The 138,875-nt window shown below is 43.2% G+C and overlaps 1 protein-coding gene and 1 long non-coding RNA gene across 16 annotated transcripts; one reads left to right on the top strand and one right to left on the bottom strand.

Annotated features, from left to right (window-relative positions):
• Positions 1 to 53,940: 53,940 nt before the first annotated feature.
• On the bottom strand, positions 53,941 to 105,031 carry SLC35F5 (solute carrier family 35 member F5). 13 transcript variants are annotated; one of them, XM_075933267.1, is made up of 20 exons: positions 104,877 to 104,983; positions 102,545 to 102,593; positions 101,820 to 101,961; positions 99,625 to 99,698; positions 95,291 to 95,373; positions 94,416 to 94,563; positions 89,319 to 89,460; positions 87,199 to 87,342; positions 85,457 to 85,519; positions 83,438 to 83,519; positions 82,532 to 82,722; positions 80,072 to 80,153; positions 78,084 to 78,171; positions 76,653 to 76,723; positions 75,797 to 75,901; positions 73,197 to 73,356; positions 69,050 to 69,140; positions 60,580 to 60,734; positions 58,777 to 58,865; positions 53,941 to 57,904 (listed from the first exon to the last, which is right to left on the bottom strand). In XM_075933267.1, the coding sequence occupies exons 6-19, from the start codon at positions 94,505 to 94,507 to the stop codon at positions 58,784 to 58,786; spliced, it is 1,548 nt and encodes a 515-aa protein (XP_075789382.1). In that variant the 5' UTR covers positions 94,508 to 94,563; positions 95,291 to 95,373; positions 99,625 to 99,698; positions 101,820 to 101,961; positions 102,545 to 102,593; positions 104,877 to 104,983; the 3' UTR covers positions 53,941 to 57,904; positions 58,777 to 58,783. The 13 variants fall into 13 exon arrangements, with proteins under 13 accessions (XP_075789382.1, XP_075789374.1, XP_075789381.1 ...); XM_075933259.1 differs by having other exon boundaries at positions 53,942 to 57,904; positions 76,644 to 76,723; positions 104,947 to 105,031; XM_075933266.1 differs by having other exon boundaries at positions 53,942 to 57,904; positions 76,644 to 76,723; positions 101,893 to 101,961; positions 104,947 to 105,031.
• Positions 105,032 to 105,107: 76 nt separating this feature from the next.
• LOC112543803 (uncharacterized) lies at positions 105,108 to 132,381 on the top strand. Of its 3 annotated transcripts, XR_003087043.2 has the most exons (5): positions 105,108 to 105,819; positions 112,123 to 112,217; positions 125,867 to 126,008; positions 130,534 to 130,612; positions 131,956 to 132,381. It is a non-coding gene; the product is annotated as an uncharacterized LOC112543803 (long non-coding RNA). The 3 variants fall into 3 exon arrangements; XR_012905133.1 differs by lacking the exon at positions 125,867 to 126,008; XR_012905132.1 differs by lacking the exons at positions 125,867 to 126,008; positions 130,534 to 130,612; positions 131,956 to 132,381 and adding an exon at positions 124,916 to 125,793.
• Positions 132,382 to 138,875: the final 6,494 nt, after the last annotated feature.

Genomic DNA, 138,875 nt, shown 5'->3' with positions numbered 1-138,875 from the left:
CAATCCCACAGACAGGGACAAACACCTAGGCTACGTCTAGACTGGCATGATTTTCAGCAAATGCTTTTAACGGAAAAGTTTTCCATTAAAAGCATTTGCGGAAAAGAGCTTCTAGATTGGCATGAACGCTTTTCCTCAAAAGCACTTTTTGCGGAAAAGCATCCGTGCCAATCTAGATGCGCTATTGCACAAAAAAGCCCTGATTGTCATTTTCGCGATCGGAGCTTTTTTTGTGGAAAACAAAGCTGAGCTGTCTACACTGGCCCTTTTGCGCAAAAGCTTTTGTGCAAAAGGACTTTTGCCTGAATGGGAGCAGCATAGTATTTCTGCAAGAAGCACTGATTTCTTACATGAGATCATCAGTGTTCTTGTGGAAATTCAAGCGGCCGGTGTAGACAGCTGGCAAGTTTTTCCACAAAAGCAGCTGCTTTTGTGGAAAAACTTGCCAGTCTAGACACAGCCCTACAGGATCTATATAGAGCATTCCTAAAACTGAAATACCCACCTGGAGAAGTGCAAAAACAGACTGACAGAGCCAAAAAAGTACCCAGACAGTACTTCAAGACAGATTCAAAAGAGAAAACAACAGAATTCCACTTGTCATTACCTACAGTCCACAACTTAAACCCCTCCAACGCATTATCCACAATCTGCAACCTATCTTGGAAAATGATCCCTCACTCTCAGAGGCCATGGGGGAAAGGCCTATTTTCACCTACAGACAGTACTTCAAGACAGATTCAAAAGAGAAAACAACAGAATTCCACTTGTCATTACCTACAGTCCACAACTTAAACCCCTCCAACGCATTATCCACAATCTGCAACCTATCTTGGAAAATGATCCCTCACTCTCAGAGGCCATGGGGGAAAGGCCTATTTTCACCTACAGACAGTACTTCAAGACAGATTCAAAAGAGAAAACAACAGAATTCCACTTGTCATTACCTACAGTCCACAACTTAAACCCCTCCAACGCATTATCCACAATCTGCAACCTATCTTGGAAAATGATCCCTCACTCTCAGAGGCCATGGGGGAAAGGCCTATTTTCACCTACAGACAACCCCCCAACTTGAAACAAATTCTTTCCAGTAACCATGCTACACAGCTACATCATAAGCATCCAGGAACCCAGCCCTGCAACCAGCCCCGGTCTGCCCACACATCTATATGAGCGAATTCATCACTGGAGCCAACCACATCAGCAACCAAATCAGAGGCTCATTTAACTGCACATCCAGTAATGTGATCTCTGCCATCAAATACCAGCAATGCCCCACTGCTATATATATTGGACAAACAGGACTGTCCCTACGGGAAAGAATCAATGGACACAAATCAGATATCCGCAAAGGGATCGTACATAAATCTGTTGGTGAACACTTTAATCTGCCTGGTCACTCATTAAGAGATCTTCAAGTTGCTGTTTTGTTACAGACCAATTCCACAAGCCAAATACACAGGGAAGGGTTGGAACTACAATTAATTCGCAAGTTTAATTCTCATGCCAATGGTCTGAATTGAGATACTGGATGGCTGGGACGTTATCAACCAACCAAACAATGAAGGTGCCAATGGTTCTTTGTCTGTGTAGAATCTGGTGTTAGTACACTTCCTCTCTAATTGCTAACTAATGGTTCTTATCTGCTTCTTTTAACTATCCAGTCTTTCCCTGCTTATAGACTATTAGTTTTACCTGTTACATACTGCTCAGCTTTTCCTTTGATATTAGATACCCACTGCCTCTTTCCCCCTCTCCCATTTTTTCCCCTCTTCCCTTTCCCCCTCTCCCCTTCCTTATTTATTTTTGGTTCTGGACATCCATCACTACAGTCATCTGAAGAAGTGGGCTGTGCCCACAAAAGCTCATGATACCATCTACATGTTTTGTTATTAATTAAAATACAGTTATGGCTGCAAAACACATTCACATTCTGCTCTGGCTCCAGTCTGTCTAGAGCTGTGTTTTGAAGAAAAAAAAGCAACCCTGTTCTCTGAGCACCCATGATAACGTTAAATGTGCTTATACTACACACAGCATTCTGTTTCACTGCCATTGTTGCCAAGGGCACACCCAATTTGTTTGTCCCTGACAGGAGGAGCGAGTTAGGAATCATTGTGACAGGCTTTGTAAAAGGGATAAGCAGCCTCATTGTGACAACAGTGTGTAAAAGGGTTAAGCAGCCTCACAGAAGCAAGAAGAGAGAATTGGCTCACCTCAAAGAGACTGCAGGAGCTGCTTTATGGAAGGAAGGGCATTCCACTATGACTCATTAAAAAGAAAACCTGAAACAAGGAGGGTTGGGTTTAGTGGCTGAGATAAGCAGGAAGTAGTTTCTTTGTAGGATTTTTTACACTCTAAAACCAAAGAACCAAGTTTGGGTTTTTTTTCATTCCTCTAGATCAGGGATGGGCAATCATTTTTGATAGGGGGCCATGCCAAGATTTTGGTAAGACTCCATACCCTCTCCTGCACCCCAATCCTGTATCCTGAGCTCCCTTCTGCACCCCACCTCTATCCCAGCTCCTGCACTTTTCCACGATGGGTGTGCAGGAGCTGGGATGGAGGTTGGGTGCAGAAGGGAGCTTGGGGTAGGGGACTGGGGTATAGGAGAGGATATGGAGTCTGAGACGGAGGGTGGGTGAAGGAGGAGGCTGTGATCTTGGGCAAGGGCTTGGGGTGCATGCTCCAAGAGGGGATATGGGTGCTGGAGAGGATTTTGGTCTGGGGGAGTGGTGTAGAAAGGGGTACAGGGCCTGGGAGGGAGTTGTGTCCTGAGGGAAGAAGGAAGATGGGAAAGTGATTTGAATGGTGACCTGGGGCAGAATGGGGCGGTGACCTGAGGCAGGGAGCTAGGGGAGGAAAGGGCTGCCAGAGGTAGGCTGTGACTGGGAGGTGCTTACCTAGATAGCTCCCAGTAAGCAGCCTTGCAGGACCCCAAGGCTATGTCTGCACAGCAGCGGTATTTCGGAATAACGGATGTATTTCCAAAATAATATAGTCTGCGTCTACACACAAGCCGTTATGTCAACATAATTTTGAAATATGTCAAGCTGTAGAACTGCATACTCCAAATCCTGTAACCCTCATTGTATGAGGAGTAAGGGAAGTTGGAGGAAGAGCACTGTGTCTCGAAATAACTGCTGGGTAGACAACGCCAAAGGTCGAAATAAGCTATTTTGACTTAAGCTACACAATTATCATAGCTCAAATTGCATAGCTTATTTAGCCCTGCTGTGTGTAGATGTTCCTCAAGGCAGCCTCCCTGCCTGCCACAGCTCCGGGCTGCTCAAAATGGCTGGCTGCTCCCCGTACTTTCTGTTCCAGGCACTGTGGAAAGGGGTAGTCTTCGTGCACGGCTCCCGATCCTAGCAAAAATCTCTCAGCTCCCACTGGCCAATTTCCAGAAAGCCTTCCCCTCCCGCCAGCACCCTGAGCAGAGTCACAGGGAGCAACCAGCTGCTTTAAGAGTGTATGGCTGCTCGGAAGCAGCTAGCTGCTCTATGCCTTAGAGTCCCAGCGGGGCAGCCAGTTGGCTACATTTGGTGACCAATGGGCCAGATCCAGTGGCTTGGTGGGCCAGATCTGGCCTGCAGACTGTATCTTGCCCACCCTTGCTCCAGATAAAGAAAATATGTTCTAACTTAAAAACAATATTATCCCTACCCCCAGTAATCCCACACAACTGGCCACACAGAGGGGCTGTGTCTAGACTGGCAAGTTTTTCCGCAAAATCAGATGATTTTGCGGAAAAGCTTGCCAGCTGTCTACACTGGCCGCTTGAATTTCTGGAAAAGCACTGACGATCTAATGTAAAATCATCAGTGCTTTTCCGGAAATACTATGCTGCTCCCATTTGGGCAAAAGTCTTTTTCCAAAAGATTTTTGCCCGAAAGGGCCAGTGTAGACAGCATAGTAGTTGTCATGGCTCCTTCCCCACTCTGGCATGATAAATGCAGAAGTGGGGGCCAGCAAGTGTACCCCAAAGCCTTATCTACCAGGCTTTGGTATAAAACTTCCCCCAAAATCTTAAAAACCTAGATCTTGGGAACAAAACTTCTGCTGCCACCACCCAAATGTTGATAAAGAAATCAGGGGGAAGATCATTTGGGAAATCTCACCCCTAAGATAAAAATCAAGGCACACAATTAACCACTGCCAGGTTAATAAAAGAAAAGAAAGAACTTTTATTATTACAACAATATTCCTGTTGCAAACATAATGACTAGATAGGGAGGTAACAAAATATACTCATTGAGAAACTCCAGGGGCCTAGAACTTAGTTATAAAGAAAAGCCAAAACATCTTTTAAGCAGTGCCAGATCTCAAATCCCATACCCAATCCTTAAAACAATAAAACCTAACGCAACTACCTAAACTTTACCCTACTTACAGAAAATGAAGAATGGTGTCTTGGAGAGAGAGAGAGACATGCTTGTCCCTCTCTCTAGTTGTAGAGAACTCACTCAGAGACAAAAGGGAGAAAGGAAAAAAAAAACAAATTCCTTTGTCCCAGTTTGAAAAGTCCCACCTACATTCCTATTGGTCACTCCACCTGGCTAGGTGTAGTTAACCCCTTAATCCCCAGACTGCTGGCTAACCCTCATAATTATGACAGTAGTGTTTTCAGAAAAAAAGCCCCAATCACAAAAATGGCGATCGGGGCTTTTTTGCGGAAAACCGCGTCTAGATTGGCCACGGACGCTTTTCCGCAAAAAGTGCTTTTGCAGAAAAGCATCCTGCCAATCTAGATGTGCTTTTCCGAAAATGCTTTTAATGGAAAACTTTTCCGTTAAAAGCATTTTCGGAAATTCATGCCAATCTAGACGTAGCCAGGATGTTTGTTCGGAAATCATCTGTATGGAATCTCAAGTGTCGTTACCACAGAGCATAGAAAATTACCATCGGTAGCCTTGGAACTCAAGCTTAGGCACACCCAGGAAGGACACATGTATCACTCCCTGCTTTTTGAACTACAGGCAGTCCCCGGGTTACATGGATCCGACTTACATCGGATCCCTACTTACAAAAGGGGTGAGGCAACCCCGCACTAGCTGCTTCCCCCCAGCAGACCAGGGAGACGCGAAGCTAGTGCCTCCCCCTCCCCCCAGCAGACAAGGGAGACACAGAGCGGCTTTTCTCAGCAGACACCTCAGCTTGAGAATAAAGGACTGAGGGAAGTGAGGTGTGGGAGAATAAAACTGAGCTCTGGAGAAATGTTTGACTAGAGTTTCCCCTACAATATGTACCAGTTCCGACTTACATACAAATTCAACTTAAGAACAAACGTACAGTCCCTATCTTGTACGTAACCTGGGGACTGCCTGTATTTATTCAGATGAATATTTAATGACTCTCAAATGGAAGTCAAACTGCCTGCTCAAGCCAAGGCTTTTTATCATTTTTTTAACCCATCAGTTAATAGTGTCTGTAACATTCCCTATCTGAGTCTGGGACAGGTGTTGCATTAAAATACTGGTTTAGAATAGTGTTTATAACAGTGTTTCATCCTTTTGTATATAGCACTATAGCTCTAGGCAGAACTTCAGAATTTTTTCTCCACTGGATGGCTTCAGCTGACAAGATGTAATAGAACCATTGTGGACATGCATCACTGCAGGCCCTATCATTTCCACTCCCTGTGTTTCTGAAACAACAGGATTAATATGCCAATTCCTTGGAAGATCCATGACTACCAACTTCCCAGCCATGTTGCCAAAACGCTACAATTCATACAATTGTCATTGGTTCAGGTTCTTAGTGAAATGACTGTGTAACTCCTGGAAATTGTTCACTTTGAACTCTGCCAGGAGGAGGGGAGTAATAATTGTGGCAGTGCTAAGATGGCTCCCTGCCAAAGGAAGCAATGAAATCCTTGCTAATGCCCATCTTGTATTTGTCCCCTTGTCATTTTCAGTATGTGAGTTCATGTGCCCAGATGAGTAATTAGACAGCCATTCTGCATACATTTTAAAACTTAACTGATAAGGTTTAGGCTGAAGGATGCTCTTTACTCTACTTGAGAGCAAACCGCATCAGCGGTGTCACTTTAATAGGGACATTTCTCTTACCTGTTTCTCATTTTCAATGAATATCAGATCTCTACACTTAAAGTACTCTGCCACTCATTTAAATGAAAAGCTGTTCAGATTTATAGCGTCTTTCTTTTCAAGCAGTTTAAAGAACATTAACTAATTCAAGCATTAAATTCTCCTATGAAATAAATAAGGAATGTATTGGGACTGCTTCACCTGCTACAGAAATAATGCTGCCACCTCTGGGGTATAGTGCAGCAGCAGTTGTTTAATTCAGCGATTCTACATATATAGAGGATGCCATATCTGATCTAACTGCAGAGAGAAGATAAGTAGAAGAGTTAAAATTTAGCCAGAACAAAGGGGGTCCAATCTTTTTCGTAAAAACCACAATGGGAGTTTTAATGATGTCTTAGTCCAAAGACAAATCCGCCAGGAATGTCTTCACTGCAGACTTAATTCTGATGCTCAGGACATAGGTCTAAGCACTCAGGTTAGCTTTACCTGGGCATTAATGGCCACATTGTAAAGCCACAACCTAGTTACTGCTATACTCACCCGCATGTGTCACTAGGACTCCTGCAAACATAAACCATGTAGCTCATTGTGTGGCAGTAAGGTGAGCCACTCCATGATTCGTTTCCAGTGAATCGTAGAGTGGAACTTGTCTGCTTTTTTGGGAATACAGGAGGAATTGTGGGAAGGATGGATGCATTAACAAGCATGTTGTAAGCAAAACACAAGGGCTACGTCTACATTGGCCCCTTTTCCGGAAGGGGCATGGTAATTTTTGAAATCGCAATAGGGAAATGCGCGGGGGATTTAAATATCCCCCGCGGCATTTAAATAAAAATGTCTGCTGCTTTTTTCCGGCTTTTCTAAAAGCCGGAAAAGAGCGTCTACACTGGCCCCGATCCTCCGGAAAAAAAGCCCTTTTCCGGAGGATCTTATTCCTACTTTAAAGTAGGAATAAGATCCTCCGGAAAAGGGCACTTTTTCCGGAGGATCGGGGCCAGTGTAGACGCTCTTTTCCGGCTTTTAGAAAAGCCGGAAAAAAGCAGCAGACATTTTTATTTAAATGCCGCGGGGGATATTTAAATCCCCCGCGCATTTCCCTATTGCGATTTCAAAAATTACCATGCCCCTTCCGGAAAAGGGGCCAATGTAGACGAGCCCCAGTAGTAATTATTCCTTCCTACTTCTGAGCTGATTAGGCCTCAACTGGAGTATTGTGTCCAGTTCTCAGTGTCATATTTCAGGAAAGATGTGGATAAATTAGAAAAAGTCCAGAAAAGAACAATAAAAATTATTAAAGGTCTAGAAAACAGGAATTATGAGGGAAGAATGAAAGAACTGGGGTTGTTTAGTCTGGAAAGGAGAAGACTGAGAGGGGACATGATAACTTTCAAGTACCTAAAAGGGTGTTACAAAGAGGATGGAGGAAAATGATTCTCCTTAACCTCTGAGGATAGGACAAGAAGCAATGGGCTGAAACTGAATCAAGGTAGTTTTAGGCTGGATATTAGGAAAAGCTTCCTGTCAGGGTAGTTCCACACTTGAATAAAATTGTCTAAAGAGGTTGTGGAATCTCTATCATTAGAGATTTTTAAAAGCAGGTTAGACAAATACCTGCCAGGGATGGTCTAGGGTGCTTGGTCCTGTCATGAGGGCAGGGGACTAGACTTGATGACCTCTTGAGGCTCCTTTCAGTTCTTAGATTGTTTGCCTGGAAAGTCTTTGCTTCTGACTCATGGCTAATCACACTGTCTCTGCCTCAGGTACCCAACCGGCATTTATGCCTTTGAAAGTCTCCCCCTGAATGTTAGCTCCATATGTTGGTGACTGTCCCTTGAATAAGCTGAAGCCCCACACAAACGGATTGCTTTTATATGTACTTATATTTGGTACTGTTTCCAGTCCTGGTGGTTCTAGGGTTATTATTGTAATAAAAATAGCACTCTCTTGGGGTATGTCTACACTACCACCCTAGTTCGAACTAGGGTGGTTAATGTAGTCAATCGAAGTTGCAAATGAAGCCCGGGATTTAAATATCCCGGGCTTCATTTGCATCTTGCCGGGCGCCGCCATTTTAAAATCCCCGGTAGTTCGGACTCTGTGCCCGCGGTTACACACGGCAAGGAGTAGGTAGTTCGAATTAGAAAGCCTAATTCAAACTACCTACTCCATGCCGCATGTAGCCGCGGGCACGGAGTCCGAACTACCGGGGATTTAAAAATGGCGGCACCCGGCAAGATGCAAATGAAGCCCGGGATATTTAAATCCCGGGCTTCATTTGCAACTTCGATTGACTACATTAACCACCCTAGTTCGAACTAGGGTGGTAGTGTAGACCTTGCTGTTGGGTAGATTCTGTCTGGCAGGCTGAAGTGACCTCACGGACCACATTAACTGGAGTTATTTTACCATATGTAAGAATCACACAAAAACTGTCGGCAGCTATAGCAATCCCATGAGCTCTGTATAACTTCTGTAGGATAAATTGCACAAGGTTCCTGTGAAAGTTCTCTGCATCACCTCAGTTCTCACTTTCTGTTCTCTGCTCCTCTTGCTCTCTCTCAATTGTTTCTGCCTTTGTTATTTATTGTTTGTATTGTGACAACCCAACAGTATGCTATGTGCTTAGACAGCTATAAGGACAAGGTCAGCACTCCCAGGAACTTAGGGTGAGATTTACAAAGGCATTTATGTGCCTAAAGATGCAGGTAAGTGCCCAGTGAGATTTCTGCAAGCACTGAAGTAGGTTAAACACCTAATTCTGTTGGGGCAGGCACTGTCATTTTGTTCTGTGTTTGTACAGAATCTAGCAAAATGGAGTCCTGGTCCAGGCCTCAGGTGCTACCATTATAGAAATAATACGTAGTGATAATGTGTCATGATTCAGATCCCCAAAACAATGAGATATTTTGAAAAGATCGGGGGTTGGCATTTGCCTGGGAGTTTTATGTTTAGTGTGCATGTTTGTGTGTGTGTGCACATGCATGGAGAGAGAGAGAGAGAGAGAGAGCACACGCGCCTGTGTGGCCCACTTTCTCCAATGAATTGAGTCAGGTGATTCTGGCCAATGTTGAAGGAGCTCTCTCTGCCACATCGGCTCATCCCTTATATGGCAGTGAATGCTGCCCCCAGTCTCCTAATCAATCCGGCCCCATCAGTCCCCACAACAATTTGGCACCCAACAGTTTAGCCCATCCCCACACTCCTCACCCCACATTAGTTCAGGCTTAGGTGCTACCCCTCGGGCCTCACCCAGGTCCTCACCACATTTAACCCTAGAGAGGGGCTGTAATTGAGCCCCCTCTCCCACTACCCAAATTAGGAGAAGCAAGAGGGGAGCAGGAGGACCAGAGGATCTGTCTCCATTGCTCAAGGAAAGGGAGGAGAAATGGAGCCCCTGCCGAGCTGGCGGGTACTTTCTGGACTCCTTGGGCAGAAGAAAAAGCTTCCCCTGGGGAAGGCTAGAACCCTGCCCTGCCCACACTATCCTCACTCAACCCCAGGCCCTACCACTGCTCCTGCCTAGCCCCCCCATCACTTGCCACATTCCTCCTCTCCTCTCCCATCTCCCACCACTTCCTGTGTCCCTCCTCTCTTCCACACTCCCCTTCCTCCCAGGTCCCCACCTCTCATGCGCACTGTGTCCCTCCTCTTTTCCACCCTCTCTCCCACAAGGCTTCCACCGCCTTCATGGACATGGCAAGCAGTGGAGGAGGGTGGCCCTGTGGGGGCTGGGCCTGAAGGAGAGGAGAAACACCATGATCAACTGGGATCTTCAGAAAGCAGGGTGGAGTGGAGGAGAGAAGAGATTAAATCAGGCAGTGACAAACAGTGGGAGCTCAGGGAAGGGGTGGAGCAGGGACAGGAAGGGGCAGAGTGTAGGCAGGGCACCATGGCCCAGGAGTCCAGCCGAGCCTCCCAAGCTTATTATACCCACCAACTTTTCTGCTCCTTCTCCTCTCCTCTTCTGTAAGAATGGTTTCAAGTGGCTAAGGAGAGAAGAAGAGGGAGAAAGCTCTTCATAGAGCAACTCTGACTGGTTGCTCATCCCTGTGGGGTAAGCAGCCAAACAGAGAGGGCTCAGATTCCTATGAGGAGAGAGCTTCATGCATCACCATAAAACTGGCTCCAGCCCAGACAAAATTCTGTTACTCATAAAAGAAACACGAGAAGTGGCAGCACTAATAATAACAACTCTTTTGAAAGTCAACACCATCTAAATATGTACCGGCTAAAAATACAAGTTGGATGAGCTTAAGAATTGTTCATTTGACCGGGTAGACTTAGCACATGTCTTGTAAGCATCACATTTTGCTTGTAACGTGTTTTATTGCTTGGAAAGTGGTCTCTGACATCTTGTCATTTCCACTGACAAGTTAAAAAGCTCAGGAGGAATCATGGGTATTTGGAAAGGTGCATGTGCTGGAATTGATAGCAGTCTTCATATTCTGGGGATGATCTGTAAACACCATTTTGATTATAAAACTGTACTTTACCTTCTCTCTTCCACTGTAGCCTTCATTTTGAACTGTAACATCCAACACACATCAGGAATAGGGCTGTCAAACGATTAAACATTTTAATCGCAATTAATTGCACAATTTAAAAAATTTAATAGCGCGATTAATCATGTGCAACTCCCCTTTGAAACACCGCCATGGTGTTTCAATGGGACAGCACTGCATGGAGCCTGGGGTCAGCTGGAGTTCCCTGGGGTTCCAGCTGACCCCGGGCTCCATGCAGCACTGCCCCTTTAAGGGGCTGGAGTGGCACTTCAAAGAGGCAACGCAAGTGAAACTGGGGATCAGCCGGGGACTCCAGCTGAACCCTGGCTCCACTTGTGCTGCCCCTTTGAAGTGCCAGAGCGGCCCTTCAAAGAGGCAGTGCAGCATTAACGCCTGCGATTAATGCGTTAATTTTTTTAACTTGTTAATCCTGTCCTGCGTTAATTGCAGGCGTTAACACAGGTCAATTGACAGCCCTCATTAGGAGGAATCCTTGCATGTAGCAAGGAACTATTAATAGGAATAATCAAGAGTTATGAACCTGGATGGACTTCCACATTCAAATTAAAGTGCTCTAGAACTATGAAATGGCTGTAGCCGAGGAGAGACAGTATTTCCAGGTTGGATTTAACTGAGCAATTAACCACCTGACCAGAGATTTAAAGCAATGAACCACCTGACGTGTGTGTGTGTGTGTGTGTGTGTGTGTGTGTGTGTGTGTGTGTGTGTGTGTGTGTGTGTGTCAACTGACAGAGGTGAATGGAACTTTATAAAAGAGCAAGGTCTGCTTTTAGCAGAGTTTCTCTCACTGACCATACCAAGAAGGCAAACCTGGATGGGAGAAAAGTCTCAAAGTGGTAACCGTGTTAGTCTATAACTTTAAAGACAACTAGTCCTGTCTCATCTCAGAGACTAACAAAAATATAGAGTATCATGAGCTTTCATGAGCAAAACCCACTTCATCAGAGGAGCTGGATTGGAAATAACAGAAACCAAGAAATATATAACAGCAAAAAAATAATACCTGTCAATTGTAGGACTGGTGCTAATGAGATTAATTAAAGGGGCTGTGTCCCAGTCTTAGCTTTTGATGTAAAAATGCAGTTGTTAAAGGCAGGGGAGACTGGCTTTATAATGCAACATCCAATTAATGTCTTTGTTCAAGCCCAAGGTAGCAGTGTCAAATTTGTAGACGACTGCCAATCATATTCATGGGTAGGAGAAGCAGGAAGAGAGGCAGAACCCAAGGGCCTGCAAGGATTCATCAAAAGGTGGTGAGAACTCTGGAGGGAGGATTTCACATATAGTTAATGATTTTCTATAGAACTGTAATCTCTTATATTTTGCCAGTGAGTAACGTGTGATTGGTTTAGAAATTCCTTTGCAAAGTCTCGGTGTCAAAGTCCCCAAATGGGAAAACTGTACCTAGAGGGCCTCCAATTTTGATGAACCTCTGAGAAGTGTGCAGTAGCTCCTGGAGAGACTTGGGAGATCTGCTGTTAGTTTCAGGGCTTAGCCAGTTGGATTGTGGAGTCCGACGTCTCAGAAAGGGGTTTTAGATGAAGGATCTTCAGGCTGAGGGTGTTTGGAGTCCCAAAACAAGAGAGATTGCATGGACTCTTCCTAAACCCAGCACATAGAATCTGGAAGATCAGTCTAAATGCAGTAACATGATGAGCATCCAACAGGGCTGTATGTGCATTTTAAGAGAGGATGTGGAAGCTTTGGTCAGGCATAGGTACAGCGACGGAGAAGTGAGAGAAGTACATGAACATAGAAGCAGTGACTCATGCCGCTTGGGCAAAGCAAAAGAGGTAGAAGTGGGAGTGGAATATGAGAAGAGGCAGGAATGAGGTTGGGTAGGGCCTTCAATATGGCTGCAGAGACCTACAGTCGTCCTTCAATTTGGCAAGGGAAAGCAGAAGACAGCATGGAGCTGCAGGTAACATCTCAGCATAATGCAACATTTAAGTAAAAATAAATGTAAGTGTTCAACATAAGGTCTTTGTGCTGTACAGAGAAGGACACCACAGTAAGAAGCCAGTGGAAGTTTGTGAAAGGGATTGAATGTGATCAGAGCAACTAATTCCTCTTGCAAAGCAAAACTATGACAATTTCACGCACTACCTTTGCAGTTCCTGAAGTATCATGGAAAGTGAAAACAGTTCATAATACAGTGTTGTAATTCTACTCTTCACCATTACCACATTGTGCAAAGCAACATTGTTTCATTTCTCTTTTGATTGCTGCAGTGCTCCTGAGCTTGCTAATCCCCACAACATTTGAACCTTGTAGGTGGAGCTCTTTTACCCTGTGTAGGAATGATACGGAACCTTTTGTTCTATGCTGTAAAACTAGACTGACCTTGCTGGGACTGATAGGGCGTCATCTGCCCTGTGGGTGCTTTAGGTAGCATATTCCTGCCCTGATTGGAATTAGTGGGAGCTTGGTCAAGAACCTGAATAAGTTCATGACTTAAAGTAGCTCCACTTCAAAAAAGACACCAAGTGCTAATGTCTTTTCTTAGCTAACATTGTCCCACTTAAAAAACTTCACTTAAAAAACCCCCTCAATGACCATTTCCAACGGAATAAATACAAATGTTGGAAATTACTAACCACTTCTACAAATAGGATTCTTCTCACAAAATTGCCCTTCTCTTGTTTAAATCAAAAGCTCTTGTAGGACCAGTTCTGCGGTGTTTACTATTTTATACTCTAATAAAGATTTAATGTTGCAGTTGACACCCTGATGAGGAGAGAAGAAATTCATCCCCACATGCAGTGCGTGCTGAATAGCTAAAAGAGTCTCAAAAAATTGTCCCTACTGGATTCCCCCGTAGAACATAAACGGATGAAACCAATACACCAGGATTAGAAATGACATGCATTTCCATGGAAATTACTCCGAAAACCTATTGCAGGAAATAGAGATTGAAATCCTTTTGTAGAATTTTAAACCTATGGAATTTAACAGAGAGCTATATCTCTTCCACAGAATTCCACATGTTGTTTTGATATTCTGTAGAATGAATATAATTGCCTATTAAATTCTATAAGATTCTTCCCATAAAGGTTTTACTAATTATCTCTCCTTTTCTTCCATATTGTGGTCTGATAACAAATGTGAAATACTGCACTAATAAGGATTAAATAGCTTGACAAATACATGATGCATGTACACAGAACACCCAAGGGCTGGATTTTTATCAGAAAACAAGAACACTGTGTGTCCTGTTATATAAATAGGGTTAAAAGCCACAGATCACATGAAATTGGTACCTAAACTGGCTTCAAAAACTATTTTGCTTTTTCATTCACAGAAAGGATGTGTACACACTGGAGAAAGTCCTGTGTAGGGCAACAAAAATGATAAGGGCCCTGGAGCACATGACTTAAGAAAAGAGGCTGAGGGATTTGAACTTATTTTGTCTACAGAAGAGAAGAGTGAGGGGGGATTTGATAGCAGCCTTCAACTACCTGAAGGGAGGTTCCAAAGAGGATGGAGAGAGGCTGTTCTGAGTAGTGATGGATGGCAGAATGAGGAACAATGGTCCTAAGTTGCAGTGGGGGAAGTCTAGATTGGATATTAGGAAAAACTATTTCACTAGGAGGGTGGTGAAGCACTGGAATGGGTTACCTAGAGAGGTAGTGAAAACTCCATCCCTAGAGGTTTTTAAGTCCCGACTTGACAAAGCCCTGGCTGGGATTATCTAGTTGGAATTGGTCCTGCTTTTTTGGACTCGATGACCTCCTGAGTCTCTTTCCAACCCTATGATTCTATGATTCATAGGATTTAAGGCTAAAAGGGACTGTTACATCTAAAACACTCTTAAATTGAAAACATTAAGAAATGAAGAATCTACAACTTCCTTTGGTAGTTATCTTTCTCTCTGTTCAGTTTAGAAATTAGGCATATGCTATTAATTTGTCGCCTTCAGTTTTCAACTTTTGATTCTTGTTATACCTTTCCGTACTAAATTAAAGATCCCTTTGGTAGTTGGTATTTTTTCTCCATGATGGTACACTGTAATCAACTTCCCTTCCAATCTTCTTTTTGGTAAAATAAACAGATTGAGTTCTTTAAGCCTCTGACTGAAAGGCATGTCCTCTCGTCATTTTTGTGGCTCTTAATAAATCCTTCCAGTTTTTCAGCAGCCTTTTAAAAAATGTCAATACCAGAAATAGGTGCAGTATTATAGTAATGGTATCTCACAATGCTACATACACCGGTAAAAATCTGCTTCCTAGGCCTTTGTTTATATAGGTGACCCCCCCCGACTTGCAACGTGATTGGTTCCCGGGGAAGTGTTGCAAGTTGGGGGCATCGTAACTCGAGCCCTCATTGACGATAGGCGCCATGTGCTGTCAGGGGTTTTCAGCCCCTTCCGCACTTTAAAAAATAGTTGTAAGTGCAGGGGGTCGCAACTCGGGCTGTAGCAACTCAGGGGGTTCCTGTACATTTAGGGATCATATTGGCCCTTTTTGACAACGTTATCTTAGAAGTTCAGTTGCTTGTCCACTTTGACTCACAAATCCTTTTCAGAGTCTCTGCTTCCCAGGATATGGTCTCTCATTTTGGAGGCATGGGCTGCATTCCTTGTTCCTAGATATAATTTGCATTTGGCTAATTTCAAATGCATGGTGATTCAATGGGCACAGCTTACCAAGATCGGTCCAGATATGTCTGTATGATTGTCCTGTTCTCCTCATTGTTTACCCCTCTTCCAATCTTTGTGTCATCCACAGATTTTGTCAACAGTGATAATAAAAAATAAAATAAAATAAAATAAAATTGATGTCAATGTTGAATTATGGTGGACCTAGGATTGCTCCCTGCAGAAACAAACTAGACATATCCCCTTTTGATATTTCCACATTGATAGAAGTGGCGAGGAGTCCTGTGGCACCTTATAGACTAACTGAAGTGTAGGAGCATAAGCTTTCGTGGGCAGACCCACTTCGTCAGATGCATGTGATAGATTTCCACTCCATACGGCAAAATGCAGTGCCTTGCATGGTGTCAAGTATCTGATGAAGTGGGTCTTTGCCCACAAAAGTTTATGCTCCTACACTTCAGTTAGTCTATAAGGTGCCACAGGACTCCTCACCGCTTTTGCAGATACAGACTAACACGGCTACCCCTCTGATACTTGACCACTTTGATAGCTAGCTTTTTAGATGTCAATTAGCCAGTTCTTAATCCACTTAGCAAGGACTAGTTGATATTGTATAGACCCAGAGGGTTTAAATTAATTGATATTAACTCAAACGTCTCATAAAAATTAAATATGTTATATGTATGCAGTTACCATCATTGGCCACAATTCTAATCTCTTCAAAGAAAGAAATTAGGTGTCAGACAAGACCTATTTTCCATAGAACCATGATGGCTGGAAACAATTATATCCCTATACTTTAAGTCTTTATCAGCTGAATTCCTTATCAGCTTTTCCATTATTTTGCCTGTGAGTGATGTCAAGCTAACCAGCCAGTAGTTACCTGGGTGTACACATGTGCTTTGTGTGAATATTGGCACAATATTAGCATTCTTTCAATCTCCTGGAATTTTCTCAATATGCCAACATTTATAAAAAAAAAAAAAGTAATATTAACAAGCCAGAGTTTTTCTTAGCATTTCAGAAATCTTGGCTGCAAGTTATTTGGACCTACTGATTTAACAATATTTATCCCTAGTAGATGTTGTGTAATCTCCTCCTCCTGTGCTAGTAGGACAGGAAAATACTTCATAATCTTCATGTGATATGAGTACATCATGCTACTTCTTTCCAATTGCAAAGCAGAAGTATTAATCAAACACTTCTGACTATTCTGCATTATTATTAAGAATTTTACAGTCTCCATGCAGTAGTGGGCCTAGTGTTTAAATAAGCTCTGAAAGATTTAGTCTATAGCTTGATTGGAAAATTAATTGCTATCAAATGGATCAGTGTTACATTTCTATGTTCCTTTTTCTCCATCTCAATAGCTATTGTATATAGTATGATTTTGATCAGAAATCTAGTGAAATCAGGAGAGCTGACAACCTGCATGGGGCCTGAGCAAACTGGGGAGCCTGGTTCTATGCTCCCAGAGAGGGTGGTGCCTCAGAAGGAAGAGGAGGAGCCAGGGGCAACCAGCCTTCAGCACTGCCCAGAGCACAGTGACCCTCCCCCCTATGCCCTAAGAGCTGCATCGTGATGCTCCAGTGGCAATTTAAAGGTCACGGGACTTCGGCTACTACCACAGTGGCAAGGGTGGGGGCCAGGAGCCCAGAGCACCTGGGCAGCTATCTCCTTTGCCTCTCTCCCTTTGGCAGGACTGACTGACATTAATGGGAATCTTTTTATACCCTTCATTGGGCTTTGGATCTGATGCCCTGTTGAATGACACATTACCCTTAGGACCTTTTTCAGTTGCTCCTATTCTCCCAACCTTCACCACTCTTCTAAAGTCATTAACTAAGGACAATACATTATTCCAATAAGTGGGTATCTGAGCTATATTTCTGCAAGTAATTACAAGTAGGGAGCTGGTACCTTGAAGAACTGAATCACTTCCATCACCCATCTTATCAAACTTTTGCTATATGCATTGATATTATCTTGCTGATATGCAAGACTTTATGTATTCTGTATCATATATGATCTCGAAGCACTGGAACTGAAATGCTCAAAGTGTGACAATCAATAGTCTTTCATAATGATGCTAATGAAGTTGCTAATGCAAATGCCAAAGCAATAACAAAGCGGGATTTCAAATTGTGTAACAAAGTTCCAAACAGTATACTTTGTACTATGGTCATTTTCAGTGCAGAGTTTTAGATAAGGTTTTTTCCTACAGATACGGTTGCAAACTGTCAGATTATTGTGAACTTTGGACATTGATATAGGCCTTTTAATTAAGATGTTATTGAATGCAACACAATGGTAAGGTGATGTGACAAAATGCTGGAAATAAAACTGATTACGTTTGAGCATTTTGTCTAGAAAAGGCAGATAGTGATGCTGGAAAAGTCACGGCAGCAAAAATATTGTTCAAATAAAGAGAACATTCAGAGTTATGATTGTGGTAAAAAAGCCTGAAATAAAAACATGAGCCTGGTCCAGGAGTGATTGAAAGTTGCTCCCAGTGAGGGCTGCTGGTTCTATGAAGTAAATCATTGACCTCAGCCCCTTCCCTTATTGACGGGGCTCTGTTTTACAATTGGGCTGTTTTACACCTATAATGGGGTGGCACTCACCTCATGCACCCCCATCTGGGTTTCTGTTCTGCCTCAGTTTATTAGCCAAAAGCCTCTTTGGCAACTCAGTCCTCTGGCCAAGTCACTTTTAGGCTACGTCTAGACTACAGGCTTCTTATGGAAGAAGCTTTTTTCAGAAGCGATCTGAAAAAACTTCCTCTGAAAGAGAGTGTCCACACTGCAAAAGAGCACTGAAAAAGCAATCTGCTTTTTCAAAAGATAGCGTCCAGACTGAATGGATGCTCTCTCACATGTAAGTTGTGATTGCTATGGATGGAATGGCCACCAAGGGCACCTGTGCTTTTTCCTCTTCTTGCAAAACAACTCCCTCTTCCCCATCTACACGTGCCTTTTTGCAAAAGAGCTCTTTCACAAAAAGGCTTCTTCCAAGTAGAATAAGGACTACCAATGCTGAAAAACCCCTCTGCTCTTTCCATTTTCTTGAGCAAGAACGCAATTGCAGTGTGGACGTTCCTCAAGTTCTGTCAGAAAAACAGCCGTTTTTCCAACAAAACTCTGTAGTGTAGACATACCCATAGAGAGTCACAAGCCCTTTCCAGCGTATACCTCTAACAGGGGCCCATCCTGGTGTCCTCTGTCAAGTGTCTCTGTGTCGGTTTCTCAGTCTGTTACCACACTTAGGATGAGAGTGGTGTTTCCAGGGTTTCTGGAGATACTAATTTGTCTTATGTCAGGGATTTATCTTCCAGTTCATAGTCACTAAGCAATTCTCCCCACAGAGATGCTTGTTCAAGCCAGTCAGTTACCTGGTTCTCTCTCTGCCTCAAGTCTGGGCTGCAACTGCACTGACTCTGGTGCTGCAGCTTCTTATGTAGTCCTTCCTGGCCCCTGACTGGCTGGTTTCTTCCCAGTCCCTCTAGCCAGCCTGGAGGACTTCTCTATGGCCCTTACAAGCCAGAGGGTCTGATTCTCTACTTGGTAAATAGCACAAGGGGCCAAGACTTATTGAAGAGTGAGAGAGACTGAGTTACTATCACTCCCTTAGATTGATCCCCGTGAGTCGAGATTAAAGGCACACTAACAGACCTAAGAAGTTTGCCCTGACACTGCCCGTGCTGGTCCTGTCCTGTGATTAGAGAACTTACTACACTCTCAAGGTTGCCAGGCCTGTTGATCAAGCACCCCATGAGCAGTAAATTAACTACAGAAAATCTTGAAACCCAGATCCTTTGTCCTTGGACAGTTCCCTGTGCACCACTGCAGCAGCAAAATGTGGACTGAAAACAATAGTCACAGAGGACTCAGAAGATATAAAGCTGGGATAGCCAGCCACCTCACATCAGTCTGGATGGGGCTTGGAGTAGGGATCTGTAAAATGTTTAAAAATATTAACCGTGTAACTGATAGAATTTCCACTGCTTGCACAGTCAAATGAGCTCGGCGGGCTCCATGCTCCATGCTCCCACTGCTGCTGGCTCTGGCCTCACAGGGTCCAAGCTGCCACTGCTGGCTCTGCAAGGTCTGGGCTCCTGCCGCTGGGCTGCAGGCCGCCACAGGCTCCGGGCTGTGGGATCTCAGCTACTGCCAGCCCCGCAGACTCCTGGCTGCCCACCTACACTCCCTAGCAGAGTTTAAATGGTAACAGGAACCCATACGCATTAGCATATTGGTTAACTGTTTAAACTCTGACAGCCCTAGTTTGGGGGCACGTTTGGTTTGTAGAGCAGCTCGTTGGGAACATCTCTCCATCCATACAAATCAAAACAGCCTTGGGCCTATTCTAAATGTTATCATGGGCTGGTTTGCTTGTTGGAAGCCTCTAGAATCTTGGGCTTAGACAAGTGGCATAAAGCCATCCGTGCCAGACCATTTCTCTGCACTGCGCTGGCTTCTCCGGAATCACCCCCATATTTCTTGTCCTCTTCATCTGAAAATATGGGTATAACATATTTTATTTATGATTTGCATTACTATTGCTCCTAGAGGCCCTTGTCATGAACTTGCAGCCTATTGCAATAGGTTCTGTGTTGTTTGGCTGGGAAAATACTCTGCCTGATTCAAAATAAGGGATTTAGATCTGGGCTGCCTACATCCCATGTGAAAACCACTGTGTTTAAGAAGGGCATCTCTATCATCATCTGTTTCTCCTCAATTGTTTTCTAGGTGTAGTTGGCATATTCGGAGCCCACCTACCAGATCAGGCCCTGCCTAGTTTGTGAATCCTCCTGGAGCATAGACATGAGTTATCTGCCATGCAATTAAAACCATATGCCAGTGGCATCTGAATATTGGAGTTAAGTGCCTAGTGCATCCGTGAGGCAGCTGAATCCCCTTGTAAATCTGATCAGCCCATCAGCAACTTCAGTGAAGTCCCTGGGGATATACTCACATATGAGAGAAGAGAATCAGGCACTATCAAAACACAACATCCCCAGCCCACAAGAGTTGCACCACATAGGGCAACACCATTGCCTAATAACACTTGCTCATCTTTTAATATTAAAGAGACAGTTCATGCAGTACAGTTAATTATTAACCCAGAAGGAGAAGATTCAGCAGCAGATAATAGTCTATATTTACAGAGTGCCTTTGCAGAGCTCCCTTTGCACTATTTTTCCTGAAGCAGCTCAAGAGTGTGATTTACTTTTTGAGCGGTGGGGTGACCTTGAGTAAGAATATGCAGAGTCAGTTTAATAATCCACTAGCAAAATACTTCCTGTGTGTATCTGAAATTGGGTTCATATGGCCAATGAAGATTTTTATCAAATTGCTTCTTTCACTTTTGTGGGGGAGCATACTGATGATCAACTCGGTGGGCATTTGGCAAGGCTGCTGTTCATTTTAGATAGCTCCTGCCATTTCAGCTCCTGAGAGATCTGTTTCTTTTTTCTTTTTTTGTATCCTAATGAAATAATTATTTAAAGTCAAAGACTTCTGGTTACCAGGCAACCTATAAATGAACTGTTTTGGAAAAGGATGAACCTATTGAATATCTTCCACAGTGTTCTCTCTCCATTGTAAGAGAGGCTAGTTGTTGAATGATCTGTTGAATATAAATGGCTTTTTCCCTCTGGAACTTTTCTGTAGTCAGAAAAGTTAGTAAAATCCATATATAATTACAATAGTAACAAACATTCTCTATGTTCTGTCAACTTATACTAATTGCTAGGGAGCCTCACTTCCCTTTAAAAGGACTTACAATTTTGCCCTGTTCCTTAAATTAATCCAATGCTTGTGAAAAGTAGTAAAGGAGATAGCCTGATAATTTGGAAAAGGAAAGACAGAACATTCAGTGGCCGTGCAAACTTCTCTACTTCATGCCACACTACTAATCACTTCAATCTTGCTCTGGAGTGATTAGCATAGAGGTTGGCATTGCATGACTTTGGTCCTAAAATCATGGTCCCTGATATCCTCACACCTCAGAAATGGGGTGTCAGCCTTGCAGCCTGTAGCACTGTGCTGAGATGTCTACCCATGCTCAGACAGAACCAGAGAAAGCTCTGTGGCAGAGCTGAGGAATGTTGTTGTTGGTTTCGGCCATTGAATGTGAACATTTTTATTTCAGAAGGTTGAGAAAGCTATCCGTCTTAGATTTGATTTTAACAAATAGGGAGGGACTGGTTGAAAATTTGAAAGTGGAAGTGACCATGAAATCATAGAGTCCATGATTCTAAGGAATGGTACAAGGGAGAACAGCAAAATAGAGACAATGGATTTGAAGAAAGCAGATTTTAGTAAACTCAGAGAGCTAGTAGGAATTGCATGGGAAGCAACACTAAGAGGAAAAACTGAATAGAATTGGCAGTTTTTTAAAGGGACATTTTTAAGGGCCCAAAAACAAACTATTCCTGGGCATGCCAGCCAACTTACATTACTACTACATTTGCACTTGAGCAAGGGATGGGTGTGTAGACAGGGGTCAAGTTAACATGGTAACACTGAGTTACATCATGTGTTGTTTTTGCAGTGAAGACCAGCCATACAGTTCAATAGTCATGGTAGTTCAGGCCTCCTATCTGGCTTTTCCTGCAGTAATGAAGAGGCTGCCATAACAATGGGCTGGAGACCACCACATAAATTTATAAAGATCACTAAACAGCCACTGGGTTTTGACAAGTGTCCACAGCAAGTAAGGCTTTAAGTAAGACTTTACGTTTGTGTGGTTACTTCCCATTGCTTGTGCTCAAGTCAAGCTGGGAACCAGGGTTCAAGCCATATCTCTTTGCAGTGAAGATGCAGCCCCATGTGGACTTGGATCTTGGGATTTCACCAAAATTATCCCATGGGCCAACTTTCTGTGTCCTCTCTATCCCATGAATCTCTAATAGACTCAAGGAAAATGGAAGTAACTGTCCCAATAGCATAGTCACTTGGTGAGTAAGAATTTAATCCTTCCCTTGTTTTTTGCAAACATGCCTTCGGAGAACTTTGTGTATTTCTAGAGGAAACATACCCAAAGAGCAAAGCTTCATGGTCACAGAAACACAGCCAGATTTTAGTTAACCTCTGGTGCAAAATGAGCAAAAACATGGATTTTGGTAAAAGGGTCAAGAATGACCATGCAGAGAAGCAGAGAAGATGACAGCATTGGAAATTTGCCAAGCTGGAGACCAGTGTAGGGAATGGATTAATCAGCTCAAGACTAAGTACAGGAAGTCAGGGACCTCAACCTCACCTCAGACAACTCACCACCATCATGATGATTTTACGAGGAGTTTGATTGGGTGCTTGGTGGTGCACTGAGCATGGAGCCAATGATGACATTTGATGATCTGGTCAGTTGAAATGGCATCTGCTGGTCCCAAAGTCCAGTGTGGGGTCTGGCAGAAGCCAGCAGCAGGCACTGCAGTTGACACTGGTCCTAGAGCAGCAGTAGCACATCGTGGGGCATCTCTGGAGGAGCTTTAAGGAGAGTGGCAGTGGTGTTCTGGATGTTTGCAGACAGTCATAATAAGTTAAGCCATGGGCACCCCAGAGACGGATCCAGTTGCTTCCCTCGTGAATTCTGAGCCAATCACGGGTGCTGGTAGCTTTAAACTTTCCCCGTAACAGCAACTCCAGATAGGAATTCACCTTTCAGGGATGTTGTCCAAGGCCACCCTGGTAGCTGACCAGCTCGCTCCACTCACAGATATGCTGGGCCCTCACTATATATTTGAATACAGTACTTCAGTTTCATTCACTGTAGGTTTCCCATTAGCAGCTTGGAATAATATATAACCCCTTAACAATCAGGCATCCCAAGAACTGCTCTGGCCAAGATGGGGAAGGCCTGAAATCACAGAGAAAGCTCACAGCTGCCTACTACCCCTCTGTGACGGACCGGGCAGGGTCTGGGCACAGCTGAGGGCATCCGCCCAGGGTGAATTGCTCAAACTTGGGCTCCTTACAACCCCTGACTGGAGGCCCTTCCCAAATAGGCCACAAACCAGTCGCACAGAGCGCTTCAGCTGCCTACCTGGCCAGCCAGAAGCCTCACGAGCAAAACCCCTCAGGCACCTCAGCTCTTCCTGTGCCCCAGTCAGCCCCAGGCCTGCACACAGGTGAGGGGTTATAGAACCCAATCTCACCTACCCCGAACGGGTTCTTCCGATTCCAAGAAACCAGCCACAGTTCCCAGGTCAATTTACACTCTGGATCTTACTCACAAGATCATGCTGAGCCAATCCTTTAGAATCTAAAATCTAAAGGTTTATTACTAAAAGAAAGAAAAGCATGAGAGTAAGGTTGTTAAGGAGAATACATTACATGCATCGAATCACCCAGTTCTTGATACAGGCTCATAGTGGAGCTGTTATAACTGCTGGCTTAAAAGTCTTTGGTATACATCCTATGTGAGGATGGGTCCACAGTTATTTCCGGCTTGTGGTTCCCTGCAAGGCCCCCTCTGGGATCAAAAGCTGAGCTGAAGACCAAGATGGAGGGTGTCACATGGCACTTATATATCTCTCCTGGCATCTTCTTGGCCACAGCAGGTCACCTGGTCAGTGGCCAATCCCTGTGTTCCATGCTTGTAGCCCTTAGGTATCAGTCACATTCCTGAGATGTGTATTGGCACCTAGAGATTCATTGAGGGTATGTCTACACTACAAAGTTAATTCGAACTAATGGATGTTAGTTCGAATTAACTTTGATAGGCGCTACACTAGCGCTCCGCTAGTTCGAACTTAATTCGAACTAGCGGAGCGCTTAGTTCGAACTAGGTAAACCTCATTGTACGAGGACTAAGCCTAGTTCGAACTTACTAGTTCGAATTAAAGGGGTGTGTAGCCCCTTAATTTGAACTAGTGGGAGGCTAGCCCTCCCCAGCTTTCCCTGGTGGCCACTCTGGCCAACACCAGAGAAACTCATATGCCCCCCTCCCAGCCCGGACCCCTTAAAGGGGCACGGGCTGGCTACGATGCCCGTGCCAGGTGCAAGCCTGCCAGCACCCAGCCAGCAGACCCTGCACCTGGCACAGATCGAGCCTCCCACCCGATGCCCCCCAGCCCTCCCCCTCTTCCCGGGACCAGGCTGGCGGCTCCCGGGAGCTTGCCCAGGACCGCAAGAGGCGGGCACCCGCCTGGTCCAGTGCAGACATCATGGACCTCATCCACGACGTCCGCACTAGGCACAGGAAAGTGGCCGTCTGGGCAGGATAGCTGCCAGCCTGGCCACCCAGGAGCAGGTTTGCATGAAAATCAAGGTAGTCCACTGAGATCCCCGACCCTGAGCCCTGAGTTTAGAATGGCCGTACTGGGTCAGACCAAAGGTCCATCTAGACCAGTAGCCTGTCTGCTGACAGTGGCCAACCCTAGGGACCCTGGAGAGGATGGACCAAAGACAGTGACCAAGCCATTTGTCTCGTGCCATCCCTCTCCAGCCTTCCACAAACTTCGGGCAGGGACACCACTCCTACCCCCTGGCTAATACCACTCCATGGACCCAACCTCCATGAATTGATCTCACTTCTCTTTAAACTCTGTTCTAGTTCTAGCCTTCACAGCCTCCTGCAGCAAGGAGTTCCACAGGTTGACTCTTTGCTTTGTGAAGAACAACTTTCTGTTGTTAGTTTGAAGCCTGCTACCCATTCCTTTCCTTTGGTGTCCTCTGGTCCTTCTATTATGGGAACTATTGAAGAACTTTTCTGTATGCACCCTCTCCACACCACTCGTGCTTTTATAGACCTCTATCATATCCCCCCTTATCTCCTCTTTTCTAAGTTGAAAAGTCCCAGTCTCTTTAGCCTCTCTTCATATGGGACCTGTTCCAAACCCCTGATCATTGTAGTTGCCCTCCCCTCTCCCAGCCTCTCTCTTCCCCTCTCCCACCTCCTTTTCCCAGTCTCCCCCAGTTTTGTTCAATAAAGAGAGATTCTATTTTTGAACACATTTGTCCTTTATTTTGTACATCAGGAAGGGGGGCTAGAGAAGGTTAAGTGGAAGGAGGTGAGGGAGGAATGGGGTACGAGCCCCCGATGCGGAGGACTGGGCAGTCTCTGCGGGCTTCTGGGGGTGGAACCTCTCCTGCAGCCCCCCAATTGCCCCCTCTTCCCAGATGGCAGCCTGCGGCAAGTGCAGCCAGTCTGATGGCCGAGTGCTGTGATGTGCCCAGTGTGGGTACTCCAGGCAATCCAAGCCAGGACTGCTTTGCAAGCGGGGCACCCCTGAGAACTGTCTGTCCGGGGTGGGGGTCGGGTCCCTTTAAGCACAGCCCTCGGCTAGCCAGAGACAGCAGCTCCACGCTCTAAGTCCTCATCTGATGCCCTGCCGGCACTGCTTCTGGCCATCCTTAACCCCGGTTCAGGGTCCAGTCTGTGTGAACATGCTAGTTTGAATTAGCAAAACGCTAATTCAAACTAGTTTTTTAGTCTGGATGCGTTAGTTCGAATTAGCTTAGTTTGAATTAACTAATTCGAACTAAGTTAGTTCGAATTAGCGCTGTAGTGTAGACATACCCTGTCTCCTTGCTAATTAGCATAGCCAGAGGCTGAGCTTTCCTTGTTCAATTCTCAGCCACAGAGAATTTTCCAGCATCCCTACGGAGCACATGTTTATAACTCCACATAGATATTATACAATTACATGAAGAGCATATACAGAATCAGTAGAAAATATGCTTTCGTTTGACACCTCACATGGCCCCCCTTGTACCAACTTTTGGGGCAAACACCCCCCTATGGCTACAGCAGTGATCTGGCTGCTTCCCATAAAATCCAGTAACGTGACACCCTCCAAACGCAACTTCTGCAATTTTTGGGGGGAGGGGAGAGCTACTGTGATTTTTTTTGACTTATCATTGTCTTTTTACTTCTTTTGCTGCAATTAATGCTGCTGTGTCCCAGCTTCTGGGGTCTGAAACTTTCGTCTCAAAATAAGTTCATTTTGGAAAAGTAATATGATATGTCCTTGAAATTCCACAAGGATTTTCCTGTACTCCTGCACTGAGTTATTTGAGAGACTAATTCTCAGTCTTGTCTGGTTCCCTTGTCTTCTCAAATTTTGCAGGAACTTCACAGCTCACCCACACTGTACCAGAAGCCTGGCCAATGGACCATGCCGAGAAGAAGCATTTCCATGATGGACGTATGATTGACGTTCTGGACAGATGCACTTATGACTAGAGAAAAGAAAGATGAAAGGCTCCAACTGGCTGCACAGCATGAGGACAGGGTTCCAGCGATGGAGCAAGCACTTGCTTTGCAGTTCCTGGGCTCCTGAGCAAGGTTAGGGTACTCTGCTTTTGGTCCTCAAAAGGGGCGGGGCCTCTAATAGAAGGGGTGGGACTAGGAGCTAGCCTCCCCCAGACAGTCCTTCAACACTGTCCAGACCATACCAAGGGCTCTGGCAGTGATTTAAAGGGCCCAGAGCTCTGGACCTCCTACTGCTGTGGTAGCTCTTTTAAGACACCAGGCATGGGGCAATTGCCTCTCCTCTCCCTCCCCCACAGTCTTGGAAGGGAGGAGGACAGAGCTCAGCAGAAAGAAGTGTGAGCAGCTGCTGTCTTTAACAGCCACGAGAGGACCACATCCTGCTGCACCCATTCCATGGCTGAGTGGCCCATGCAATCAGGCCCAAGAGTGGCTGGGCAAGGCGACTTTGTCCCATGCAGGCCTCCATATTGGCCCCTGCCTCCATCCCACTCCCTCCTGGGCCAATAGTGCAGATGGCGAAAAGGGGAAAGGAGATCGCGGAGGTGGAGGACATGTAACAGTGCGGGTGTCTGTCTTGTTCATGCTTCACTGGATGCATGTCTTCATGCTGTTTGTGTGGGAATGGCTGCTGGCCTGTCTGGCAATGAGGTAATGTACTTATCTAAGAAATGTCACAAACAACTTTCCCGATAAAAGAAAGCTTATTTACAATCACTGATTCCCATCATACAATGTGCATGTCAAATAACAAAGAGATACACCTGATCTAGGACAATGGGGGAATTTGTATGCAAACACTATTCCTCATTATAGTTAACTACATCGCTTATGTCCTCCATCAATCCATACCGCGAATCAGCTCCTCTCCCCACAAGTGTATTTTATGGCAATCAGCTCCTGCATTCCCCTCCCAAATTCCAGCCCCCCTCCCCCCTCCCGAAGCACATTCTGAAAGGTATTATTTCTCCCTCTTCCGTTGTGCTATGTAAGTCCATAATGCAGGAGTACAAAGCATCCCTGACTTATGTTGCCCGGCTGTACCCAGCTCCAGCAGCGGGAGGCAGACTTTCTGGCTGAGGATACCAATTCTGCTGCCTCTTGCTGTCATAAGTCCTATCAAGGGGAAATGGTGCACCTCTGGCTTCAGGAAGCTTGCAAAGAGCACAAGAAGCCAGTAGTGCAGACAGCCTTTATAACACGGCAATCCAAACTGGATCTGTAGACTTCCCAACAGGATTTCAATCTGCTAAAATCATATTCAACCACCATCCCACACCTGCTGGGAGTGTCATTAAACTGCTTTTTGCCAGGGCTTCTGAAATCTGAGTATGGCTTTATAAGCCAACATAAAAGGGGATACTTGAGTCCCCCCAAGATAACACTGTGGACAGTAACTCCATCGATGACAATGGTATTTGGTGGGAAGAGTGTCCAAGCCTGCCTATGAATATAGACTTCTGATGAAAAACTATGACATCATGAAGTTTTCCAGGGCAGCCAAAGCTGACATTAATAGATCAGCCTCTGTGGGTCCCGAGAAACTGTATAACAAAGGAGAACTACCCTTTGCAGTTCATGTGCTCCTTGAGGAGGGCAAATGATGGAGACATGAGTCCATCAATGACCCTAGCACCATTTGGCAACTACACCCTTTCAAAGCCAGCATTTACTTCAGGAATATCTTTTATGTCTGCCACCATGGGGTAAACTATATGCTTGCCTGCCTCAACAAACTCCTCCTCCACTTATTGCCTCTATATGAAACTATGGTACGCCCACATCTTGAATACTGCGTACAGATGTGGTCGCCTCATCTCAAAAAAGATATATTGGCATTGGAAAAGGTTCTGAAAAGGGCAACAAAAATGATTAGGGGTTTGGAAAAGGTCCCGTATGAAGAGAGATTAAAAGGACTGGGACTTTTCAGCTTAGAAAAGAGGAGACTAAGCAGGGGATATGATAGAGGTCTATAAAATCAAGACTGGGCATGGAAAAAGTGACTATAGAAAAGTTATTTACTTATTCCCACAATATAAGTACTAGGGATCACCAAATGAAATTAATAGGAAGCAGGTTTAAAACAAACAAAAGGAACTTTTTCTTCACCTATGCTATGTCTAGACTGCAGGCTTCTTTTGGAAGAAGCTTTTCCAGAAGAGATCATCCAAAAAAACTTCTTCCAAAAGAGAGCGTCCACACTTCCAAAGAACTAGAGGAGTTAGAAATCTCAAGACAGGAAAAAGCACATGCATCCTTAATTATATTTGAAACCTGTTCTTCCTAATGGGTGTCTCTTGCCAAGCTAAGTAGAGGAGCAAGCTTGTGCTGTTTCTGCAAATGCATCAGCAAAAGTAGCACACATGCATGCAGCTGTAAATATCTGGCGCACAGCTGTCCAATTTGGTATTTACATTATTTCAGACAAATTGAAGGGCAGGTGTATAATCTGGGAATATATCCAGGTTTTTAAAAAGTGAAAGCACTCACAGGGAGAGGGCGGTCATGTGTGGGTTTTTTTCTTGTGATTGTAGTGGTAGCATTGATCTATTAAAAACCTAAAGCAAGAAGAAATATGTAATTTTTTCTTCACGTTTTTATACGTTGATTTAATTCTGTAGCATACAGTGAAATAGCTTCATTTACAGCAGGGTGGGAAACCTTTTTTTGGTCGGGGGTCACACAAAAGCAAGAAACACAAAAAAAGTCACTGACATAGGACTGAGAAGCAGAAAGACACTCCCCACATTTCCCTCACATGCCACAGCCTAGGTTTTGTGGGGACCCTAAGCTTTGGGGTGGGGTCAAAATCAGAAGTTCAGTGTGTAGGAAACAACTGCCGGGAAATGGGCTTGGGGTCTTGGCAGGAGGGAGGATGAAGGAGCCCTCAGGGTTTGGATCCAGGGGCCATATGTTCCCTCACATGCTATGCCAGAAGATCAAGACAGTGCATGTCAATAAGCTTCTTCACAATATAGTCAGAGTCTTGTAAAGGGGCCTTACTGTAAATCCGAATCAGCCCCAAATGGTTCATTTGAATGCCAATCAACAAGAACTTCTACACTGTGTTTATTTCCCCCCCTTCTCAAGATCTGTCTTCAAGTTTAAAAAGTAGTGATTTCCCCCTTTCAGGATTCTCCTATTCTGTCAATATTATCCTATAAAAGTGTGACAGAAAGTGAAGCTTTGGATAGGACTTTGTGTCTCTACAATTAATTCCCACAGCTACAAGTACCAGAGCAGAAATCACCATAGCTATAAGATACTTGTTTTCTTACTGGCACAATATGATGGTTCATACTGAGGGGGCAGAGGTTCCCACAGTATTGTTTGTGACTACTCCAATACACATGGAAGAACGGTAATGACATCACAGAAATAATACTTGGTTCCTCAGAATAAAAGAGTTGCTGGTTCTGTACTGGGTGAAGAGATTGAAGAGATAAAATATCCTGCCTGGCCTAACTTCAGCTACATTCCCAACAACCGTTTTCTGAGTATGTTGGAACAATTCTCTCTCTCCCACTCTCTGCTTATTCTTCCTGCTACTGCACAGTTACAATAAATGCACAAAATCTCCCGTGCTCGGGAGTAATCAAAACTCATTCTTCCTTTGAGGTTACCTACAGACACTTGCATGCTGGAAGATGCTGAGGAAAAAGGAAAATGAGGATGACTTTGTTATCTACATTATAATGATGGCAAGGTCATCAAAACAAACAGGAAAAAAGCTTTGCTAGAGCTATTGTTTGTTAGACTGTACTTTCATCTCGGGGCAAGTGATAGGGCTACAGACTGTTGTGGAAGAGTAATTACAATAATTTCAGCCTCAATTAATTCACTCCCCCCAATACCTCAAACCTAAAGCTGTTCTTCTATGGAAGTGTCACATCCCACAAACATCATAATTGGGCTTCATGATGAATGGGAGCTGTGATACAGAACAGGAGAGCAGTAGGAAGCTGGCATTGGCTCCTTTGCTGGAGAAAAAGACGGGAAACAATCAGATCATTCTTGAAGTCTTGAAAGCTTAGCAGTAGGCTTTTGTCTGACGAAGGAAAGGAGGAAAGAAAGAACTGAAGAACCAAACAACAGAACACTGGGGTGCTCCAAATGCTCAGGCTACAATGACGGACATTCTTTACATAATTATAGCGGAAGAAGTCAAGTTCTCTTAGTCTTGGATCAGAGGCTGGGTGTTTCTACAGTATTGACTGTAAGAAAAAGTCATTGAATCAGCAGGAATGATTCATGCAGCAAGGGAAAATGCACAAGTTGGGAATGGTTGTAAATCAATCAAGAGAGAAGATTGGAAGACCACTAAAGAGCATGTCGCCAAGCTTCAGAGATGCACTCCACCAGTTTATAGTAGAGGAGATCTTTACTATATATATACAAATACTTTTAAACAGATTGTTTAAATGACTGACCCAATTATTAATATTTGGGTGACCGAGAGTCTAGAAAGGAAAGGTTTAGCCCCAGTTCTGTAACTGACATTGTGTCACTCTGGATGAGCCATTTGTCGAATTTTGAAACCTGGGAACTTATTGTAATTTTTATTGTGCCTGCTTGTGCATTGGTTGAATTCAGAAGCAAAACCCCATTTCATTTCAGGAGAAGAAAGTAGAAGCCTATGAAGAATACCTATCACATGGTGATTCGAGAAACGGGAGGAGGAAGAAAATGACTACAGGCAGTCCCCGAGTTACGCGGATCCGCAGTTACGAACGGGGCCCTTCCTCTCCCTGGTCTCCAGCAGACCAGGGAGAGGAAGCAAAGCGGCGGAACACGCGGGCAGCAGACAGGGCTGTCCGCTGCCCACGCGCTCCGCGGCTTGGCTCTGCTTTGCTCTGCTTTGCCCCCCCCGTCCCCCTGGTCTGCAGACCAGGGGGACGGGGGGGGGGGGGGCAAAGCAGAGCCAAGCCGCGGAGCACGCGGCCAGCTGACAGCCCAGACGTGTCTGGGCTGTCAGCTGATCGCGCGCTCCGCGGCTTGGCTCTGCTTTGCTCCCCCGTCCCCCAGACCAGGGGGACGGGGGGGGGCAAAGCAGAGCAAAGCAGAGCGAAGCCGCGGAGCGCGCGGTCAGCTGACAGCCCAGACGCATCTGGGCTGTCAGCTGGCCATGTGCTCCGCAGCTTGGCTCTGCTTTGCCCTCCCCACCCTGGTCTGCAGACCAGGGGGACGGGGGGGGGGCAAAGCAGAGCCAAGCCGTGGAGCACGCGGGCAGCGGACAGCCCAGATGCGTCTGGGCTGTCCGCTGCCCGCGTGTTCCGCTGCTTTGCTCCCTGTCCCCATGGGGATGGGGAGCAAAGCAGAGCAAAGCCACGGAGCCCGAGGGCAGCACGTCTGGGCTGTCCCGCTGCCCCTGTGCTCCGCGGCTTTGCTCCGGACACCTGTGGTACAGCAGCTGGGGAGCTGCCAGTTGGTCCCGTAGCGCCGCTCTGGGCGCTACTGGACCAACCGGGCAGCACCCCAGCTGCTCTGCCCCAGGCGTCCTGATTCAGCCACTGCTGGTCAGTTTCAGCAGCGGCTGAATCAGGACGCCTGGGGCAGAGCAGCTTGGGTGCTGCTGGGTTGGTCCAGTAGCGCTGAGGAGCGGCGGCGCTACTGGAGCAACCCAGCAGCACCCCAGCTGCTCTGCCCCAGGCGTCCCCAAGTCAGCCGCTGCTGAAACTGACCAGTGGCTGACTACAGGAAGCCCCTGACCCGGGCTTCCTGGAATCAGCCGCTGATCAGTTTCAGCAGCAGCTGACTTGGGGATGCCTGGGGTTCTTAAGTTGAATCTGTATGTAAGTCAGAACTGGCGTCCAGATTCAGCCGCTGTTGAAACTGATCAGTTTCAGCAGCGGCTGAATCTGGACGCCAGTTCCAACTTACATACAGATTCAACTTAAGAACAAACCTACAGTCCCTATCTTGTACGTAACCCGGGGACTGCCTGTATATTTATTTTCTTTTTTTCTAAGACATAGAAGGACCAGCAGATTAAACAAGTGTATTCTAAACACTGTCATGTCTTTCTGGAGCTCAATCAAATACTTAATGGAATTTTGTTGACTGTAGTCCTGTGCACCATGCAGTGCAATAATTATGCACAATTAAAGCCTACTGCGCAATTTTGCTACCATAAAAGCTCATTGACTCACATCAATTTAAAAAAAATGAAAAGATCCGTTGCAGAATCCCTGTCCATGATTAAATGCCAATTCACAATTTCATCTCCATGGTTTCTGTATATTTTCTAATTGTATTCCTTCCTTCTTTTCATGGTCAGGATGTTTAAAGCCGAAGCTCCAAAGAAGGGGATCAGAACAGCCATTAAAACAGCTTAGGAGGACATTTCCATGCTCAGCATTTAGCAAATGTGCTTCTGATTCTACCCTTCCATGGTTCTTTTGTTTAAATGGTACATAGTGAGGATGGAACAATTACAAAAACAATTATGGTACTTAAGTAAAGGTCTTATAAGTAAGGAAAGCTGTGCTCAGGCTGCATGATAATGAAATGTGCATGCTCATTGTGTTGTATGAAATCCACAGCAACCATTAAGTGTAAGGTGATTAGTCACTTCCAGAACAACTAGTATAAAAAAAGACTAACCTACACATTAGGCTGGGCTTACTGTATAATATATAGTTTTAAAAGGTCAGGTAAACATGGGTCCCTTTATAAAATATTACAGAATTTCTAGAGTAGGATGGTTAATTGCATTCCAAAACCAGGTAACAGGCACTTTCATGTAATTTGGAAAGGGGGAAGTCCTTCAAGGAACAAATAGGAACTGTGTTCACATTCAGTTGCAGGTTTCTCAGTTGTCAAGGAGATGTACAATCATTATGGCTTCATTCTTTCACATGGATGCTCAGAAATTCCTTCTTTCATTTTCACACCGTCTAGACTGCAGGCTTCTTTTGGAAGAAGCTTTTCTGGAAGAGATCTTCCTAGAAAACTTCTTCCAAAAGAGAGCGTCCACACTGCAAAAGCACATTGAAAAAGTGACTGCTTTTTTAAACGATAGCGTCCGCACTGAATGGATGCTATCTCGCATTTCTGCTGTGATTACTATGGATGGATTGGCCACCAGGGCACCTGGCTTTTTCCTCTTTCCTCTTCTTTCGAAAGAACTCCCTCTTCCCCTTCTACATACACCTTTTTCCAAAGGAGCTGTTTTGGAGAAAAGACATCTTCCTTGTAGAATGAGGATTACCGATGTCGGAAAAAACCTTCTGTTCTTTCAATTTTCTTTCAGAAGAATGTGATTGCAGTATGGACGTAATTTAAATTTTTTTGGAAAAACTGCCATTTTTCCAAAAAAACTCTCTTTCTGACACTAACTGGCCACCTGCTTTGCTCACCTCTGGGACAGACTATTGCGACATACTCTATGATCCAGAAGCAGAACTGATCAAAGGTTTTTGTATTTTCAATTATGTTTCTTGCTGTTTTGCCTCAAACTTACAAAGTAAAGTTTTTGCATTTTTGACATGCTAACAAAAAAATTGAAAAATAAAGAAACACTCTCCTATCCAAAAAGTCCATTTTCTAAAAACCCAGTCATCTGGCACCTACAAATGATTCAGCAAGTAGCCACCTGCCTGCTACTGTAAACAGAGGACATCCTAACAATCCAATAGCTGTTATGCCTATCTCAGTACAGAAACTTCATTTAATAGCTATGTTTTGACCACCCAAGCTCAATTTCAGACTCATGAGGCTTGGGGATGAGGTTCTGATTCTAAGTTGCTGAGGCTCAAAGCCTTTGGAGCACAGTGCCAAACTCATCTCCTTCCGAAGCTCCAAGCCTACAAATAATTTAAATAATTAAATTGTACAATGGTCAAGTCATCATGTGCCAGAGACACTCTGGGAGTAGGGGCAAAAAAACCTTTTGACGGCCATGAATTGAGAGTTCTTGGGTAGGCATGGACAGTCTGTCCATTCTCCCTAAAACAAAACCATTCACTGCTAAGTGTATGGATGAAGTATAGCTCCTTCCTGATGCACAATAAATGAAACACATTATTTTGTAATACTTTCCCAACCAGGTAGGTTCCCATTGTTTGCATGGGATTATGGAGGATCAAAAAGGATTTGATGATGCTCGTTGTATGTTAAATGTTAAACCATGTCTGGGGAGACCATAGAGTGACTCAGAATGGAAGTGTCATTATGCACTTATGTTAATAAGATTAAGATCAAGGAAAAGAATGTTTTTGGCAAGTCATTGGCCAGCAAAGGACAACACGGCTATTTAAAGGGATATAATTCCACTGAATGTCTGGGAGGAAGATGTATACATACACTAACAATAGGAACAATATTTTTGAACTTGCCATAGTACATTTAACATTGCAAAATCACCTCTAGAATCACATCTTACAACTTTAAATCATTTAATCCCACAGTACTGATCAACATCACATGCCATTAGGAAAATATTTATTTTTGCCAATATGCGATTACATACCTCTCTATAAACAGTTTGTGTGCCAACTGTACTTCGGTAGGACAGCTTAGCTTTGCATAATGTATCCATCCTCTCTGTGTTAAGAGAGGCTCATACTCTCTATTTTAAAGAGTCCAGAAGGACAATAGAACTGGAGTCCAGCTTTAAATCCAAATGTCTTGCTTTTGTGTGGTTATCAAACATTTTAATATTTGTGCATACTACACATGCTAATTACCATTTAAATCTATTAGCCCTAAATAGTGCATGTTTGGTACTATAATCTCTAGATGAAACCTAGACACTAAACCTGAAATGTCAGATTGTGAAAGAGTCACACTAAAATGTAATTTAATACCCAGTACCTCAACATCCTTATTCATGTGGCATAATTTCTTACAAGTTGGTGCCTTTACCTTTCATGCATTTAAGACTAACAGTAAATGAGTTGATTGAATAAAGATAAAATCTAAATATCGGACAAGGCTATTAGCAGCAGAAAATCCTATAGTGCTGTGTTTGAGTAAGATAGAAAATTTATAGGTCACTGACTAGAGCCAAGGGGATCAATTAGTTATATACCTTTGTCTGAAATAACCACAGGCAAAGAAATCCTGCCAACCTTGGATTTGAATTTAAAGAGTAGACTATCAAGAAAGGGATCATTAGTAATAGCCCTGACTAAGCTAGCACATTTAATTAAGAATAAACACTGTTTCAAATAGAAGTTTCTGATTCTGACTAAATCTTCCTGAAAGCAGGTTGTGCTGATAGGCAAGTCAAAAATAGCGGCACATGTCCACTTATTTTACCAAAGGATCAAGAGGATGGCTTTTAAGAATAAGCCCCTACAGGAAATACTGGCAATGATACTAATAGAGGTGAAGTGTAATCTGCTATTCTTCTCTACCGGAGCATTTTACTAAGCTGCATCCTGGAATTTATAACAAGGATTCAGGCAATGGTTGTGCTAAGAACAAGGAGCAGAATAATTTAGTGGCTAAATTATTAAAGAATTGTTGACAAAACAATTTTCTTACAAAAGTATTGAAAGAGAAGATTCCAAATACAAAACACAGCAGAGCTGAGGCACTAATTTAAAAAGGTGAGATTTACAAGATACAATTATCAACATGAATGTCCTTTTCATGGATAAAGAAGCTGAACTGGATGTAAAAATGGTTGATGCACAAAAAAAAAACCCAAAAAAACAAACAAAAAATCCACAACAGTCCATAGGCTGCTTTCTGATTTGCTTAACTTTTGGACTGATCAAGATGCCCAAACACTTTCCTATGTGCTTAGCAAAAATCCAATAAATGGTTAAGAGATAAAGTTGATAGGAACTAGGAAACAAAAATTAGGGGAAATTGTTTACCCACAATTGTGTTTAGCTGAAGATTACACAGAGGGCCAGACTCTTGGCTGATGAAAGTAGACATCGCTCCATTATAGCAAAGAAGCATGCCTTCTCACATCAGATGACAGTCTGATCTATACCATTCTTGAAAGGAGCAGGGATTTGGGCACCTGCAAACAGTCTCAGTGGGCTCTCCCTCATCTCCAAGTTGTGAGGCACTGTTCATAGGAGTCGTTAATGCCATTCCTGCTGAGATGCTTCAGCTGTTCTTTCCTCTCCACACATCCATTTCTTTTGTAGTGGAAAGTGATAATCCTCCCAATATCGCTTCAAATTAAAAGGAGAAAAATGTTAAACACACACACGATTTACAAAAATCTCAGCTTGGTAGGGCGATGAGGGGGAGGGCAAGAGGTAATCCTTTGAGATGCCTGTTTTCGGAGAACACCAATTAAAAGAAAGTAATTATCTCTTCTCAGGAGACATGCATCCCAGCAGACCGTGGAAGAGAGGACTTAGGGCTTGAGCTTCACTGATTGTAAATCTTAAACTGAGAATTTTCTAGCTCAGGCTTGAACCTGGGGGGCTTTGGTGTCCACACTGCAGCATACAGACCGGAGTCCAACCAGTGTAGAATTGCAGAAATATTAACCACAACAGGTGTTGAATGGCTTCTTAGGGCTATGAGCAACTGCTGTCTATTAGAGCATGGTCAATATATCCCCTTTCTCCAAATCCAGAGTGCCTTCCTTAAGGACCTTCTTTGTACACAGATCCTGAGCTGCAAAGTGGTCTTCAGCCTTCAGTGCTGCTGTATTTTAAATTGGTCTGCTGTACATTAAAAGCGAGTTTTACATTTGTTCATCTTTTCCTAAGTTCTGCACTACTACTGTCTTTCCCTGAGAAAACCCACCCCATTGAAGGATGGGTGGAACCTGCACTATTTTTTTAATAATGTGAATGGTCAGCCCTGCTAATCTCCTGCTCATCGCCGTACGCCATCTGCCTTTCTTATTGCTCTTTCCTCTCCTCGTTCTGATCTCCTCCATCTGTGTACATGTGGGCAAACAGTCCGATTCCCTGGGAACTTTAGGACCTAGCCCTAACTCATCTCTGCTGCTGAGTTAGTCCTTTGATACTGAGATGATTCTGTGATGGCATCTATGAAGATAAACTGCCATTTGTTATATTTTAAAAAATAAGTCGCTTAGCTATTTGGAGCAACGCCACTCTGCCTCTACATAGCTGGAAGACTTACTTTTAAAAAGTAACAAATGGTAGTTAATCTTCATTGCTGCCTCTAGAGAAACATCAATATTAAAGGACCTGGCTGAGCAGCCACAGCAGAGATGTATTACTGTTGGCATCTCCAGTTGGGACTCATTAAGAACTTTGGGAACTGGGCTGATTGCCCAAGAAATACAGGCGGGATTGGAGAAGAGGAATAGCAGGATGTAAGAGAAGTCCAGGAAAACAGACAACCATAGATCAGCATGGGTTATAGCAGCGTTGGCTGAACAGAGTCCCAAATGCTACATTACCAGTAGTCCTTTTAATAGTAAGCAATAGTTAATTAGTTTTGCATCGTATTTTTCCTCTTCAGAGTAGAAAGTACTTTACAAAGTTATATGAGCATCATCATCCTCATTGTACAGCGAGAGCAGTGTTCCTCAAAGTGGGCTGCGGGCCCGCTTTGGGAAAGCTGCTAGCGGGCCCGTGCCGCTTTGTTTACCTAAAGGGTCCATAGCCACGAAGCCTCATGACTCCCATTGGCTCTGGTTTGCTGTTTCCAGCTAAGGGGAGCTGTGTGTACAACCTCAGCATATTTCCTAGCCATTCTATTCAACAGGGAGTAAGTGTGCATCTCAGACACTTTCCCTTAGAAATAAGGCTTATAGCTTACAGGGTCTCTTTCTGCTCTCTCTCTCTCAGAACAGAAGGGAAATATTACGTTGTTACAGCTTTTATCTTGGCTATTCAGACCCTTTCTGTTGCCAGAGGCCATTTTATTGCATGCTTTCCAGCACTAACAAATGTCTGTGCCCCATTTCCTGTGTGTCCTCCTATTAATACGAACAATTGAAACCTCACTAGCAGCCTGGGTTCGGCAGAGGGCAGGGCTCTCCCATTTCCTGGAATGATCTATTTGCATATGTCCCATTGGCCAAGGGAGGTATGCGTCAAATGTACGGCCTGACTTATTGAGGGAGATCTCCAAGCTTCAGTCCTATGGTGGGGCTAGGGGCTTGTGCACTGCAGGGGAAGGAGTCTCAGGACTTCCATCCTGCAGGAGGCACCTACTGGGACTACGGGCTTCATACATGCAGTGAGGAAGGGAGTCTTTGGTTTTAGCCCCACTCCCGCTAAAGCCCTGGGACCTGGCAGGGGCATCCCCTGTGGCTCAAGCCATCCTCCCCTCAACCACCAGGCAAAAGCTACAGAAGCTACATGGGGGGCACAAGTGCTCCCTTATATTTTTGCCAGGTTTGCTGACGCCTTCCCTGCCGGACAGCTGCTGGAGCCCAGCAAGCAGAGAGCTGCTGGACAGTCAGTGGCAAACAGCCGGGAGCTGCACAGCACTGCTGGTTTGCTGCTGACACTCCCTGTGGAGCTAAAGCAGCAGCCCCTACTTGCAACTCCCAGCTGTTTGCTGCTGCCTCTCCCTGCAGAGCAAACATCTGGGAGCTGCAGGGAGGGATCGCTGATAGTAAGGTGGGGGCCTGATGTCTCAAGTTATTTGGGAGACAAATCTTTGTGCCCTCCCCCCATCTCAGCAGGTATCAGTTGTCTCTGACAGAAGCCCTTAGCTTCACCACAGGCCAAAATCCCTTAATCTCCCCCACTTCCCATTGTAAGTAGAGAATGGAACTGCATGGATGCTTTATTGTACATTCCTTCTGGATGTGTTAATTGGGGAGAGGGCATGTACATGAGGCAAGCTGTGTCTGTAGAGGGGACAGAGTGTACAACAAGAAGGGTCCATTCCCTGATTTTCCACTTTGTCGTCCTCCCTTCTAGATCAACACATATCAACCTGTAGCACATGTCATGGACATGATCCTGCAGCTTTTATGCAGGCTTTACTCTCATTATGCTACATACTTGCATCCCCCTCACAATCGTACAAGCTAGCTCCACACACTACTCCAGCGGATCAGAGTGAAGGTCAGGAGTGGGCAAATACTGGCCCATAAGCCGCATCTGGTTCCCCAAGGATAGCTCCGGCAGGCCGCCGCTGCAGTATTGACCTGCACCTCCTCAGGTACCGGCAATTGCAACTCCCATTGACTGCAGATTGCTGTTCCTGGCCAATGTGAGCTGTGGGAAGCGGTGTCCTGGGCCATGTCACTTCCTGCAGTTCCCATTGGCTGAGAATGGTGATCTGTGGCCAACGAAAGCTGCAATTGCCTGAGTCTGAAAAGGCGTAGGTAAATATAGCAGTGGCAGCACCCTAGTGGCTAACCCTAGTGAACCCCCACTGTTTTATTGTTCACCTCCGGTGAAGGTCTTTGTTTGAAAGATGCTTTAAACAAAACAATCTACAAGTACCTGAGTTCTGGTAAGCCTTCTGGGTTGAAATGTCAAATGTAATGAGGAGGAGGAGTATATTTTACATGTTATGAAGTAATCAATGCTCCCCTGGCATTATGTAAACAAACACATTACACTTACACAGTTTAATAATGGATTTTACTCATCACCGTTAACGGTATAATTCTAGTAATTAAGCCAAATAAGCCTGGTAAATGATGCAGCACATTTCCCACAAAGTATAGCCAATTTAAGTAATTAACTAGACTTTATAGGTTTAACCATCTTCATGTCACAGCAAAATTGTAACGTACTAGAAAATACAAAAAAACCTAAATTAATTTTAAACAGCACTCTAGATTTTTGCTTTAAGTAGAGCTTCTAAGTAAGAAGAAAATAGAAACGTTCTCTGAGTTAAGAAACCAGTTATTGTAGAAATGTTAAAAGCTACCAAGTATTTTAAGCAATATATTATTAGGTTACAAATAGAGCTAAAACTGATACAAACATTTTCTATTCAATTTGTCTATACTAGAACCACTATATATTTTTTAAAGTGTTAAAGCTTCTGAGACAACTTCCCCTATGAACAAAGGTCATTTGGCTCCTGCCAGTGAAGTAGCATCAGGGTGGTTCACAGAGGTGGAAATGTGGTTCACAGAGGTGGATGATGAGTGAAAAGACAAGAGAATCCTCATAATTTCCACAGGGAGGTAGAAAATGCCTCAGAGAAACAGATGAGGGGATTGGTAACCAGTTCAGACACACTTGTAAGAGTCAGCAATCTGGAGATAAACTTATGAAATGTAGCTTGGAAGCTTTTCTCTTTCACTAACAGAAATCGGCCCAATAAAAGTTATGGTCTTACCTATGTTGTCTCTTTAAACATACACATTTATTAGGGCGCCAACAATTACAAGTGATTTCATAAGAGGATACCAGAAATGCATTTTAGGTCTGAAAGTGTAATGAGAACTGACTTGCACAGGCATCAATGGCACAGACAGGATTATAACTCAGGAGTTCCTCACTTCGTTACTAACCGTCAAGCCCAAGAAATACCAAATGTTAAATTACTGTTGGTTAATAGTTTGCTCTACCATATGTTACAGCCTTAGTGCTACAGGAAAAAACTCAGCCAATGGCCGGAAGAGAATTTCTGGTATTCAGGAGATGTACAAATGAAAAGTACACATGCAACAAAAAGGGTTCCCTAATCATTATGGAGCACAGAAAAAATGACCAGAGAAATTACTGCTGAATTTTCTGTGAAAAAAAACCTGGGTCTTTTTTAGCAGAATTACTTTAATCCAGGTATGAATGCATTAGAGATTCCCTACCTGGTAGTTGGTTTGCTCAACAACGAGAAATAATCACATATTTGACTTTGCAGCAGTAATATTCAAATTATTCATAAACACTGAAATGTGGTTTAGTGATAACTTCCAAATTTGACAATTTGATCTATCACTTCACAAACGCTTCCCAAAATATTGAAAAAAGTACAGAAACTGTACGAAATGGTTATTTACCCTGTGTAATAACTGGGCCTTTGAAATGTGTATTTCTAAGAGTACAGGCAGTCCCCGAGTTACGCGGATCCAACTTACGTCAGATCCACAGTTATGAACGGGGCTTTTCTCGCCCTGGAGCAGCTTTTCTCGCCCTGGGAGTGGCAGGACGCCCAGATGAGCCGCGGTCCCGCCACCCGCGTTCTCCGGGGCGAGAAAAGCTGCTCCCAGTCTCCCTGGTCTGACCAGCAGACCAAGGAGATGGGGAGCAAAGCCTCGGAGGACGCCCGCAGTGGGACAGCCGCGGTGTGTCTGGGCTGTCCCGCTGCGGGCGTCCTCCGTGGCTTTGCTCCGCGTCTCCCTGGTCTGCTGGGGGGCGGGGGGGCGCAGCTAGTGCCCGCTCCCCCCCAGCAGACCAGGCTTTTCTGCCCACGAGGCCTGGGGTAGAGCAGCTGGGGCGCTGCTGGGTTGGTCCCACAACGCCGCTCCTCGGCGCTACTGGACCAACCCGACAGCACCCCAGCAGCTCTGCCCCAGGTGTCCTGATTCAGCCGCTGCTGGTCAGTTTCAGCAGCGGCTGAATCAGGACGCCTGGGGCAGAGCAGCTGGGGTGCTGCTGGGTTGCTCCAGTAGCGCCAAGGAGTGGCGCTACTGGAGCAACCCAGCAGCACCCCAGCTGCTCTGCCCCAGGCGTCCCCAAGCCAGCCGCTGCTGAAACTGACCAGCGGCTGACTACAGTAAGCCCGAGGCAGAGTTGCTCTGCCCCCGGGTTCCTGGAATCAGCTGCTGATCAGTTTCAGCAGCGGCTGAATCTGGACTCCTGTTCCGACTTACATACAGATTCAACTTAAGAACAAACCTACAGTCCCTATCTTGTACGTAACCCGGGGACTGCCTGTACTCCATTTTATGAGTGTTTGTACCCTTTGATCAGAGATTTCTCGTAGCACAGCCATTTGACCTGCATGTGTGTTACTAAGTTTTCTGCTCCATGTTGTTATATAGCACCGAGAGGGGGAAACTCTCCTCAGTTTCTTCTTTGTTATGAAGTTCCACATTAGGGAACTCTGAAGCAGATGGAAAGGGAGGACACGTAGTGGAGTATCCATAGGGACACACATCTCAAAGAATCACCGATACTGCACAAGGTAAGTTTTAATTACTGTATAGTGCTCAGCAAAAGTATGTATAGAGGTCCAAGCCATGGCTCTATATATTTCAATGATGGGGACATTTTTGAGAAAGGCAGCAGTGGGGAAATAGACCTCATGGAATGAGTTTGTTTGTCCAAGGGTGCTTGGAGATTACAAGATCACAATATCCACTCACAAAATCTTTGTTAGAGACAGCAGACCCTTTTGATCGGTCTGTGATTGAGACACATAATTTGGGACTCTTTCTAAAAGTCCTATCAGGATAGAAGGCCAGCTCCTTTCTGAAGTCAAATGTGTGTAACAGTGCCTCTTTGGCCGGTAGGGTTTAGAGTAGAAGACTGGGAGATTAATGGGTTAATTAATATGGAATTCTGAAAGGATCTCTGGTTAAAACTTGGTGTGATTTTAATATGACCTTGAAAAACATTGTGAACGGGGTGATGCCATTAGGGCCCCCTATTTTATCAACTCATTGAGCCAACATTATGGCTACCAGAAACACTGGCTTCATCAATAAATGGCAGAATGAGCAGATAGTCATTGAGGCAAACAGAGATCCAGATCAAGGTCCCAAAGGTAGAGCAGGACATTTGGGAAAGCAGAACTTCTGCAGTGTCAAGAGTGTTGTCAGTACTATGTCCATAGCCTGCACCAATGTAACAGTGGCTGAGGGAGTTAACAGAATGTCAACCACTCCAAGGGGAATCTAGACAGAATCTGAATGGGCTTCTTCAGTGTTGAACGAGAAGAGGTAGCACTTCATGCCATTGACGGTACTGACAACTTCTTGGAACCTGGGACGTCATAATCTGTGGCTGCGTCTAGACTGGCAAGTTTTTCCGCCAAAGCAGCTGCTTTTGCGGAAAAACTTGCCAGCTGTCTACACTGGCCCCTTGAATTTGTGCAAGAACACTGACGATCTAATGTAAGATTGTCAGTGTTCTTGCGCAAATAGTATGATGCTCCTGCTTGGGAAAAAGCCCTCTTGCGCAAATGCTTTTGCGCAAGAGAGCCAGTGTAGACAGGTAAAAACTGTTTTGCGCAAAAAAGCCCCGATGGTGAAAATGGCGATCGGGGCTTTCTTGCACAAAACCACGTCTAGATTGGCATGGACACTTTTCCACAAAAAAGTGCTTTTGCGCAAAAGCATCCGTGCCGATCTAGATGCTCTTTTCCACAAATGCTTTTAACGGAAAAACTTTTCCGTGAAAAGGATTTGCGGAAAATCATGCCAGTCTAGACGCAGCCTGTATGTTTGACAGTGACTGCAGTATCTGAAGAACCAAGAGTCTCATGAGTATGAGGTCAGAGAGCAGTGGGTGCCCAAGTGGCTGGACTTATTGCAGACTGCAACTACTTTGAGGTAGATTCCTTCAACTGGAGAACTCATGAGATGGTCTTTGGGAGTCTTATGAAAGGAATCGTGGGTCTTCCTCTTAGTTGCCCTTTAAGAGAGCTGTTTGGACACAATGGAGGCAGTAGACTTATTCAGAGACTGGTATATGGTTGGGGGGGGGGGGGGTGTCTCCTGATCAGAGATATAGACTAGGCACAGCAAGCACTCCTTAATAAACCAAAGTTTGAACTCCCTGTTTTCTCTGGCTGTAGGATTTAATGCCAAACAGAAGTTGCACTTTTGGGGAATGAGATTCCCTATGGAAATGGATGAACCAGGAGTGTCCATCATTCACTGGGTTTGCATGCTAGCTACATATGAAACCAAGAGAGCTGGGTATGCCATTCTAGTAGAGTAAAACTCCCAGAAAGGAAGAAACTAACTAAAAGGTATTAGGAAAGCTTAAACTCACTCATACTGATGTTTTAAACTACTACAGCTGAAACTATTACTAAGAGTAACTATAACTGAGCATTAAGAGAGCTGAGAGGACACAGCTAAGATAAAACGCAGTACAGGCAGTCCCCGAGTTACGTGGATCCGACTTATGTCGGATCCCTACATACGAACGGGGCTTTTCTCGCCCCGGAGGATGCGGACGGCGGGACCGCCCAGACGCGCCACGGTCCCGCCGCCCACGTCCTCCGCGGCAAGAAAAGCTGATCTGCGTCTCCCTGGTCTGTTGGGGGGGGGCCAGCAAACCAGGGAGACGCGGAGCAAAGCCGCAGAGGACGCGGGCGGCGGGACCGCGGCGCGTCTCGGCGGTCCCGCCGCCCGCGTCTCCCTGGTCAGCTGGGGTGGGGGCCACAGCTAGTGCGCCCCCCCCAGCAGACCAGGCTTTTCTCGCTGACACCTGGGGTAGAGCAGCTGGGGCGCTGCCGGGTTGGTCCCGCAGCGCCGCTCCTTGGCGCTACTGGACCAACCCGGCAGAACCCCAGCTGCTCTGTCCCAGGCGTCCCCAAGTCAGCCGCTGCTGCAACTGACCAGCGGCTGACTACAGGAAGCCTGGGGCAGAGCAGCTCTGCCTCGGGCTTCCTGTAGTCAGCCGCTGGTCAGTTTCAACAGCGGCTGAATCTGGATGCCAGTTTCGACTTACATACAAATTCAACTTAAGAACAAACCTACAGTCCCTATCTTGTACATAACCCGGGGACTGCCTGTAATGAGAAGTGCCAAAGCTTTGTCTTGGGTTGACATGGTTGAGAAGAGACCAAGGGCAATTTAGCCACACAGTGCTATATCATAATAGCATGGTACACAGGACTGATTGCACATGAAGAGGCCAGACACACTTTTCTACGAGAAGTCTCCAAAGGCATAGAGAGACAAGCACACCAAGGTTACATCCACACTACAAGGTTTTTGCACAAGAAGCTTTTTGCAGAAAAGATCTTCTGCAAAAACTTCTTGCGCAAGAGCGCATCCTCCCTACAAAAGCAAGAGAGTGTCCAAACTGCATGGATGCTCTCTAGAAAAAGTTCTGATTGCTATTCACAGAATAGCCACCAGAGCATCTGTGCTTTTTTCGATTGACTCTTTTTGCGCAAAACCCCCGTTGCCCGTCCACACACACCTTTTTGCACAAGAACTCTTGTGCAAAAAGGAGTTACTCCTCGTAAAAAGAGGAATACCTACACCGCAAAAACCCTTGTTCTTCTGATTTACTGTAAATTTACTTGCACAACATGCTTGAGGTGTGGACGCTCCGCAGTTTTTGTGCAAAAGCCCTGTAGTGGAGATGCAGCCCTAGAGCAGAATATCCATATGGACATCACTTGAAGAAGAATCTCTAGTTTCACCTCTAGCAATATATTTCACTTTTTGTGGAAAGGTGACAATTTAAGCAGTCCCATGGCTCTTTAAAGTGTTGTACCGAATTACAAGGCAGGTTTTTTTTTTTTTTTTTTTTTTTTTAAATAAGAAAGCAGCTCTCACCATAATTAGTCAGTCTATTGTAGCTTATGGAACTTGCTCATCATTGTCTGATTTTAGTAGTTGTCCCAGCTACCAGCCACAAACAACAGGACAGTTTAGTGATAATGGATGTCATCATGAAATGTCTCTAGCTTGGCTGCATTAGCCTGCTCAGCACACAATAGGTAAATTGAGGTTTCTGCTAGAGATACTGGTATACAGCAATAGTAGGCTATTAAAGGCATTTTAGTTAGTTAAGGTTATGGCTCTACAACTAGCTCCGTGTGAGCGCAGAGTTCTGCACAAAACCACTTTCAGCACTTGGGCCTAAGTCTTTAGCCAAATTAGGCTTCCATGTTAAGTGCGAATGACAAACATCTGGGTTGGAAAATTTCAACTTGAACTGTTTTAAGTTTGGCAGAGATATAAATAACTGACAATAGGGCCTTCTGATAAAAAAAAAAATGTTGGGCCCTTACTATGGCCATTGCTATCTGTGCCATCTATACTGAATTTTGGCAATGCCTATTTATACACTTTTATGGCACTGCAAGTGCAGATACAGCCAGGGGAAAACAGATTCTTCCTGAAAGTGTAGGACCATAAGGCTCCATCCCATTCATGACCCCACCCTTGTTCCTCCTCTTCTTCCTGAGGATTCACTCACAGCCAATCCAGAAGCTGGAGCTGGGAACCCAGACTATTGGAGCAGGTCAAGGTCCCCAGCCCCCAGAGATCTGTCCAGAGCAGGTAGAGGGTCTACAGCGCCTCATGGTTGCCCACAAGGTGCTCACCCCAATCTAACTCCAGCTTTCAGTCTGGGGGGACAAGGCATTGGGAGCTGAAGAGATGCCAGGCGAGCTGTAGTGAGCTGCAGTTTCCGTCTAATTTTTTATAAGTCCATGTGTGGAATGACTTTTTGGTATGTGCACCTTTATGGAGGAGACATATCATCCAGCCACATAGCTTAGAGGGAACTTTAGCTGCAGAGCCTCCATCTGTCTTTGGCACGGGACATAGGCAAGGGGCTACTTTTGGCTCACTATAGCTGCCCAACCTCCCCAGGTTGCTCTTACCCAGCTTCAGGCCTGGCTGTGGGGCAGAGTTCCAGGGAAGAAAAGGGACTAGCCTATGTCAAAAAGTGGGAGATTGATGGCCCCTTGGGCTGCCCCTGTTCCAGAAACCCTGGTTTAATCTTCATGTTAAAATCTGCAACTAAACTGACTTCAGGTCTATAGAGTGTAGGTACGGATGTATTAGAAGCCTGATTTCAGCACAGAGTATTTCAGAAAGTTTAGAAAAAGCAAACATTTTTAAAGGTTAATTTCTCTAGTGTGTTTAGGTAAAAGCCTACAATTCACAAAAGATTCCAGAAGTAATTAAAATCTAATCCTGAAAGCTCAACTCCGTGGAGAAAGCATACCATGTAGTGCTGATTAATTCCAAAACAAAGGGTCAGAAACAGATGAGTCATGATATTTGTACTGCTAATGTCATTTGTGTAGTATGCACTGTAGTAGTTGGTCCAATAAAAGACATTACTTCACCCACCTTGTTTAATTTCTTATGTAGATGGCTTTCAGTAAACTGGAGCAAATAATGGATGTATACTACAGTAGCTCCCCCTGCTGACCAACTATGATATTCAACAAAGTATAAAGTGCAATTCCATCTTAGGATACAAACAGAAAATTGGCTAAAATTAGGAGAAGGTAACAAATTTACCTGATACCTGATTGGGTCTCAAACTGGACTGATCAGTTACAAGCATATGGGATCCTGAATGACTCAGAGCAAATCAAGACATTCTGATTCTCTGTTTTTTAAAGAAAAGTCATTTAGTGGACATATTGTAGTTTGCCTCCTAACTTTTCACCTCCACCAAAGACTCATTTAAATGCATGATTGACTCTGGAATCTTACTAATTTACTGCTGGTAAATACGGTCAATTGCTATTTGAAAAGTTTGAGTTCTAGGGATAAGGGTTTTATCGAAATTGAGAAATCATTTACATTGGAACCCATACTATGGTATAAAGAAAATTAAGATGGGTGTCAATTTTCCTTATAAAATTTTACCAAGATGTGTCAAATTCAGGCCTGACCTAAGGAATAACTGTAATGGAAGGGTTTAATTCATCAATGTAAAGTTTCATTCAGAGATTATTTGTAATTAAACATTTAAGCAGGCTTATTAAGTTTATTTAAGGCTAGGAACACATTAAAAGTTACACCTCCCAGACTACTTTACCTTCTCCCTCTTGTTGATCGACATGTAAACTACTTCCTTTCCCATTAATAAACAATCTGTGCTACCCACAATAATTGTTTATATGGAAATTATAAAAATATGTACTGGTTTTATTTTTGTAATATGATTAGCCGTCTTGGAAAATAAACCCGTAACTAGCCAGATCTCCGGGATCACACACATTTTGGAAACCATGAATTTAAAGAAAAATTGCAACCAGATGCTTATTTCTTTTAAGAAAACAAGACTTTAATTTTTTACTGATATACAATAAATATGAAATATACAAGACAAAAATTTCACACCAATTGACTATTACACAAGCAGTTCATTAGAATACATTACATTTTCTTTTTCATTAGCCCTTTTATAATATTTGGTACTGGATATTAAAAAGAACCCAAATTTAAATCTCTATGAATACAATTTTCTTCCATTTTCATTGTAATATATATTTCAAATAAACATACATGTGCTGATTTTTTAAAAAATATATAAGCAGTGTCTAAAATTCCTAATATATGCCTATAATTTCTGGGTTTAGGCCTGTACAAATTCTAAAATAACTCATTGTTTAATCTTTTTAAAATTCTTGTGGCTTCAAAAATACTATCATTTTTATTTAACCAAAATCCTTAAAAAAATTAATAAAGTGTCAGACTATAGAATTCCATGTTAAAGCTAATATTTATTTGCATATGACTGAGCTCTGTTTTTTGTTACTCCAGATTTATATTGGTGAAACAGAGATCATAAGTTGGTACTAAATTAAGTAACTTAAAAGCTACACAGGAGAGAAAGATCTTCATTTCAGAATTACTACAGTCATCCTGCTGTTTTCTTGGTTTTAAAAATCACTCTGGAAATCATAATTACATGTTCTTTTCTGCATGCATATTTTCATTATTAAGTTGAAATCAGATAAATTTCTACACTTCTATTTATCAAAAATAGATCAAGATTTTAAACTCTTTGAAACCAGAATTTATTTATGTGCAAATGCAATGTGCTTCAGTGATCAGTAATTGTGGCTCTGATCTCAAAGGGAAATGGGTTAAAAATTATACAGTACATAAATATTTCATAAAAGATTTATACCTCAAACTTGCCGTGCTTTAGAGTTTGGAAGTTTAAAGCGCTTTGTACAATCATACACTATTTTTGTGGTTTCACTAATTTCTGAGGGCTGTTGTCTAGGAATCCTGGTTTTTGAATTCATTTCTTTGTGAAGGGTGTTGAAATATAGTACAAAATATTAATGTCCTAACGAGCATTAACATTTTATGTTACCATTAATAATTTCATGGATTTTTCTCATCTTTAAATGCTAACTACCTAAATGTCTAAAGCTTACCATCCTCAACAAACTAAATAATAATTTCCAAAATATTTTTTGTTTAAAAACCACATTATAAACCTCCATCCCAAAAGCCTCAGGTATCAATGTGTCACATCCAAGACTCATTGTGCCATACTGTGTGAATTTTAACTCCCCATACTGTGTGAATTTTAACTCCCCACTGAACTCTCTATGTTCTATGTCAAAGTCAGTGACACTCTGACCAAAACAATAGCTACTTCTAATGCAATTGTGTCTAGATTTCATCACAACTAGCAATTTAACTTTTAAAGTTCTTCTTAAACTTTTTAAAGTTGCAGCATTTACTAGCAACTAGATCACTGTTTTATATCCTAGTCATTTCAAATTCAGATAAAAACAAAAGTCCCATGTACATTTCTAGTCACTGCAATTTTCAGAAACCACCCACCATCTGTTCAACAAGGTTTTGCTCCTTCCAATGAATGTGCTGTGTTTAACTCATTTTAAACAAATCTTCTTCCTTCATTTTCTCCCATTCTGTAACTTCCTTGGACACCAAATTATTTCCACTCTGCTATGAACACTGCTGTTTCTCAGGCTGATGGGAGCTTGTAAATCTCACTTAATATCTTTATTCAATTCTGTATAAGGTGTCAAGCCTTTCTCCAAAGCAACAGGCATTGGACCAGGATTATATGAAAAGAGTAGTGGGCATGGAGGATAAAAGAACTGAGGGAATGGAAGAAAGAAAAGAGCCATGGTTGTTTGCCAAAGCTGTACAATGTTGAGAAATATGTTAGTAAGAGCACAAGGATTGCTTATTGTACACTTAACACTATGCTGACTGGCTAATTTCCCTAAGACTGAAGGCAGATATTTGTATAATTAAGAAATAACCATAGGATCATTGCTCAGTAACTCTACAAAAAGCCCTGCATTCTGATGTCAGAGACCATTCTATTATAATGGACAGCAATATTTCTTCCGTGGAATTTTCAGCAACTTCATATATTGCCTGCTTGAGGCACTAAAGAGACACTGAGTAATTTTAAAAGGGGAAATACAGGGATTGGTAAGGAATGTAATAAATGTAGGACTAACATTTGCCATTCTATAAAAAACATTTCCATCACAAGAAAAGCACAGTGGCCGATCATCATCAGATACAAAGGTGGGATCCTTAAACTATGGGCAGAGTAAGTATATATGCTTATCTGGTCAAGACTTGAATGGTTGCACTATTAAAACCTAAAAGAGCCCCAGTAGTGTTTGTAAGTCACAATGCTGTAGACAGCCAATGCAAAGGAAAAAGATGCAGGCACAATTCAGCCTCAGTAGTGCAAACCAGTTAGCAAACTTCCTGTTGCATACTAAACCAAGTGCAAACAGACCAGCCATACTGAGAAAGCAGGACTTGAGGTTCAAGACCATGAGTGCTTGCATACTGATGTTGATAGTGATAATTAATCCTTCTAAAAATAAAATAAATCCTACAAAAATTGAAAGGATCCTTTACATGACTGGTTTAGAGCCAGACTTTATAACAAGAGACAAAGATACCCTACAATCTAAATAATAAAAGTTGCTTTCAACTTGGGTATAAAAGAATAATGACTTGAGTTAACTATATTTTTTACAGCATTAAGCCCCACTGGCTGATACGGTGCAAAATTCTACAGTAAGAAAGAATATTCCAGAGGAAATACTGTGTAAGAAGAAAGATCAAGCTGCTTGTGAGAGCCTTATTTCAATAAAATTCTGGCTCAAAATCCACTGGAAAACAATGAAAAGACTTCCATTGACTTCAGAAGGCCCAAATAAGTTGGGGAAGCAACTTTTCTGAACTAAAAATGGAAAAGACCAACTGAACGTACTTAAGAGCAGCCATACTGGATCAGACCAAAAGTCCATCTAGCCCATTATCCTGTCTTCTGACAGTAGCCAATGCCAGGTGTCCCAGAGGGAATGAACAGAACAAGAAATCATCAAGTGATCCACCCTTTATCATCCATTGCTAGCTTCTGACAAACAGAGGTTAGCGACACCATTCCTGCCCATCTTGGCTATGTATCCTGCATGAATTTATCTAGTTCTTTTTTTTTAACTCTGTTAAAGTCCTAGTCTTCACAATGTCCTCTGGCAAGGAGTTCCAAAGGTTGATTGTGCGTTGTGTGAAGAAGCAGTTTGTTCTAAACCTGCTACCTATTAATTTCATTTGGTGACCTCCTAGTTCTTGTTATGAGAACAAGTACATAACTTTTCCTTATTTACTTTCTACATACCAAACAATTTTATAGATCTCTATTATACCCACCCCTTAGTCCTCTCTTTTCCAAGCTGAAAAGTCCCAGTCTTATAAATCTCTCAATAGCAGCCATTCCTAATCTTTTTACTACTCCTCTTTAAACTTTTTCCAATGCCCAAGATACCTTTTTTGAGATAAAGTGACCACATCTGCACAGTATTCAAGATGTGGGCATAGTATAGATTTATATAGAGGCAATAAGATATACTTGTTATTTTCTATCCCTTTCTTAATTATTCCTTTTTTAAATGGCTGCTGCACACCGAGTGGATGTTTTCAGAGAACTATCCACAATGACTCAAAGATCTCTCTCTTGGGTGGTAACAGCTAAATTAGTCCCCATCATTCATATGTGCAGCTGGGACTATGTTTTCCAATATGCATTACTTTGTATTTATCAACATTAAACTTCATCTGCCTTTTTGTTGCCCAGTCACCTAGTTTTGAGAGATCATTCTGAAGCTTTTCACAGTCTGCTTTGGACTGCACGATCTTGAGCAGTTTAGTATCATCTGCAAATTTTGCCACCTCACCACCCTTTCTCCAGATCATCTTTATTTTGCAAAAATCTCATTGGACTGTATGGAACATTATTCAAGGTAATACTGTTACTTTAGCACTGTACACTGAAATAAGTGTATGAACCCCAACTAGATATGTGAGACAGCAGAGTTAATTAACCCTGAATGCTAGCATCACCATCCTACCATGAACACAGAGGCACCCTAAAAATCAAACAGACCAGGAGTCCTATTAATTTCAATGCAATTTCATAAAGATTATGCATAGTACAACTATGTAATAAAAACTGGATAAGCACAATTGAGCAATTATGTATCTAAAAAACCTAGAACCATGGGGAAGTATGCTTTTAATGACATCCTTATCTAGGGAACCAGGATGAGGGAGCTAAGTCAAAGGAAACAAAATATGAAAACAATATTCAAATGAAAACCATGAAGAATTGCTACTTCATTTTCAAATCAACCTCTTGAATATATGCTGTTTAAGACCATCCACATTTCCCTGAGCAATCATGCTACAATACTATATACAGTGCAAAGAACTAGGGTTAATACAGCATAATGCAAAACCAAGCCAAAAACAAACAAAAGCAAAAAACTCCCAAAGAAATATCAAAAAGTAAAGTAAACACTCATTTGCCAGTCAGTGTTAAATTCAGAGAAAAGTTTTCAGATCATTAGTTAAGAGGCACTATAGGTCTGTGACCAGGAATGGTAAAGAAAACCTTACACTTACATAGGTATGCACAAATGCATGTCATGCACTACAGCCTGCTCATATACATCACATAGCTATGTAAGATCCAAGGGTTTTTAGTCCTACTGTGCATTCTTTGAAAGGTATTTTCAAATAGCCACTACTTCATTATGTCTAAAGAAAACTAAGTGCCTAGCAAAATAACTATGCACTGAGGCCAGGTGTCTGCATAAACTCACCTTAAAATTAAGACTTTCCCCTCGTTCCATAATTTACAATAGATTCAAATTGAACTGAAGTTCAATTAAATCTCCAAAGACAAAAAACTTTATGTAGAGACCAAAAATGGCAAATTTTAATAAGAATGGAGAATTCTTAAAAAATAATTATGAACAATGGAAACTGCGTTATAAAGAAGTAATTTTGCAACCTGAGACCAATCATAACAGTAAACAGCAGTACCTAGGCACAGTGGAGATAATTAAACAGAAAGAATGGCAATTGCATAAGTCAAGGAAAGTCAGTTTTCAGGCTTATTATTTTAAAATGTCCCATCTCCTTTGTAATATGTGGTATGTAATGCACATAACAACATACACTGAATGTCATGTAACACATGGTTTTACCTGTCCTTTGAAAGGCATTTGGTATTTCAAAGGAAAATACTGCTGAAGGCCCCAATCCAGCAAAGTACTTAAATCTGTGTGTTGCTACCATGGGAATACTCAACTGCTTGAGGTAACATCAGCTCCTAAGCACTTTTCTGGATTAAGGCAAAAGTTTACAGAAGCTACAAGCAGTAAACTAGTTAATGCCATTTACAGATCCAGTTGAACAGAGGCAGGGGAAATAAGGCCAAAATGTACTTTCTATGGGTATGTCTACACCGCATTCCTCTTTCGAGAGAGGAATGCAAATGCAGCTGAGCGAAATTGCAAATGAATGCAATTTGAATTTCCTGTGCTTCATTTGCATAATTGTGCCCAACCACTATTTCGAAATACCCTATTTTGAGATAAAAAACACCGTGTAGATGCAGTCATTTTGAAAGAAACCCCTTCTTTTGAAATAACCCTTACTCCTTAAAAAATGAGGTTTAATGGTTATTTCAAAAGAAGGGGTTTCTTTCAAAATAACTGCGTCTACACGGTGTTCTCAAAATAGGGTATTTCGAAATAGTGGCCGGATTCGATTATGCAAAGAAGCATGGGAAATTCAAATCGGCACTTCATTTGCAATTTTGTTCGGCTGCATTTGCATTCCTCTCTCGAATTCATACCCTATGTAATTGTGCAGTACAGTATAGCAGATATTGTTACTCTCATTCAACTCCTGAGTTCAGAGACTTATTTTGTGGAGTTCAGAAAATCACGTAACTTCTCTCTGTATCACTTTCTCCACAGGTAAAAAATGAGGATAGTTATTTATTTAAGCGTCTCATAAGATGCTGCTATAAATCTGTTAGGTTTGGACAGCATATGGCATTGTTTTTCTACAATGTAGGCATATATGGGAAATCACTGCTCTTTAAATATGCAACAGCATTCAAAATATGATGAATTTAAAAGTTAGAGAAGATTATTTTTAAGTGTATACACCACTTCCTACAAGAAATAAATCAAAATCAAGACATTCCAATTAAAATGAAATAGTAAAAAATAGTAAGTTATGGTAGCACATGTCGGTAAAGAGATAGCTTCTTCACATTACTGTAACAAGAAATTGATTCCAGTTGCATGTCATATTATACTCCACCACCAAAAAAACCAAAACAAAACAAAACAAAAAGTAAAAAGAAAATATTCAACATGTTGCCATGATTACACAGGTACCTGAGATTTAAAAGCTAAATCTCTTGTGCCTTTATTAAGCAACTATTATAGAAAGCACCATCAATCACTTTTCTAACAAAAAGGACTGTTATGTATAAAAAATGTTCTTGTATTAAAAATCACAAGTCAGTATAGAAAATCTCATTACATCTTATTAAATGTAGGTACAATGTAACATAACATGTAACTTCAGTAATTAATACTGTAATACATCTGTCTCTGAAGTACTGGAGAACAATTGTTTAAAAATCTAAGGCCTCTCAGGGAGATAATGTGTTTTGTATTTCACATTTCACTCCCCAGAATGCTACAGTTTAATAAAAAGATTGCTGAAGTCATTTATGGTATTTAACACACCCATTTCTCAAAGCTTGTTTTTTTAAAAGGAAAAATTGGTGAGGAGGTCCCAGCATGTGAATTGTTTAAACACAGAAAGTTATTTGAATGTCCTTAGGAGGCAGAGATAAAGATTTTCTATGTATTAATGTTCATTTTCTCCAGCACAGTGTATTTCTCTACACAATTTAAAACTGCTATGAAAAACCTCTATAAACTAACCAAGAATTTGATGGATTTCATATCTTCACCACATTTTGTAATGTTAAATAAGGATTCTGGTCTACAGTTATACAATACAGCCAGGTATAACAACTATGGGTCATGGGCAATTGATTTCAAAAGTGAACCTTAGTTTTCTTCTGAAAACAGAGCAACACACCTGTTTGAAAGAAAAATTAGCCTTGCAAGGCTCCTCTCTGCAGATTCCACAATGCTTACCATTCTCACTGCAATAGAAAATATAATTCAGTATTTAGCATTAAGTAGGCAAACTTGACAGAAGCCAAATATTAATTGAAGATATAATCATTGTTTAAGGGAGCAACTGTTCACATTCCATTTCCACTATGTCTTAATGAACATTTTTTCTTTGCCTGCAATAAGGACTCCACTCAAATTCTCTGACATTATCTTGCTCCCAAAAAAACATTTTTAACCTTATCAGGAGAACTCTCCTCTTGCCAAACAGCCAAAATTTTACCCAAGATCAGATATAAAAACAGTTCAATTGCAGCATTTAAAGTTTCCGTCTTCTCATGGGTACTTGATAACTTAAGTAATTGAAAGACTTTCACTTCTAGATTGATTGTTTAAATGCAATCTAGTTGAGAAGAACTGATGATTATTTTTTATTCGGTTTATGTATATCAGTATTTCTTTCCAATTTTTATTGACCTCCATGAGAGATCAAGAACTCTGGCCAAAGTCATCAAAAAGAAGAGTACAAAGAATAGGTGACTAAGTATAGACTTGGGATTAAAAAAAAGGGGGGGGGGGAAGAGATTTTCAAAAGTAATTAAGTTACTTCAAATAGGGCTGTGCTTCCAAATCTTTGGAAAATGCCAGACTCAGTTCTACATTCAGGCTCCAACTTTGAAAAAGGTTGGCCTCAGATAAATTGATGTTCATAGATAGTAACCATCAATATAACAACAGTGTATGTTTTTAACTTATTTTCTGTAAATTTTTATTTGACAATGGACTTCACCCTGCATCTATTGATTTTTGGGGGTGAATAAAAACAAATCTAATCCTTTTCTAAACATTTATCTAAGACTGTGGCCTTAATACAATCTAACTAGACTATTTTTTTCTTTACATCACCAAATTACCACCACCATTTCCATAATTAGTACAGGTTGAACCTTTCTAACACAGCACCCTCAGGACCTAACTGATGCTGAACCAGAGCATTTCCTGAACCATAGGAGGTCAAAAGTATCTAGTGGCATTGCCAACACTTCCACTGCTTACTGGGATCTTAGAAGACATTTAGGGGTAAATCTGAGCTAAATAACTAGGACTGGTATCTGTAAACAAACTTTATAGGACCACGGGAAATTTGGTCACACCCACGATAAGTGGACATCTGGCTAACTAAAATCATGCTGGACCATGGATGTTGCTGGTACAGAGAGTTCTGGATTAGAGAGGCTCAACCTGTATTCTTCTTAGTGGGAATAGTATAAACACCAAAGACTGAATGGAGATGTATCCCTAGAAAAGCATCAGTTTTATGGTTATTTGGAATGGTTGGTCACACTGATTGAAAATCCATCTGTACTCTAAATATAATTCACTAAAAGACAAAATAAATTAGTAAATAATGCCCATCGACCAAACTTACTAAATTTTACTTTTTGAAGAGGGCAATGACTATCTGCAGGATTCTTGTGAATATATTTATTAATTCATTATATTTCAGAATCAAACAGAACAGCAGCATTGCAGCAGGGAAGAAAACTCAGGTCACAGTGAAAGTTAGCCATTACACAATTTCAGTAGGAAAACTAAGTCAACATGATTATCTCTAGCTTTAAAATTACTGGAAACGTTGAGGAGAGACAAGATAGCAACTACAAAATTTAGATGTTTACTTGATATTTTTTTCCCAAAAAGGCAGCTGTGCACATGGCATCATGGAATTATTTACAATCAAATATTAAATAATTTTGATTACGTTTTTTTAAGAGACCATTTCTGAATTATGAACTTTTACACTGAGTGCTTGTCCAGCCAAATTTATGATAATTACCACCTTTAAAAATACTTTACTAACACTTCATTAAAAGTTTCAGATTGTTAGATCATAACAGATTTTTAAACACAAAGCACCCTTTCCTATTACAAGATCTTTAAGTGGGAGAAAGCAATATACGCTGTGTTCCAGAAATTTGCATACATCCTGCTTCAACAGTTGCAAAAAAGTACTTATTTAATAAATTAAGATTTTTTTCTAATTTAATGTTTTAATATTCAAATAGACTTTACACAAAATAAAACAATTAATCTGTACCTATTACAGGTAACCTACATACTTAGCTTTTTTTCCATTTGAAAGCCTTTAAGAAATTATGTCCTGCCAACTTAAAGTATTCATTTTAAAGTAATTTCTGAAAAATTGTCCAGCATTTAACAAAAACACCCACACACACAACAAAACCCACCAGACCAGCATTTGCTTTCTTGATTATATCAAGTAATTTCAAGTTGAGTTCTAGAAGGCAGGTTGGTTGTTTAGATGGACTGGGATTTTCCTATAGTTGTAGTGTACGCACATAGTGAAGGTGTTCACTGATAGAACCAGATGAAGATAGGCAATTATGGGAAAATAAAAGTTTTGTTTCAAAAGAATAGGCACTGAAATACGATTCCTTATGGACTTTCCTGGAGATTGTCTTTTCGCTGAGTATGATTCCATCTTTAAACTGAAAAAAATTAAGAAAGGATTATTAATATTATGCAATAGGGCAGGCTTGGGCAATAAAGTGGAGGCAGTTCACTAGGGTTAGCCTCTGGTGGGCTGCTGCCACTATATTTACCTGCGCCTTGGCAGGTACGGGCGACAGCAGCTCCCATTGGCCAAGAACGATGATCCGTGGCCACTGGGAACTATGATCCTCCGTCCTGCCAAGACGCAAGTAAATATGGCGGTATGGGGACCCATCAGGGGCTATCCTCAGCAACCGGATAGTATTTGCCTACCCCTGAAGTAGGGATTAGTTTTATTTATTTTCAGCTTACATTTTCCCTTTTCTATACATTTAATACTATCAGTGGAAAAGGTAATTGAAATTGCACATACAAAAGGGTGAAAAATAGATTGGAAATATATTGTACAGCTGGGATATTTGTCTCCTGAGGCCAAACAGGCATTATTAGAATATTAGAATTATTGGAATATATTAGAATATTATTAGAATACAGAATTAGAATATTATTAGAATGTTTCTAAATCTTGCGTATCTAATTATATCATCAATGCAAAGTTCTATACACGTACTTGTCAGGAAGAGTAGATGTATTTATTTAATGGGACAGTATCAATCATGATAAAGGGCAAGTGAGTAAAATTTTTGTCTGCACTAGTATATGTTCATGACTATTTGGCAGACTAGTAAGATACAGGAGTTTCTTCTTCATTACATGCAAATAAGCATTAATAAAACAGGTAAAGCTAGTGAAGACAATAAAATAATTAGCAAGTCTTTTTTGCAGTGTTAACTGAAGAGAAAAAAATAAAGTACTTAGAGTTTGAACGTATGCACTGTACTGTTTGTAGTTTACTTGTTAACCATACCTATTGCCTAGGAACAGCAGTTTTCTCCTTCTTGAGAAACACTATGCTTGGGGATGAGGCTTTCACACTGCTCACTTTCCTCTGGCATTCTTAAAAGAAATATCAAATTCATTTTGCAATTACAGAAACAATCTTAAACTGGTTGTACTGTGACACAGAGACGTGAATAGCAAAGATGACAATGCTAGAAGTTACATACCTTGAGTAGTGTTAATTAAAAACTAAATACTTAAGTGAATTACATATACAGGTTGCACCTCACTAAACCAGGAATCTATGGTTCAGCCAGACCACCAATGTTCCAGGACCACAGCGTCCAAGTGGAGGGCTGGCAGCTGGGAAACCTGAGGCCGCAGGGCAACAAGACTGTCTGAGGGGGGCAGGAGATAAGGGAGGTGGACTGGGGGCCTGGTACATGACAGTGGGGATACTTGGGGCGCTGGGAAATCCAGTGGGGCCAGCAGTGGGAGCAGCCAGGCAAGGGCTAAGGGTAGGAGGGACCTCCCCTGGTCTGGCAAAATCCCTCATCTGGGACCAGTCAGGTCCCGAGGGTGCTGGACTGGGGAGGTCAATGTGCGCTGTACTAGAAAGGTTATAATTAAGATCTATAGCTAGTGATTTGGTACCTCAGAGATGCAGCAAATACTACAGAAACAATAATTAAGCAAAAGCAAAACTGTAAAGAAAATTCTCTGCAGAAAAAATTCTTTATAGTAAAATGGGATTTTAAGATGGTGGCTTGTCCCCTGTCCCATGAAAAGTCCACTGACATACCTAAAGTTTCTTTCCGGTCTCTTTCCACTGTTATATTCTCCACACACAAACACTAAACAAAACACAAATCCAGTCCCTCTACCTTAACTAGGCTACACATTCTAGGTCATTTTTACCATTTGCCTCTTTCCCTCCATCCTGCTTCCTGGCCTGTTACAGGATTTTTCCTTGTTCCTTGCACCTCTTTCCAGGGCTCTCCCAAGAGGTCCTTTTTCCTCCCTGCCTCCCCTCCCAATGGACACTGAATCCTTTTGCAAACTTCTTCTTCCTGCCAGCCCAGCTCTTTATAGAGAACACCTGTTGTCCACCCTTCAGCAGTGGACAACTGCTGCAACTGATTAACGAACAGGGTTGTCAGGACCCAGACCTTCGGCCCTTAAGAGACAGACAGTCCTGTCACAGGGGTTTTTATAATTTAGTTTCTGGGTATGTCTAGACTACATGCCTCTGGTGACAAAGGCATGTAGATTAGGCTACCCAGCATAGGAAAATGAAGCGGCGATTTAAATAATCGCAGCTTCATTTAAATTTAAATGACTCCCACGCTGAGCCGATCAGCTGTTTGTCGGCTCAGCGCGGTAGTCTGGACGCTCCACAGTCAACATCAAAGGAATTTGTCGACCTCCCAGGTAAACCTCATCCCAGGAGGCATACCTGGGAGGTTGACAAATGCCTTTGATGTTGCCCACGGAACGTCCAGACTACCGCGCTGAGCCAACAAACAGCTGATTGGCTCAGTGCGGCAGCCATTTAAATTTAAATCGCTGCTTCATTTTCCTATGCCAAGTAGCCTAATCTACATGCCTCTGTCACCAGAGGCATGTACTCTAGACGTACCCCCTGCCTCCACTGGATATTGGGCCAAAGAATGGATATAAAGAATTACACTGGTCCTCTTAAAAGGGGGGGAAAGGGAGAGGCAGTAGCAAAAAAAAATCTATGGTGTGAGTTCTGAGGCTTCTGAATGAGGTAGGATATATAGGAAATGTAGAATGAAAAGTTAGGGAAAGTTACAGTAAGTGCTCATACCTCTGAATTCGATGCTTTCTACAGATAAAGGCAAAAATTCTTCTGATTCCTACCATCACTGGATCCCAGTTGTTATAATGGCATAAGAAAGTTGCAATGAAAAATGAAAAAAAAACAGGGATTGCCCCTGCAAAAAATAACCAGGAAAACTGCACCTGTAATTAGAGCATAAATATAATTTAACACCATTCTACAAAGTACAGTTGTAGTTTCTTTTAACATTTCATTTTTTCCCCATTTTTGACAACTGCCATAAAATTGAGAAGTGCCTACTTTTCTTATTGTTAAGTGTCTAACTTGCATCAAGATTATAAAGACAGCTGCATTTGTAATTTAATAGCTCCTTTGTTGTTACAATACCGTCAGCATTTGTGGGTAAGCCATTTCCACTTGAAGAAAAACACACCTCTTTATCAAATGCACTGGGACTCAGTTCTTTTGAACATTGAGTAATGTTATAATTTTTGCATTTTAACATTTTTTGTAGGATCTCTTGGTTCATCATGTCCCCAATTACCTACTGTGTTCAATTCCCTTTTTAACTCATCTCCTTATACTGGATTCTCCATCTACAGTTTTCTCCCCCTTCTGCTCCTGGAAACAGAGTTCTCTTTTGTAGTTTTTCAAATCATCTTAACAACTGTAAAGCACTCTTTAGTACTTTGTTCAGTCTAATTTTCAATTCCCTACACAACGTGGCTTCTGTCACCATTTTCCTCCGGAAACTGGTTCCATGCCAACATAGCTCACTGGCAAGAAGTTCTTCCTGATACTCAAAGTTAAATTTTTGACACAAAATTGGAGGCCAGATTAAGACTACTATAAAAATCAAGTCTCGTGTATATCTCAGTAATCATATAAACTACAGTACAACTGGAATCCTTAGGGGTGAACGGACATTCAGTTCAAAACTCTTATTCATTCACTCATGGCGCTTAGCAGCTTTACTAAATACAGAATATCCAGACGATATCTCCTAGCTAAAAGTCAATACTTCTTCCATGCTAGGGAAGAAATGTTCTGGGATTCATAGTAAAGTATTGACCTTAAGCTATCTTTTGGGGACCTCATCTTACATATCAGTTTCTGGATAATAGGTGTGCATCGCTCCTCTTGTAACTTATGTCTGGATGCTGAAAATGAAAGCACTCTCTTTGTTTCTCCATCCATCTATAGAAATTGATGGCACTAATCCACGAAAGTTGAATTATCAAAGGTGAGCATTCACAGGAATTCTCCAAGCAACTGTATGGATAACCCAAGTGAAAGGTCACAAAGCAACATACCTACTCCATCTAAGTTGAATTTCTGACCAGCACTAGCTGAAAAAAACAAATATTTCAGGTCAATCTGTGACCCCAAGTGCCCATTTAAAGAGACATTCAGAGATGTGAGTATTAAAGAAATAATAGCAACTAAAGATAAAACCCTTGGAAGTGGTTCAAGCAAAGAAGTCTTTGAATTGTAGACCAAATAAAGGATATGGAAAAGCTAATAATTCTGGACGTAACAAGAATTTGTTCTGAGATTGTGTGTGTGGAGGGAGGGGAGTACAGCACTGTTTTGAAAGTGAGCCATAAATTAGATTATCAAGATTTTACCTGACTTTATTTTTCTTAAAAGGAACAGACCCTGTAAATTCTGTTTTAAAGCTTTTACATATGTGGTATAGACATCCTAGATGCTCCAACTAACTATTTCTACCCTAAAGAAAAATAAAATAAAATAAAATAAAATAAAATGTAGAACTATAATATGTACAGCTTCTTTTTATCTAGAAAAAGCTGATTAACCATAAAGATGGCTCCCCCTTGTGGGGGAAAAACTCATATAGTGGTAAGAAATCGTGGGCTGTGTCTAAACTACATCCCTTTTCGTGAAAAAGGGATGTAAATTAGACACTTTGAAATTGCAAATGAAGCCAGGATTTAAATTTCCCGTGCTTCATTTGCATAATGGCAGCTGCAGGGTTTGTTTTCCCCAAATAGGGGCTTTAAAAAAAAAAAAAAAACACAAACGGCTGTTTAGGTGGGGATCATTCAAAAATAAAACCCTTTTTTGAAAGATCCTGTACTCCTGAAAAAATGAGTACAGGATTTTTTGAAAAAGGGTTTTATTTTCGCATGATCCCCGTCTAAACAGTTGTATTTCTTTTGAAAAGCCACTTTTTGGAAAAAAAAACCTGCGGCCACCATTACGCAAATGAAGCATGGGAAATTTAAATCCCAGCTTCATTTGCAATTTCGAAGTGTCTAATTTACATCCCTTTTCTTAGAAAAGGGATGTAGTTTAGAGACAGCCTCGGTGTTTAAATGACAGTATGGACAACACGTCATTCTTAGCAATCTAAATATGCAGATATTAGAATTGTCTGCTGTCCACATTAAATTCTAATGGAGATAAATATTTAAATGAGCTTGTAATGGTACATTAAAAATCCTGGAGACAGTGTGACAGAATGAATAGGCCATTGGATTAGAACTAAAGGGATATGAGTTTAATTTCTGGCACTGCCATTATTGTGCTGCTTGACCTTGTGCCCGTCAATTAACTCTCCAGGACTCAGTTTCTCTATCAGTTAAATGGGGATTATGATAACTTTCTTTGTAAAACACTTTGAGATCTGTGGATGAAAAGTGCTTTATTACTTACTAGAACCAGTATAATTACAAGTTTGACTTGTAATGTCTAAAGAAGCATGCAAAAGTCTTATATTTTAGTGCATTTTACCTTTTCCTTAGTGCTGCTGTGTTTAGGAGCGCAGCAAATTATTTAGGAGTCACGGCCAACCTGAAGCACCCAGCCTCGTAAGGAATGCTCCCTTGAGCTAGTTCTATCCAGAAGAGCTGAACAGTAGAAGGTACTGAAGACTGAAGCCTGCCTAGGTCAAATCATGATGATGTTAACTAGGACTGAGAAAGACTGGCAGACAGGAAGACAAAGACCTGGATGGCAGATGACCATCATACGAAAAGAAAATGAAACAGATGTTGGACTGCCCTGCTCCAGCACCCTTGGGACATGAGCAATCCCAAATCAGAGAGTTTGCTGGACCAGGGGAGGTCAACGCTCCCTTGCAGGCCACATGCTCATGCCTTGTTCCTCTCTAGGCTCTGGGACTCCACAGGAGAGGCCAGCCACCGACCCCCACTGCTGCTGGGGCTCCCTGGCCGGAGATCCCTGGCCAGCCCTGCTGTTTTGGGGGTTCCCAGCCAGGACTTGGGGTTCATGGCCAGCGCTTTCCAGCCAGCCCTGCCAGGATCAGGGCTCCCTAAGTTGCTCTGCTGCTGCTGTGGGTTCCCTGTCAGGGTTCTTGGGACTGCTAGGGCTGGGGTCCCCAGCCCCCACTGGCCCAGCCAGGGCTCCCCAAACCACGCAAGACTCTAGTTATCTTGTGCTCCCAGCCTCCAGGGCTCTTTGGTCCAACAACATTTGTGGTCACAGATTTGGGAGGTTCAACCTTTGGCAAGTGTGCGAATTGAAGCTGAAAGGGAAGCAAGAGGCAGATGAGGGAAAGACCCCTAACATCATTACCACTTATCTTAGTGGCAGTGTCTATGGGGAGGTGAAGTAGAGGAAAGATTGCTAAAAAGAAAAAAGGTAGCCAAAAGCAGATCCTATCTAAAGGCAGCAGCAGTTTTCAGTAAGGGTGAAGAGATAACAGAAATAAAAGCAACAGGAAATGAAGAGTAAGGAAAACGGTCAGAGGGTGTTGTACCTAAAGGATGGAAAAGATTAAGGAAGGAAAGGAATGGATATATGCAGATGACTAGGATTAAGAAAGATGTTCTAAGCAGAAATGTGGAGAAAACAGAGGTAGATAAAGATTTATTAAAATAAGGAAAAGAAGAAAAAGCAATTGAGATGAGAGCGAATATAAGAAATCAGATCTGTTATTAAAATGTTTTGGGCTTATTACTATTATGAATGTCAAAAAGAGATATAGAATAACTTTTCAGATAATTGTGATGGGTGTAATAAAAGTAAATAGAAAGATAAGAGATTATATGTTGCCATTGCATTAAGTATGCCTCACATAGATCGTCAAACGTTGCTTTAATGTTGTTTCTTCCATTTCAGAAGTTGCAGTACTTTTATGTATTTTACTTATACAGAATATAAATTCCATTTATTTAAATGACTGGACTAAGACTATTGGGGTATATAGTTCAGAGAACTGCTCCAGTTTTCTGGAAATTATGAAAGAGGGTTGCTTGTTCCTTCAACAATTGACACAACTACATTTAAACAAATTGCCTCAGAATATGAAAAATAAAAAAAGTTCTCTTTGAACTGAGCAAACTATAACACTCAAAACTTATACATTTCAGAAAAAAAGATATAAATACAGCTGCCTACTTGCACTGAAGTGAAATTATTATTCTTTTTGTAAAGAGTTACTTTGCTTTATTGAAGAACTTTCCATTTACTTTTATATTCTTAACACAATTTACTTATGTCCTAGTCATTCATTACTTAAGTTTCAAGAGCAAGACAATGAGGCTTGTTTTGCTTAGACTTACTAATTATTCACATGAAATAATTTACTTTATTTGTAGTTTTTGTACAGATTAGCTACACCCTAAAACATTTTCACTTTGTATCAAACAGAAGATATACATTTAGTGCTTCCACTATTATTATTCAGGTTTGAATTCAGACATCATGATGCCTGTCTTTCTTTCTTGTAGAGACTGACATTTCACATGAAGAAAGGCCTTTTTAAAATAGCCTACCACAAAAACATTGGCTCACCTAAAATGTCACTACAACATACTTCACAACATATACAGATGTTGCTGAACCAAATGTCCAAAAAATAAGATGTGGGGAAAGTCAGCCTTATGCAATAACTGAAAACAAATAACGATTCCAGACTTCAAAAAGCCTAGTAGTTTCCACAAGATACTGTATTTTGGGAAATAACCACTATAAAAGGTCATGGAATTGCATAAAAATAAAGCAATACACACAGCAAGAAGACCACCTGCATTTGAACAAGACACATGACAATAGCAATGTTCCCTCTAAAGTTTTCTTTGTACTGAACAAACAACACTGAAAACTACATTTTTGTCCTTAAACAAAATTACTCTCAGGGTTTTAGGCACAGGAGGGAGTGCTGGGATGGGTGCTCTGCTGGGGGTGTGGGAGGAAGTCAACATGCTGGGAGGCGGGGGAGATCAGGGTAAGTGCTCTTCGTTGGGACCAGATGAATTAAATGCCAGATATAAAGGGAGTGGAGGTATCAAGTCAGAGGAGAGATGTGAGGGTGGTGGTCTGCATAAGGATAGGGTAAGCCAAGGGCAGTGTGGGAGAGGAGGGGGTCGAGTGCCAGGGATAGGACGGGAGAGAGAAGTGGGTGTTCTCAATGGGAGACTCAGGCGATGTCTAGACAACAACATACCTATTGTGGGAAGGACATGAGCAAAGTGCACCTGGCAGCCATACATGTATCCCATTCCCAGTGCAGGGCCTTATGGTCTTCTCCCATGACATGACAGGCTGGTTCCTCAAGAGTCTGCAGCCTCTCTTTCCCAAGGTCAGATCCCTGCCCTGCTATGGGACTACAGTGGCTACTGCTATAGTGAACTAGCCACACTCAACCGGTCAAATAGCCACATGTGGCTAGTGTGTTGGACACCACAGGTACATAGTCTTCCATAAAAACAAGGTTCAGCTCCGTCCACATCTGGCCTTTCTACCAAAAGTGTTATCAGCTTTCCATTAGGGCCAAGATATTTTCCTACTGGCTTTGTCGTCACAAACCCCACTCTTTTAATGCGGAGACACACCTTCATTCACTGGCTGTGCAGTGGGTCCAGGCCTTTTACTAGGAGAGAACTAAGCTGTTCTGGAAATCCACCCAGTTGAGGGGTCAGCTGGTCTCTCCCCAGAGAATTTCAAACTGGATCATTTGACGTAACCACCAATTGTGCAGGCACTCTCAAATAAGGTGCAGGCTTTGTCGGTAGCATTCCTGGCTCGCATCCCTATCCAGGACATCTGTAGGGCGCCTACATGGTCATCAGTGTACATCTTTGCTGCATACTATGCCATTGTCTGCCAGACTAGGGACGACAACCGATCCATGAGAGTGATCCTGCAGCCTTCTTGTTCATGGCTCCTACCCACTTCCAAGTGGATACTGCAAGTAGTCACCTCTGGTGAAATGGACATGAGCAAGCACTTGAATACAAGACGTACATGTCGCCATGTGCCCCAAGAGGCGCAGAAACGTCCTGGCTGTCATTACTAGGAACCAGGAGACACCCACAATGAGGTCTGACAGAACCTAGAACCTGTTCCCTGGGGAGGGATGCTCTGACCAATACTGCTCCTATGAACTCTGTTCTCTGTACCGGTACTAACGCTGATTTTTTTTCATTCACCAGCAGGCCCAGGGCTCTACCTGTGGACAGACGGAGGGTGATGTGACTCCGTACCTGAGGACTGAGGTTAGTGCCAGCTCCATGAGGAGTGTGCCAAGTCAAGTGTCCTGCCGCCACTTAGTCTTAGGGTTAAGTGCCAATTTTGCACTTGTCGCTGACGTGACACACAGGCAACTCCTCTGCAGGTCACTGACCAGCACAAACTGTTTACACAAATCACCAGATTTAAACCCCAAAGACTCGGGTATACCCCAAACCAGCCTCAAGTCTTTAAGGGGACCAGCTATTCAGTACTATACTATGGGTAAATTAATTATGAAGATGACTAACAGGGAGAAGACAACAGCAGAGCCTGGAGCACTGCAGATCTGGTGCACCGCAGCTGGTGGCAAGAAGGAACTGAGGCTGGGGGTTGCGCAGAGTGTCCCTTTATAGTGCACCACTCCAGGGGGTGCTAGAGGCATTCCCCTAGGAGTACTGCTAGGTGAAAAACTTCCAGCACCAGTGCATGTGGAGAGCAAGCACATCTATTGTAGAGTGGACATAAACAAGCACTTGAAGAATTGCTAATCACTGCTGACACGTCTTTAAATTTGTCACAACATTAAAAAGCTTTCATAATTTTCCTTTTAATCAGGACAAAATGCAGTTGATCAATATTTTTTGGGGGGGGTGGGCGGGCGCAAAGAAGAATAATGATACAGGTAAGAAAGACAAAATATATATACTGGCTTCAAAAACTGATGCTCAGCATATAGACAATGAGCTGTGAATAGTCTTGGTTGTCCTGTGAGCCTGGACTATGGATGGTCCTACAAACACACGTGACCAGGTCACCTGATGCAGGAAACCATTTTGGGCACTGTACTTTTCCACTCAAGATGAGCAAAGTTTGAATGAAATACAAAAGAGTCTCACCTTGAGCAAAATCTATATAAAGGTATGAAATCAAACAAGAGGTGCTGCTGCCATAGGCCAGGAAAACCTTGGTTACTACCTAAGATGATTGCTGGAAACAGATGACTGAATAGGAGGAAGAATCAGGCCCAAGCTGGTAGGTTGCCTTTCTTGTGGAAAAAGATTAGAACTGTTAGGGTTGGAAATTGTATCTAACAAGTTTCTTAGTATATTAGGCTTAGTTGGCAAAGGATTTTTTTAAATTTTGATCAGTAACTTACTTGGATCTGTCTTATCACTTGCTACCACTTTAATCCTACTTTCTATTCTTAATTATTTTATTACAAACCCACTATTAAATGTTACTCAGGGGGACACCTCTACATCTCTCTTTCATTGATAAAGGGGGAAAACAGCTTATGAGCCCACATTGTATAAACTTTATGTATAGTGAGATGGGTTTATCTTGGGTTTTTGTCTCACTGAAGCTGTGTACCTGGGTGCTATGTCAAGCCTCTTTAACTGAGTCTTCCCAAAGCTGAGTGGATCTTAGTATCTGTGTTGTTCTGTTGTGGGCTGTGACCCCAACTCTGGGCCAGTGCTGGAGATACTAGCAGTATCAGAATGGAACAGAATGATGGGACGCCACAGAAGGCAGGTTAGGCAGGCTCAGTGGTATTTTCAGTACATCCAGTGAGTCTCAAGGTGATCTGACACCAAATCCATCACATTAACCGTATTCATAAAACCTAGGATTAAGCCTTAAATTCTTCATCTTTTGCCAACATTACCTCTCAGGCTTTTTACATCATTAATTGAATATTTTCAAGACACACAAAAAGGATTTTACACCATTAAGCTGCTATTTAAAGGCTGATGTTACTACATGGTGTTTTACACATTTAGTTAAATGATTAAACCAAGCAAGAGAACTGAAATGGGGGAGTTTGGTGATTTAAATTACTTTTCATTCAAGCTGCATTTCAGTGAGATAAATTAAATATGCAGTAACAAACAATATTAGGATACAAACAAAACAAGATTAGGGTGCATATAGGAAGGATGACTGACAATTCAGTCTCGATAATGTATACTGTACATTCAGACTTGACACTGGCACTGACATCTACTTAGGCCTATTAATGATGCTCAAATATTATCAGTAATCAAATGTACATTACCTTCCGCATGCACATGTCAGCTATTATGGACAGAGGTATTGTAAGGCTTAGCGCAAGTGTGCCTATCAGTGATGAGGTAAGAAAGCAGCCCCTAAAAAAATATAAAAATCTTATTTAAAAATTAAGACATATTTAAAGTGCAGAAGAGATTTAATCAAGGTTAACTGTTAGTTATGGTTTTAAGCCGAAACCCATAATCAGGCACCTTCAATGTGCACATGATTGAGCCGTGGAATATAGTTTAAAAAATAAGACACTTTGTGGAATTACTGTGCATTTGAAGTATTCATTAATTTACAAATTATTGACCCAACAAAAGATTTAGGGTAAGGCTTGCCTAGTTTGAGCCATTTAGGTATCAAGTTAACTCCACTTCAGATACTAAGAAATGCTGTAAGTTAGAGCAGTGTTTCTAAACTGGGGATATGCAGAGGTCTTCCAGGGATACATCTTCCCCCCGCCCTGCCAGGGCATGCACAGCTGTTGGACCAGCTGGCCGGTCCCTCTGGAGCTGCGTGCCCCTGGCGAAGGAGGAGACTTTGTGCACTCCCTTGTTCCCATGTCTCAATTGGCCTCGGGGCAGGGGAGCAGCCAGGTGGGCCGGATCAAAGGACTTAGGGTCTGCGAGCTGAATTCTGCCCACCATCTGGCCCACCCCGGGCTAATGATATCAGATATATGTGGACTATCCAAATCAGTAATTAGAAAGTTTTACAAGTAATCCAGAAGAGGAAGAAGGAAGAGAACTTGTGCCCTTTGTTGTTTCCTTATGTCCATCATCAAGTCAGAAAGAGGGCACCAGATATATTTTTTCAATTTTAATTTAATTTAACTTCCTAGTTACTAGTCAAAATTTTCCATTAAAGCCACTTCAACTGAAAACTGACCTACTAAACAATATGTTTTGTTAAAAAACACCCCCAAAATAAGAACAAAAAACCTCAACTTTCCAGACTGACGTATTAAAAACAAACCAAGAAGAACCCATCCACAGTCCCCTCCAAACCTTCCTCTCCCCCGCAACAGGAAAACAATTCCCACCCCAATAAAGTTTCTGATTGAAAATCTACCATATTGCCTCAAGAGAGACGTAATCCAGATGCTTTACTACCACATTTTCATCTATGGGCCAGATTACTAGACAGACTCTCTTTCTCATGATGTACCATTGACATGTTGCCAAATGAAAATATTCTGGTTTCAACTGAAGATTTTCAGGTTTCAATTTTTTGGGCAAAATGAAGTTTTCCCAGAGAAAACAGCCACCTCTTCCTCCTGTTATCTGACAAGTGGTCATACCAACTTTAAACAAGACCTTAAGTTTAAGAAAAATCTTTTATTTTATTTTTAAAAATTCAGTTAATCTTCTCTGTGTAATTATATGGATAACTACTGAATTAGTAACAATGACATCACAGAAACCATGCTCATGAAATCTAGTTAAAGGAAAGGGAATGTGATTTTTATTCATAAAATGTATTATATTTTTGTCAACGCCTATTAAATTCAAACACTTTGAACATAAGTTGGAAAAGATTTTTGGGGAAAGATTTAATGCATTTAACTTCTTCAATTAAGAAATGAAAGACATCTTCCCCTCCCTCCCCCCATGTCAAGCCATTGGGTCCTCTTCAGAGAGACTCCCATCAGAACAAAAACCAACAGATTATAAATATAATGTCCAAAGTTCAAAAAGAAGACAAATACTCTTACTGGAGTAACTAGGAGAGAGGGGAAGCAAACAAACTTTAGGCCTTCTTTACACAGCAGCAAAAACATTTTCTAATCCAGAATTAAATACAGAAATCCAAATTTCCTGCTCCCCAAGAGCCCATTTAAAGGTAATTTTCATAAACCATCTTTAAGCTATTCCAAATACAGAAGTAATTCAACCACACACTAATTAAGTAGTAGGAAGTTTAATTCAAAACTATAAATATGAAGTAATAATTAAGACTCAAAATGTGCCACTCAGCTCTTCTTCAAAATGCTTCTGGGATAGTCAGTCAACTAGTTGATTCCCCTCCTCTTGCTATCTATCAGAGGCAGCAAATGGGGGCGGAGAAGAGGATCCTGGGATCAGCTGCGCGGCGCTGCCCCTTTGAAACGCTGAGACGGCATTTCAAAGTGGCAGCGTTGAGTGGAGCCTGGGCTCAGCTGGGGACTCTTGTACATTTCAAAGGAAGAACTGTGCTAATTTACTTCTCAGTTCAGTTTAATTTAAACTCACAGGACATAATAGGGCAGTTGTGTTAAATTTAAAATACATGGTGAAGATGCTTTTTTTTTTTTAAGTGTGAAAACATTACTGTATTTTTAAAGGGTGTATTTTTTAATTTGATGTTTGTTCCTTGTCAAGTTCTCTGAAGATCTGTGGACTGGCTGTGAATTTTTTAAGTGACTAGAGACTTTTATTGGTTTTTGTTCAAAATGTCCTGTAATGTTGTTTTTATCACTACATTTTGTGTACTATATCTATCTATCTATCTAGATATATAAAAATAAATATAGAATACGTGGCTCTTCGCACTCTATCCACAGCTATTTTGACTCTGTCTCTAACTGGTCGGAAATTCCATCGACTTCTCGACTAGTAAATTAGCTAATATTTAACATCCTTAATGTACACAAAGAATTTTATATCTGTAAGTATAATTTAAACAAATGAAAAACAACTGCAGTTTGTTAGTTTTATTTGCAGGAATAAAAGTATATTTGATGTGAATTGAAACAATTCTAAGATACTTTGAGTATCGAAATATTTTAGGGAGAGTCTGAGGACAAGATGAGATTTCTTATTCACTGCACTGCAACCAATCACTAGCTTAATACAGGAGCTGGGGTCTCAACATTTAAATGGTTTCAGCTCAAACAAGTGTTACAACACAAGAACATCTTACTCGTCTACACTTTGGCAATTTTTGTTTTTCAGGGTATTGATCTTGCATCTTTTTTCAGCCATCATGTAATACCGCCATTTAGACAGATATATTATTTACAAGATGGACTTTATTAAGAAAATATCCTGTCAAATAATTAACAACTCATCAAAATACTGAGAGCCTCTGCTCTCTGAGACACATATAACTTTCACAGGTGTGTTTAGTCACACTCCAGTCACTAGGCCACTCTATTCAGAAGCCCTTGATCCTACTTCTTTTGTTCATGCTGTAGAACAGTGGTGGGCAACCTGTGACCCTCTGTCTGCACATGGCCTATCAGGTCTAATCTACAGACAGAATGCAAGACAAGTTCCTTTATGCTGAGTTTCCACAGGCATGGCCCCCCGCAGCTACTAATGGCCACGGTTCACTGTCCTTGGCCAACAGGAGCTGCAGGAAGCAGGAATGGTGAACTGGGGAGTTACAGGAAGCAATGCCTGCAGATACTCAACATCAATGAACTCTCTCACAGTCCACCGGTGGCTTATCCTGACAGACCACGGTTGGCAGCCCACAGACCATATGGAGGTCTATGATCTTAAACTCAGAAGCCTCGGGTTCAATCCCTGCTGTTAATGACTCATCCACATTATCCTAGATTTTGTTTTCTGACTTGCTCATTCTCAGTTCATCCCCTAGTGATTAATGCAAGTTAAGGTATCAGTACCACCATTTTTTTAAAGATCTAATTTAGATAAGATTTAAACTATGAAAGTGCTTAATTTCTGGACAGAATTACTGAATTGCCAGTGTATTGCACAAGCTTGGTGATTAAATAGTATTTATAATGTAAACTCAGATAACCCAAGAAGATAAATGCTCATTTTTAAGTGTATTGTTCCAGCAGAAATCAGCACAAGAACACTACAATTTCAGCACAAGCAGGATCTTCAAATTTCTTCATCTTTCCTCATACAATTTTTGTAGTATGTGCCAATTCTAAAACTAATGGGTTTATTCTTTTTAGTCCTAAATAATATGTACACTAGTTTCTATAATGTCAAACCATTTTCTCTTTACAATTACCAAGCTAATTGCTCTTAAACAGTACTTTATGATGTATCAGATGACTTCCTATAATTCAATTCCTTTATAGATCACTGGAAAACAAAAACACAGCCTAATTATTCTGACACTTCAGTAGTTCACAGTCCTTAAGTAATGTATCAGAGAACAACAGCTTATATGAAGTAAACAGTACGTACCACAGCCAGAGGAATTCTGACAGAACTGTTCCAATAAGGCCATTAATGACAATGCACATTAACACCAGTTTACTGGGAATCTCAAAGGCCTCGAATCCAGTATAATGAAGTAGGAAGAAACCTGGCCATAGCAGCAACAGATTAAAAAGACCTACAAAACCTGCACATAAATATCAAATTAATGTTAGTTTCCTTTTAGTTTCATCCTAATTATTTTTCTCTCCTTCTCCCCTTACAGGTCAAATATTGGCAAGAGCTGCAGAAAAACTACCTTAATGAGTTATTCCTATTGCAATGTGAGACACTTTTAGTAGTTCCCTACATTCAGAATAGATATTGGACTTTCCACAAGTAATTCCCTCTTCCAATTCAATAAGAAAGAATTTACACTTGCAACAGGGATGATCTAAAGCACAAGGAATCCAGGGTGTCACAACCACCATCTCTTTCTGAAGTGCTAAATAGGAGAGGGTCCCAAAACTATTAGGATAGACTCCTGAAGGTTTTTTTATTCCAACCTGGGGTTACAGTACAACAGCTGGTCTAGTAACAGGGCATAAAACAGTTAAAAAAAAAAAAAAGCCCCATCATGAACTTTTAAAAAGTGGTGCTGGTCAGGTAAGAGCTCCTGCCTGAATTCAAATGTCCACTTGAAACAGGGGTCTGAGAAAATACGTTGTCCATGCCTATGTGTGAAATAAGAACAAAAAGATCAAACTTTGGAAAGAGAGATCAGGAATTTAATTCCAGGTTAAGGGCTACTATTGTGGTTTTCAGAGCTTGGTACATGAGTTAATGGACAACTTGCTCGTGGATCTGGAAAACTAGTTGACCATATGGTGCTGGCTTTACATGTTCCCAACTGTTAAAATTACTTTAGCAAGACAGCTAAAATATATTCAATACTTTAGTTTTTTAATAAAAGTAATTGCAGGAATAACTGAAGGAATGCTAATACTATTTCCAATGAAAAAGGTGATGATATAAAAGACACTATCAAGCCACAGCCTACCTCATGAAGGTCTGAAAATCTTTCATTTACTGGGAGAGCAGTTCTATTTTTCAAATGAAATAACAGAATCATAGATATGTAGGGCAGGAAGGTACCTCCAGAGGTCACCAGATTCAGCCCCTACACTGCAGCAGGACAAAGAAACCCAGACCATCCCAGACAGGTGTTTGTCCAACTTGTTTTTAAAAGCTTCTGAATGAGATTCAACAACCTCCCTTGGAAGCCTCATTTGTTCTTCACAAGTTTTCAAAGATAATTACTAACAATTCTGAGATTGCTTCCCTTATTTCCTTAAGTACCTTAGCATGAATTTCATCAGGCCCTACCAAATTATCTAAATGTTCTTTAATCTGCTCTTCTCCATTTTGGCTTGCAATCCTTCCCCTCTGAGTACTGGTCTCCATTAACCATTCTAATGAAGACTGAGTAAAATAGGCATTAACAGGGCTCGCCGAACCGCGGCGAGCCCTGCTCGCCAGCCGCGCTGTCCAGCGATCTGCGCATGCGCAGATCGCTCAAACCCGATCTTCCAGGTTGCAATCTACTCGCCACGGATGAGTAGATAGTATTATTTGTTGAGCCCTGGGCATTAAATACTTCAGCCTTGCTGATGACATCAGTTAGCTCTCCTTCCCCTCCAAGTAGTGCACCTACACTTCTCTTTCTTTTGCTTCTAATGTATTCAAAGAACAGCCTCTTACTGCCTCACATCCCTTACTAGGTGTAACTCTTTTTGTGCTTTCACTATTCTAATTTTGTACATGCTTGTAACAGTCTCCTTGGCAATTCATCCATGCTACCACATTTTGTAGATATTTTTGGAGAGCACTATTTATAAATTTTGCACCGAGTTTGTCAGAGCCTTATTAACTGACACAGACTGGGAGACTTGCTGCAAATTACTGATTTGTGAGAGTTAGCAAGGAACTGAACCCAAATCTATTATGGTCATTTATTTCATCACTGTCATTTAGTTTGTATTAACATTTCAAGATATGCCAATACATGTGAAATATTACTAATATGAAAACTCAGAATAGCATTATGCTATTAAGTCTTCTCAGAGGTAAGGACAGAACACTACATTTTTGCAGTTTAGTAAGGTTCTGCAGTGCCATACGTTATTTCTGGTTTACAGTTTAGACTTTGGAAATTATGGCACTGAAAAGTGGAGAGACCATACTGAACTGCTCCCTACAAAACCTGTACTACTATGAAAATTTCAACAGAGCAATTCAGTTTTCATTCAAAAAAAATACACATCACAGGAACTAGTAACTGAGGCTCACTTACTTATCACTGACCGCCTTACGATAAGATGTGTTATGCAATGGAGACTCCTACTTATTACTATGAAAACTGCTACTCAACACTGTTCAGGATCAGACCCTTAGAATGGAATAGTACTGAGAATACTTCAGTAAAAGATTAAGGCTCTAAACCTGCAAACACATATATGCTTAACTTTACATATACATTTAAGTGTTTACAGGATTGGGGCCTGAAGAACAATGAATTTAATCATTCTTTAAATAAAAGTTTTCCTTTCAGCGTTGTCACATCTATATTATAATATTGCTATTCTTACCGAAGAACATTGGTATATCAAGCTTATCTTCTCTGTCTACTTTTCTTTTTATCATAACTATGTAGACAGCATACAGCATTGCTCCTGCTAGAGACCACAGAGAACCTATAAAAATAAAAATATTATTTTAAGACAAATTGGTTTTGCATAGTGTTAGGAATCAGACTAACTGTAACAGTTTTTTGTAGATCCATTACCGTATTCTATGAATGAAACTTTTGAAGATGTGATTCTCTACATGCATACAGTGAAAGGGAGTTTAATAGAAAACATTCCCCAAAACATGCCACTTTCAGCAACAAGTTAAAACCAACTCCCAGAGTCTAAGACATGAACGTAAGAATGGCCATACTGGGTCAGACCAAAGGTGCAGCCAGCCCAGAACCCTGTCTGCCAATGCCAAGTATCCCAGAGGGAGTGACCTGAACAGGTAATGATCAAGCAATCTCTCTCCTGTCATCCATCTCTACCCTCTGACAAACAGAGGCTAGGGACACCATTCCTTACCCATACTGGCTAATAGCCATTAATGGACTTAACCTCCATGAATTTATCTAGCTCTCTTTTAAACCCTGTTATAGTCCTAGCCTTCACAACCTCCTCAGGCAAGGAGTTCCACAGATTGACTATGTGCTGTTTGAAGAAGAATTTCCTTTTATTTGTTTTAAACCTGTTGCCCATTAGTTTCATTTGGTGGCCCCTAGTTCTTATATTATGGGAACAAGTAAATAACTTTTCCTGGCAGATTTATACAGCTTGTCTTTCTCCCATGTGGAAGTTGTGAGCATTTTTTTTAAAAATTACGTTTATCTTGGTACTTCAATTTGCAATATAAAAATTAATATACCCATTGCACCTCTTCCAGCAGATTTCTCAGCAGATTTCTCAGCAGACCCAGAGAGATAAACAAGTACTACACCGCCAATGCTAGGAAAAACCATCAACTGTTAGGCAAGCCACATTTTTTTTTTTTAAACTCACATGCACAGCAACAAAAACAGACACCAGTTTTTAGATATTTGTAATTAGACTGAATCCAGCTTTTGGTGAACCTGTGCTTTAAAGCCTATTCCAGAGCTCATTTAAATCCATATGCCTCTTTGCATTGACTTCACTGAACTATGGACGAAGCCTTTCTGAGAACAAAGCTGACATGAGAGATTGTCATTACACTTCTAATGTGTTCCATCTGCATTAAAAAAAAATCTAAAAATTAACTAGCAGTAAAAAATGTGTTGGTATTTATTATCTAATAATAATTTTATAATCTATGCTTACAACTTAAATTAGATTAAATGACTACTAAAACAGAATTGTTTAAAGACGCCCTGCCCAATTACAGTTGAGCAGTACATTCACTTCAACTGATTAATAAAAGAAAAGAATCTGAAACATCACCACTCCAATGACAGTAAAGAAGCAGAAAAGCCCAGAGCAGATGATAAGTTGTGAGTCTGGAATGATAACTGAACAAAATTGTGAACTAACCAGATGATTACATGTCACAGCATCATTTTTTCTATCCCATCTAAATATTTAGAAGTCATGCACATAACTGTCAGACACAAATGTTTAAAAAGTCAAAATTAGCTGAACTTCAAATTAGCTCCTTAATGCCCACACACCAAAGCCATCTGACCCCACAGTTCAAATGAAAACATATGAAAAAACAAACAATTTCAAAGCAGACTAATACTACCTAGGGACATGTATGGGCAACCAGTTACCCAGTGAGCATCACCCTTAACGAGTGATGCTTGCTGGGTAATGGTTAATTGTTACCTGGGAGCAGCCCTCAGGGGCCTCCCAATTCTGGGTGGGGCTGGAGGATCCAGACTGGAGCGGTCCCTACCCACAGTGCCAGCCCCTCCGCCCTTCCCATTTAAATCAGCTAACCGGTTAAATTTGATGTTTAACCAGTTAACTAATTAAACTAGATTTTATATCCCTAATACTACTACCACCAAGTTGTAGCAGTGTTTTAATTCTAACTTTTGGTTACGCTGAACAGTAAATCTTCAGCAACTAGCATATACAGAATTCAATTAAACAAATATTTATATTTAGAGGAAGACCCCTGGTAACAGCAGTTGTCAAAAAAGTGAAATTTTAAAAACAGGCACTCTAAGGTTTATTTTCCTAAAAACCTGCTAAGATCTACTATTCTTGAAATACTAACATTCTTCACCAATAAATTCAGCTCTCTCAAACAGTTCAAAAACCCCCCTGGCTTGTTTAGGGTAGGGTTGGAGAACGGGTATTGGAGATTATGAGTTCACATTCCTACCTTAAAACAACAGCTAACAGTTTGGAAAGAGTAAACCGATCTCCACTGTTACTTGGAAACACTGCGGCTAAGATTAAGGTAAAAAGTCCTGTACAAGAAAATAAAAAAGTTGCATCATATCTTTTCAAGCTTTGTTATTTACCTGTTCAATAAACTGTACTATCGCTACCTCAGTTTTAAATGTTTGCTGATCACTGCAGATTAGTTTTAATACTTTTAATTAGGAATGTATTAGAGGCAGCAGCACGGGATGGAAGGGGGCCAGCAGATCCCCGGGAGCCAGCCCTCGCAGGTAAACTGCCTAAAAGCCGGCTCCCTGTGAACACGAGCTCCCACCTGCCCTCTTTCCTCCCCCCGCACTGCTGCCTCTGATATAGACAGAGGCAGCAGCATGTGTGTACTGCGAGGGGGTGCATGTAACCATAAACCAGTTGCATGTTTACACTATCACATCCCTATTTTAATTTGAACCTCTGTGATAGAATTAGTGTATCCACTTGTCCCTACATTTCTTGTATTATTAAAATGTCTATATTCAAAAAGCAAAATTTATGTCAGAGACATGTAAAAACACATAAGAAAAATGAAGACTGCAATTTAAACATGCAAAAGAAATGAACCAATGAAGTTTTAGAAAACAAATCAGCCAATGCCAAAAGCAGTGTTTATCAGAATTACTCTTTTGAAATAGTAGTGACCAAACCAGCCTACTACTTTTGGGTTGCAAATAAGGTAAGTATCAGCTTTGAAAGACTAAGTCTAATTATACATTAGAGCAAAACTGTCGGGCAAAAAGTTTCATTTAGTTGATCGTAGTAGGGACAGAGACTGCAGGTTTGGGGCCAATAAAACTATGAGAAATGCAAAAAAGAGCTCATAGGGATTTAAATTAAGACACTTCAATGGACGGAGTAACCATGTCCTAAAAACACTGCTGCTTGGTACTTTTTCCCCATCTCTCCAAAGAGTGGAATTGATTAGTTCTAATTTTGACATCACATGCAAATTTTCCACTGTAAAAAAACCTTAGATTTTATGTTGCAAACTTGAAAGGGTGCTTGAAAACTGATTTTTTCTCTTGAGAGAGATATGCAAGTGTAAAATGCACAAAACTAAAACTATTATTTAGGTCCTTAATGCCTCCAAATTACGCACATCAGGTTATTCTGCATAGTCTCAACTGAATTTCTTTCACCTCCCTGCCCCCTTCTTTGCTGGTTATTATAGCCAGAGCCTATAATGTTATCACCAGCTCTTTGCAGCATAGCAGCTGTGCCAGTTGGTTGTGATCATATTCACAATATCCATTATCTCTGATCAATGGGAGTATACTGCTTTTTCCCCCGCCCCAGTTTTTAAAAATTATGTTTTTATTCTTCTCACATCAGTTAAAACATAAAAGCGTACAGGAACTGTGCAACAGCAATCAGCTTAAAAACAAAATGTTGCTGATTTCAGAAAGGAAGAGGTTCTGCTCGGTGCATTATTTCAAATGTATATTTCACAAGAGCTGCTGAAGAAAAAAAAAGTCAAATCTGAAGCTTTAAAATACCCCTCTCACAGTGAGGGACATTCAGTACAGCAATCTCAGGTGTGGCTGAGTGTCCTAGAAAAGAATCTCACTTTTAAAAAAAAAATTTCTTCAGCATGTGAAGAACCAGATTTTTTTTTTTTTTTACAGTAAGTTGCAGCCATTTAAAACATCTTTTTTTAAATTGCTATAGCCCCAAAAGTTCCCTAACTATAAAAATAAAGTAGTGCAGGACAATATAAAGACAAACAAAAGCAACTTGCAAAGTGGGAAGACAAAGACAGTAAATTAATTTGGAACAATACAGGGAACACTTCTAAACTTTTATATTTGTTTTTTTTAAACCTTACAGCTTCTTCAAGATAAGAGATATTTAATGAAATTTGCATAACAAGGAGAGCTGTTTATAAATTAAAGCTATTTCAGTTGCTCTAACAAGGCATATTGCATATCTTACCAGAGGTTGAAGATAGGATATTAACTATGGCAACTTGTGCATCTGAAAGTGCTTCTTGATAAGAGAAGTTTGCCAAAAACCACTGCAGAACAAGGAAATAGTACAATGAATAAATGGATAATCACAAAAGGTATTAAAACAGCATTTTGCCTGCATATTAATTCTAGGGATGTTAAAATGCCTAGTCAATATGCACTTCCGCATTCCTCCTTTGAAATGTACAAGAGCCCCTACTGGGCTCTTGTGCATTTCAAAGAAGGAATGTGGAACTCCATGCACAGCCTGGGGCCAGCAGGAAGTCCCACTGACTCCGGGCTGCACGCAGGTGCCTGCTTTGAAACGTACAAGAGTGCCCAGTGGGGGCTCTTGTGCATTTCAAAGCCATGGAGCCTGAGGTGAGTAGGGGACTCCCCAGAGGAACCAGAACCCAGAGTCAGCTGGGGACTCCCCAGCTGACCCAGGGCTACCCAGAGCTTTTGCCTTTTAAAGGGGCAGTGCCGCACAGGTGAGCCACAGATCAGCTGTGCAGCAGCTGTCCCTTTGAAACTCCACCTTGGGGTTTCAAAGCAGCAGTGCTGCACAGCTATCTCCGGCTCAGCTGTGCAGCGCTGCCACTTTGAAGTACTTCTCCCACCCTTCTGCTGCCTCTATCCAATAGAGGCAGCAAGGGGGGGGGGGGGGAAATCGACTAGTCAACAGACTAGCTGATAAGCAAATGCTCTTTAACATCCCTAATTAATTCCTGCAATTTTTAGATTTTCTGTATTTACCAGTGATACCACTTGAACTAAAATACTCAAAGATCAATCAGAACAAGGCTTGCACACAATTTCTTTTGCCTTATAAATGACTAAATCAACTTCCAATGATTCCTAAGAAGAGATTGAGGAATTAAACAGCAGAGATGAAAACAGGAAACAGTTTCAGCTGGGTCTACAATAATTACTGCACACTTTCGAAAAATACACACTGAAGATAATCGGTGAAAATGGCAACGGCAAATCAGCAACAACTAAAAAGCTAACAACTTAGTCTCAAGTCATCATTTTGAAATTATGAAAGACAGGCTACTGGGCTAGATGGACCTTTGGTCTGACCTAGTATGGTCATTCTCATGGGGGTTAAATTAACTATTGTCCCATTTAAACACTGGAGTCTGATAACATTTTGAGGATATAAAAAAGGCATCTCCAAAATGTGGATGATACATCGATCAATTTCCTCAGCGGTATTTTGTGAGGATTAACATTTATAACACACTAAATATTAGAGCATATCTTTGGCAAGAACTCGGTAATAATGTTACCTCAAAGATGTTTTTCATCAAGCTACCCATTCTCCAAAAATTTCAAAAAAGATTTTACTTTCTGAATGATGACCACGAAGAAAAATACAGAAATTGGTACAACCGAGGTGCCTCCTAGAACAGGTTACACTTATTTGTAAATAAAAGAGATTAATCTTATTCTGGAGAGTTTAGATACATAGGCATAAATAGAAAATTAATCTTAAAAGTGTAATTACTTCATAATCTCCTTTGGATACATAAAACCTGCAACTAATTTTCCTTTACATCCTATGGACAGCCTATCAATACATCCATCATCTCAGGACACTCCAGCTGTCCAATCACCTTCCTCTGGCCAGGACAGCAGTTCAAGGCACCTCCAGAGCTACTATAACTATGAAGCATCTTCTGTTGGTTGCAGAGCTGCATGTGACTTATTCTTTACCATGTTTTAAATAAAACTTCTCTAGCAGTAGTGGAGCCACTGCTAGAAAGGTCATCACTGCTTTGTTATCTTCCTCGTCAATGCTGTCTCCTAAGAAACACACCACTCTCACCTCTGTTTTTCTGTGAGACTGAAAACTGCTGCAGAAGTATGCCAAGATGACCAGTCTGCTGATAAGGAGGAGAACATCTTGCAGCCCTACCTTCTCACAGGGTAGAGTTGAGGACATCCTCTGCCAGGCTGTGTACAATGCCACAGGATGAGACAGAATGTGGTGGCAACTTTCAAGTTACACAGAAAGAGAACAGGGCAACAGATGTATTTGCAGGCCCTTTTCCCTTCTCTATTCCCCAAAAGGCAGTTCTACATCCACAAAGACCCCACTTCACTGTACAAGGAAGGAATAGCAGCTGGTGTGTAAGTAACCCTGGATTTCTGCCAGTGCAAAACTAGAGAGTGACTTACCACACCCATTCCAAACAGTGGAGAGTATGACATAATTTGCAATGGTTATGCCAGCAGTAGAACCCACTTGTACTGCTCAGAGTTGCATTTTAGGGAATTACAGATCAAAAGTTATACCGTATTTAGAATATATGAGAAAAAAATACTGATAAAATATAGATCACACTCCCACATTAAATACAAGTTCATTTTCATTCCTATATAAAACAGTTCTATATTTGCAGCTATATTTAATAATTTTCTTAAAGAACAAAGCACATACCACAAAGCAAAAGAAAAAGCTGATTTTTGCTACTTGAGTTGCAGTGAGTTTCCCTACAGTTTTTAATATTGACTCCTGCTCCTTAACAGTTGGATATGACATGCGAGACAACTTTGCTTCCAATGCATGGTTCGATGGGAGTTGTCGAATCTCCATAATATTACTGAACCTTACACGAGGCTTTTTGGGAGCTTAAGGAAAAAACAAAGTGGCACATGATCATTCAACTTTTCACTCAAGAACACAGAAAAAAATGTTTGATCCCATTGATTACAGCAGTTCACAAATCATGATATGAAACTTCAACAAAATATTTGCTTTAGTTAGTTTTTAAACAAAACAGCATTTTTACTACTTAATTGGGTACTACTGGAAAAGGACCTCATATTTGCTTTAATTAATTATTATGGTCTATTCAGAGTAACGTCACAATGCAGCTGGGTACTTTATTTTTCCCTGTACTTCGTATGCTCACTGTATTTTTAAAAATACATAATATTTCAATAATTTTGTTTTAAAGAAATAAACATCAAATATATTAAAGGTCCCATCAATCTGCATGCCTGTGAAAATTCAAGTTAGTTTTTCTAGTCTCACAAAATTGCCTGTAACATTTTAAACTTATAAAAAGACTCCATAACAAAAGAGAGGTTAGCTCAATGAGACTGAATGATTTCATCTTCTGTTTCTAGTTGTGTGACAAAACCCTGGCCCCTCTGAAGGCAATGACTTCACCCTGGGATCAGGATTTCATCCTGAGGACCTGACATCTGAGGGGGATTCGCTCACAGAGACCAAGAACAGAATAGGGGTGGAACTAGCTCTGTAACCATGAGAGGGGCAATAGAGTCACAAAAATAGTCCCTGTACCAATGAGCAATTTAAAATTTGGAACTCTTTACTCACTTTTTTCAGTATCACCGTTAGCATTGCCATTCTTTTCACTGGGTAAGTCATGAAACTTTACAGGAACATACAAAGGTTCACTCTGAAATGCAGCAGGACAAGTAATTAAACAAAACATTTAAACTGTTAGAATCATAGAACTGGAAGAGACCTCAGAAGGTCATCAAGTCCAGCCCCCTGCTTTAGGCAGGACCAATCCCAACTAAATCTCACAATATCTGGAAACAAAATACTAATGGAAAAACAAATTCCATGAGCATCAGAATACTTAAGCAGCATCACCATCTCCCCACCCAATTCAAATATATCAACCAGTATATAGGGCCCAACAACATTTAAACGTGAAGACTAACAGTATCACCTATATAGTAAACCAGGCTGGAAATGTATTTCAGAGAAGAAAAGATGATAGATACTCCATTTTCTTTCAAGCTGTAAGATGGGCTCGTGGTATGTTAATGTGTTCTCTTCTACCTGAATCACTATTGAAAGGCCTTAGCTCAGAGGTCAGCAACCTACAGCATGCGAGCCACTTATAGTATGTGAGCCAATTTTCAGCAGCATGCAGGAGGGAGCTCAGCCCCATCCCTCCTCCCCTGCAAAGTTGGAGAGTGGTAAGGCTGCAGTGGGAGGACGCAGCGCTGGGGCTGAGGCTCCTCAGCAGCACCTCGGCCGGAACCAGAGGCGTCGTGGCCATGCAGTCAGGGCCAGCCCCAGAAGCGCTGCTACTACAGCCACATGGTCCGGGGCCAGTCTAGGACTGCGTAGCATCAGGGCTAGCCACAACTGTGTTGGCAGTGGCAGCTGGGTGTCTGGGACTGGCCCCAGACCGTGCTGGCAGCAGGGCATCCGGGGAGACCCCAAACCATGTGGGCTGTGGTAGTGGGTCAGCCCCAGACTGCATGGCTGCGGGTAGTAGGGGCTGGTGGTGTGGCCATGGCAACTGGGCCTGCACCCTCCTTCCTAGCCACACACTGCACCCTCCCCTTGCTCCTGCTCCCTCCCCCTGGCCAGACACCCTACTCCCAGCCTGCTTCTGTACCCCAGCCCCCTTCCAGATCCTATACCTCATCCCTATCCTACTCACTGGCAGCCCTGACTCGCACATTGAACCCCTCATGTTTGTCCCTACCCCAGGGCCTAAGGGGGTACACAAATCCACTAACTCCAGAAACCTAGGAAAGTAAATCTGGCCTATGGGAAACCCTGACCCTCAGTTCCCCCTGTCCCTTCCCCTTATCCCATGAGGCTGAAGCACCAGGGGAGTGAGGTGTGTCTCAGTTGGGGGCCACATCAGTGAGCGTTAGGGGGTTTTGGAGGAGTTGTTTTGCTTTTCACTTGTATGGTCCCCAACTGATTTTTTCTGTGGCTCAGTGACCCCTGACCCAAAAAAGGTTCCTTGTCCCTGCCATAAATAAAGAAAATATTGAAACCATTTACATTGGACATAATATTTTACTTTATTTAAAATGAAGTTTGCTAAGCTAACATGAGAAAGTTAAAACACTTAATCTGTTTCATAATTTACATTAAATCATTCTCCCTAACTGCAGCTGGTTCAGAAAATATGGTTTCCGTACCCAGTCTGTTCCTGCCCTCCCCAACCCGGCACACAGATCTATGAGTAAGTTAAATCTTGGCATGCCACTTATGAAAGGCTGATGACCGCTGCCTTATCTGTTTGGATTTATTGCTGGCTCTGCACATTTTGCTTTGCAAAAACTGAGCTGAACCTGGGAATGTTTCCTTTGTATGACATACTGATATCTCTTTTATAGCCCAATCAACATTCTTGTTCCATTTCAGCAGCAATCTCGCCTCTCCCACTGAAAGTAGAACTACTGCTTACATGACACATGACTGCCATTTTAACTAAATGCATTTCAGTCATTTTCATTAGAGGAAGAACATAACTGATCTTATTTCCTGAATGCCTGTAAATTTAATTTTTAAAATAGGAAGAAAATCATGGACAAACATAGCGGTGTCATGACCACACAAACAAATTAAGCTACTTACCAAAGAACTGTTTATAGTATTATCTGTTGTACAAGCAGCAAAATAACCTTCAGCATCTGCAAACTAATTAGAGATTTTACACTTAAAATTCTAACAAGTCATTGTAAAATTTTAAAATAAAATGCTAAGTAAAAAATGTTTACATTGTAGTCTACCAGAGTTTAGTAACAAAATATTGAAAAGGAACTTTAAAGTTGATTCATAGTTTACAAGCCAACAAAGAATGGCAACAGCAAAACTAGGTCTTGTTCTGAAAACAGCACTATGAAAGCCATTCCGTACTGGCATAATAAAGTTATATAGAGATTGTGTTATCAGAAATGCTGAAGGAATTAGTGATTACTGCCCCATCTGGCCCCTCCTTCATATGCATCTTGCATATTGGGGCACCAGGGCATGGCAATTCCTACTTCTTACTCCTCCCCCTTCCTCGGAGCACCACAAGCTTCCTAGAGTTGGAATGCTGCAAATCAGCTGTTTGCAGCTGTTTAAAGCTCTAGGGGGCAGAACGAAGAGAGGAGTCAGAGCACAAATCAGACAACGTGAGGCACTCCAAAAGTGCTGGGAAGCAGGGAGAGGAGTAAGATGTGTGGGGCTCCAGTGTGCAAGAGGCACATGGGAAAGAAGGAAGGCAGCGGATCCACAGAACCCATGTAGACCCCCAGTGGTACACATTCAGCCTGTGAGCTGCAGGTTGCTCACCACTGATCTATGATATTGTCTTTATCAACTACATTTATCACTTAAAAAAAATCAAAAACAAAAACAAAAAAACAGCCACGAATCAGGATTGACAACACCTATTTTCCGCAAAACTATATGGACTCGCATTAATTATATTCCTAGTTGTTAATTCTTTGTTCGTTGAATCCTGTATTGCTTTTGCACTGTTTTTCCTGGGACAGATATCAGACTACTGGGCACATAGTTACCAAGGGGATTCCACTTGCATAATATTAGCGCTTTTCCAGACTTCTGGAATTTCCCCTGGAATTGCTTCTATACCTCTCCACTACGATTCAAGCTCCAGGCCTCTCATGAGTGGTCAGAGTTTTTAAACACTGAATTTGAGTACAGAGTACATCACCTTCATCTGAGCAGAGTCTCTATCTAAAAAGATGTTTAACAGAAAACCGTACACAAATATTTACTTGATGATAGAAAATGAAAACTCATTCTACCCGCTTGCTGAACGTGATCTCGAAAAACCAAAACAAAATAAAAAAAAATTTGATAGTAGGCTTTCTAACATGTTATTCTGAATTATTCTGAACAGGATATAAAAAAAAGTGATAAATCATAATGCTAGAGAATTAATTTCAAGTGTAGATTCAATTGTACAATCTGCAATTACCCTTTCTGTCTTCTTAGTTTGTAATGGTATTTTAATTAAATCAGTATTTGATTCACAATCTCTGGAGAGTAGCTTATGATATTGTAAGGCCAGCTCTACCTTATAAAGTTTAGCCAATATATCAAGGAAGATGAGGAAGAGAAGAAAAACAAAACAAAACAAAACAAAAACAAAAAACACCTCTAACACAGCTATGACAGAAAAAAAAATGTAGATGCAGCTTATAATGTCACAATTATTTTTGCCAGTAGAATATTTGGCCTTGCTAATACTACTGTATCAGCATAGTAGTACACACTAATTTTCAATTCCCCTTAACAATTTTGAATTGTCATGTATATATTTGCAGAAGTCACAATATTTAAGATATTATACTGAAAATACTTACAAAGGCTGCATGCCTTCCACGAAACCCACGTGTGCATTGTTGCCTCCATGGCTTCCAAACAATAAATCCCAAGAGGTATAGAACAAACATGGATGTTTTTGCAAAGGTACTGAAAAAAGGTTTTTTGTACTTCGTAAAAACATACTGTGGAATGAAAAGAAATAGTTAGAGTCTTCATCATTACTGATGAGCCACTTGACTTCTCATTTAATCAGTGCTTTTCAAGTCCGAATCAGTCCACCTGGTCTTCCTAAAGTCAAAACACGTACAACAGAACCTCCGAGTTACAAACACCAGAGTACGAACTGAACTGACTGGTCAACCAGACATCTCTTTGGAAACCAGAAGTACTCAGCAGCAGCTGGGGGTGGGGAGGGTGGGGGGGGACCCAAAACAAATACAGTGCTGTACTATGTTAAACAAACTACTAAAATAATGTAAACAAAAAAAAAAAAAAGATTTGACAAGGTAAGGAAACGGGTTGTTTCATTTATATTAAGATAGTTAAAAACAGAATTTTTATTCCTCATAGTAAAGTTCCAATGCTGTTTTACACCAATCTTCATTGGTACACTTTGGAAAGAACTATAACATTGCAGAGTTATTTCATTATATTTCATATAAACATTTCAGTTACAAACCACCACCATTTCCAAGATGTTGATAGCTACTATATAGGTCTTGGAATACGTGACCAAAGAAGAAGATTGTCTCATTTAGCCCAAAGATTCAAATCCAAACCATCTCCAATGCACTACATGAAGTCATAATACACCCACAAGACACCAATTTGTAAAATATTACATCCCAGAGGAAGTCTACATTTAACTTGAAGTCATATCGATGTATTAATCTTTGGAGAATCAAACATAAGATACAAAATCTAAATGTGACAGCCATGAAGTTGCTCAATAAAAGATCCCTTTTATATACACAGTTAAATGCCAGTCCACTAATTAGAGGCACGGAGCAAGAGTTGCAAGATTTCTGATACTGAAATTGTATTTAATCAAAGAGCAGAAGCGTACCTAGCAGTTGGTAAAAAGGACCACTGCAATGTATTTTACTGGAAATACATTAGCAGTAAATATTCTAATATAGAACAATTCAAGATTGATACTGCAAAATAAATAATACTTTCAGGGGAGTTCAGTGAGAGCATATACGTGATCTGTATATAAAACTTGTGAGAAAACAACCTGGCAGTGTTAAGAGCTGCAATTAAGCAACAGTAAACTTTAGCTATTTATATTAGTGTTTAGTCTATTAACAGCAATATTGCTGATTTTTCAGTATGGGAACCCAGAGGGTCATAGCAGTTTTCTCTAAAGGTTATTTGCAGTAGTTTCCTAAGACATGAAATGTAAAGCTAAAATGACAGATTCATCAGACAGACTAATTTTTAAAGATATAACTAGATTACCTACTCCCTGTGACAATACTTTATTTATCAATTTAAAAATGCTAAGTCAGTCAGTTTTTCATTCCCTAACTAAAAATAAATATATCTATTGGTTCGAGATTCTGATAATTTCTAAATGAAATTCCCCCACTGTTAAAACAATAACTCTTACATTATGCTAACTCATAACTCTCAGTTCACATAGATTGCAATACAGGCAGTCCCTGGGTTACATGGATCCGACTTACATCGGATCCCTACTTACAAACGGGGTGAGGCAACCCCGCACTAGCTGCTTCCCCGCAGCAGACCAGAGAGACGCGAAGCTAGCGCCCCCCTCCCCCCCCAGCAGACCAGGGAGACACGGAGCGGCTTTTCTCAGCAGACACCTCAGCTTGAGAATAAAGGACTGAGGGAAGTGAGGTATGGGAGAATATAACTGAGCTCTGGAAAAATGTTTGGCTAGAGTTTCCCCTACAATATGTACCAGTTCCGACTTACATACAAATTCAACTTAAGAACAAACCTACGGTCCCTATCTTGTACGTAACCCGGGGACTGCCTGTACTGTTTAGCTATCTGAAGACTGATTTTTTTCACCCTTTAAGATTAAAAATATGTCAAATAAAACCTGTGTAAATATGATCAGTGCTTCAAAAACATCTGTGTAATATTATCCTCTCCCCCATTAAAAAAATAAGCATGAAACAATGCTTACTGAAGTGAGTTCTGAGGAGGCAACCCATATCACATCAACGAGTAGAAGAATGACAATTCCGAGAGCCATTCGCTTACGCTGAGTGGAGGAACTGCTTTGGGAGTTCATTCGATTCATGATAAAAACCCACACCATTTGTAACCTATTGAACATCAACACAGAACAAAATAGAGCTTGTTGACAGTGATTATAAAATTTATATATATCTATATAAAGGAAAGTAAGAAATATATATATGAAGGAAAGTAAGAAAAAAAGTCATCAGTAGCATTTAACAGACGTTAAGCCTGTGTAGTGTATTACAGAGAGACCTAGGTTATAGTGAATGTTCTGAAGCAGGGACTTGACAGATCTCCAACATCCAAGGTTAGCATCCTAACAACCAAGCTATACAGGTGTAAGGGTTAGGCAAAATACGGCCCAGGGCCCGCAGACCACCCACACAGGACCCACGGGCAGGCAGCTGCCGCAGTTTAAGTGCAGTCCCTATGTTTCTCTGCTCTGCAAGAAGGGGGGAAGCTTCATGTGATCTCCGCACCCACCAGCCCAATCCTCGGCTCCTATTTGCCAGAAACAACCAGCCAATAAAGACTGACCTCCAGCCAATAGGAGCTGAGAGACTGGCCTGGGAGACGAGGGCAGCACAAGCCTCTTCACCTACCGGAGTTGAGAGCCACATGGAGGGTGCAGTCTGCATTTGCAAGTGGTCTGAGGCTGTAGCAGGCAGGTAGCCCAGCCTGCCTTGGGGGTGTTGCAGGCCTACTGGCCGAGAGCAGCTTAGGTAAGTGCCTCCCAGCCAGAGCCTGCCTCTGGCACCCTAGCCCCTCCTGCATCCCAACTCCCTCCCCCAGGTCACCATCCAAGCCCTCTGCACCCCCTGCCCCAGGTCGTAACTCCATCCCAAACCCTGTACCCCCTCCAAAACCCCTTCCTCAGGCCAGAATCCTTTCCTGCACTCAAGCACCCTCCCAGACACTGCACCCTATTCCCTGCCCCAGGTCACAACCCCCTCCTTCACCCAAACACCCGCTCAGACCCCACACCACCTCCTGAACCCTAGCTCCTTACCCCATGAGCCCTTCTGCACACAACTTCCATACTAGAAGTCCTCTCCACAGAAAAGTGTGCCCCCCCCCCGACTACTTAACAAAATCTTGGAGTGGTCCCCCACCCCTGATGTAAGAAGAGCCCTACCACCTCCACAGTTTTTGAATCTAGACCCTTTGTTTTTAAATTTCCTTTGCTTTTCAAGTGACAAAAAGTTGAAAATGCCCCAAATCTAAACTAAATGTTTCAACTGACCCAAAATGTTCCCCCCCCCCCCCCCCCAACTTTTCAATTCAGCAAAAATTCCAGTTTGGATTGATCTGAAATGACTCCCCTCCATCACCCTCTCAGAACACAAATATAAGCCTAATCAACCTAGCTTTGTGGGCTCCCCTGTGTGTGGGACCCTGAGCAATTACCCTGCTAGTAACCCCTTAATATCTACTGTAGCTTTTAGATGTAGAAAAACAGGTGTGGCACAGCTTGGCCATGGAGTTTGATAGCATCTTCGGAGGGACCTCAAAGAAACAAGTTAAGGGCCTCTGAGTTAACACACATAGGACCTTTGGAAGTTTAAAAAATCCCTACTGAAGTTGGTATTAGAAAGCTCCACTTTATCAAGACTTAAGGATAAGGAAGACATGAGCAAATTACTTGAATATCAAAAGAGTAGAAAGCCCTGGGCCCAAGTGAATCTAATGATGGTAACTAGCGGTGGGAACTTTTTTGAGTTGGGGGCCACTGGCCCACAGAAAAATTAGTTGGGGGCCATACATAAATGAGAAGCAAAAATACCTCAAGGATGTGGCCCCCAACTCATAAGCAAAGAGAAACACTCACTTAACTCATGTAACTTGGAACACCAAGGTTCCCCTTGCATTCCAACCTCAAGACACCAATGCACCACATGACGTAGGGACACCAAGGCTTGGGGCTTCTCCTTATGGCCAGATACTTTTGGGGGTGTGGGGCTAGTAGATTTGGTGGGGCCACTCTAGGCCCTGTAGTGGGGTAAAAAATGAGCAGTTCAATGTGTGGGTGGGAGCTGCTCGTGGGTGGAGGTGCAGGATCCAGGTGAGTGGTAGGGTGCAGGAGCAGGTTGGATGGGGGTCAGCATGGGAGGGTGGCTGCAGCAACAGGCTGGTTGGGCAGAGTCCGGATACAAGGGATGGTGGGAGAGAGGGCTGGGGTGGGAAGCAGTCTGTACAGGAGTGGGTGCCTACCTGGCACAGGTCTAGGGGAGGCCACAGGTGGATCTGCGCCCTGCACTGACTTGCAGGCTCCACTCCTTACTTCCATTGGCTGAGATTTCCAGCCAATGGGAGTGATGTAGGTGGAACTTGCAAGGCAGTACAGGGAACAGAACTTCTTTGCATTGCCATTCCAGTGCAGAGCCGCCTCCTCCTTCCACCAAGCACGATGGGTGAATATAAGAACATAAGAACGGCCATACTGGGTCAGATCAAGGGGCTATCTAACCCAGTATTCTGTCCGCTGACAATGGCCAATACCAGATCTCCCAGAAGGAGGGATCACAACAGGTAATCCCCAAGTGATCCCTCCCCTGTAACTCACTTCCAGAGAAACAGAGGCTAGAGACACCATTCCTACCCATCCTGGCTAATAGTCATTGATGAACCTAACCTCCATGAATCAATGTAGCTCTTTTTTGAACCCTGTTAAAGTTCTAGCCTTCACCACATCCTCTGGTAAGGAGTTCCACAGGTTGACTGTGCACTGAGATAAGAAAAATTTCCTTTTGTTTGTTTTAAACCCTCTACCTATTAATTTATTGGGTGACTCCTAGTTCTTATATTGTGGGAATAGGTAAATAAATTTTTCTTATTCACTTTTTCCACATCAGTCATAATTTTATAGACTTCTATCATATCCCCCCCTTTCTCTCTTTTCTAAGCTGAAAAGTCCAAGTCTTTTTAATCTCTCTTCTTATGGGACCCGTTCCAAACCTCTAATAATTTCTGTTGCCCTTTTCTGAACCTTTTCCAATGACAATATATCTTTTTTGAGATGAGAAGACTACATCTGTAAGCAGTATTCAAGATGTGGGCATATAATGGTTTTATATAGAGGCAATAAGACATTTTCTGTCTTATTCTCTGTCCTTTTTTTAATGGCTCCTAACATTCTATTTGCTTTTTTTTTTTACTGCTGCTGCACACTGAGTGGATGTCTTCAGAGAACTATCCACAATTACTCCAAGATCTCTCTCTTAAGTAGTTGTAGCCAAATTAGTCCCCATCATATTGTATATATAGTTGGGATTCTTTTTTTCTAATGTGCATTACTTTATATTTATCAACAGTGAATTTCATTTGCCATTTTCATCTCCCAATCACTTAGCTTGGTGAGATCTTTGTGAAGATCTTCACTGTTTGCTTTGGTCTTAACTAGCTTGAGCAGTTTGGTATCATCTGCAAATTTTGCCACTTCACTGTTAACCCCTTTCTCTAGATCATTTACAAATAAATTGAACAAGATTGGTCCCAGGACAGATCCTTAAGGGACCCCACTAGTTACCTTTCTCAACTCTGAAAACTTACCATTATTCCTATCCTTTGTTTCCTGTTTTTTAACCAGTTATCAATCCATGAAAGGACCTTCTCTCTTATCCCATGGCAACTTACATTACTTAAGAGCCTTTGGTGAGGGACCTCGGGCCATAGATTCCCTACCACTGCCTTAAAATCTACTCATGGCCCCCCATGTGAATGGGGGAAAGGCAGTGTATTTCCAGGGCAGTTCAATGGTTGGAAAAGCATGCCAGTGTTTGTGATGGAAGCAGACCGGAATAGTTGATGGAAGAATGGACTTGACATAAGAAAGAAAATGTGGGTAAGCAGGTAGGGATCCTCTTTCTAAGGACCCAATATGGGCCAGAAATCTTTATTTCATGTGGTGGTGAAGGATAAAACAATTGAGGAATTTGAAGAGGTGAAGGCATGTCAATCATCTTACCTAATCCTCTAAGAGCCTCGCCCCTTTCACAATGCATAGGCCAAACATGACAGAAAAATTTGTAAGCGGAAAAATTTGTGCATGGAAAAATGTAAGGAAGCTACAGGGAAGGAATTTTTTCCTATCACCCCCTGTGATAGATGGGAGGAGTGCTGTCCTTTTCCAAACATCCAGTAACTCCAGGGTTAAACCCAGGTAACCAGAAAGTGTTGGCAATGAGCCTAGAGAACCAATGGGAACAAACCATTGAGATTTGTACTGAAAGGAAATCTGCCTGCTGCAGTTTTTTGGGGGGGAATTCAAATCAGGAACTCGGTGGAGGGGGAGAAAATGAATTAAACCAGGCAAGAATACCATATCTAAAAATGGACTGAACATTGGAAGTACAGATATGTGAGTACATAGGCACAATCAGATTGTGTTTTGTTGTCTGGTTAAACTCCTCTGTACTGTGTTCATGTGCCATACCCTTCCCTCTGCCATACACTGGAATTAAACCTGAATCCCAGGGAAGCAATTCAATTGCATCATAACACCTAGCAACCAAGTATATCTCTTTGTTTTTTTAGTAAAATCACTCTTTTTTAAGACTATGATCTGATTCTTGTGTCCTAGAAGGTAACAGGAGGTCTGCATATGAATGCCTAAGACTGAGAAGTCAGTTATCGGAGATTACAATTTTTTTTGTGTATTTCAATCTCTTTTATGGTAAAAGACCTTGGGATGCCCCACAGGAAGATGTTCCCAGGTGATTCTCCCTGGGTTCAAAAAGAAAGGTTTTTTTCCCCACTTGGGGAAAACATACCACCCACCGTCAGGAAATCTGTGACCTTGGGATGTTTTTAAGCAGAAGCCTATAGAGGCAAGGTATTTAATGGCTCTTGTGGGCTCCCACTTCTGCATTCAAAGTGCCAGAGTGGGCAACAGCCTTGACACATCCAGACTGTGGAAGAGGAAAAAAAAAGACTCTCAAGCTTCCAGCACAACCGACTACTGTGGCCTAAGGATCCAACGTGCCTGATTTGCTAGGATTAGGAAAAAATAGTAAAGCCATCAAATGGGAGAGCAACTGACCCTCGGCATCCACACCGCTTAGTCATATCCCAGATCCCCCTCCTGCTCCAAAGCATACAGCTGGTACAGATTATCTGATCGTCTCTTGACATCCTGCCCTATTCTTCTGCATCAGGCCCCACCCCAGTTCTCCTGAAGCTAGAATCTGCTGGAGAGAACAAAAGAGGGTACGATTTCCCCGTTAAGTTACTCTAATATTTCAGAGATCAGAAATTCTCTCAGTTTATAAATTTATGGATACATTTTAACACATATAGCTTTTTTACTCATTGTTAGTCATTTTAAGTGACACCAACCCAAAAAACACTTATATCTGAAGGATATGTCAATACTTAAATATCAGCCAGGATCAGCATAACACCATGTAATTAGAGAAAGCACATTTATCTTTTCAATTTTCTTGTGCATTTGACTGCAATGTATGTAAGTAAGCATCTAAAATTCCCTTACATGACTAATTTTTTGTTTTCTGTGTTTCACACTGCATCAAAAAAAAAAACTCAATATGAAAATGTGATTGTGAAATCTCAGTTTGTACTCAAGACAGGTGCAGCACTGACTAGACTGAACACTGACAGTATTCTGAGTATCTGTTCTGAGCTACTTATCTAAATCTCTGATCTCAGACAATTTATAGCACTATGTATTACAATATTATTGAAGTTTGCAAAATTTAAGATAGAATGCAAAAGGTGTGAAGAGAAACTAAGGATCATGGGTATCTTAATCTATTGTATTTCAATTTTTCATTTTATGCAAAAGATCTTAATCATGAATATTTCTCCAAATAAAATATTTTGTTTCTCCACGTTCAGAACATGCTGCGATAAAAAATAATGCTGAGAAAATAATTGCCAATATTACATTTTACATACCTGCACAGAAATTTTTAAAAACAATATAAATGCTTGTACTTTAATAGACTTCAAGCTACCATTGTCAAGATGAAGGCTCTCTCCTAAAATGGAAAAATAAAATGTGAAAAATTGTGAAACATATGTTCCTTCAATAAGTAATTTTCTAAACATAAAACAATTGTACTGAAGTATCAAAACTTCAAAGCATTTGTTACAGATACAAATATGAATACTGACAATTCAGTCTGTAATACTAGTAAGACAGAGCATAAAAGTGAAAGAACAGTGTCAGGTGCGGGGGCACAACTCTTAAATCCCTTTTAATGATCCACAAATGGAAAAAGTTTTCTCAAGACGTTTAATTACACTTGCTCCTTCCACTGGGGTTGATCTTATGGATCTTAAATTTGTGCAGAGACTGTATTGCTATCAGTATCTTGCACAGGCTTGAACATATTGTTTGGTCTTAATAGCAAGCAACATTGTAATGTTATAACAGAAGGACATGTAACTGCGTGAATAAAGACGACTGCCTTAATTCTTAAGTATGTCTACATTTTAAAAGTTTATTTTAAGGCTAAACTGTTGCAAAATTTTTCCTCTTAATAGCTCCTTTATGATGAAAGAATCAATCTCTCTCCCTCCCCAAATCACTGATCGGGTTCTCCAAACATTCAACAAAAAGTTGGGGGTGGGGAGAGAGGCTTTTCACATCATAGACTCTAGGATAACAGGAATTGCTGCACTCGATTAATCCTCTCTCAGACAACAGCTGGACATCAGGACAAGGTGGGGGCCCAGCTATGGACTCACGGAAAGGGCAAGGCCTCAGGCAGCCAGCCTTCAAGACCACCCAGAGCGTGCTGTGTCCCCTTTTCCCAGCCAGCCCTGGAAGCGCCAGCAGCAATTTAAAGAGCCTGGGGCTCTGGCCACCACTGCAATAGCAGCAGCCAGGAGCCCCGAGCCCTTTTGGGTCCTAGCACAGTTGCCCCCTACTCCCATCAGAGGGCCTGACTAGATGCTTCAGAAGGTGAAGTATCCTGTAATTGAGTATGAGTGAACAGTCCATAGAGAACATTTCATGTTAATGTCACACATCTTATACTTTAACATATAAAGGACTGATCCTCTCTCGATTTTTTTTATCTTGCCTAATGCTCTCTTGTTCCATATAATATAAGTGCTGTATTAATATGCCCTATATGCGATCTATTTGTCAAAAACTTTTCCTGAATCTTTTTTCTTGTCTATACTGTTGAAGACATACTTGCTGGCAGGTATTTTGAAATAAATTACAAAAATAACTGAAACTGCCGGGACTGCATTGTGTGATTTTGACCAATAATATATGCAAAATTTTAAAACACGGTGCATTTTTTTAAAACAAAAGGAAAAACTATGTAGCACTTTAAAGACTAACAAGATGCTTTAATAGGTGATGAACTTTCGTGGGCCAGACCCAGTTCCTCAGAACATATTCTGGAAGAGCACTGGCATGACCGTATATACCAAAGGAATACAATGAAAAAAGCAAACACATTATTAAACTGACAAATTAGATTTAGTACAGAAGGTGGGGTAAGGAAGGGGAGAGGGGATTTATGAGTCAATGAATGGCTAATCAGGGGTGATAAGTAGGAAGCTATCTTTGTAATGGTTAAGGTAAGTAGCATCTTTGTTGAGGCCCATTTGTAAAGTGTCAAATTTAAGCATGAATGAAAGTTCTGAAGTTTCCATCTGTAATCTGGTGTTAAAGTCTCTTTGAAGTAAGATGCATATAGTAAGGTCGTTAAGACTATGTCCAGGTAGGTTGAAATGAAAAGCAACTGGTTTTTCCTTGTGAAGATGTCTGATTTGTGGGCATTAATTCTTTGGCGAAGTGTCTGAGAAGTCTGTCCAATATACATAGCAGAAGGACACTGTTGGCACATGATGGCATAAATTATATTTCTGGATGAACAGGAACGTGTGTTCTTGATCCTGTAACTGACATGGTTATAATAATGTGTTCATTTTTTTCATTGTATTCCTTTGGTATATATGGTCATGCCAATTCTCTTCCAGAATATGATCTGAGGAAGTGGGTCTGGCTCGGGAAAGCTCATCACCTATTAAACCATCTTGTTAGTCTTTAAAGTGCTACATAGTTTTTCCTTTTGTTTTAGCAAAAATCAGACTAACATAGCTACCTCTCTATTACTATTCAAGTGCATTTTTTGGAACACAATTCTTCCAGGAGTAAGACATGCAACATATGCTGAATGTCTCTAAGTCGTCAGGCTCAGAGGCACTTGCAGTATACTGTGAAAATTAAAAGCTTACCATTTGTTTACTCATTCTGGAGGTCAGAAAGTCCAGATCCACTGTAGACTGTTACCCACAGTGACCTAGCTGGTGCACTATAACTGCTAATCAATTTATATACACTGTGCAACCCTGTGACAGACAGAGACTAGCACTTCAGAAAGCAATACCTTTTAAAAAATATTGTATATATATACACACACACACACATACGGGAACTATCTTGACCTATGCTGGTGGTATCAAACATCCTGCCCACCTAAAGTATTTTTCCAGTGCAAAACAGAGTCAGACTCAGTACCACATGACTTGACGTACAACTTCTAGCTTCAGTGTAGATGTAGCCTGAGAGGTAATTCCCAGTTCGGGCAGATGTTAAAGCCCCAGTTCTCCTTGACTTAGCATGCTAAAAATAACAGTGAGGCCATAAAGGCAGAGGTGGCTTTTCTGGCTAGCCAACCAAGTGCATAATAAAGATCTTGGTTAGGATTTAACTCAAGCAGCTAACCCAAGTCACCACACATGCCACTGCTGCAACACTAATGTAGGAACTAATGTAGGTACGTCCACCCAAGATTAGAATTCACCTCTCAGCTGCAGTATAGATGAAACCCTCACATATGGCAGTTCCCACATTTCAAATGTATTTAACCAGATAGGATAATGACGCTAGTACTTTAAAGACAAATAATTTAGGTGCCGTTTCATGCTTGCTTAGTTTAAACTCTCAAGAGCGGTGATTGTACAGCAGGGACCTAGTAGAGGGGAAAGACAAATACTGGTCCCAAAATTGCCTCCTTTCATTTCCCTCCACAACCCTCTGAAGTTCAATGGCAACTGTTTATTTTTCTAAGGGTAGATTCAGAGTGGCATAGCTTTAGCTCTTATTTAAGTCCATAGGAGTTATACCCCACGTAACAAAGTGCAGAATTTGGGCTAATAATTTTAGTTATTGCCTAAGGACATTATTGTACCATCTATTACTGTGCAATCCTGCCTTTGGGCTGGATTCCTAAAAGGTGCTGAGCACTTAAAAATCCATTCAATGCCTAGTATTGTCAGTGAGAAATCCACTGAGGATTGAGGATAATTTAGCATCCTAAATTTGGACATAATGGCTCTTGGCAAGTTGTTCCAATGGCCAACATATATTAGTGCAATCTTTTCACAGAATGCATCTGACATCCCTATTCTGCACCTAATTAGTATGTGCAGGCCCCTGTTGTGAGATGAAGGTGGCAGCATTCAACAGATCCTGTTTTGTTTTTAAACCTGAACGCAATGAAAGGTGGACTTCAAAATCGGGCTGAATGTCCCTCATGTTGGTTGTTTGGGTCAAACCATACTGCTTGTCTAACGTATTCCTAGTCCAGAATCGGGATGTAAAAATCCAAGTTAATCAGTTAACAGGTTAAACCTTATATTTAACTGGTTAAACAATTAAACAGGGGCAGGCAGGGGCTGCTCTGGCTGGGTTCAAGTACCTCTGCCTGGGTTCAAGTATCTCTGCCTGTGGCACACTGGGCCAAGCCTGCCACAGATGGGGGCTGCTCTGGATTGCAGCAGACTCCGCAGGGCTGGAGCAGCCTCCTGCTTATGGCAGGAGGAGGCTGCTCCAGCCCACCTGTTAGCTGGTTAACCCTTCACATCCTTAGTCCAGAAGGGACCACTATGATCACCTAGTCTGACCTACTGTATAAACAAAGTTTCCTCTAAATAATTCATGGAGCATAGCTTTAGGAAAAACATCCAATCTTAATTTTAAAATGGCCAGTATGGAGAATCCACCATGACTCTTGGTCAGTTGTTCCAATTATGCTCACTGTTAAAAATATATGCCTTAATTCCAGTCTGACTGTCTAGCTTCAACTTCCAGACACTGGATCATATTTTACCTTTTTTGCAACAACAACAACACACAAAATAGAATTCCTTTACAGGTCATTTTCACAGCGGCACTTAAATATGCTTCAGAATCACCTTTGTTAATTACTTTTCACTTTTAACAGAAGCTGACCGTACTCTAGATACAAAATAGTTTTCCTTACCATTTAGACCATAATAGGGCTGAGATTTTCATCTTGTGGAACCATTCTTTTTATGCCAGCTACCTGTAGACCTTCTGCAGAAAGCCAAAAGGAATGAAAACTTAAAAACACTCCTTTCCAATACCTTGTGAAAAGTGCAAATGCCAGGTCAATGGTGTCTTCCTTCCCTTTCCCCCATATTCAATTTTTAGACAGAGATACTCCACATAAACAGATGATATTCCCAAACATTAATGCCCTTATTGTATGCAATATTGTTGTAGCTGCATCAATCCTAGGGTATTAGAGAGACCCGATGGGTGAAGTATCTTTTATTGGAACTTTTTTTTGTTGGTGAAAGAAACCTTTGAGCAAAATTTGGTCCAATGAAAGATATTACACCACATACCCTGGACATTTAAAATGGTCTTAAAAGTATATTCACTTGAATCTGTGAGCTAGGATGGCGTTATGCCAATTCACAAATGGTAGAACACTCTTTTTACTAAGACACTTAATTTCTGCTTAGTTGGGGGCCACATATGAGAGGAGTTTTTTCTCCTTTTCACTTGGGGATAAGCTCACAGAGATTTGTTGTTTTTTTGTTTGTTGTGTTGTGTTGCTTCTCATTTGTGTGTGGCCCAACTGACTTTCGGTGGGTCAGTGGCCCCCGTCCCAAAACAGGTTCCCCACCCCTGCTCTAGAAAGTATCACCATTATCAATTTAGGATACAGTTTAGTAGTGAAGATAGAACAATGTGAGATCTATGGGACTATAAAATAATGAAATAGTTTGTTGATCATAAGGGAAACCTCCTTTTGAACACAAGTTGTTAAATCAATGCATATACTACAGGCATTCTATGTAAAAGCTAGTCCATGACAAAGGCACTTAAACAGCAACTCATTCACAACCGTTTTTTTTTTCCACCCCACAATCTGGACCAACATGAAGCAAATAAATATGTTACCTACTACTTGGATCACTGCCTGTTCACATAAGAGAAAATGCCAAAAAAAGACTAAAAATAATTTGACTGCAAATAGATTCTTACTTCATTCTACCATGTGACCCACATACTGTGAGTGAAGACAAAAATTATGTTTTAGGTACAATCAGACAATGAATAGAAGTAGACTGACTAATCATTTTACCTCCATCCTTCCAATTCTAGAAATATTTATTAGATAGCTAGAACAGATGTATAAAAAAATATGAGGGTACCAAGCTCAGTGTAGCTATAGAGAAATAATCAATTGCACTGACTAGCACTTGTATATCAAGGTTTCATTTGACGGTACAAAGTCAAAAGCATAACAAACCAGTGCATTTTGTGCAAATATTTTTTAAAATATTCAAGTATTCCTTGATTGTCCTATTATTCTAACACCATGCCTACACTGTGGGGTGGGGTGGGGTGGGAGAGTTGGCTTACAGTATGCAACTCCAGCTATGTAAATAACATAGCTGGAGTTGACTTACTTTAAGCAGAGCTTGGCACAGCAGGAGGTCAAGCAGAGAAATGCTCCCATCAACTTTCCTTACTCCTCCAAACAGCGAGGAGTACTGGCCAACGGGGAATGGTTTGCTATGGAGACTGCCCACTGTCCTGCCGGCTCCCACGCAAATCCCTGCTGCTGGCCATCCACCGGGACTCTTTGGTCCAGCAACATCCATGCTGGGCCACGGATGTTGCTGGACCAGACAGTCCCATTTAGAGAGTTTCAACCTAGATACATATTTTTGTTAGTCTCTAAGGTGCCACAGAACCACTCTTTTTATAAGTTACAGACTAACACAGCCACCACTCTGAAATCCCTAGTCTTTATTAGACATGCTAAATCAAACCCTAGAAGATCAATCACCAGAACTTTGATCCTCAGTAAGTGGAGATGTGGCCTAAAAATTCACTTCAATGACAGCTGATCACCATTCTACAGAGGAATGGGGGAGTTGTTTTCTTCAAAGTAAGATAATTGCAATCTTTAAATCAGATGGGCGGAGCAGTTTCTGAGTGATATTACAATCACTAAAGGCTTATTTCTGCAATCCTCACTCAACAGAAACTCTATACAAAGAGTAGACTCCTCTGCAAAAATTCCCATATGACACAAAGCACAAGAACTCAAACCCAGGTTTCACATGCTTGTATTGCATATTGCCTACAATTCACCACAATAAATATTAATTAAAAATATAAACTCAAAATACTCACAGGAAGCACTCTGTTTTTAATTAATTATTTTATCTCATGAGACACCTGGAGTCCAACAGGCGGCAACACTCACTTGAAAACTGTACCTCCATGACATCCAAATGTTCTGTACACTAATAACAGTAGAGCTGAATCACAGTATCTAAAGAATAAGAAAAATACTTGGAAAAAATCCAAATTCTTATACAAGTGACAGAAATGTACATTTTCAGCTGTATAGTAATTTGCAAGTGCTAAAGGAAATGGTATATTATACATTTAAACAAACTGTCAACTGACAATTACCAGAGTAGCTGACCATGAATGCCAGAACTGAAAGCATTAGGAAAAGAACACACAAAAGTGTCTTGTGGAATCTTCCATCTGAAAGAATTCTAAAACTTTATTGTATTCAGTTGACAAACCCTACAAATATTGAACTTCACCCACCAATGAAGAGTGGACACGTGGTAAAATATATACCTGGGAATACTATGTAATTATTTTCTATATGACGTGTAAAGTATAAAATTAATACAGAGGAGTTTTGGTTAGCAAGAATATAATTACCCAGAAGAATTTTCCCCAAGCATCAGGTGTTCTCGCCCACACTTGTGAAGAGTACTAGGAATCTTTAATAACTGCTCAGGACCTCACTTTTAATTCTCATCTTAGCAACGATGTCCCCTGATAACATCCTGGATTGTGCATTTTAATACATACTCATAAGGAAGAATATCACCTACTGAATTATCAGAAGCACATAATCATTCCTTGGAAATCACCTGTCCAATCCTGCAAAATAACAGATCAAAAGATGTTACAACTAATAGTGGGGTAGACAACTACAGAGAAATGAGGACCTCAAGTCCAGTATATTTGCCAGAAGTACCCTTCATCTTTTTAACTGTGGAAGCCCTACATTCTGGAACAGGCACAAAGCTACATTTCTAAAGATTTAGCCAGAGTAGGGCTGGGTTCTGTTGCCTTAATCTGGTCCCTCTCCACCCACTCTCTAGGGACAGGGGCAGCTAAGCAGGATACCCTTCCCCACCACCACACACAACACCCCACTACAGAGTTGGGAGGCAAAGGAAGACACAGGACTTTCCCTTTCCCCCAGTTACACACACACACTCGGGATGGGTGGAGAAAAGACAGGGCCTCCCCTTACACACACACTCTCTCTCTCTCTCTCTCTCTCTTCCCCCCCTCCCTGCACAGGGTGGGGTGAGGAAACATCACCTCCTCCTCGCCCACCCGTACCTTCTGGGGATAGAATGGGTAGGGAGAAAGACAAAGCTCCCTGCCTCCATGCACACACACACACTGGGTGGAAGAAGGCAACCCCTGCTTCCCACTCGCACCCCCACTCTGCAGATGGGGGCAAGGACAGCCTCCTCCACGCGCGTACCCCCCTCTGGAGCTAGGGGGATAGGGACAGCCTCCCCCCTGCATGCGCGTGCCCCCCACTAGAGCTATGGGGATAGGGACAGCCTCCCCCCCTCCGTGTGCGTACCCCCCACTAGAGCTAGGGGGATAGGGACAGCCTCTCCCCCCGCATGCGTACCCCCCCACTGGAGCTAGGGACAGCCTCCTCTCCCCCCGCGCACGCGTATCCCCCTCTGGAGCTAGGGAATAGGGACAGCCTCCCCCCTCCTCACACGTACCCCCCTCTGGAGCTAGGGTATAGGGACAGCCTCCCCCCTCCACGCGCGTACCCCCCTCTGGAGCTAAGGGGATAGGGACAGCCTCCCCCCTCCGCGCGCGTATCCCCCTCTGGAGCTAAGGGGATAGGGACAGCCTCCCCCCTCTGCGCACGTACCCCCCTCTGGAGCTAGGGGATAGGGACAGCCCCCCCCTCCGCGCGCGTACCCCCCTCTGGAGCTGAGGGGATAGGGACAGCCTCCCCCCTCCGCGCGCGTACCCCCCTCTGGAGGTAGGGGATAGGGACAGCCTCCCCCCTCCGCGCGCGTACCCCCCTCTGGAGCTAGGGGATAGGGACAGCCCCCCCCCTCCGCACGCGTACCCCCCTCTGGAGCTAGGGGATAGGGACAGCCTCCCCCCTCCGCGCGCGTATCCCCCTCTGGAGCTAGGGGATAGGGACAGCCGCCCCCCCCGCGCGCGTACCCCCCTCTGGAGCTAGGGGATAGGGACAGCCGCCCCCCCCCGCGCGCGTACCCCCCTCTGGAGCTAGGGGATAGGGACAGCCCCCCCCCCCGCGCGCGTACCCCCCTCTGGAGCTAGGGGATAGGGACAGCCCCCCCCTCCGCGCGCGTACCCCCCTCTGGAGCTAGGGGATAGGGACAGCCCCCCCCCCGCGCGCGTACCCCCCTCTGGAGCTAGGGGATAGGGACAGCCCCCCCCCCGCGCGCGTACCCCCCTCTGGAGCTAGGGGATAGGGACAGCCGCCCCCCCCGCGCGCGTACCCCCCTCTGGAGCTAGGGGATAGGGACAGCCCCCCCCCTCCGTGCGCGTATCCCCCTCTGGAGCTAGGGGATAGGGACAGCCGCCCCCCCCGCGCGCGTACCCCCCTCTGGAGCTAGGGGATAGGGACAGCCCCCCCCCCCCGCGCGCGTACCCCCCTCTGGAGCTAGGGGATAGGGACAGCCCCCCCCTCCGCGCGCGTACCCCCCTCTGGAGCTAGGGGATAGGGACAGCCCCCCCCCCCGCGCGCGTACCCCCCTCTGGAGCTAGGGGATAGGGACAGCCCCCCCCCCGCGCGCGTACCCCCCTCTGGAGCTAGGGGATAGGGACAGCCTCCCCCCTCCGCGCGCGTACCCCCCTCTGGAGCTAGGGGATAGGGACAGCCTCCCCCCACCGCGCGCGTACCCCCCTCTGGAGCTAGGGGATAGGGACAGCCCCCCCTCCGCGCGCGTACCCCCCTCTGGAGCTAGGGGATAGGGACAGCCCCCCCCCTCCGCACGCGTACCCCCCTCCGGAGCTAGAGGATAGGGACAGCCCCCCCGCGCACCCTCATTCCAGGGGCGAGGACAGCTCCCCCCTCCGCAGCCCAACCCCCGCTCCCGCTCCCCCCGCCTCCGCGCGCACCCCCACTCCGAGAACGGGAGCGCGCACCCCCACTCCGGGGACGGGGGAGGAGACAGGCCTGCAGCGCCAGAAGCAGCTGGGTCTCAGCGTTCGATACCTAGGGTGTGTGGCGCACGCGCACTGCAACAGCGCATGCTCCGTAGGAGCGGCCCTCGCTCTGCTCTGCCTTGCCCGGGGCTCGGACGCTGCTTCCGGCTCGGCTGCAGCGAAGTGCTGCCTCGCGAGGCTGGGCGGCCGCTAGCGCCGCGCGCGTGAGACGGCTTCGGGGGGGGGGCGCTGCCAGCCCTCGCGCGGGGGGTGTTGCCCCGCCCAGGGAGGGGCGGGTGCCCGGGGCAGTGTGCAAAGGGGGCTTGTTTCCACTCTCCGTGTCCTGGCTGGGTCCCGCTTCCCTAGTGCCAGCCCCGCAGCGCCCCTCTGCCCCGGGACAGTACAGGACGCCAAACGCTGTAAAAGGGGCGGGGAGCCTTTTGGGGGCGGGGGCCACTGACCCACAGAAAAATCAACCAGGGGCTGCACACAAGTGAGGAGCAAAAAAACCCAAATAACTAAACTCTCCCTGTCCTGGCCCCCAACCGAGAAGGACCCTCTTCACCTTCCCCTCCCACACCAGAGCTGGGTTGGGGGGGGAGGGGGGCAATCTAATAGATTTCGTGAGCTCCAGATCTGTGGAGTTGCAGTGGGAGGCAGAATTGCACTCTCCTGCCTGTACCCAATTTTAATATAGTTGTACTCCTTTACAAATGTTATTTCTGTTTTTCTTATTGCTCTGAACACCTCATCATTTCTCTGTGTTATCGTTCTGCAGGGCATCACTTCATCATTTATCTGTATAATCGTTATACGATGCGTGTCATGGCACTATTTGTTTTTATTTTAATAGTTAATACTGAAAATCAGTGCTGCCCCTGGACCAGAGGATGTGAACGGCCCCTGCGGACTGGTGATGGATGCACAGGTGGCAGATACTGAGGTGAACCCCATCTCTCTGAATTTGCTCCCCTGGACCAGAGGATGTGAAAGGCCCCTCTGGATCAGTGAGACATGCATGGGTAGCAAAGACTGGATTTAAACTGCAGAGCAGATCATGAGCCGGGACCCTGTCCATGGTGAGCCTGGGCTGGAGCAGCCTCTGCCTATGGTGAACCAGGGCTCGCTGCAGGCAGAGGCTGCTTCTCAGCGGTCTCCCCTCACACACACATTCCTCCCCTCCTCCTGCGCTGTTGCCTCTGATAGAGACAACAGTATGGGGGAAGCAGATGTCACCGTGAAGACGGTGCTGGGGGGAACCAACTTTTAAGCCAGCCCCCCCCCCCAGCATCGGCTCCTGCTTCTCCTGACCCTTGCTGCCTCTGATACAGAGGCTGCAAAGGGTCAGGGAATGCGAGTAATTGACTCTCACTTACATCCCTAATCAAACTGGTATACTACAAATAACTATACTGATAATTTGAAGGTTGATGTCAGAGATTTTATTTATAGCCCAATGTGTGGAAGAATGTATTTTTTATTGTTAAAATGGTGTATTCTTCATTGTTCTTCTAATGGATCAGCTTAACAAAAACCAATACAAAAATGTAAAAATAATGAACAATATAATCCAAACGCTAATTAAAAATAAAATTGGGATATAGTATAGCCTCAGTTCATATACTTTTATACACTTCCTTGCCATAGATAGATTAGATCTAAAGCTCCCCTCAACATGCTATTAAAACTTCAGAACCGAGCCAAGGATAGGTCCCTGGGTATAGATGTAATTGGACTTCTGTTTTGGGAGGGCAGGAGCCAGGGGGCTTGAGCTAGCATTGCATGGCAGAATCAAGGGAAACAGCACCTCCACCCCCTAACTCAACTCAGCAAACCACCCAGCCTGTCTTGATTGTGTGTGGTGGGAGTTCAAATCAAAAACCTTGAAAACCGCTCAGGGTACAGGCAGGGGGTAGCTAGAGTGGTACATAGTAAGGGGGGTAGCTCCGGGTGGTAGCTAGGGGTAGTGCACCAGGAGGGTTCATCTATGACCAGTGCTCCCTAAGGGCTCTGCTAGTCACAGAGCTCAGGGATCTTACCAGCTATGTCAGTTGAGGATTAGCCACAACCACAGGCACCAGAGCAGGAGACAAAACGCTGCGGTTGTGTGCTACATATCACCAGCTGAAACAGTAGCTGGCCACACTTCTCATCTCTGACCTGGCCAGGGGCAGAGTCTTCCGGTCCATAAGAGAGTTTGGGGTGGCTGCCCCAGGGCCTAGAGCAGCCAGTGGGGGGCTGGGGCTGGCAGCAGGGATCACACCTATCCCACCCTCATTAGTAGCTGTTGTCACGGCTCCTTCCCCACTCTGGCATGATAAATGCAGCAGTGGGGGCCAGCAAGTGTACCCCAAAGCCTTATCTACCAGGCTTTGGTATAAAACTTCCCCCAAAATCTTAAACACCTAGATCTTGGGAATAAAACTTCCGCTGCCACCTCCCAAATGTTGATAAAGAAATCAGGGGAAAGATCATTTGGGAAATCTCATCCCTAAAATAAAAATCAGGGCACACAATTAACCACTGCCATTAATAAAAAGAAAAGAAAGAACTTTTATTATTACAACAATATTCCTGTTGCAAGCTTAATGAATAGATAGGAAGGTAACAAAATATACTCATGGAGAAACTCCATGGGCCTAGAACTTAGTTATAAAGAAAAGCCAAAACATCTTTAAACAGTGCCAGATCTCAGATCCCATACCCAACCCTTAAAACAATAAAGCCTAACGAAACTACCTAAACTTTACCCTACTTACAGAAAATGAAGAATGGTGTCTTGGAGAGAGAGAGAGACATGCTTGTCCCTCTCTGTAGCTGCAAAGAACACACCCAGAGAGACAAAAGGAGAAAGGAAAAAACCCAAATTCCTTTGTCCCAGTTTGAAAGTCCCTCCTACATTCCTACTGGTCACTCCACCTGGCTAGGTATAGTTAACCCCTTATTCCCCAGGCTGCTGGCTAACCCTCATAATCATAAACCTGTCCAACACATTATCAATAAACTACAGCCTATACTGGAACAGGATACCATACTCCAAGAGGCTCTGGGAGACAGACCCATAGTCTCCTATAGACAACCACCTAACCTCAAGATGATTCTTACCAACAACCACAGGACATACCACACTAATACCAACCCTGGTACCTTTCCTTGCAACAAACCCCGTTGCCAGCTTTGTCCACATATTCATTCTGCTGATACCATTATTGGACCCAACCAAGTGAGTTATAAAATCAAGAACACATATTCCTGCGCATCCAGAAATATAATTTATGCTATCATGTGCCAAAAGTGTCCGTCTGCTATGTACATTGGACAAACGTCTCAGACACTTCGCCGAAGGATTAATGCCCACAAAACAGATATCAGACAAGATCACAAAGAAAAAACTATTTCTTGCCATTTCAACCAGAAAGGACACTGTCTCAACGACTTCACCACCTGCGTTCTTCTACAAAGACCTTTTACATTTGCACTGGAAAGGGAATCCTCTGAACTGTCATTCATGTTAAAATTCTACACTCTCCGGGGGGGGGGGGGGGGGCGGTGTCACATTATCGAATTGGAGGGAGCAGCCAGATCGCTGCTGCACCCCTAGGTGGGGGTGTTGGCCCCAGAAATTGATATAAAAGGGAGCCATGTGGGGTATTGAATGGGAGCTTGTTGTTTTCTGATCCTGTGTACACTGTTTATGTGAGTATATAATGTCTGTGTGTGTAGGTAGGAATCTGTAATCTGTGTGGAAGCTGAATATTTCTTGGAATGTGGTTAAGCGTTGCTATGGACAGGCTGAGTAGCGAAGCCCTGTAGAACAATGGCACTTGATGGGCCAAAGACACACCTAAAGCATGAGGGCGGAGACCTAAGAGCTGCCAGCGGAGAGAGGCTGAGGACCAGGTGACCGGCTGAGACCAGAAGAGGCTAGGAAGGGGGTATAAAGAAGCCATGTGGTCGATGCCATTTTGTTCTCAGCTCAGCACTTCATCCCAGAGGCAGCAATGCAGGGATCGAAGAGCCCGGAAGACCTGTGGACCCATCCTGATCTTAGGATGTGCAATAAGAACTTTTAAACCAGCAGCTGCAACACCTCTGCTAGAGCCTGCATCGAGAACTGGGAGATTCGGTGCATGTAACGTACTGTACTTTAATAACCTTACTCTCATGCTTTTCTTTATTGTAATAATAAACCTTTAGATATATATTCTAAAGGATTGGCCCAGCGTGATTTGTGGGTAAGGTCCAGAGGGTAAATTGACCAGGGATCTGTGGCTGGTTTCTTGGAACCGGACAGAACTTGTTCGGGGTAGGTGGAATTGGGTGCTAGGACCCCCCCACTTGTGTATGAGGCCCGGGGCCATCTGGGGCACGGATATTGCTGGGGCGTCGGAGGGGTTTTGCTCGTGAGGCTTCAGGCAGGTTGCTGAAGCGCTCTGTGGGACTGGTTTGTGGCCTGTGTGGAGAGGTCACCAGTCGGGGGCTGTAAGGAGCCCCGGATTCGAGCAATTCGCCCTGAGCGGACGCCCTCAGCTGTGCCCAGACACGGCCCGGTCCGTCACTGGCGGATTGAACAAAGACCCCAAAAAGGAATGAACAAACACTCAAACTATCTTACCCATTACCAGGATAGCTTCCCCAATTATCACCTCTAATACCATTAGCTCACAGACATCTAACTTTCCCCACCTCTAATAACATTAACTCACAGACACTTCCCTTCCTTCCCTTCCCTCCCTCCCCCCCCCCCCCCCCCCCCCCGCATCTCCCTTCTGTTCTGAAATGTGATTTGTCCTTTTCATATTTGTTCATTTTTTTTAATTGTATCCTTTGGTATATATGGTTGTGACTATTTTCTTCCACTATTTGATCTGAGGAAGTGGGTCTGGCCCACAAAAGCTCATCATCTAATAAACCATCTTGTTAGTCTTTAAAGTGCTACATAGTCCTGCATTTTGCTTCTGCTACACCAGACTAACACGGCTACATTTCTATTACTATTCCTCATAATCAGGACAGCAGTGACCCAGCAGCCTACTGTACTCCACCTTCTCCCAGCCAGGTCACTCTGCTTCCTGCCACCACAGTGAATATAGGGAGGGCCCTAACCCCTGCTGCCATCCCCAGACCTCCCATCACTCTGGAGTGGGGGTAGAGCAGGGATAAGAAGGGGGGGGCAGGGCCAAAGAAGAGGAAGTGGAGGGGGTGTGGAGCTGCCCTCAGGACTGTTCTACTCTGGCACTTTGATGAGGGGGTGTGTGTGTGTGTGTATGAAACATTTTTCTAGGCTTAAACACCGCAGCTCCTGGCTTCCATGCCACAGCACGGTCTGAGGGCTCTTAGTTTCAGACAGGGGATGGGGGTGTGAGGATTCATGACTTCAGCCATGGGGTTGGGGATGCTGGGGATGGGGCTATGGGTTCTAGCTGGTGAAGTTACTTGATTCCCAAAAAAGGGTTGAGGGCTCTCCAGAGGACCAGAGACCCCCAGTTGATGACCACTGGACTAGATGTCCTAATAATTTTTTTCATCTGTACCTTACTTTATTATTTTTTGTTGCAGGAGTCCTATTATTTTAGAGATGCTGTACAAACACATACTAAAACTCAGTCCTTACCCTGAAATGCTTACAGTCTATGCTATAAACAACAAGAAGTCCTATGGCACCATATAGACTAACAGATTTATTGGAGCATAAGCTTTTGTGGGCAAAGACCCACTTCATCAGATGCATGTCACATCTGACAAAGTGGGATTTTGCCCACTAAAACTTATGCTCCCACAAATCTGTTAGGCTACGTCTACACTGGCAGCTTCTTGCACAAGAACTCTTTTGCAGAAGAGTTCTTGTGCAAAAACTCTTCCAGAAGAGAGCGTCTACACTGGCATGTGCTTTTGCGCAAGAGATGTGCTTTTGCACAAGAGCATCCATGCCAGTGTAGACGCTCTCTTGCGCAAGAAAGCTCTGATGGCCATTTTAACCATAGGGCTTTCTTGCACAAGAAATTCATGTTGCCTGTCTACACTGGCCTCTTGTTCAAGAACAGTTGCGTAAAAGGGCTTATTCCTGAGCGGGAGTGTCAGAGTTCTGGTGCAAAAAGCCCTGATTTCATACATTAGAACGTCAGTTTACTTATGCAAGAACACGCGGTCAGTGTAGACAGGCAGCAAGTTTTTGCGCAAGAGCGGCCACTTTTGCGCAAGGTCACGCCAGTGTAGACACAGCCTTAGGGTATAAGGTGCCACAGGACGACTTGTTGTTTAAGCGGATTCAGACTAACACAGCTACCCCTCTGATACTTGTCACCAGTCTATGCTATATAATTAAAGAAATGGGAGACTTTACAATCTTTGCTGAAAACTAAGGTTCAGCAATATAACTTTACTCAATTTATAAGACACATGCTTTATATATTTAAATAAATAACATTTTTAACTGTAAGACATTTACTGAGCCAGTATTTCAGATTCCATAAAACAATATGCTTTAAAAACTTGCTGAAAACGCTTAGAGTACAATGACACAGCAGGGCTAAAGTCGAATTAAGTTATGCAACTTCTGTTATGTCAATTGCGTATCTTAAGTTGAAATAGCTTAACTTGGCATTTGGCACTCTAAATAGCAGGTAGTCAAAGGAAGAACACTCTTACTTTGGCTGCTCTTACTCCTTGTGAAATTAGGGTTACTATGAGTAGGAGTAAGAAGTCTTCCAGCTCGATATTATTTCAAAATTAAGTAGGGTAGATACGCTCTTTAATGCTGATGTGTAGACGTACCCTAGATAGTGTTTCATAGTGAGTGATCATCATGCTGATTTCAATGTACTGAAGACCTAATTGGTATTAAGTGTTTGTAGAACTGGAACATTTGCACACAGCAAGAGAATCCACTACTAAAAAATGTTCCAGTTAAATTAGTGAATGGTGAACAATGCTTGGTCAGAGAACTTCTAAGTAGAAGGAAGCAAATAGAGTACTAAGCCAGAGATGTTGGGAAGGCAGAAACATCATGTAAAAGAGCTGGATTTTGTGTTTCTGACATATTGATTTTGCAATCAAGACATTTCTATGCTTTAAATACTAGTTCTGCAACAGTCACGTTGACAAGTGGAATAGTCACTCAGCAATAGCTTATGCTCAGTAATAGTTTATGCAATTATTTATATACTCAGCAATAGCTTAGGCAACCCTTCTTGTTGTGAGAGGGAAAGTTGAGACATTAGTCTTATCTCCTGCTCAAATTTCATAGGATCTGTGATTTCCACTTGGACACCAAGACAGCCATAGGAAAGCTGAAAGTGTCAACCAGCAGTTCTATACCCTGTTTCAGCACTCTACTAAAAGGTCAGCAATGAAAACAATGAGCCTAAATTCTAGACAATCCTGAAAGAATGTTGGCAGTAGCAAACAGCAGTTTTACCCATCGGAAGAATAGTTCTAAGCAGACCCAGTAGAGGATGTGGTTTCCACCCTGATTCAAAGCAGCCTGGCCTAGCATAAATTATGATATGCTAATTTAGGATTACATGTAGTGGAGCTCTACTCTACTATGCCTCTTCCCCTAGTACTTGTCTTGCCAACACGCTCCCTCTCATATAATCTTTAAGCCAGCTGAGGGATGGCAGGAACTTTGGCTGGCAAAGTTTCCAGGGCTCCTAGTGTGATGCTGTGGCTAAAAGAGCTAATGTAATCCTTGGACGCAAACAGGAGTAGAGAGGTATTTTACCTCTGAATTTGGTATTGGTGTCCAATTCTGGTGGCTCCAATTCAAGAAGGATGTTGATACATTGGAGAAGGCTAAGAGAAGAGCCACAAGAATGATTAAAGGATTAGAAAACATGCTTTATGCTGATCAATATAAGGAGGACAGTCTATTTAACACAAAGGGATGACTTGATAATAGTCTGCAAGTGCCTACCTGGGAACAAATATTAAATTATGGGTTATTTAATCAAGCAGAGAAAGGTATAACACAATCCAATGGAAGGAAGTAGGAGCTAAACAAATTCAGACCGGAAATTAGGTATATATTTTTAACAAAAAGAGTAATTAATCCGTGGAACAACTTACCAATGGTTGAGATGGATTCTTCAATCACTGATCATTTTTAAATCAAGACGGAATGTGCTTTTTAAAAAAAATGGTTTAAGAATTATTTGGGGATACTTCTAATGGTCTATTATATATAGAACGTCAGATGATGACAATAGTCCGTTCTGGCCTTGGAATCTATGACTCTTAAGGCTTCATCTACGCTGCACAAAAACTTCTTGCGCAAAAATGCATCCACACCTCAAAGCACATCGCTTTTGTGCAAGAGAGCATCCACACTATTGGATGCTCTTCCGCATATAAAGCCACCCTGAACCGGTTCTAGCCAGACTAGAGGTCACCAGTTGCTCTTGAGTGCTGTTGCCAGAGCCCTCCAGAGACGTGCACTTAAAGGGGCCCCCCTGGACAGCCACTTCTCTGTTTCTGCTGCCTGCTTGCTAGCCTCTTTGGCAAAGCAAAGCTTCAACAGTGCCTGCTGTGTTTGCCCTTTGCTTTTTTGGGAACGACACAGCTTTTACCTGCTCTGCCCTGTGCTATGGAGTTGGAGCTGCCCTGGATATGCAACAGACCCCAGGGCCATGCTGCACTCCCTGCAGTGAATGCTTCAAGCAGGGGTCCTCTTCCAGCTGGAGGTGGACCCCAAAATATTCCTGATCAGCCTCTGTCTGACTGTGGGTGCTCCACTCTGGCTGCCCCAGCCCACCATACCCAGAAGATTCTGGAGACTGGTGGGACCGGTTGGTCATGGAGCTGTAGGACAACCAGCAGTGGATGCAGAACTTCTGCATGTGGAAGGCCACTTTTCAGAAGCTCTGTGCCTGGCTCACCCCTGCCCTCTAATGATGCGACACCCATCAGCGGCCCGCCATCTCACTCCAGAAGCTGGTCACCATCATGCTGTGGAAGCTGGCCACCCCAGACAGCTACCGTTCGGTGGCACACCAGTTTGGGGTGGGGAGGTCCACCATCATGGCTGGCCTGATGCAGGTAAGGAGATAACGGGATGCAGCCCCTGCATGGGAGGAGAGGGGGTGTTGCATAAGGAGGACCTTCAGGACAGGGGGGCTGGGGACTGTATGCGGTGGACTGTGGGGGGAGCTCTGGCCCTGGCCCTGGGGGCTGGTGCCTTCTCGCCCTCACACTGGCCTGGTCGTGGGGAGGGAGGGGGCGGGCATGGGTTCACAGTGGGTGGCTCCTGACCCCTTTCCCCTTGCTCCTACCCCAACCAATGAATAAACATACCTGCTTGGTTTTCAACAAAACAAGGGAGGCTGTCTGAACTGGGAAGGGGGGATCATGTCTGGGAGGAGTGTTGGGGCAGTTTGTGGGCGCCCTCAGGTGTGGGGACGTTGTTATGGTTGGGAGTGTCTGGGGACCCCAATGGGGAGGGGCAGCTGGAGCAGGGCCATGATCGGCGGTGGGGGGGAAGGGGGTAGGAGGAGGAGCCATAGGAGGGGCTGTAGGCATGACTGGGGGAGGAGGCATGGCCATGGGAAAGGGAGGGAGTTGAGGCATGGCAGGGTGGGCAGACGGGTGAGCCATGGGGGGGGGGGCAGGAGGGTAGAAGGGAGGAGCAGTGGCAGTAGGTGGCTGTTCCCCCATGTCATGCCATGAGGTCACTCCAGGCCTCCTGCCACCACTCAAGATCAGCATTCAGCTAGCGCGACAGGGTGGCATGGATGTCACGCATCACCCCGATGTGCTGGCGCATAAGCTCTTCCCCAGGCCTGGCTCGTCTGCGGCTCCCCTGGACTCTGGCAGGTGGCTGTGGTGCATGGTCTGGTTCCCCTCCCCCAAGGATGTGGAGAAGACATGAGGGAGGGGCAGTCAGTCCTCCCTGCACACATTCCCTGTGGCAGTGCCCTGTGTGAGTGGCGACAGCACCAATCCACAGCCCGGAGGAGGAAGATGCAAAGCCACGTGTGGCCTTCACAGCATGCCCCTGTGCCACAGGGATTCCGAGGTTGCCAGAGGACTGTGGTGCCCACCTTCCTTCCACTCTCCCTCCCCTGCGCACACACACCGTGGCCAGGCAGGCAAGGGAAGTGTGTGGCCAGTGTGGGAGCCCCTGATGAGCAGGAGAGGAGCTGTGTGCAGCCTGCTACTCCCTGGGGGGCGCACACACAGCTGCAGCTCTCTCTGCAGTGTGTGAGTGCCAGCAGCTGCTTCCTCTCACGTGCAGGCAGCCCGTGCGCTGTTGCAGCTCTCCAGGGCGTGTGTGGGGTCGTGCCTGCGCCCTTGCGGCTAGCCTGCTTGCAGCTGGCTGCCCTCCCTTCTGCTGGAGGCAGGACTCGTGTGGCCATGCATGAGGCTGGCAGCAGGCTCCCAGGCATGTTGAAGGGCTGGCAGCTGTGGCCACGTGCTGCACCCTCCCGCTGCATGTGGTTGCACATGAACAGACTACAGCAGCATTTGCTGGCCTTGCAGCCTGCACAACAGTGTGCGCCCTGCCCTCTGTGCGCCCATCTCCTCCCTGACGACCTTGCCAAGCCTCTTCGGAGGCCTGGGAGACGTCCAGGTTGGCAGGGACTGGCTCCAGGGATCGTGTAATGGTCCTGCTGTCCTGGTCCTCCTCCTGTGTCGGGGGCTGGACCTGTCCCTCTGTTTCCTCTGGGTCAGGGACAGGCTCCGGGTGCCGGACTACCAGCTGCTCCAGGCCAGAGTCGACCACGATGGAGGGGGAAGAGGATTCCCCTACCCCCCAAGGATGTGGTGGAGCTCTTTGTAGTAGGGGCAGGTGTGGGGTCCTGCCTCTGAGTGTTCCCTCTGCTCCGTTGCCCTCACATATCCCTAATGGAGCTTCTTCACCTTTGCCCAGATCTGTTCCATGGTCTGGGCAGGGTGACCTCGCTCTGTCAGAGATGTGGCCATGCAGGAGTAGATCTCAGCATTGCGCCTTTTTGTCCTGGGTTGTTGGAGCGACTCCTCCTCGCCCCACAATTCAAGGAGGGTCATGATTTCAGCGCTCCACCATGATGGTGTGCGGTGCTTGCTGCCCCGGTGAGGGGCCCTGGGAGCTCTGTGGCTGTTCCCTGTCAGGGTCAGAGGGGTCTCGGGCACTTACTTGCTCTGCCATTTGTGCCGACAGAGATTCGCGCAGCAAAGGCAGCTGGCTGTGGGCAAGCTTCCTGCCACAATGGCTGTACAAGGTGCCTGCAGCTTTAAGAAGGGCCAGCAGATAGGAAAAAGAGAATTGTGATTCCCTGCTACAGAGCGTCCAAAAGGCCACCTGTGTTTTTTCCTGGAGACCAGTTTTGTTGCAAAAACCCCTGCGAAGCATCCACACTTGCCTTTTTGTGCAAGAGCTGTAGTGCAAAAAGGAGTTATTCCTCGTGGGGAGAGAAATAACTGTAGTGCAAAAAGCCTTCTCTTCTACCGATTTTCTTGCGCAAAAGCACACTTGAGGTGTGACTATTCCACCAGTTTTTGCACAAAAATAGCCGTTTTTGAGCAAAAACCTTGTAGTGTAGATGTAGCAAAGGCTACGTCTATACTGCAGGGTTTTTGTGCAGGAAGTCTTTTGCGGAACAGTTCTTACACAAAAACTTCTTGCGCAAAAGCGTGTCCACACATCATGGACTGCATGGACGCTCTTGTGCAAGGAAGACCACCTGTGCTTTTTCAGATAGGCTCTTTTTGTACAAGAAGCCCCTGCGGAGTGTCCACACATGCCCTTTTGCACAAGATCTGTAGCGCAAAAAGCAGTTATGCCTCATAGAAGGAGGTATACCTACACCTCAAAAAGCCCTCTATTCTGTCAATTGACTAGATTTTCTTGCGCAAAAATGCGCTTGAGGTGTGGACACTCCACGGGGTTTTGCTCAAAAATGGCCATTTTTGCTCAAAAACCTCATAGTGTAGAAGTAGCCTAAGAGTATGTCTACACAGCAGCGTTATTCTGGAAATTAACATATTGCGCATCTACACTACAAGCCTTTATTTTGAAATAATGTTGAGCTGGAGGACTTCATACTCTAACTCATGGTAACCCTCATTTCATGAGGAGTAAGGGAAGTTGGAGGAAGAGTGTTCTTCCTTTGACTTCCTGCTGTGTAGACAGCACCAAAAGCCAAATTAAGCTATTTCAACTTAAGCTACGCAATTGATGTAGCTGAAGCTGCATAGCTTAATTCGACTTTAGCTTTTTGTGTAGACGTACTCCAAGAGTTCCTCTCTGCTGGGAGAATTCTCCACTGGCTATTCATATTATTTGAATGCCAGTTTACAATACATACATGGCAAACAGGGTCTTTAGAAGAACAGAAAATCTGTCCTCTGTGTTTGTGAAATATAATTAAGATAACACTATACAAAGCCATATCTATCAGGAGTGTCCCGCACTTCATTACATATTCGCAGCCAGTCGCCATTTTAACTTGCCGCGTGTAGACACGGTAGTTCGATCGGAAACCCTTCCCTCCTTCCCTTAACTGTTACTCCTCATGCGAGGGTTTCCGATCGAACTACTGCGTCTACATGCGGCAAGTTAAATTGGGCGACCGGCATTTTAAAATGGTGACCGGCCGCGAATATGCTAATGAAGCGCGGGATATTTAAATCCCGTGCTTCATTAGCAGCTTTGGTATGCTTCATTTGCCTCCCTAGTTTGAGCTGGGGTCAAGTGTAGACAGACCCATAGAGATGAGTGAGGAGCAAAGGAATAAATGAAGGGAAAAGTAACAGAAAATCCAGAGCAGAGGGACAGTTTACAGAGAGAAAGATGGGTGAAGTAAGATAGAACTTGAAATTTGTGTGTGTGCACAGGGAGGTGAATGAACCATGGACTTACGCAAGCTAACCCCCTGTCCTGGATCATCCCTTCCACCTGATGTCCCATCCCTTCTCCGCCCTTCCCCCAGGGAAGTCCAGAGAGCCTCCACTGCCCAAATGCCTCCAGTCCATGACCGCTGAGGGGACGGGTAGTGTTCTTGCAGCACTGGAGCACCAGGTGAGTGGCACACAGCGCCCCCCCCCTCAGCCTGAGGGCAGCAGGTGGCATGGCCCCAGCACCGTTCTCGCCTTCCCCCAAGTCCCAGCTGCCATAGCGCCAGCCCCAGCAAGCTTCCTGAGAGAGCAGCCTGCCTTGGCTTGGGCCGACTGGTGGCAAGCAGAAAGGGGTCTTGTGGGTGAGTGTGAGCGGAGTCACGTGGGCCTGTTTAGAGAGGCATAGCTCTCCCCAGGACATTATACACACTGCCCATGTGCATGCAGCATGGGAACAAGCAGCAGACAAAGACAAACACGTACGAAAGATGTGGCAAAATACATACCGAGGTGGCAAAATATTTAATTTACAATTATGGTTATCTTATTTACACTCCTATGTGATGCAGAATCTCGCAGGAGCTGCAAGTCACCAAGCATTTAAAGCAATGACATACAAAAATCAAAGAAACAACTCACCCTTCAAAATATTATAAGATTCATTTGCTTAATTATTAGTACAAGTACTAGCATACCATATACCTAAAGCTCAAATATCTAAGTTGTCCACTAGCCAATGTACCTTCTAGATAAAACATGGAAGAAAATATCAGAAACTATTACAAATATAAACTGTCTGTCCTTTCTTAAAGTACACCAGCATAGACTTAGATATGGAGCCAGAGTCTTCTCTCAATGGATAACTCATTTTAATACACTCCAAATTTATACTGGTGTATTTGAGAAAAGACCTGAGGTCCTAACACAAACACTGGGATAACAGCTCCTTGAACAGTTGAACTGGAAAGTGACTAACACATTGTGCATGATTCATTTTTTAAAAAGTAACACATAAATATAATTTATTAAGTTCAACTATAGCAAATTGAGTGGGAAGGCCAAAGCAACTGTAAAATCTTCTACAAAATCATTTCAAATTTTGCATGTGGGTGGGAGGAATTGCTACTGACATTTTTTCAAAAAGCTAATTTATATGTCATGCATATTGCATGGTGGTAAAAGTGGTCACGATCATCCACGCTTTACAAGCTATTGAAACAGAGTACGGTAATCTATTCTGCCTGTCCTACAATTTAACAATCATAATTACATACATTTTAAATTAAATGTTATAAAGTAAGGTTTGATCAAAATAGCCTCCTGGATTAATGTTATTGTGCACCTTGTATTATTTCCTATTCTATGTACAAAATAAAACCACTTTGTAGATAGAAGAAAGGAAAGAAAAAGAAATAACAATATAACAGTTTAGGAAAGTTTCAGTATAAAACTGTCATTTTGTTCACCTGATCCTTTATTCCCTACTCAGATAACTTCTGTACTTGTTGTTATTCATATGTAGTACAGTAGCATCAGGAGGTGCTAAATAAGATAGAGCCCAATTATAAAAAGTGCTATGCACACACATAGGAAGAGATAGCCCCTGATCTGAAATGTTCACAATCTAAATGATACAGATAAATGCAAAAAATGACATTCTCCATTACATCTGCAGTAGTTGCAATCTGAGTAGTTAAAATTAGGGATATAAAATCCTGTTTAATCAGTTAACTGGTTAAATGTTATTTTTAGCTAGTTAACCACTTAAACAGGAGAGTACAGCAGGCTATCTATGCTGATGCTTACCGGTTAACCATTCACATCCCTACTTCAAATCAGTGGCTGAATGATTGTGTCCCCCAGTGTCTTCTTTCTTCAAGACAAAATAATCCAAAATGACTGATAATCAAGAGATGTGCTGTTGTGCAAGAGCATCCATGGCAGTGTAGACGCTCTCTTTCTCAAGAAAGCTCTCATGGCCGTTTTAACCATAGGGGCTTCTTGTGCAAGAAATTCATGTTGCCTGTCTACACTGCCCTCTTCTGGAAGAGCTGTCGTGCAAGAGGGCTTATTCCTTGTGGGAAGAAGCCCTGTTTTACAATGCTATACTGTAAATTTACTTCTGGAAGAAAACTCATGCAGTGTAGACAGCCGGCATGTTTTTGCAGAAGAATGGCTGTTCTTCCACAAGAAGCTGCCAGTGTAGATGTAGCCTAGAGTATGGGCTCTAGGCTGGAGTATCGGGTTGCGGGGGGGAGGCCAGTACTTATCTCTCTGGCAGTGGCTTCTCTGGTGTTTCTCCCACAGGCATTGGTCGCACAGCTCCCATTGACTGCAGTTACTGGCCAATGGGATCTGCATAGTCAGTACTCCAGGTGGAAGCAGAACATAAAGCTCTTCTGCCCAAGGTCACAGGGACAGTGTTGGGTGCTTCTGGGAACAGCACAGAGTGAAAGCAGGTAAGGGAGCTTGCTTTCACACTGGACTGTTAGCACCCAAAATCTGCTAGTTTGGCTGATGTAGTTTCTGGAAGATATGGTGTGATTCCAGGAGATTCCCAGTGAAAGCAGGAGGGTTGGTCACCCTAGCAACCAGGTCTGAGCATCAAGTTAGCTTAACCCAGTTGTGGGATGTTCCAATACAAAGTTATTCCTGTGTCCTCACTGTTTCTGCACTTGTCCATGTATGTATGGGGTCCTATCCCATGGATCTTTCTGCTGATACACTATAGGATTCTTTCCCTGTGAATACTGGGAGAACTTTTCAGTCCTTTGCGGGAAATTACTGGAAAGGCATTTATGATCCTCACTGCAAAATGGACAAGTTCCAGCCTGCCCCATTCTAGCCCCAGCCTGGTAAAGTAGCCCAGACTTACAGCTCCTCCAACCCTGTGTAATGGTAGGGGATTTGAATTAAATCCTGGATAAGAACCTAGGTAAACTGTGCAATAAAGTCATATCCTGTGTAGGGATTTAAAATCCCATGTAATTAATTACATGGGTAAACACAGTGCTGTGCAGCATTTAACAGATTAAAGAGGGTGTAGGTGGCGGGCTGTTCCAGAGGGGCTTGAGCATCTCCCCCACCCACTGGAGTTAGGCTACAATGGCCTCTGCTGCAAAGAGGGGCTGCTCCAGCCAGCTGCTCTCAGACCCTGCAGGGGCTGCCACTGTTGTGACTCCCAGCTCTCTACGGGGGCTGCCTTTAAGCATCACCCTTAACCAGTTAACCGAATACCCATTAACATCCTTAATCCTGTGAGTGAAACTTACTCCTGTACATAGACCTAATACTTGTCATTTGTCATCTGATTAATTTAATTCATTTAGAGATCTAGTCCTCAAAGAAGAGAAGAGAGAAAAGATAGGGGAAGGCATAGACTGATGGCAGCACTAATCGATAAGATTAAGTTTGATCAACTAACTTCTTCCCTGGCTGGAAGCAGGAAGGACCAAAGGAGGTGCAGTTAGCATGTTCAGCAATGGAAGTGATATTCACCACCACACAGCAAAGCACTTAGGCTGTGTCTGGATTGCACCCCTTTTCCGTAAAAGGAATGCAAATTAGACACAGCGCAATTGCAAATGAAGCAGGGATTTAAATATCCCCCGCTTCATTTGCATAAACATGGCTGCCGCTTTTTTCCGGCTCGGGGCTTTGCCGGCAAAAAGCGCCAGTCTAGACGGGGATCTTTTGGAAAATAAAGCCTTTTCCCGAAAGATCCCTTATTCCTGATTTTAAGAGGAATAAGGGATCTTTCGGAAAAGGCTTTATTTTCCGAAAGATCCCCGTCTAGACTGGCGCTTTTTGCCGGCAAAGCCCCAGCAAAGCTCCGAGACAGAAAAAAGCGGCAGCCATGTTTATGCAAATGAAGCAGGGAAGATTTAAATCCCCGCTTCATTTGCAATTGCGCTGTGTCTAATTTGCATCCCTTTTACGGAAAAGGGGTGCAATCTAGTCACAGCCTTAAAGTATGTGAGTAATTCCATACATCCATTCAGGAAAGCACTTAAACATGTGCTTAATACCCACTGATTTATCAGCCCTAATAAAAACCAAAAACTTCAAGTGGTGTGGTATGCTTTCAGATTTCCCAGGTTCTGATTTGTGTTACGTTTGGTATAAGTTATTTGCTTTCCTTTACACTGCAAAGTTGGAAAGAATCATTATTGCTCAGAAATGTGTGTTTTTAAAAAACTAATGCTCATTAGCATGAAATGCCTCAAAGAAAAATGTTGCATACAAGAAGCAGGAAAGGCAAACAGTTTTTGCTGTGTAGCTTTCTCTGAGGTATGAAGCTAGGAGATTAGTAAACATAATTAGCTCTCTTGATACTCAATCTTCGGAGCGATAAAAACTGAAACTAGGATTGAGAGTTTTTTACGCTGTGCTGTCTGCTATGAAACACAGTTTACAAACATTAGCCAATAGCATTTATTACAAAAAGACAAGAGAACACAGGGCTAGTTGGTTGGTTGTTTTTGTTACTTATCTGAGTCTCATTATACCCTTGATTTACAATGTGTAAGAAAAACAAGTATTCTAATTGGGAATAGATTTTCTAAAACTGAAAATATAATGAAACTGCTGCCATCCAATTATTTTCAGTATGTAAAGAAGGATGATAATAGAAGTTTAAACACCAACCAAAAGCTTCAGCCTGCAAAACTTAAAAAAAAGAAATCAGACATTCACAGTGCTTTAAATTCAGAATTTACCAAGCTATATAAAAAAAACACAATCTGTGGGGATATGTATAAAATGGGACTACATGCAGTCTAGTAGCCAAATTGCAAATCCCTTGCCTGCACTGGTGCAAATTTAAGTTACTCACTTGAGTAGTTTAATTGTAGCTAATGGTACTACTCACATGAGTAGCTCTTTGTTTTAGGAAAATCTGGCCTTAGATCTGAGTTCAGTTCTGATCCTGTTACTCATTCTGTATACCTTACTTTGTAGGTAGCTATATATATATATATATATATTTATATATATTTATTTATATATACAGGCAGTCCTCAAGTTGTGCGGATCCGACTTATGTCGGATCCACAGTTACGAACGGGGTTTGCTCCGCATCTCCCTGGTCTGCTGGAGACCAGCAGACCAGGGAGATGGGGAGCAAAGCCCCTGAGGATGCCGGCAGCAGGACAGCTGCGGTGCGTCTGGGCTGTCCCGCTGCCCGCGTGCTCCACGGCTTTGCTCCCCGTCTCCCTGGTCTGCTGGTCCGCGGCTTTGCTCCCCGTCTCCCTGGTCTGCTGGTCTGCTGGACTGTCCTGCTGCTAGCGTCCTCAGAGGCTTTGCTCCGCGTCTCCCTGGTCTGCTGGGCGGGGAGGGGCGCAGCTAGTAGCCCCCCCCAGCAGACCAGGCTTTTCTCCAGACGCCTGTGGTGAAGCAGCTGGGGCGCGGCCGGTTGGTCCCCCAGCGCCGCTCTGGGCGCTACTGGACCAACCCGGCCGCACCCCAGCTGCTCTGCCCTAGGCATCCTGATTCAGCCGCTGCTGGTCAGTTTCAGCTGGGGTGCGCCGGTTGGTCCCCCAGCGCCGCTCTGGGCGCTAGTGGACCAACCCGGCAGCACCCCAGCTGCTCTGCCCCAGGCATCCCCAAGTCAGCCACTGCTGAAACTGACCAGCACTGACTACAGGAAGCCCGAGGCAGAGTTGCTCTGCCCCAGGCTTCCTGGAATCAGCCACTGATCAGTTTCAGCAGCAGCTGACTTGGGGACGCCTGAGGTTCTTAAGTTGAATCTGTATGTAAGAACTTGCGTCCAGATTCAGCCTGTTGAAACTGATCAGCGGCTGATTCCAGGAAGCCCGGGGCAGAGCAACTCTGCCTCGGGCTTCCTGTAGCCAGCTGCTGGTCAGTTTCAGCAGCGGCTGAATCTGGACGCCAGTTCCGACTTACATACAGATTCAACTTAAGAACAAACCTACCGTCTCTATCTTGTATGTAACTCGGGGACTGCCTGTATATATATGAATAAGAGGGCCTGTCTTTATATCCTTATTCATGATGAAGAGCATCTTATGTCTTGATCCCATTGCTTTCATTGAGATTAGTTGCAAGTACAGTACTACTCAAAGTGAATCAGAATTTGACTCCTCAATTACTGGTAACTGACCCCTAGAATAGGTGCATGTGTTTGGCAATAGCTGAAATAGCCTCATAAGAAAGGCCCATAAATGTGAGAAACAAAGGAACAAATACTTCTGTGTTGATTCACAGATCCAGCAATGACTTCTTATATAGAAAAATGTAGGAAATTAGTGAAGAACATTCTAAAATTAATTAAACTGGTCACTGATTTATTTGGTCTCAATAGAACAATGGCAAATTATGTATGGAGACACCACCTTTATGACAATCTGTGATAATAAAACATGCAAGGGAGGTTTTCTTATGGTACATGACTGATCCTGAAGTTTAAAAACATCTAACTTTGTATTAGACACCTTTTTATCCTCTTGGACTTCTTTTCATTTTTCGATTTATTGGATTCATTTTGGTACAAGAAGGGATCCATACCCTTTCTGTTGTGTATTGATTATTTTCTTGTCAATAGTTGGTGTACACGAGATAAACTGAGTTTCATTCCTGTTTTGACAAAACATGGATAACTTTTAATTCAATCAGGGGTTAACTATGGTTTCTTTCAGTGGATGTTGAACTTGATTGACCTTTTTCTCACCAGTAATACAACTGTTGTCAACATTAATTGAAGGATATGGATAACAAGAAGCCACATTTGACACCCATTGTCAAACATAGTTAGATTTTTTTTAGTGTAGACACAACCTTTACATGTATCTTTCTTTTCTCATCACCATAAAAATAAAAAAGTAACTTCTATGACCTTATTAAGATTGGGAGCAAAACTATTCTAGCTTCACCCATATTTAAATACAATTATTGCTAGCAGGGTATTAGCACAGCTTCCCTGAACAAATGGACCAGAAATTTGTTGTAAGAGCTGTCCTAGCACAATATAATATAGGCTACCTTCTTCTAAGTACTCTGCAGCATGATTTTATGAAATATTCTTACACAATTAATCTCCAAAATAACTTTGGTAACAATCAAAGGAATTACCTAGAATCTATCCTTTGGGGACATTTTCTGAAAATTGACCGTAAAAATGCCATCAGGACTTAATATTATATGATTCTAGTTCTTTAATGAGTCCATTTGCTGTCTTGACAAACCAAATGCTTTTTTTTTCCTTCCAGATTTGGAAGCTCTTCCTGGAATCTTGAAAGTCAAGATGTGGTCTTGTTTGTTCATGTATCATAACTAATAATGAAGATTCGGCAATTCTGTTGATACACAGGGTAGAACGGTAGCTCGGTCTTTCATGCTGTTTGGGCTCTGCAAGACTAACAAAGCAAGTAGTAGTCCACATTTATTTGTGCCAGTGAAATAAGCAGACATAATTAAGAATATATATAAGGAGCCGTTCTGCTGCATATGAAGATGTTGATTGTCTGATCATAGCCAAACTGTAAACTTTATTCCCAGTGTTGACAGAATGGGGTCAGATAGAAGCAAAAGGCATGCACCCTTCTGCTGTGTTAGGAACATGGCAGCAGCAACTCTGTTTATTCATTGTTAACACATGAACAACAAGCAGTGTATTTGCTATGAACAATCCCAGGGTGGCAGCATAAAGGTAAAAGCACTACATTTAATGAATTTGAATAAAAATGTAGGGCTTAAGTGGGAATTAAATGGAATTTGTGCTGGCCTTCTGCACAGGTGTCACTGCTACTCTTTGTAAGAGCATGGCAGAGAGGATTCTAGCTATCTTTGTGTTCATTATTTGTTGTGCTATTGCTCTAAACATGAACATTTTGAATAAGACCATGTTGAATGAGGTCCTGAGGTTCTCCCACTGTTTTACCGCCCACAACTCCTTTAAACCATATGCCTCCTCTGTGAGACTGTTCACAGATCAATGAGCAGCATTTAAGCATTTTGTATATACATTCTTCATGGAAAAAAATCAGCAAATGTCACATAAATATCAGCCATGAATGTTAAAGTTGACTCAATGCAAATCTGATATATGTAGTTTTCAAATTCATACCATAACAGTTGAGATACTCCTTACTTTCTCACAATAAAACAAGTTTGGGGAGGAACCGTAGCCTGAGGTTATATTGTATTATTATTTTTTTCAGTTATCAACCAAGGCCAGTTTCAGGAAAGGGGCATGCTTGGACAAGAATTCAGGGTCTCTCTTCGTTGTTGCGGAGCCGATAGAGAAACTTGTTCACAACTAGTTTCCTAGCACTGGAAAGAGAAAGACTAACTTTAAAAAAGGTATTAATTATGGGACAATACTGAGTCTTGTGGTGTTGTGCCAAAATTGGGGAAGACTCGAGATTTTGTCATTTACAATCTTTTCCAGCTTTCACGTTTAGCGTAATTGAGGGAGGTTTTGCAAGGGGCTATATTCACCATTGCGTCTCATTCTATATGCTGTAATGATGCATCTTTAGTTGTGTGATGCAGGACTCAACATGGCATATTATTTTACCATTGCTCCACTGAACATATCAGGGATTGCAGACCAATGAAGCTTAGTCTACACTGCAAGATTTTTGCACAAAACCCCATGGAGCGTCCACACCTCAAATGCACTTTTGTGCAAGTAAATAAACAGTAAAATGGCAGAACAGAGCGCTTTTTCCAGTGTAGGGGTAAACCTACTTTAATGAGGCATAACTCCTTCTTGTGCTACAGCTATTGTGCAAAAAGGCAAGTGTGGACGCTCCAGAGGGATTTCTTGAGAAAGAAACCCCTATTGGAAAAAGCACAGCTTTCTTGTGCAAGAGCTTTCTTGTACAAGAGTGTCCATGCAGTGTGGACGCTCTCTTGCTCAAAAGCACATTGCTTTTGCGATGTTCTTTGAGGTGTGGATGTGCTCTTGTGCAAGAAGTTTTTGCACAAAAACTCTTGCACAAAATGCTTCTTGCGCAACAAGCATGTAGCCTGAGATAAGAGGGGAGTATTAGGTCTGTGCTGCTGAGGAGTTGATCAGGAATGACAGAACTTCTGTCTTTTTCCTTACAAATCCAAGCAGCTGACACAGAAGGAACTCCATGTTCAGAACAAATTGCTTCACATAGACTCCATAAGGATACCATGGGACAGCCAGCAAAATTGTAGAGATAGGGAGAAGAACTGCCAGCCATTTGGGGATATTCCAATTGACCAGGTTTCTCAGTTAACCAGCAACGTTGCTAGAGGGACAAAGATACATATTCCTTCTGTCTCAACAAACACATCTGTGAATCCTGACCACAGTTACATTAAACCTTTGCTATTTAAATAGTCTGTGAAATTTACTGGAGAGATTTCACAAGGAATAAAGTGAAAAGAAAATTCTCTTCACATGTAGCTTTTCCCAGGTTAAAAGACTGGGGCTGTGTTTAGACTGGCCAGTTTTTCTGGAAAATTGGCCGCTTTTCCAGAAAAACTTGCCAGCTGTCGACACTGGCCGCTTAAATTTCCGCAAAAGCACTGACGATCTCATGTAAGATTGTCAGTGTTTTTGCGGAAATACTATGCTGCTCCCATTCGGGCAAAAGTCCTTTTGCGCAAAACTTTTGCACAAAAGGGCCAGTGTAGACAGCTCAGCTTTGTTTTCCGCAAAAAAGCCCCGATCGCGAAAATGGCGATTGGGGCTTTTTTGTGGAAAAGCGCGTCTAGATTGGCACGGATGCTTTTCCGCAAAAAGTGCTTTTGCGGAAAAGCTTCCATGCCAATCTAGACGCCCTTTTCTGAAAATGCTTTTAACGGAAAACTTTTCCGTTAAAAGCATTTGCGGAAAATCATGCCAGTCTAGACGTAGCCTAAGTGTATCATGAACTTTTGTCATCTTGTCCTTCGCCACTTCCCTATTTGAGGTAAATGACTTTTATAGCTTTCTTTCAAAACTCAGTTTGACATCTAGCTGTCTTGCATGTAGCTTAGGGTATGTCTACACAGCAAGGCTAAAGTTGAATTGAGCTATGCAACTTCAGCTACATCAATTGCGGTGCTGAAGTAGAAATAGCTTAATTCGGTTTTTGGCACTCTCTGCGCTGCAGGGAGTCAAAGGAGGAACACTCTTCCTTCAACTTCCCTTACTCCTCATGGAATGAGGGATACCATGAATTGGAGTAAGAAGTCTTCCAGCTAGACATTATTTTGAAATAAAGGTTTGTAGTGTAGATGTGCAGTATGTTATTTTGGAATAATGTCAGTGTAGACTGCTGCTGTGTAGACATATGTAGGAAATGCAACATAAACCTTGCATTTTGCTTCTTAGCCTTTTACCATTTTAGGACATAGTCTCATTCAAAATTCAAGGCTGCAAATAACTGATCATCTGTTTATGGTATATAATTTTAGATACAATAGCAATGATAATGTCCAATGTAGAAGATTCTCCTCTACAAGCATTTTTGACAAGGTCTTGGACCCTCTCTCACCTTCCTTTAGTTACTAATGTTCCTATATTGGCTGGCTTGAAACTCCAGGGCTGTGTCTAGACTGCACCCCTTTTGCGGAAAAGGGATGCAGATTAGACACAGCGCAATTGCAAATCTTCCCCGCTTCATTTGCATGAACATGGCTGCCGCTTTTTTCCAGCTCGAGGCTTTGCTGGCAAAAAGCGGCAGTCTAGACGGGGATCTTTTGGAAAATAAAGCCTTTTCCAAAAGATCCCTTATTCCTCTTAAAATCAGGAATAAGGGATCTTTCGGAAAAGGCTTTATTTTCCGAAAGATCCCCATCTAAACGGGCGCCTTTTGCCGGCAAAGCCCCGAACTGGAAAAAAGCGGCAGCCGTGTTCCTGCAAATGAAGCGGGGAAAATTTAAATCCCCGCTTCATTTGCAATTGTGCTGTGTCTAATCTGCATCCCTTTTCCGCAAAAGGGGTGCAGTCTAGACACAGCCTAGGTGCTTTTTTTCTGCTTCTGTTGCTGCTTTTTTTCTGCTTCTTTATGAGATTGCCTAATTATCAATAAGATCTGTTAATAAAGTGTTTTACTCATAAACTTGACAGACCAGAATAAGAAAGAGAAAATAATTGTGGCATCAGGACAAAGTTAGGACTGAGTCTTCATTGTAAATCTAGGGGAAATTATCTTTTGAGTGATATGTGGTATGACTTACAGTTCATAGTCTGCAGCGGTTCCCAACCTTTTCCAGATGGGGACCCATTTGACAATTCAGGAAGACTTGGTGACCCAAGGCAATTCAAAAATGGGGGGAAGAGAGGGGGCAAAGCCACCTGGGGAGACACTTGGCAACCCTTTTGAAATGTAATGGTGACCCATAGGTTTGGAAACCCTGGCTCTAGAAGCAGTTATGTTCCTATATTCGGAATGTCCAGATTATATGTAATTATACACACACACAAAATTATGTTAAAATAACATTATTAAGGCTGCAAAGTCAAGCACTCAAAAGGTGGGAAATGCCAGAGTTAAGATTGCCTGTGGAAGCTTAATTTGCCCAGCCCATACATACACATGTGCATTACAATACAGGCTTCAGTTACTTGGTCACAAACTGTTTTTTCCACAGACATCTGCCTCATTCAGTGTGCAGAGTGGACAGTGCTCAATTAATGAGCAGCAAGTCAATATTTCGTTTTCTCCTCATTGGGTAATGTGTGGCCCAGTGTCTTATTTACTGTCCAAATCCTGCTCTGAAACAGAAATATTAATTTCTTCTATGGGCTTTTCTGTGATGCTTAGTACTATAGTATCAGAGTTTTTCACAAATATTAATGCATTCATTTTCACAATACCCTTGCAAGATTAGGGGATTTTGGCACTGAATTCAAATCATGCTACAGTACTCTACAACCAGACGAGTCTTAAAAGTTGCTGAAAAGATGGGCACATGCTTATATTCTTTGCTGCACGGGGGCCAGAGTGCTCAATACTTTGAAGAACTGAGTAAATAAAAAATGAGAACTCAACTCACAGCTGAAGGGCCTAATTCTGCAGCCTTTTCCCTAGCAAAACTCTCACTGACTTTAACGGACATTTTGCCTGAGCAAGAGCTACAGGACTCCAACCCTTAGTTTGCACTGTATTCCAAAAAGAGGAACCCATAAGATACCACAAGATATTGAGGAAAATACTGCAAATTACATTTATTCTATTTGTGAACACAGAGACATATCAGTATAAAAATAAAATCTGTGCTTTTGGCTTTTTGCATGTATTGTATTGTAACATAGTACAGTAAACTTACGATAATCTGGCACCTTTAGGACCCAGGGGGTGCTGGATTATCAGATATGGAGTACCGGAGAGGGGCCTATGAGGGGTCTGGGTGGGTGGTGGGGGGGGAGGGTCGGCGGGGAACTGCGCAGCATGGGAGAGAGCAGCACTGAGGGACCAACCCGGCAGCACCCCAGCTGCTCTGCCCCCAGCTTCCCCAAGTCAGCTGCTGCTGAAACTCACCAGCGGCTGACTTGGGGAAGCTGGAGGCAGAGCAGCTGGGGTGCTCTGCCCCAGGGCTTCCCCAAGTCCACCGCTGCTGAAACTGACCGTCGGCAGACTTGGGGGAGCCGGGGGCAGAGCAGCTCCAATTGTCCAGCTGGCCAGAACACTTCCGGGTTCCAGTTGGTGCTGTACTGTCAGGAATGCCGGACCACTGGATGCCGGACAATTGGAGTTTTACTGTACAACAGAAAATTCAGTATCATTGCTCTTCTGCAATGTCATTTTTAATATAAATTCAGACCAGAGAAACAACATATGCACTGATAGCAAAGGACTGCACTGAAGTTATTTGTTATATTTGTATCACATTCCACATAAGCTACTCTGTTTCCCCCCAGTCTTTGTTCTGTCAATCCAGAGAGAATGCTTGGCCCAAAACAAGGAAACTACTGGATGTTTTCCACAGACTACATTAAAGTAAGTGCTCGCGGGTTTGATTTAACATTTGCTAGTAAATGGCACTACTACTGACAAGAAATAATCAATATACTCTTATAGTAGCTCTTTGATTATTTCTCCTCCTTTTCTTCTGTAGTTCTAAAGTGTCTTGTGTAGACTAATTAGAGGCATTATATTACACTATTGGATGCTATACAGCTATTAGTCAGTTATGCTTTCACTGTTTTTTCCTGGATAAAAGTCCCTACAGCTAAATGTGACCAGGTTAGGATATGTCTACAGTACGTGCTTATTTTGAAATAAGCTATTTTGGTATAATAACTCCCAAAATAGTATTTCAAAATAGTGCATCCACACTACAAATCCCCATCGAAATAGCATAGAGCTATATCGAAATAGTGCGTCCATACAGATTAGAGCCCAAATCACATTTAAGGGCCCCCAGAAGCCCTCCAGGTAGGGCATCAGGACAGCAGTCACTTCCTATAGCTGCTGTCTGTGGCTATCTGAGGCCCGTGCTTAAAGGGACTCCTGTACAGTTGTGTCTCAGGCTCTTCACCTTTGCCTACCTCCTCGAGGGACAGCAAATGCATCTCAATGAATGCTCTGGTTGCCCTTGCGGACACCACAGCACCCCCACCATGGAGTTGGACCTGCTGCAAAGTATTCGCTGGCTCTTAGACCTCATGCTGTACTTCCTGATGCAGTTACTGCACGCTAGCCACATGGCACTGCAGGACCAGGACCTGCAGCTCACTCTGGGGAACCTCCTCACCTCTCTCCACATGCTGCTCACACAGCACAACCCCTCCCTCTCTCCCCTGCACCGTGCACGACCACTTCTGGTGCTGGGACTCTGGTTCCAACTGGTGGAACTGGATCATCATGGAGTGGTGGGATGACTAGCAGCGGCTCCAGAACTTTCGCATACAGAAGGAGACCTTCCTGGAGCTGTGCGAGTGGCTCACCCCACCCTCCGGTGACAGAGCCCCCAAATACAATGCACCATCCCCCTCCAGAAGTGGGTTGTCATCACACTTTGAAAGCTCGCCACGCCAGACAACTTCTGCTCCATTGGGAACCAGTTTGGCATGGGGACATTGACCGTCGGGGCCATGTTCATGCAGCTATGACTGCCGTACTATTCTCCTAGGAGGATGGTGAAGCACTGGAATGGGTTCCCTAGGGAAGGCTGTGTGTGCAGAATCTCCCTCCCTAGAGGTTTTGCAATCACGCCTTCACAAAGCCCTGCCAGGGATGGGGTAAGTTGGGGTTGGGCATGGTGTTGGGAGGAGGTTTGGCTCAGGGACCTCCCAAGGGCTCTGGTAGCTCTGTGATTCTATGTTTGTCTCCTTCTCCAGGTGGTAAAGGCTATTAACACCATCCTGCTGTGCAGGGTTGTCATGCAGGGCAATGTGGAGCCCATCGTCATCGGCTTTGCTGTCATGGGCTTCCCCCACTGGAGGGAGGCCATTGATGGCACCCACATCCCCATCTGGACCCCCCAACCACCAGGCCTCCTATTATATCAACCAGAAGGGGTACTTTTCAATGGTCCTGCAGGTTCTCATTGACCACTGAGGCCGGTTCACCAACATCAGTGTCAGTTGGTGGGGGAAGCACACAACGCCTGCATCTTTAGGAACTCCAGCCTGTTCCAGAAGATGCATGCCGGCACTTCTTTCTCTTACTGCACCATCAGGGTCAGGGATGTGGACGTGCCCACGTTCATCGTGGGGGACACAGCCTTCCCACCTTCCCCCTGCCAGCAGACCAAATAAACCAGAATTTTTGGATGAACCAATAAACATTTTTTTTATGTGGGGTAAATATAACTGGGGAGGGACTGGGGAAAGAACCTGGGAGAGGGAAGGAGGAACATTGAAGGGGGAGGGGGAGAGGCTCAGGGCCGGGACTAGCTCCTGCACTGGGTGGTCCAACTGCCTCCTGTGTGGGGCCCTCAGCGGCCACGGTGCAGGACTAGGGGGAGAAGCTGGAGGGGCAGGAGCACGAGCAGAGGGGGACTTGGGAAGGAGCAGGTGCGGGGAGGGAGGACGGCTGCTGGACCACTCAATCAAAGCAACCAGGCAGTTGACGGCAGCAGTGTATCCCATGCACATGCTCCGAGTCTTCTGGGAAAGCTCCTGCCATATGGTGTGGCATAGCTCCCTGTTAGTATGGCACTCCTCCAGGTTGGTGTCCAACCTCTGGTCCAGCTGCTCGAGAGACTGCTGCAGGGAACACAATCAGACGATGTGTTCCTGCCTCAGGTCCTCGCGGGGTCATCTGCAGCGGCAGCTCTCGCTTGATCAGGAGGATGGCACAAGGGGTGGTGGACATGCCTCACTAGCAGCTGGTCCAGCTGTGAATGACAGAGAGAAGGGCAGTCATCCCAGGAGAGACTGTGTATGAAGCCTAGCTCTAATATGTGAGCTAGCACCAAAAGGTATCAGGTCAGTTGATAGCGATGTACTTCGAGCAAGGCCATCTGTGGCCTAGACAGTGGGCAATGTCCTGCAGGGGCATGGACGTCCCATGGTAGCCTTGCTACCCCCAAGTCCCAGGAACAAGGAGGCATGGGAAAATGCTGGGCAGGTCGGGAGCCCATGGGCAGGCATGGGGGAGGGTGATGGAGGTGGCTCGGCTTTCCTTTAATGCAGTACACATGTTGGGTCTGGCAGTGGCGGTGTCCCACAGGGACAGGACTTCTGTCCTTGGCCACTGGAGGAGAGGATGTCGGGGAAGGTGCGTATGAGCAGCAGACGCCGATTGCTGGGGTTGGTGCTGCTGGGGTCCCCTCCACTACTTCCCTCCCAGAAGGTTTTCATACAGGGAGTTGGTGTCGTCCACCTCACTGCACATGTCCAGGAGTGGATGCTGTCCCAAGAGTGCGGGCATGACCGTGTGCCATGCATGGCACAGCTGTGTTTTGCTCTGACCCCATCCTCATTAGTGGTGGCTTATGGTGGGAAGGTCCCACCACAGAATTCGGAATAAGGTGGGACTGTGCAGGAGCCTTGTGAGAAGGAGTGACTGGTTCCTTTGTGGTAGCCTCATGTGACTGACTGCTCTGGACTGGTGCTCCATGCATAGCCATGTGCATAGACTGATGTGGGATCCCCAAGTTGAGAAGGCCAAGCGTGGAGCGCACAGCTGCTCACTGCCTCCCCCTGTGTGTGTCTAGGAAAAGTAATGGAAGTCACCTCATAGACCTTCCCTGGCTTTGTCTGAACCCTAGGCAACATCCTGAGCGGGGAGCTTGGGGATGAGGGAAGGGTGGGACAGCTCCAGGGACAGGATGAGCTCCTGGCTGGCGGGCACGGTATCAGTACTGGCCTCCTCCTTGTCCTCCTCATCCACAAACCCGACCTCCAGGAGGCTGACCATGGACTCTCTGACCTAAAGACGTCCATCGGGGAGGGACGGGGGGTGGCGGGACCGCCTCCCCCCCCAGGATGGATTGCAGCTGCTTATAATAACTTTATAAGTTGAGTGCTGCCCCTAATCAGGAACTCCTTTTCCTGGCCTGCCTCAGCTCTTATTTTCATGCACATGTTCCTGGATGCGCATGTGGCCCTTCTGGGCCAGTCTGGTGGCCATCTGGCCATCTGGCCATAGACATCGGCATTCCTGCATCTGGTGCTGAGATCCTGGAGGTTAGTCTCCTCATTCCAGACCTCAGTAAGATCCAGGATCTCCACGCCAGACTGGGAAGAGGCCTCAGAGCTGGCTGCCTGCTCACTTGCAGCCATGGGGGACTCGGTAAGAGCGCTGGGGTCCGCCATGGCAGCAAAAAAAGCAGCGAAGGCTGCTGGCGTGTGGCACGAGGCTAGAAGAGCCTTCGTTGTGCCACACAAACTTTCCCCTGTGGCTGGAGCTTTAAAGGCTGCAGGGGAAGGGAAGCTATAGAGTTCTGAGAGGTGTGGAAAGAGTGGCCACCGGGGCAGCTGTGAGAAGGCCTGGAAGCCAATTATTTCAAAATAACCTCAGCTGCCCCGTCTACACACTCTCTATTTTGAAATAACTATTTTGGAATAGGCATTATTCCTCCTGAAATGAGGGTTTATTACTCTGGAATAAGAAGCCCGTTATTAGTTTGCTCTGTAGATGCTCACCTTGTTATTTCAAAATAATGCTGCAGTGTAGAAGTGCCCGAAGAGATATTGTTTTGCTCCCCAAGTCTCCTTCTTGAGTTGCTGCAGGAGCTGTGCAACAATAGCAGGACTCTCATATGTAGGTTGCTAACACTTTCCATTAGAAAGGTCCCTGAAAACCTTTCCTTTGAGAAGCTCTCATCCCACCCCACTGTTTGCAGTAGAACTTTGATGTTTGGAAGGACATCCCTCAGGCTATCAAAGTTCCTTTTCTTTGCCCCTTGAAATTCCATCCTGCATTTGCTGTGATATTAACCATTGAAAACTTCAATTTTCCCTTTCATTAATTTGCCTCCTTCCGGAAAATGGCAGCAGTACACAAATGTTCTACGGCCAAATCTCAGTGTTGCTAAAGAAGCAGCAGCAGCAGCAGCAGCAGCAGCCATTGTTCTGAAAACACATGGGAACTACAGCAGTAGCTGTAATAGTGAAGTAGGGAAGTGACTCGGGCTAGGTTCCCCATTCCCAAGCTAATACACATGGTTCGATTGAAGCATGCCTTCAGAAGGCATTTCATGAGACAGGAACCAAGCAAGGCTCTCTCTCCCACCTCCAAATCCTCCCCAGAACCATTATCTGAGTCCAGTAATTATTCTTCACCCAATGGAATTCCCCACTTCCCAAGGAAAAGAGAGTGTATGCTGGTCCAGTCTTTCCCTGATGACTCCCAAGACTCAGAACATACCTCTAGCTACTCATCTGCCTTTCAAAGAGTACGACCTAGAGCAGGAGAAGTATCAAGTACACTCAGGACCAGCAGTCCATCCTTTTTCTGGGAAAACAGCCTTCTTTGCCAGTTTGTGTAATTAGTTGTATAAGTCAAATGGCAAAAGTCTGTACTGCAATACAGAAAATTCTGTGTTTGGACCTTGCTAACATTGCATAACTTGTTGCTTGTAACAGAATATGTTTGTTACATTAAAACTTTTTTAGGTTGCAAAGTCATGCACTTGAAAGTTATGAAATACCAGCATTTGGGCTGCCAATGCAAACATAATTCTGCCTCCTTGTGCATATGTAATTGATATGCATAACCATATTGTAATAGGATCAGCTGAGGTGCAGCCTGGGACGTGGGACCCCTGTGTCCCCTTAACTCTCTCCAGCCTGGGCTCTCTCTCACAATGGCTTGCCAATGGCTAGATGCAACACCTGCAGACCCTGTTATAATTCCACACAACTACATGTGGAGACCCTACACCCAGGTAGATTGCATAAATTCTCCCAGAGCCCCTCGTGAATCTCACATAGAAAGGCACTAGAGCCAAATCCCTCTAGCACTGTATCTTAGGAATTTACCATCTATTTTATAATAGAGAGGTAGCCATGTTAATCTGATCTTGGTAAAACAAAAGGAAAAAATATGTAGCACTTTAAAGACTAACAAGATAGTTTATTAGGTGATGAGCTTTTGTGGGGCAGACCCACTTCTTCAGATGATATTCTGAAAGTGAATTGGCATGACCATATATATTGTATTCCTTTGACATATATGGTCATGCCAATTCATTTTCAGAATAAGTTTGCAGATGATACCAAACTGGGTGGGGTTGCGACTTCTTTGGAGGATAGGGACATAATTCAAAATGACCTTAGCAAGTTAGAGAAATGGTCAGAGGTAAACAGGATGAGGTTTAATAAAGAGAAATGCAAAGTGCTCCACTTAGGAAGGAACAATCAGTTCCATACATACAAGATGGGAAGCGACTGTCTAGGAAGGAGCATGGCGGAAAGGGATCTAGGGGTCATAGTGGACCACAAGTTGAATATGAGTCAACAGTGTGATGCTGTTGCAAAAAAAGCAAATATGATTCTAGGTTGTATCAACAGGTGTGTTGTAAGTAAAACTCGTGAAGTCATTCTGCCGCTCTACTCTGCACTAGTTAGGCCTCAGCTGGAGTACTGTGTCCAGTTCTGGGCGCCACATTTCAAGAAAGATGTGGAGAAATTGGAAAGGGTGCAGAGAAGAGCGACAAGAATGATTAAAGGTTTAGAGAACATGACCTATGAAGCCAGGCTTCATGAACTGGGCATGTTTAGTTTGGAAAAAAGAAGATTAAGGGGGGACATGATAGCGGTTTTCAAATATCTAAAAGGGTGTCACAAGGACGAAGGAGAAAATTTGTTCCTCTTGGTTTCTGAGGACAGGACAAGGAGTAATGGGCTTAAAGTGCAGCAGGGGAGGTTTAGATTGGACATTAGGAAAAAATTCCTGTCAGGGTGGTCAAATATTGGAATAAATTGCCAAGGGAGGTGGTGGAATCTCCCTCTCTGGAGATATTTAAGAACAGGTTAGATAGACATCTGTCAGGGATGGTGTAGACGGAGCTTGGTCCTGCCTTGAGGGTGGGGGGCTGGACTCGATGACCTCTCGAGGTCCCTTCCAGTCCTATGATTCTATGATTCTATGATCTGAAGAAGTGGGTCTGCCCCACAAAAGCTCATCACCTAATAAACTATCTTGTTAGTCTTCAAAGTGCTACATATTTTTTCCATCTATTTTATAAATTGGTTCACCACTTTGTAAATAGAAAATGGATATACACAAAACCCTGATCTCCCCCCCCCCCCCCTTCAAAACCTGAGCAGATTTGCCTCACACTTCACTGGTAAAAATAAACAGTAAACCAAATTAATTGACTATAAAGATGGATATTAAGTGATAGACAAAAAGTCAGAGTAATTACCAAAATAAAATAAAATATAAACATGCACTTTAAACTCTGTTACCTGTTAGACTGGGTAACAACTAAATCAAACAGTCTTTCTCACCCCACTGAATATTGCAATCCATAGTATACAGGTTTGTCCCTTAAACCTGGGATAGTCCCCTCAGTTGGAGTTTTCTTTGGAGTGTCTTTATTGCATGCAGAAAGGTGGGTTAAGGAGAAAGGCCCAGCATAGGGCCACTATAGAATCATAGAATAATAGGACTGGAAGGGACCTCAAGAGGTCATCGAGTCCAGCCCCCCACCCTCAAGGCAGGACCAAGCTCCGTCTACACCATGTTCTGTTTTATATCCTCAGTCCCATGTGCTAGGAGAATGAAAGCATGTCTATTAAAATTCTCTGAAGGGTAGTCTGTAACTTAAAAAACAGGTGGTCCTGTAACACCTGAGAGCCAAAGAAAAATATTTTAAAATCTCATATGCATTGATGATATACATATACAGATAGAGAAATGAGTGTGGCTGATTATAACCTTTCCCTGGTAGCTCACATGGCATGCTTTATATGAAACACCACAATTATATACAGATGGGGACGGTAAGGTGGTGGGGTGGGTTTCCACGTGGCCTATGGGTGAGTTTCCAAGTTGGGTCAGGATGGCCAAAACTGGTCAGCCCCAGGGGCTGGAGGGATAAAGGCTGCCCTGACAGTAAGATGGCAAGGCACTTTCCTCAGAAGAACAGGGTCATAGGTTCTAGGGTTGTGGGTTCTAGTCTAGCCTTTACCAGGATGCCCAAAACAGGGTGCCTACATAGCATAGAAATCACAAGGGTGTAAAGAGTTTCGGTGGCATGGCAAAGTTGCCAGTGATGGATATTATAAACTGAATATACAACTAGGCCATTTTGCCAGAGATTGCTCACTTGATTTGCAAGGAGGCTACATCCCTTTGGGATCTGCCATGATGATGATGAAACACAGGCTTGTGATGAAGCTGCCATAAATTCCCCTTTAGATTATAAATTATTGATTGATTGGTTGGTTGGGGGGGGGAGATCAGGGATAGGAAAATTGTCTTTTCATGTCTCCTGAAAGATTAGAGACATCTGAGTTCTATAAAACAATTAATAAAAGAACACTGCCATATTTTAAAAACAAGCCTTACTGTTTCTATTTTCTCACTTATTGTTAGGGGATTTTTTAAATTATAAACAGAGCTACTTGCTTTTTACCAATGGGAAAAATTACTAAGTTACCATAAGGAACTCATGGTTCACAGACGGTACTGCTAGGAGACAGCCAGATCTGTTTGCTTCTGTATTTTGATTCCTCCAAAGGAGAACCAAGAAGGATCCAGTTCTGCCTTTGATGTTTAATGCATATTGAAAAGGGAAACGTGTACTCCCTTAGCCTGTCATTTCAAAAGACACTAATTCTTGGGACTTGGGCTTGAAGAT

Source organism: Pelodiscus sinensis, chromosome 7 (genome assembly GCF_049634645.1).
Source record: "Pelodiscus sinensis isolate JC-2024 chromosome 7, ASM4963464v1, whole genome shotgun sequence".
NCBI classification, from domain to species: domain Eukaryota; kingdom Metazoa; phylum Chordata; order Testudines; family Trionychidae; genus Pelodiscus; species Pelodiscus sinensis.
The sequence above is the reverse complement of the archived record's forward strand: the minus strand, read 5'-3'. Positions and strand labels throughout refer to the sequence as shown.

What these genes read in the sequence shown, in the direction of transcription:
- SLC35F5 (XM_075933259.1), bottom strand. Translation starts at nt 94,507, where the DNA reads ATGTCAAGAGACGATCAGATAATCTGTACCAGCTGTATGCTTTGGAGC. An exon ending in TAACGGTGATACTGAAAAAA is followed by an intron (nt 82,723 to 83,437) that starts GTGAGTAAAGAG and finishes TTTTTCCTTAAG; the next exon opens with CTCCCAAAAAGCCTCGTGTA. An exon ending in GCTTTTTCTTTTGCTTTGTG is followed by an intron (nt 80,154 to 82,531) that starts GTATGTGCTTTG and finishes CTTGTTCTGCAG; the next exon opens with TGGTTTTTGGCAAACTTCTC.